The sequence below is a fragment of the Choloepus didactylus genome, chromosome 5, assembly GCF_015220235.1.
Source record: "Choloepus didactylus isolate mChoDid1 chromosome 5, mChoDid1.pri, whole genome shotgun sequence".
Taxonomy (NCBI): Eukaryota; Metazoa; Chordata; class Mammalia; order Pilosa; family Megalonychidae; genus Choloepus; species Choloepus didactylus.
In genome coordinates this window covers 55,945,521-56,068,032 of record NC_051311.1, presented here as the reverse complement: position 1 = coordinate 56,068,032, position 122,512 = coordinate 55,945,521, and the positions used below count along the sequence as shown (strand labels likewise).

Sequence of the window (122,512 nt, the reverse complement as noted above, 5' to 3'; positions counted from 1 at the left end):
TCACCCACTGTTTGATTCCCAGGCACTGGGCAGGACTGCCCCGACACTAGGAGGAAAACACGTGACACCATTTCAACATCTTGGAAGGAAATGGGCTGACCCAAAAGGCCCTTTGAGTTGCTAAGGACCTGCCTCAACATCAGACCAGCTGCCTGATCCTGAATTCTTGACCTCTTAAACTGTCTGGTTCCACGGAGTCTTTCCTGCCCTACACATTACTCACCTCTCTCTTCCATCCCAAAGTAGCCCAATATTGTGGTCTCCCAATATTCTTAAATAAACAAGAAGGAAGTACATCTTATCAGACACCCAGATCCCCCATCCTTCTGGGAAAATAACTGAAATGACCAGTATAAAGACTGTAAAAGTCATTTTTTAAGATCCAATACTAGTCAGTTCATTTGTGAGTAAAAGATATAAAAAGGAAACAAAAGGAACCCAACATAGATTAGAGGTAAAGCTAATGAAATGAATGACTCTAGTGCACTGGAATATTTATTGACTTAATGTCCCTAGCTTAAAATATAGGCTAAATTGAGCATATTCAAGGATCTACAATAAAACTATAGACATAAAAAAAGCCAATATGACTTTTAAAGCAATAGTTGACATGTTTTGATAATTAAACATGAAGAGACTCATTCATCTTCCCAGTTAATCTCAAGTTTAATAGCTTAGGCCAATTGTATTGAATGAAATACAATTTATTAAAGTACAGTAAGTCTGACTTTTAGTAACTCAATTCTCCTCTCAAACCACTGAGCTGCCAACCCATAGTGAAGCTTTCAATCCCGAAAGGTATTGAAGTTCAGATTAAATGAGCATGTCCTGACTAGGCACATTCCATGTCTGAGAAGAAAACTGGCTTCTAACAGCCGTTGGGGTGTTGCCATAGCCAGTTCAATCAGGGGAACTTATTTATACCATCCAGTAGGGCAATGATGAATACACTGCGTGAAGCCACCAGGGGCCCTGGACACCTTTGAGCCAAGTGAAAGCACGTGCTGAGGAGGGTTTGTGGGAAACCACACTGTGGCCAGAAGGTTGCTTGATGAGCATAGACTCAAAGCAAGGACGGAAATCTAAACAGGTGGTGTCACTAGAGTCTGGCAGCCCGACAGACAGGGTTCGGTATTCAGACTGCCTAACACCATATTGATATGCTGTTTGTTTAAACTCTGTCCAGACCACTCTCCTCCACTCTTATCACATTTGTCTTGAGACAATTCAGATATAAAACAAAGAATGAGGTTACAATGTTATTTATATCTATGTCCCTCTAGCTAAAACCCTGGTTGCCATGATTGACTTAAGTATGTATTTAAAAGCTACTTCTTCAGGGGTGGTTGCTCTATCAGAAGAATCTACAATGCCTGAATTACAGAGTGTCTGAGCTCCTGGACTCTGGAGACAGGCTGCTGGGTTCTGCAGCTTACTACTTCTGCAGCCATGGACAATTACTCGCTGTCTCTATGCTTCCATTTCCTCCGCTGTAAAATGTAGATAAAAACGATCATGCATCTCATGGACCTAGGTAGATTAAATGAGTCAATACTTTAAACCTCATAGAACAATACTGTCACATTAGTGTTAGTTTCTGTTGCTAATCCCTTCTATTCAGTGTTGGTGTTCACCTGTTTCAAGGTCATAGAATGACAATATCTAAGTTCTGGAAGAAAACCTACCTCAGCAACACATGAATCAATCACAGAATGAGTCTATGAATATTTGTGAACGAATCTCAATTTGTTTCAAGTCCTTTTTAATTTATTTAATGCATATCTCTGTGCCTGTGTACATGCAGTTCTTTTGGTTTGGGATATCTTTTCCCTGTATCATTGCCTGACAACATCACCTCCTCAGTGAAGCCTTCTTTGGCACTTCTAGGCAAAATGAGTTGTCATTCCCATCTTCAGTGTCCCCTCAGCCCTTTGCTCAGGCCTCTTTCAGCACATTTTATTAAATATTAAAGTGTTGGGATTATCTGTTCACATGGCTGTCTACCCCACTGGATTCTGACTCCTAAGAGGCAGACTCTCTCTTATTTATCTTTGCATCTCCAGCCCCTAGCAGAATGCTTGACACATAGTAGGTGCTCAATAAATGTTTACCGAACAAATTAATAGATGAAGAAATAAAAAGTCAGGTATGCATGTGGAGTAAAGAATTACAAAGAAAATTAATTAGGGAGAATCACTTACCTTGCAAAACAATTATTCACTTTCAAATGAATACACCATTCCTTTATAGCTGGCCAATACGTGGAATATTATGCAGTAGTGAAAATGAATGAACTAATCTCATTCTATCATGGACAAATCTCCAGCTCATGGTTGAGCGAGAAATAAGTTTCAGAATGATACATTTAGGTATATCTCTTTCTTCCAAGTATCCACAAAACAATACTATATGCCCCAAGAGAACATCTGTAGCTTTAGAAATTCCTAGCAAATGATCTGGAAGCATTCATACCAAATTAATAACAGTTGCTAATTCTATAGAGGTGGCGAGAAGACCCAGGTAGAGCCAAAATGTTTTCATTTCTACAAGTGGAATGTGCATTATTTGTGTAATTAAAATTAATTTTATAAATAAAATCAATAAATGATTTGACCAATGATTTGATTTGTAAAAACTGAACTTGCCTAGCCTGGGGACTTCCCTGTCTTAGCTAGTGGCATTACATCTTTCTAATTCTCCAGGCTAAAACCTGGGTGTCACCCTTGTCTCCGTCTTTCTCTCATATCCACTCCATCAATCACATCAGGATATTCTGTTGGCTTTCCCTTTCTCACCTCCTCTACCAAGTCTCTCACATAATTATGTACCCTGGCTTAACTGGCCTCATGGCTTCCACCCTTACCCCCTCACTCTCTAATTTCAGCACAGCAGCCAGAGTGGTCCCATTAAAACTCCTCACCCCTGTCCTTTGCTCCTCTAACCTCATCACCCACTATTTTCTTCTTTGCTCATTCCCTTGCTCTGTTCCAGCCACGTGGAGCAGACTCCTGACCTCCAGCTTTTGCATTTGCTATGTGTCTGCCCACAACACTCTTCCCCCAGATATCTATAGGACTTGTTCCCTCACCTCCTTCAAGTTTGGTTCAAATCTCATCTTCTCTGTGAGGTCTTCTCTGACCATGCTATTTGAAACAGACCTCCTTCCCCTGTCCTTTCTATCCCTCTCCCCTGTCTTATTTTTATCCCTTAGCATTTATTGTGTTTATTATTCCCCACCCCGCCCCATACTAGAATTAAAGCTCAACAAGGATCATCATGTATGTCTGTAGTCACCTCCAGCACCTAAAATGATGTTTGGCATATAGTGGGCACACAATAAATATTTCTTGGGTGAGTAATGAATGTATTTAACCTCAAAGTTTTATGGGTGACAATCTAATAATGAGAAATTCCCAAATTAGGACAACATGGATTAGTTTTTGAATTTTGAGTAAATCATTTAGCCTCACCTTTATCAGTGTTTATTTAGCTCTTTTTCCTTTTCAAAGCACTTTCATGTATATGAAGCACATGCTCCAGACACAGGCCCCTTGGAAGTGAGGGCTGACTTGGGTCCTGAGACCTTGGGAGTTTTACTATGGAGGTAAAACTCTCAAGTTTCCGGGGGGCATGCATCTGTGCTCCTAGAGCAGAAAGTTTCTGGCATTGCCGATCCCACAGCATCTGCTCCTCAGGAAGGAGCTTAGTGTATTCACAGCCTCCCAGCCCTGTGAGGAGACTGTGGGCCAACGCGCATCTGGAATTGTGTAAGGCTCATCTTGGTAGAAGAGCTGGGAGCCCCCAACTGGAGTCAGAGAACATGACCCTCCATTGACCTCTGCCCTTCTCACCCCTGCCTGAGGAGCTGCTTACAGACCTTGGTTCAAAACTGAGGTTCCTTATCTTTCTTTCTGAAACTCACAAAGGCATGCCAATTTCTCTCTGGCCTAAGGTAGCTGAATGATATTTATCAAACTAACTGTCACCTGAGGAGGAGACATGAAGAGCAGAGGGCCAGAAAGAACCTTAGATATTTAGACCTTAGGCAAGTCACTGCCCCTGTCTGTCTCAGTTTCCCCATCTATAAAATGGGCATAAGACCACACAGGGTTATTGTGAGGGTTCAGAACACAGTAGATACTCACGATGGGATTGGGCACTCTTACTGTGTTTGGAGGATAAGAAGATGCTAGAGTCAGAGGCCCCTGCCCTTTATCACGTGAAATTGATAGAAGCCAGCAATGGGGAATAAGTGCAAAAGGCTGTTCCTCCTGCTGGAAAGCCGGACCCGAGGGGCCACAGAACAGGAGTTGCCATCCTGGGTTGGTGTTAATAGATCTGGGGGAAGAGGATGCTCTCAGTGGTGAAGAGAGCTGGGTGTTTCAGAGCAGGATCTATGCGACTGTGAGGGAGGAGTCACGGCCAGAGGGTGTGTGTGTGTGTGTGTGTGTGTGTGTATGTGTGTGTGTGTTGCATCCCCAGTTTTGTGAGCCAGACGCTTCTGTTTAGCAGCTGTGGGGATGGTTGACTGCAGTAGAGAAGAGGTCTTTGTTTTCAATAAAGAAATCGCCTGCTGATAAGAAGTAAGTGTCTTAATAACATTCCATCCCAGGATTGCATTTCTTGGGGGTGCAAATCTGCTCCAAAGTAAGATTCAACCAGAGAGGCAGGTGTGGGGTGGGGGAGTCGGGAGGTGGGGACGGGTGACTGGATGAAAGTTTGGGAGCAGGTCAGTTCCTGAACCTCTGTGTCCTCTCAGTGCCAAGACAAGACTCCTGAACACCCTCTGCTCTGACCAGGCCCCAGTGATGCTGTGGGTGGGGCTGGTGCGCTGAGGCAGGGGGGCAAGGGCAGGGGCACAGGTGAGAGAGGGGTAGAAAAAGAAGTTCCTCAGCGGCTTTCAGAGACCAGCCCCCCTCCCCCAACCCCAAAGGCTACCAGAGAGCCAGAAGGGACAGGCCACAACCTAGACAGAATTTAGCGGCAAAATTAACATTTTAAATTTACCCTGAAAGGGAGAAGCGCAATTGACTTTTACTGGGTGCTTTCTATGTGACAGTCTCTTTATGCATCACCCATTGTTTATGCTTTAGAAGACAAGTGCCTCTGCTTACAGAGGTTAAATTTAAGTAGCACCTACTACAAGTCAGGTACACAAGTGCACACCTTAGGTAGGGGCTTATTTAGTCCTCACCATCACTGCGAGGAGGAACCTGGAGTAGAAAGCAAAGCCACCCCGTGCCACCAAAGCTGTGTAGCTTCCACTAAGCCGCGTGACCTCTGTTTAACCCCTGCCCCAGGACTGAAATAGGCTGACTGAGGTCACATAGCAGCAAGGGGGCGTCCTGGACAAGTCTGGCTTCTTCCTCTCCACACAGGCTCTGCGCAGGGTATAACAGAGACTTGTTCATGCATTCATTCAGCAAACGTGTAAGGCCTTGCTGCTGCTCCTGGTGCAAAACCGATATAGTGGGATACATGAAATATTTACATGAGATAGTCTGTGAAATATTTAGGATTACAGGGATTCAAACACAAAGAGACCTAAAGTCAAGAGTATATGTATGGGGTGGGGGTGGGGAATGAGTGGGGTTTGTATCTTTCCAAGAATAGCTGCTTCCTCTATTCTCCATGAGTGAACACCCATTCTCTTCTCTTCTTGATATTTTATTCTGAACTTTCAAAGTTCTATTCTAACCAGGGGCCTTATGCTGGGACTCCTGTTTCTTCTGCCTATTTTTAAAAACTTCCCTTCTCCCCACTTTTGTTTCTCTCTATTTTCTTCACCCATGCGCTTTTCATCTTATCCCTTGAGACAGGGAGCCTGCTACTCTGAACCCTTTATTTAGGGTGCTTCTTTAATCCTCACAATAATTCTATAGGGTCTTCTCCCTGTTTTAGGGTTGAGAAAACCGGGGGCTCATTGTCAACTGAGTGGACGACATCCAGTTAAGCCCCTGTGGGAACCCCTGAAGCCATGCCTTACACGGGACCCCCGCCCTGGCCCACCCGGCTTCCACTTGGAAAGGAGCCACCCGCAAGGTGAGAAGGTCAGCCCCACCCCGCTCCTCTCCCCGCCTTTTTGTGTCGCCTGTGGACAACTTGTTACACGGTTTCTGGCAGTGCCCGAACGCTCATTGGCCCGCCACCACGCATCCCCATTGGCTGCGGGGCCCGGGGACAGGCCGGCCATTGGTCCCCGCGCTGTGCCGAGGCGCTGGGTCTGTTCCTGCCCAGGCAGGAGCCGCGGTCCCCACTCTGGTGGGAGGGGCCGCCGGGGATGGCGTGTGGGGTCAAGTGACCCGCGGGACGCCGCGGACTGCGCTGTCGGGGCGGCGAGGGCCGGTCCGCGTGCCCGGGGCGTGGGGACGTCGAGTGCACGGCTGCCCATGTCCCTCGTGTGTAAGTCTCGACTAAACGCTGCAATTATGCATGGCCGTCCGTCTCCAGAAAAGTGACTTGTGTATGTGGATGTTATGTACACGCAAATTATTTCAATCGGGTGTAGCCAATCGGGTGAAGCCAATCGGGTGAACACTGAGGTCTGGGAGTGGAAGACTTTAAGACGAATGTTTGTATAGTAATTGTGACGATGTGTATATTTCAGAGAAGGGCTTTGGGTTGGTTTGTTGTTTGTTTACATGATCGGATATCTGGAGTCAAAGGAAGCTGATTGGGGGTTGGAAGAAATTATTCAGTGTATTATGTGTGTTTGCCTCCGGGTTGCTTATGAGAATGGATCACACTCGGAAGTTTTGTGCAGTGATGCTTAATATGATTGAAAGTTTCTCTGAAACTTGGAGAAGGCCAGGTAGTATATTTTCAAATTACTCTAGAGAGTTTTTTAAATGTCAGCTTTAAGCAGGCATTAAGTGGTATTTTAATAGGGAAGTATTTGGTAATGAAGGTGTACTTTGCTTTATAGATGAGAAGTAATAAAAAATGTGGCATGTGACAGTATGAATCTTTTAAAAAAATCCCTTTTTAGAAGAATATATCCATGAAGTTGTCTTCTAATCTTTGCTAGACTGAAAGATTATGCCTGGCTAGCTGATAGAATGAACAAAGTTGAACTCAGAAAAAAAAATAATAGTAAGGAAAATATGTTCAACCTATGGCCATTCTGAAATACCTGATATTATTTTTGGCCCCAGTTCACTGCAGAATGGGTTTTGCCCGTAGAAAGTGCTCAGTAAACATTTGTGCGTTGAACTGCAATCCCCAGGATTCCTTCAGATGCAGGTTCTCACAGTGCTGTCTGTTCCATATTCCACTTGTAAGTGGCTTATGCCACTTGCCCTTGCTCTAGAAAGTCATAGAATCCCGAACTTTTAGAGCTGAAGTTTAAACCATAATATAATTCAACTTTCACCCATGCTATACAGATAAAGGAGGTAAGAACTAGAGAGGTTTCTTGGTTCATCCCAAATCACATGACCAGTTAACGTAGAACTAGGGATATGACCAGGTCTCTTGAACCAATCCAAAATCCAGCCTGCCTTTCGCTACACTGGTTCATCCCCTTAGCCATGTAGCATCTCTGACTTGTCCCTGCATCATCCCACCCACCCTGGATTCTTAGGACTAGCTTTCTTCTACCTATTGTCCCTCTACTGAGTTCTCTTGATTCTCAGACTTTTCAGCTGCCCAATCTGTCACCCTCACCCCTCCAATCATGCCCCATTTTCTAAGTCGGAATGGAATATCCAGGTTCTTGCCTCTGAAACTTGTATAATCCTTCCCCACGTCTCTTATGTGGCAGTTGTCCAGTATCACCCTCAGAGGTCATAGAGGGCTTTTAAAAGCCTTTCAAACATATTATCCCCTCACTGTGACTCTCACCAAGAACTGAATTCATGAGATAATGGATGTTTGGGATCCAGAGAGTTCTTTGGGATTAGGTTAGCTGTTATATTTTCCTTTTTCTCTTAATCTTCTATTTCCTTCAATTCAGTCAACCCAGTCCCTCTGCTCATCCCCAGTCCTGTGAGATTTTGTCTCAGGGGTTCAGTCTTGGTGGTTTCAGTCTGGGAGAAAGAGCCAGGAAAGAAAGGGAGTGTTTGGGTTCATCTTTTATGCCTGCATGTGGTATTGCTCCCTGGGAGGGACACTTCAGATGCTTGATACATAGGTTCTGACCAGGAATTTTGGCAAAACAAGATTACGTTTAAAACCAGTGTAAGGACTTAGACTGGGAATTGAAGGACAAAGTTAGCTCTGGATAGGTAGAGACTGGGGGAGGAGGCACAAGGGGTGACATTATAGGTGAGAGGAAAGGCGACAAGCCCGAGGATGTTATGATCCTGGAGGATAAGAGAGCAAGGGCTTCTTTTGTTAATAATGAGAGGAAAGGAAGATTGGGAGATTCTGGGTTTTCAGGGCCGTTCAAATGCAAATTTCTGGGCCCCAGGGTTGGTGTCCCAGATTGTACTCTCCACATTGCTCTAATTCTGTATGCTATGGGGAGCAGATTCCTTAAGAAGACACTTTGCATCAGCACTGGGCTTTTAGGAGAAATGTTTTTGGTGTGTTTGTCATTTCTTTTAATAAAAAATTACTTCTCAATCTCATTTTCACAATGCAGTTCCCCCACTCATGATATGTTCCTCTTGTCCTAGTAAAAGAGCTAACCTTGGAATAAGGTGGAGGGTAGTCCAACCCCCAACCCCCATTCAAGACTGTCACATCTGTGAGGGGAGCCCGTCGTTCTTCATTTGCATTGCTCAGCACTTGTCCTGGGAGAGCCATCCTTTCCCACAAGTCTCAGGTGCTGCTAGGACAGATCAAACCATATTACTGCCACGAAAAGCTCCGTCTGAAAAACATCGACCTAGAGCCCCTGCTAGGACCACAGAAAATAAAGCAAAATTCCAAGCCAATAGAGGTATCTTAGAAAGAATGCCTCTTGGGGGTCATAATAAAATCATTTAGAGGTAACGATTTAGGGGTAGGATATTTCACATCGCAACAGGGTCTAATTAAGTTTAATATCTGCTTGCTTGATTCTCCACTTAAAGCAGAGTGGGAGGATCTTCTCCCATCTTCCCTGCGGATATCCTCCCCCAACCTCCTTCCCACCCACTTCTGCCTCAAGAGAAAAAGAAAAAAATCCCCCAGACATTGGACAGTGGTCATGCTGAGCCCAGCTCCTGACCAGGGGAAGCCTGAGGCCAGCAGGGCGAGATGGCGGCCACAGCTCCCAGGCTATTGGGCAGGATGCCCTGGCACTGTCCTCACCCCTATGGTGGTCAGTAAAGGCTGACAGCTCCTGCTGCTGCCCCTAGAGGCAGCAAGTGATGGAGAGTCTGCCCCCTGTTGGGGAGGCAGAGGGCTGCACCTTTATCCAGTGACTGAGTCTGTCCATACAGCCTTCCAGATATTTGGGGCACAGTGTGTTTGGATACAGGCCTGGGGGAAACCCAGATTATAAAGATTGTCACTGGGAGAGCTCCAGCTTCCCCAAGAACCCAAGAAGTCTCTGACATTAGGATTTTTAGAATATTAGAGAATATGAGGCCCTAAGAGGAACCTGGTATTTTTGCTTGGATTCACCTAGAACACTAGGGTGTGTTTCCATCAGGATGTCTTTTTTAGTGTACGTTGACTTAAATTCCCAGGTGTCCAGGCACATGCTCATTAAACAAGTAAAAAAACCTATGTTCTTAGGTTCAAAAGGGTCTCATTTTCCCCCTGGGTAGTTAAAAAACCTTCATGGTTACACTTTGCTTCCTACTAAAGATTTGTCGGTGTCTGAAAATTGGAGGCTATAAAGGTGTGCCCCCTAGTCTACCATAGCCCTAGAGCTGATAGTACCTCTGCAGATTCTGCAGCTGTCCTCACCCGCTGGTGGTATAACTCTGCTCATAAACATTGCTGGAGCATACAAGGATCAACATGAGCAATTAAAGAGTTACCAACTTACCGTCTTCCTGACACTGTTCTAGAAGCAAACCAAGGGAAAATAGAAATGCTGCTGTAAACCACCTTGTTGGTGCGAGATTTTCTTTCAAACTTAAAGATTTTTAAGTTCCATACTGCCTGATTGGGTTTACTATGTCTTTGGCTAATTCTCCCCCCAAGACTTGGTGGAACGGTTTCTTCCATCTCCCTTCCCTGATATTCCCTTATGGAGGAGATTCTGCTCCCAGATGCTGCCAGCTGGGGTGACTTTTGGAGAGTTGCTGCTATGCATACCCTAGAGTGGTGGCTCTCAAACCGTGCCAGCATTGGCTTTACCCGGGGAGCCCACTCCCCATACAGATGCCTGGGCCCCCCAATAGATTCAGATCCTGTGTTTTCCTGTATATTTCCAGCAGTCTCACCAGGTGACCCTGAAATACATCAAAATGGGAAAACCTTTAGCTGGTGCCATGTGTTGACCCTGTACAGTAGGCTATGTTCAGGGGAGAGTGAACCCAGAGGAAACTACCCCTTTTAATTCATTCAAAACCCCAGCATCCAGTGCCTCTTGGAGACCAGGTTCTGTGCCAGACACTGGGGGTGCACAGGTGATGAAGACACAGTGCCTTTATTCAAAGGGCTGGCAGGGCTGTGGGGAGCCATCTTTCTTCTGAGTAGAGGGCAAGCACCTGAGGCGAGGTCCATGGCTCAGGTAAGAGACGCTAGTCCCTGTCTCTTATTAAGACCATTACATATCAGAGTCCCGGAATCACCTCGCCCAAGCAAGAGCTCCTGGTTTGTGAGCTGCTAGGTTGTGGTCACTGAAGGACAACAAAATGATCATCTTCAGAAACATCTGGAAACAAGACAAGGCAAACACCCTTCTGATGCTTTTCTGTTGTTGCATTCTCTTCTTTTCCTATTTTTTTTTTTTTGAGGTATAATAGATATATTTAAAAGTGCACTAATCTAAAACTTGATGGACTTTTTCATATGTATACACCTGTGTAACTACTATCCAGTTCAAAGAACGATACACATCCTAAGGTAGGTAAGACCTCAAAAGGGTAGGAAACCTACCTGTTCAGCTTTTAGCAGCTCTCAGGGTATGGGTTTGTTCTCCTTGGTCACAGCAGTCAATGAGTGTCTGTCGAGTATCTGTGATTTCCTGGAACCTCCTGGTGTAAGCAGCAGTAGCCCCCCCACCTGTAAGTCCAATATGGGTGGCTAGCGTTTTTAGGAGTGGACTTAAACAGATTTCATGTCATCTGTTATTTATTTTGTTATCTGTTAATTTGATTATATTTGTTGGTTTGGGACCTTTTATTTGGGGTGCATCCCTTTTCTGTCTGCTCCAATCAACCTTCTACTTTCTCTAATATTTTGTCTTTAAAATTTAGGGCAAAAAAAAAAGTGCATAATATTACGTTGCAGCTTATAATGGCAACCTCTGGAGAAGGCAGCAAACCCAGTGGCAGAGTGACACCGCGGTCCACAGTGCAGCTGCCGCAGCTGGAGCCCCAGGTGGCCCGCAGACGCCTGTCCCAGGCCCAGCATCGAGCCACCCTGGCCGGGCTTTTCAGCAACCTCAGGAAAACTGTTTATTCCCATTCCGATCTCACAGCCTCAAAGGTATGGGGACTCGAGTGAGGGGGAGGACAGGTTTCCACGCTTGTAGGGACTGTGGAGCCAGGTGAGGGCTGGGCCTGAAGCAGCCACCCCCAGCACTGAGGGCCGGGGCCTGGGTGTGCTCAGCGGTCAGCTGTGGACACCTCGTGGCACTGTGTCTGCTGCTGCACATGTGCAGAGTGTGAATGCGGGGCCTCACTTCCTGCTGTAGACAAGCGTGGCATCAAGGGGGAGAGAAGGGCCTGAGCAGAGGCCCGGCTTTCCAGTGAATTCTGTACCTACCCCTCTCGCAGGCAGCAGGGAGCCTGCAGGAGCTGCTCTAGGACCCAGCACCCCCCTGCTCCAACACACACACATACACACACACACACATGCACCACACTGACACCACACACACACAAACTGCACACATAGACACTGCACAGACACCACACACATACCACACGTACCCACCCATCCCTTGTTTCCTTTATTCAGTGTTATTGAGATATAGTCACATACCAGTCATCCACAGTGTACAGTCAGTTGTCACAGTATCATTATATAGTTGTGCATTCATCACCACAATCAATTTTTAAACATTTTCATTACTCCAAAAAAAAACAAGAAAGAAAAGAAAAATGAAAGTAAAAAAGAACACCCAAAATATCCCATCCCCCCAATCCACCCCAATTATTCATTTATTTTTTGTCCCCATTTTTCTACTCATTGGTCCATACACTGGATAAAGAGTATGAGCTGCAAGGTTTTCACAGTCACAGTCATACCATATAAGCTACATAGTTATACAGTCGTCTTCAAGAATCAAGGCTACTGGGTTGCTGTTCAACAGTTTCAGGTATTTCCTTCTAGCTATTCTAATACACTAAAAACTAAAAAGGGATATCTAAATAATGCATAAGAATAACTTCCAGAATGGCCTCTAGACTCCATTTGGAATCTCTCAGCCACTGAAACTTTATTTTGTTTCATTTCTCTTCCCCCTTCACCTCTTGGTTTTTGCTTGTGCACTGACCATGTCTTTCTTCCTGAGCAATGGGGCTCTCCAGGCGAGCTTTTACCTTTTCCTCATCTTAATTCTGCATGTCTCTCTGTTCAGCTTTTTTATTGCTAGTTAGCGCATCTGGCATAGCATGGGGGAAGGTTTGGGTGGTTTGGGGTGTTGGTGGGAATGGGGTGACTATTAATGGAGGAAGCATTATAGGATGCCAGAGTGGAGAGAGCGCCTAGAGCCTCTAGTTCCCCTACCCTCTTTTATCAGAGAACCACAGTCAAAAAGGAATTTGCCAGCCAGTCAGTGGCAGAGCCAAGAAAAGACCCCAGTTCCCTGCTCCAGACCTGGCACTCTTTTCATCTGCATGCCTCTTTTTACTGTCCTGTTGCTCTGTGACTAATCCCAGCCCCTGCGTTTTCCTTCCTGGGTCAGTCCTTTCAGCAGAGCACCCCTTTATGGAGAGGGACCATTTGCTGGGGCGTGAGCGTCATGCTTTCCGTTTATGGAGCTTGCACAGGATTCTCATCTGAGAGCAGACATGCAGAAGAGCTACTCAGCAGGCACAGGGTCAGGGCCTTTGTCCCAAGCACCCTTGTGCCAGGCTCCAAGTGGGGCCTCTTGTTGTGTTTAGCTGGAGAAGTCCTACCTGCTCACTTACAGAAGGGCCTGGTGGCAGGGGGGCTGGATTGGGAGGGAGGGAGGGACGGAAGGGCTGTTCTTCCAGTCTCTACAGAGCCAAGCTCAGAGGTTCAGGACCCAGGGGGAGGACCCAGGGGGAGAACCCACTTCTGGGCCTCATGGCAAAGATCCCCTGCAGCATAGCTACACTGAGTGTCTACTGGATGAAGAGGTATATATGCTGCATCCTTCCAGGGGTGCATATGAACCCAACATACACAGACTGGCAGCACAGTCAAAGAAATAACAGATGTCCGGGGCCTTGTAGTAGCAGTGGCAGTAAATCCAAAGGAAAACCATTTGCACCCCCTAAACTTTGAGAGCATGACTCTTAACCAGCCTTGGTCAGTGTGAAGCAACTTGCTCAGCAAGTAATAACAGGAATAAAGTAGCATTATCTACATTATCAGTTAACACATCTATTAAATAGGATAAAGTATTGACTTCCTCATAGGCTGTTGTGGGGTTTAAACAAGATACTAATGAAAAGACATAGCATTACCCTAAGTGTTTAAAAATGTTAGTATTTTTTCCCAGTGTAATGCCTCATTTGTTCCCCACAATACTGTCAATATCATCCTCATCTTACAGAGGAAGAAACAGAGGTTCAGAACAGTTAAGTTACTTGCCTTGAATGGCCCAGGAAATTGTCTAGAACCAGGTTTCTGATTCTGTATTCTCCTCTCTTTCTCTATCCTGTTTGAGGGACAACTCTGAATTTGGCATTTGTAATTTCCTTGAAGAAAGGATTTGTTCTACAGAGTAATGGTGTAGCTAGGTCCTAAGAAAGGCAGCCTGCCAGGAACATTCTAGAAACAGAATTTTCAATCAGTGGCCCCTGGCTTCCCTGGCTTTGCGTGTTTTGCTCAAGTCTGATGGAGTAGGACTGAGAAGTGAGTGCGTCCTGCCGAGCCAGCAGGGGAGCCGCACTGTGGCCAGAGATGCTAGAGGATTCCGCTCCTCACCTCTGACGGAGAAAGAGTTGGAGAAGTTGGCTCCCCTAACTATACAGCGCCCTCTCCTCCTGCCCAACCCCCCCCCCACACACACACACACACACTGACGAGGCCTGGGTTTCCCACCCCGTTTTTCACCTGAGCAGTTGGCTCTGCCCTTGAGATTCTAGGCACATTTCAGCTTGGCTAGGTCTGCTCACAGTCCCTCCAGTCGGAATAAAGCCAACAAATCCCGCGTTCCTCTGCATTCCCACAGTACTTTGCTTCTACCCATTTTTAGCACTCACTTAATTCTGTCTTGTGTTAAGAGTAGTTGTTTCTATGCTTGTCTTCCCTGTTAGGATATTAGCACCTAGAAAGCAGGGACTGCCTTATTTATTCTGTATCCCCAGAGCACACAGCTCTGCCCCCTTATGTGATGAATGGATGTAGCTGGTCAGCATAACAAACAGTATTTAGCATTCCTCTTTTTTCAATAATCTTGCAGTTACCATTGTGACTTTAATAATGGGAAGGAAGGAAGGAAAGAAGGGAGGGAGGGAGGGGAGAAAAAGGAAATGTTTGTAATTCTAGTTTGCAGGACAGGAACTTCAGAGTTCAAGTTGGCAGAGCATTTGATAAGTGTTTAGATCATCTGGAGTGTATACATTTAGCAAATGAAAAATATTGTTAGGAAACTACATTTGATATCAACCAGCCAGTTACATGATGTTACAAGTGGACAGAAGTTTCGTTCTGTACCTCTTTGCGAGCTTGGGATTTATAGTCATCACGCTGTGCCTCTTCAGTCACTGTTTATTCCACCACCTTCAAGTAGTGTATGCAGTTGTTTACCTTTTTTTTTCACTAGTAGTTTGCTGAAAGCAGCATAATTATTTCCAAATCTTTGGTATTTCGACGACAATCCGTTTCTAGGATAAAAATTAAACTTCAAGCTTTCTGTGCATCAAAACAAACTTCTTGTCATTTTTACTGACAACGTGAAGGGCTGTGACTTTGCATCAGAGGGAGCGTGGCCTCAGACTGGGGAAAGCTTCCTGGGTCCACACAATCAGCCTCTGTGGTGAAAGGCTGGCTTCAACACTGTCTCTCTCTTCAGTGGCAGGTTTTGAATAAGGCGAAGAATCATATTCAGGAGCTGGAGCAAACATTGGACAATTTGCTGAAGCTGAAAGGTAGTAGTAGATCCCTACCTGTCACCCCTATCTCCCTCCCAGGGGAGAGCTGGCTCCATTTTTCTATTGAAAACAGGAGAGATCAAGTTAAACTGAGACAAAAAATATTTGTTGAGCACCCACCATGTGCCAGGCACCCTGCTTGGGGCTAGGGATTCTATTGTATTCATCCCACCCCACACCTCCACCCTCAGTCCTCAGGGGAGCTGCGGTCTGATAGAACAGACAGAAGTCATGAGGCCGCTAGAGTGTGATGAGTTCCTCATTGAGTGCTGTGGAAGGGCACCGAAAAGGCCAAGAAAGGCTTCCTGGAGCAGGTAGACTGGTGCTTGTCAGACTCAAAAGCAAAGAGCTTGGCATTATTCCTTGGCATTCGGGTTGCGAGAGACAGCTCGATGGGAATTGGGGTTGAGAAAGCTAGTGGAAGGTGATCTCTGAAAGGGATACTTTCAGTGTCTGGATTTCTGAATTATTGCCAGTTCAAGTGCTCTCAAGAGCTCTCCCCTCATATCTAGAAGGAGAGATGGACACTTAGCTTTTGACTCCCTAGTACTAAACCTGGGAGGTTTCAGGGGCCAAGAGAAAGAAAGGGTCGAGAGATTCAGCAAAGGCCTGACTTTTCCCTTTATGACTCTTGTCTTCAACCCCCCAATAGAATCCTTCAACCTGGAGGATGGGAATGCAAGCAGCTTAGAGGAGGTCAAGGAAGAATATGCCATTATGTACTCCAGGTAAGACCCAGCAGGCACCAGGAGCAGAGGAACCTGCTCTTCCTTTACGGACAGCCGTGGTCAATAGAGCATCGCAATTCAACTTGCCTCTCCAGAATGCAGAACACAGAGTTGCTGCTCACCTAATTCATTTTTATGTTATTCTAATAACATTGGATTGTTCCAACTAAAAAAAAATACTTTTTATAAAAAATACAGAAAAACCCAAAACAGAAAATATTGTCTCACCTCTCAAAGAAAATCAATGCTAATTTTGAAGAATATCCTTCTACTTTTTTTGTTTTGCCTGTTTTATAGAACAAGGTCACAGTGTTTGCATTGTAGTATAGCTTTTTCTGGAAAAAAAAAAAAAATCCAAAACACTCAACTAATGGTTTTGTTGAAGGATACCAATGGAGATAAGGAAAAGTCAAATCTCAGCCTACTTTCCAAGCCTCATAGGAACCCAAGAAAAGTCAACTTAGACCTCAGAGAGGAAAAGGAATCATGGTACACACTGGCATCCCAGGTGCTGAAAGAGCATCGTTTATAATGTCATATTCAAATTTTTAAAGAGAGACTCCGATTTGAGAAATGGTTTGGTTTTTTTTTTTGTACTTTTATTTTTTATATTTAATTCTTACTACATTGGGCTTTTTTATGTATTTGTGGATGTGTTATTTCTGTGCTCCCAAAGGATAATCTGTCCATCTGCATCTCATCTTCATCCTGTGGAGCTGCTTGCAAAGCTGCCTGGACTTTAGGGTCAGTGACCTGGCCCTCGGCATTTCTGGTGGTCCCTGGGTATGTCCAGCTCTAACAAGCACGGTGTTTTCTGCCTGCAGAGACACAGCTATGACCACCTAGCTTGGCCCCCGATGTGACACAGAGAGTACAAGCAATCTTTACCCTCTCCAAGAATGGGACCGCAAACCACTTGGTATTCAGAGCCTGCCTAGAAGCCTGCTGAGAAGAAGTGATACAGTGTCATAATGATTTTGGTGGGATTTCTGATGATTTTTATTTTCTGCTCTGTGCTTTTCTATATTTTCTAAGTTTTTTACAATGAACTATATTATATCTTAAGGGGAATAATCAGGGTGGGGGGTGACAAATTATTAAAAACTAAGTTAAATTCACATTGCAGACAATGTGAAAATACAGAAAAGCATACAGAAGAAAATAATCACCATAATCCTACTCTATGCGGCTGTGATCACTATTTTGGTTACAGAGGGGCAGATGCAAGTATGAAGTGTGTATGTGGAGAATGTACATGGAAGTGTGCTTGTAGCTACATTTTAAAAATTAAACTGAGACCTTGCCTCACAATTGGCCTTGAAGGTGGGCTCTCAGAGAGTCTACATTTACTTTTTTCCAAATGGTTAGCCAGCTGTCTCAACCCCATTTCTTATATAAGCCATCCTTTCCTTGCAGGTTTAAAATACAAACTTTATCTTATACTAAAATCTTATTGATACTTGTATCACCTTTCAGGTTTTCCATCCTGTTTCATTGATATTCTATCTCTTCCTATGCTGGTACTACACTATTTTAATTATTACAGGATTATTATAAATCCTAGTGAAAAACTGTCCCTAGTTATTATTGTATTATAATAAATTTAGTCACTCTTAAGTGGGCATTCTTCCCGATGAACTCTGAAATTATTTTGCCATGTTTAAAAAATCATTTTTAGATTGTAAATATATTAAACTTATTATTTGAGAGAAATTTGGTATCTTTTTTTTATGTTTTTAAATGTTTTCACACAATAATGTGCTCATTACTTCACTTATTCTTTTCTGTATTTATATACCTATAGATTTTACCATATATATTCTAAATATTTTTGATAAACCTTTTATTGTTACGGAAATTATTTTTTTCTAATTTTACTTTCTAAGTGGTTTTATTTATATATAAGAAATGTATTGATTTTATATAGCTATTTTGTCACTGACTCTTAAAGAACTCCATTATTTCTGATGTTTTCCAGTTAATATTCTTGGTACTTTTTCTTGTCTTATTGCATTGGCTGGAACATCAAGAACAGCATTAAAAGATGCCATCTTTGGTATATTTCTGACTTTAATGGGAACCTTCTGGTACCTCACCTTTACGAAGATGTTAGGGGAGGCGGGGCAAGATGGCGGACTGGTGAGCTGTACGTTTTAGTTACTCCTCCAGGAAAGTAGGTAGAAAGCCAGGAACTGTGTGGACTGGACACCACAGAGCAATCTGACTTTGGGCATACTTCATACAACACTCATGAAAATGTGGAACTGCTGAGATCAGCGAAATCTGTAAGTTTTTGTCGCCAGGGGACCCGCGCCCCTCCCTGCCAGGCTCAGTCCCATGGGAGGAGGGGCTGTCAGCTCCGGGAAGGAGAAGGGAGAACTGCAGTGGCAGCCCTTATCAGAAACTCATTCTACTGATCCAAACTCCAACCACAGATAGACTGAGACCAGACAACAGAGAATCTGAGAGCAGCCAGCCCAGCAGAGAGGAGACAGACATAGAAAAAAACAGCACGAAAAACTCCAAAATGAAAGTGGAGGATTTTTGGAGTTCTGGTGAACATACAAAGGGGAAGGGCAGAGCTCAGGCCCTCAGGCTCATATGCAAATCCTGAAGAAAAGCTTATCTCTCTGCCCTGTGGACCTTTCCTTAATGGCCCTAATTGCTTTGTCTCTTAGCATTTCAATAACCCATTAGATCTCTGAGGAGGGCCCCCCCTTTTTTTTTTTCTTTTCTTTTTTTTTTTTTTTAATCCTTTTTTCTTTTTCTAAAACAATTACTCTAAGAAGCCCAATACAGAAAGCTTCAAAGACTTGCAATTTGAGCAGGTCAAGACAAGAGCAGAACTAAGAGAGCTTTGAGACAAAAGGCTATAATCCAGTGGCTGAGAAAATTCACTAAACACCACAACTTCCCAAGAAAAGGGGGGTGTCTGTTCACAGCCATCATCCTGGTGGACAGGAAACACTCCTGCCCATCGCCAGCCCCATAGCCCAGAGCTGCCCCACACAACCCAGTGTGACGGAAGTGCTTCAAATAACAGGCACACTACACAAAACTGGGTGTGGACATTAGCCTTCCCTGCAACCTCAGCTGATTGTCCCAGAGCTGGGAAGGTGGAGCAGTGTGAATTAACAAAGCCCCATTCAGCCATCATTTCAGCAGACTGGGAGCCTCCCTACACAGCCCAGGAGCCCAGAACCGCCCTGGGGGGACGGCACTCACCTGTGACATAGCACAGTCATCCCTCAACAGAGGGCCAGGGGGTGCACGGCCTGGAAGAGGGACCCACTTGCAAGTCTCAGGAGCCATAGGCCAATACCAAGGACTTCTGGGTCAGTGGCAGAGACAAACTGTGGCAGGACTGAACTGAAGGATTAGACTATTGCAGCAGCTTTAAAACTCCAGGATCACCAGGGACATTTGATTGTTAGAGCCACCCCCCCCTCCCTGACTGCCCAGAAACACGCCCCATATACAGGGCGGGCAACACAAACTACACACACAAGCTTCGTACACCAATTGGACACCACAAGACTCACTCCCCCACTCACCACAAAGGCACAGCAGGGGAGAACTGGCTTGTGGAGAACAGGTGGCTAGTGGATGCCACCTGCTGGGTTAGTTAGAGAAAGTATACTCCATGAAGCTGTAGATCTGATAAATTAGAGATAAGGACTTCAATTGGTCTACAAATCCTAAAAGAACCCTATCAAGTTCAGCAAATGCCAAGAGGCCAAAAACAACAGAAAATTATAAAGCATATGAAAAAACCAGACGATATGGATAACGCAAGCCCAAGCACCCAAATCAAAAGATCAGAAGAGACACAGCACCTAGAGCAGCTACTCAAAGAACTAAAGATGAACAATGAGACCATAGTACAGAATACAAAGGATATCAAGAAGACCCTACAAGAGCATAAAGAAGACATTGCAAGACTAAATAAAAAAATGGATGATCTTATGGAAATTAAAGAAACTGTTGACCAAATTAAAAAGATTCTGGACGCTCATAGTACAAGACTAGAGGAAGTTGAACAACGAATCAGTGACCTGGAAGATGACAGAATGGAAAATGAAAGCATAAAAGAAAGAATTGGGAAAAAGATTGAAAAAATCGAAACGGACCTCAGGGATATGATAGATAATATGAAACGTCCGAATATAAGACTCATTGGTGTTCCAGAAGGGGAAGAAAAAGGTAAAGGTCTAGGAAGAGTATTCAAAGAAATTGTTGGGGAAAACTTCCCAAATCTTCTAAACAACATAAATACACAAATCATAAATGCCCAGCGAACTCCAAATAGAATAAATCCAAATAAACCCATTCCGAGACATATTCTGATCACACTGTCAAACACGGAAGAGAAGGAGCAAGTACTGAAAGCAGCAAGAGAAAAGCAATTCACCACATACAAAGGAAACAGCATAAGACTAAGTAGTGACTACTCAGCAGCCACCATGGAGGCGAGAAGGCAGTGGCATGATATATTTAAAATTCTGAGTGAGAAAAATTTCCAACCAAGAATACTTTATCCAGCAAAGCTCTCCTTCAAATTTGAGGGAGAGCTTAAATTTTTCACAGACAAACAAATGCTGAGAGAATTTGCAAACAAGAGACCTGCCCTACTAGAGATACTAAAAGGAGCCCTACAGACAGAGAAACAAAGAAAGGACAGAGAGACTTGGAGAAAGGTTCAGTACTAAAGAGATTCGGTATGGGTACAATAAAGGATATTAATAGAGAGAGGGGGAAATATATATGACAAACATAAACCAAAGGATAAGATGGCTGATTCAAGAAACGCTTTCCCGGTTATAACGTTGAATGTAAATGGATTAAACTCCCCAATTAAAAGATATAGATTCACAGAATGGATCAAAAAAAAATGAACCATCAACATGTTGCATACAAGAGACTCATCTTAGACATGGGGACACAAAGAAATTGAAAGTGAAAGGATGGAAAAAAATATTTCATGCAAGCTACAGCCAAAAGAAAGCAGGTGTAGCAATATTAATCTCAGATAAAATAGACTTTAAATGCAGGGATGTTTTGAGAGACAAAGAAGGCCACTACATACTAATAAAAGGGGCAATTCAACAAGAAGAAATAACAATCATAAATGTCTATGCACCCAATCAAGGTGCCACAAAATACATGAGAGAAACACTGGCAAAACTAAAGGAAGCAATTGATGTTTCCACAATAATTGTGGGAGACTTCAACACATCACTCTCTCCTATAGATAGATCAACCAGACAGAGGACCAATAAGGAAATTGAAAACCTAAACAATCTGATAAATGAATTAGATTTAACAGACATATACAGAACATTACATCCCAAATCACCAGGATACACATACTTTTCTAGTGCTCACGGAACTTTCTCCAGAATAGATCATATGCTGGGACATAAAACAAGCCTCAGTAAATTTAAAAAGATTGAAATTATTCAAAGCACATTCTCTGACCACCATGGAATACAATTAGAAGTCAATAACCATCAGAGACTTAGAAAATTCACAAATACCTGGAGGTTAAACAACACACTCCTAAACAATCAGTGGGTTAAAGAAGAAATAGCAAGAGAAATTGCTAAATATGTAGAGACAAATGAAAATGAGAACACAACATACCAAAACCTATGGGATGCAGCAAAAGCAGTGCTGAGGGGGAAATTTATAGCACTAAATGCATACATTAAAAAGGAAGAAAGAGCCAAAATCAAAGAACTAATGGATCAACTGAAGAAGCTAGAAAATGAACAGCAAACCAATCCTAAACCAAGTATAAGAAAAGAAATAATAAAGATTAAAGCAGAAATAAATGACGTAGAGAACAAAAAAACAATAGAGAGGATAACTATCACCAAAAGTTGGTTCTTTGAGAAGATCAACAAGATTGACAAGCCCCTAGCTAGACTGACAAAATCAAAAAGAGAGAAGACCCATATAAACAAAATAATGAATGAAAAAGGTGACATAACTGCAGATCCTGAAGAAATTAAAAAAATTATAAGAGGATACTATGAACAACTGTATGGCAACAAACTGGATAATGTAGAGGAAATGGACAATTTCCTGGAAACATATGAACAAACTAGACTGACCAGAGAAGAAGTAGAAGACCTCAATCAACTCATCACAAGCAAAGAGATCCAATCAGTCATCAAAAATCTTCCCACAAATAAATGCCCAGGGCCGGATGGCTTCACAGGGGAATTCTACCAAACTTTCCAGAAAGAACTGACACCAGTCTTACTCAAACTCTTTCAAAACATTGAAGAAAATGGAACACTACCTAACTCATTTTATGAAGCTAACATCAATCTAATACCAAAACCAGGCAAAGATGCTACAAAAAAGGAAAACTACTGGCCAATCTCCCTAATGAATATAGATGCAAAAATCCTCAACAAAATACTTGCAAATCGAATCCAAAGACACATTAAAAAATCATACACCATAACCAGGTGGGGTTCATTCCAGGCATGCAAGGATGGTTCAGCATAAGAAAATCAATCAATGTATTACAACACATTAACAATTCGAAAGGGAAAAATCAAATGATCATCTCAATAGATGCTGAAAAAGCATTCGACAAAATCCAACATCCGTTTTTGATAAAAACACTTCAAACGGTAGGAATTGAAGGAAACTTCCTCAATATGATAAAGAGCATATATGAAAAACCCACAGCCTGCATAGTACTCAATGGTGAGAGACTGAAAGCCTTCCCTCTAAGATCAGGAACAAGACAAGGATGCCCGCTGTCACCACTGTTATTCAGCATTGTACTAGAAGTGCTAGCCAGGGCAATCCGGCAAGACAAAGAAATAAAAGGCATCCAAATTGGAAAAGAAGAAGTAAAACTGTCATTGTTTGCAGATGATATGATCTTATATCTGGAAAACCCTGAGAAATCGACGATACAGCTACTAGAGCTAATAAACAAATTTAGCAAAGTAGCGGGATACAAGGTTAATGCACATAAATCAATAATGTTTCTATATGCTAGAAATGAACAAACTGAAGAGACACTCAAGAAAAAGATACCGTTTTCAATAGCAACTAAAAAAATCAAGTACCTAGGAATAAACTTAACCAAAGATGTAAAAGACCTATACAAAGAAAACTACATAACTCTACTAAAAGAAATAGAAGGGGACCTTAAAAGATGGAAAAATATTCCATGTTCATGGATAGGAAGGCTAAATGTCATTAAGATGTCAATTCTACCCAAACTCATCTACAGATTCAATGCAATCCCAATCAAAATTCCAACAATCTACTTTGCAGACTTGGAAAAGCTAGTTATCAAATTTATTTGGAAAGGGAAGATGCCTCAAATTGCTAAAGACACTCTAAAAAAGAAAAATGAAGTGGGAGGACTTACACTCCCTGACTTTGAAGCTTATTATAAAGCCACAGTTGCCAAAACAGCATGGTACTGGCACAAAGATAGACATATAGATCAATGGAATCGAATTGAGAATTCAGAGATAGAGCCTCAGATCTATGGCCAACTGATCTTTGATAAGGCCCCCAAAGTCACTGAACTGAGTCATAATGGTCTATTCAACAAATGGGGCTGGGAGAGTTGGATATCCATATCCAAAAGAATGAAAGAGGACCCCTACCTCACACCCTACACAAAAATTAACTCAAAATGGACCAAAGATCTCAATATAAAAGAAAGTACCATAAAACTCCTAGAAGATAATGTAGGGAAACATCTTCAAGACCTTGTATTAGGCGGCCACTTCCTAGACTTTACACCCAAAGCACAAGCAACAAAAGAAAAAATAGATAAATGGGAACTCCTCAAGCTTAGAAGTTTCTGCACCTCAAAGGAATTTCTCAAAAAGGTAAAGAGGCAGCCAACTCAATGGGAAAAAATTTTTGGAAACCATGTATCTGACAAAAGACTGATATCTTGCATATATAAAGAAATCCTACAACTCAATGACAATAGTACAGACAGCCCAATTATAAAATGGGCAAAAGATATGAAAAGACAGTTCTCTGAAGAGGAAATACAAATGGCCAAGAAACACATGAAAAAATGTTCAGCTTCACTAGCTATTAGAGAGATGCAAATTAAGACCACAGTGAGATACCATCTAACACCTATTAGAGTGGCTGCCATTAAACAAACAGGAAACTACAAATGCTTGAGGGGATGTGGAGAAATTGGAACTCTTATTCATTGTTGGTGGGACTGTATAATGGTTCAGCCACTCTGGAAGTCAGTCTGGCACTTCCTTAGAAAACTAGAAATAGAGTTACCATTCGATCCAGCGATTGCGCTTCTCGGTATATACCCGGAAGATCGGAAAGCAGTGACACGAACAGATATCTGCACGCCAATGTTCATAGCAGCATAATTCACAATTGCCAAGAGATGGAAACAACCCAAATGTCCTTCAACAGATGAGTGGATAAATAAAATGTGGTATATACACATGATGGAATACTACGCGGCAGTAAGAAAGAACGATCTCGTGAAACATATGACAACATGGATGAACCTTGAAGACATAATGCTGAGCGAAATAAGCCAGGCACAGAAAGAGAAATATTATATGCTACCACTAATGTGAACTTTGAAAAATGTAAAACGAATGGTTTATAATGTCGAATGTAGGGGAACTAGCAATAGAGAGCAATTAAGGAAGGGGGAACAGTAATCCAAGAAGAACAGATATGCTATTTAACGTTCTGGGGATGCCCGGGAATGACTATGGTCTGTTAATTTCTGATGGATATAGTAGGAGCAAGTTCACAGAAATGTTGCTATATTATGTAACTTTCTTGGGGTAAAGTAGGAACAGGTTGGAAGTAAAGCAGTTGTCTTAGGTTAGTTGTCTTTTTCTTACTCCCTTGTTACGGTCTCTTTGAAATGTTCTTTTATTGTATGTTTTTCTTTTTTTTTTTTTTAATTTTTTTTTTCCATACAGTTGATTTAAAAAGGAAGGAAAGGTTAAAAAAAAAAAAAGGAAAAAACAAGGAAAAAAATATGTAGTGCCCCCTTGAGGAGCCTGTGGAGAATGCAGGGGTATTGGCCTACCCCACCTCAATGGTTGATAACATGACCACAGACATAGGGAACTGGTAGTTTGATGGGTTGAGCCCTCTACCGTAGGTTTTACCCTTGGGAAGACGGTTGCTGCAAAGGAGAGGCTAGGCCTCCCTATAATTGTGCCTAAGAGCCTCCTCCCGAATGCCTCTCTGTTGCTCAGATGTGGCCCTCTCTCTCTAGCTAAGCCAACTTGAAAGGTGAAATCACTGCCCTCCCCCCTACGTGGGATCAGGCACCCAGGGGAGTTAATCTCCCTGGCAACGTGGACTATGACTCCCGGAGAGGAATGTAGAGCTGGCATCGTGGGACGGAGAACATCTTCTTGACCAAAAGGGGGATGTGAAAGGAAATGAAATAAGCTTCAGTAGCAGAGAGATTCCAAAAGGAGCTGAGAGGTCACTCTGGTGGGCACTCTTACACACAATTTAGACAACCCTCTTTAGGTTCTAAAGAATTGGGGTAGCTGGTGGGTACCTGAAACTATCAAACTACAACCCAGAACCCATGAATCTCGAAGACAATTGTATAAAAATGTAGCTTATGAGGGATGACAATGGGATTGGGAAAACCATAAGGACCACACTCCACTTTGTCTAGTTTATGGATGGATGAGTAGAAAAATAGGGGAAGGAAACAAACAAACAAACATACAAAGGTACCCAGTGTTCTTTTTTACTTCAATTGCTCTTTTTCACTTTAATTATTATTCTTATTATTTTTGTGTGTGTGCTAATGAAGGTGTCAGGGATTGATTTAGGTGATGAATGTACAACTATGTAATGGTACTGTGAACAATCAAATGTACGATTTGTTTTGTATGACTGCGTGGTATGTGAATATATCTCAATAAAATGAAGATTTAAAAAAAATTAAAAAAAATAATAATAAATAGATAATGACAATTAAATGCCAAGGTGATCCTGGATGGGATCTGAGGATGGAGGAGAGGAGGCTCAAAGGGACACAGTTGGGACATAAGAAAAAAATTAAATGTAGAATGTAAGCTTTGTATCAATGTTGAATTTCTTGAACTTCTTAGCTGCGCTTAATGGGATTGCATAAATGAATGTTCTCGTTCATGGGAAATGTATACGTGAATTATATTGTTTGTTCAAGGATGTGTGCAGCTAGCTCTCATATGTTCAGAAGACAGAGCAATAGATGATGGATGATATATAGGGAGGGAAAGAAAGAAATGGTAGAATGACAGGATGTTAAAGTTGGTGGATCTGGGGTGTTGGTGGAGGGTGGTTGGGGTATGCTGGAGTTTTGTGTATGGGGTTTGTATTGTTTTTGCAAGTGTTCCTGTAAGTTTGAATTTATTTCAAAATAAAATTCAACAACAACAACAAAAAAAAAAAAAAAAAAAGAAGATGTTAGCTGCTGGTCAACTTGGGTCATGTGTATAGTCTGTTAAAATATTGCTGGATTTACTTTGCTACTGTGCTGATTCTTAGCCTTGGCTACTCATTAGAAACATCAGGGATTCTTTAAAACAATCAGGTATTCAGATATGACTTTAGACTTCCAAAAACAGAAGAGAGAGTCTGAGATAGAAGCCAGCATCTGTATTTTTTTAAGCCCTAGTGGTAAATAAGTGTGGGTAGGTTTGAATATCTACTACACTATTGTTATATTTATAATTTTCATACAAATATTCATAAGTGAGATTACACCACAGTAGTTATTTTTGTGTGTATGTATCATGCTAGACAACTTTTGTACTTGGATTTTGCTGGCCTTGAAGAGTGAATTGGGGCACTTTCCTTTTTACTTTCTTTGAACAGTTTAAATAGCTTTGGAAATTTCTAATTCTCTGGGGTTTAAACTCTGGCTTACTCCTTAGCTCCTTTTTAAAAAGTAGTTTTGACAATTTTTCAGTTTTTTTCCTAGTGCTCTTGGTCTATTCAAGTTTTCTACTCCTTGAGTCATATTTGGGAAGTTACATGGTCAGAAGTCAAACAGTATCAAGAATGCACTTACTGATCCAGTTTCTGGTTGGTACTGACTGTGTATTTTTTGGTGGGAATGTGGTAGATGGAAGAGAAGACATTGTTGCTTAGTGTCTGCCTTCTTTTATCTCAAAACTTCTAGGAAGTGGAAATTTTTTAGTTCAGGAGGACAGGGTAGGTTTTGTATTGATTAATTTTCAATTCTGCTCTAGCTGCCCTGTAGTTTGTGGCAATTCCTCCCAGATACTGGTTTTAGTTTTCAAACTTTTTTATCAGTGTTGATCAGACAGATTAAAAAATGGAACTCAGGTTCTAATTAATTATATTTTATAATTATTGTGTTTATATTTTTATTAACTAATTTTTAATTAATTAAGCTGTGAATGAGTGTAAGTGTCTTTTGTTTAAGGTCATTTGTATTTCCCTTCCTGGAAACTGTTCCCATTCTTTGCTCATTTTTCTGTTGGGTTTGTGGTCTTTTTCTTATTTAATTGGAGAAGTTCTTTGTACATAAGAAAAATGAGCTCTTTTTTCCATTATATAACTTGCAAAATTTTCCCCTTGGTTACTTCTCTTTTTTTAAACTTTGGTTTTGATTTGGGGCTTATTGTTTTGTTTTTTGGCATGCAGAAATGAAGTCTAACCTATCAAGCTGTTATGGCTTCTGAGTTTTCCCCACCCTGAGATTATTTTTTTTTAATTCTCCCATGTTTTCTTCTGCTGTACCTTGCTTTTTCAAACACTGTATCTTGGAAATTATTCCAAATCAGTTTGAAAAGATTTTGGAGACAAGTCCTGTATCACATATGATTTGCAAATATTTTCCAAATTATGCCATGTTATTTCATTCTCTTAAGAGCCTTTTGAAGAGCAAAAGCTTTGCATTTTAATGGAGTCCAATTTACCAATTTTTTCTTTTATGTATTATGCTTTTGGTTTAAATCCAAGTATTTCATGTTTTGGGTACTATTGTAAATAGAACTTTTTAAAATTTCAATTTCTGATTGTTCATTGCTAGGATATAGAAATATTTTTATTTCTGTATCCTAGCAATTAAATATTTATCTTATATTCTGCAATCTTGCAAAATTCACGTATTAGTTCTAGTCACATTTTTGTAGATTCTTTGGGATTTTCTGCATTGATGTTGTCTGCAAATAAAGACAGTTTTACTTCTTCCTTTCCAATTTTATGCCTTTTATTTCTTTTGCTTGCCTTATTGCACTGGCTAGAATCTCCAGTACAATGTGAATAGAAGTGGTCAGGGTGAACGTTCTTGCTTGTTTCTGATCTTAGGGGCAAAACATTCAGTCTTTCACCATTAAGTATGATATTAGCTGGAGGATTTTTGTAGATACCCTTTATCAGGTTGAGGAAGAACTCTTCTATTCCTAGTTTGCTAAGACTTTTTATCCTGAATGGACATTGAATTTTGTCAAGTGTCTTTCTGCATCTTTTGAGATGCTCATATGGTTTTATTTAGTCTATTGATGTGGTGAACAACACTGATTAATCTTCAAGTGCTGAATCAGCCACCCTGCATTCCTAGGATAAACCCCACTTGGTCATGATGTATTAACCTTGTATTTACATATACACATATTAATATATGCATACATAAGTTGTTTTATATGTGTGGTTAAATTAGGCTTCCTAAAATTGTGTTGCGAATGTTTGTGTCAGTGTTCATGAAGGATATTGGTCTGTAATTGTCTTGTTTTTGTTTCCTACCCCAGCTTGGCCTCAGATAGTGCTTGTTTGAAAGGCTTCTCCAGCCGGTGCCTGGCTGAGGCTATCAAGGAGGAAGATGAGGAAGAGGATGAAGAAGATCAGGAAGAGGGGGAGGAGGAAGACAAGAAACAAGTGGAACTCTTATACTCCCCAGGCACCTTGTCTCCAGACCTCCTGGAATTTGAACGGTGTGAACAGCCGGGTGGGGAGGCTCACACACCACATGGAGTCACACAGGGACGGGGGCTGGGGCTCCAGCTGGGGTGTGCCGCAGCCCTCGGGTCACTCTCAGGCCAGGCCCTCAATCGTGGAAGCTCCAGGATTTCCACCTAGGAGGGGCTTGATGTGGGGTTGGCAGAGGGACCAGAAAGACAGTCTTGAAACTACCTTTGCATAGCATGTACCCTGTTTTTCCCTTAGAGTGAGTGTTTTTTTTGGGGTGCTGATGCAGAAAGGGTTGATGAGGATGACGAGGGCTGAAGCACCCCACGACCCTACTCTCCTAAAGTCTGTTTTTGGCAGCATTACTGGTCTGGTATTAAGAAAGACCAACGGTTGGCTCAGACTTCCATTGCCACTGCCTCCCCCACTGACCCAAGATCCTGCTGCAGCCATGTCAGCCTCCAGAGACAGTGGCCCAACAGCAGGAGGCTCATTCCTCAGTTGAGCCTGATTTACAAGGCCCCAAATTAAAGCAGGAGTCATGCCATGCCTGCACATTCATGGGCTCAGAATTTTATGATCTATTCCAAAGCTGTGAGAGCTGAACCAGCCACATCTCTCATCTTTTCCTCTATAGGGCAGACAGCTTCATGGGGGCACTGGGAGGACTTGGGGAGGGACCCCAAAGCACAAGGCTGGTTTATTCATGGCCCCAGGATGGCATCTGCTCTCCAAGGGTCTGGAGCCTGCACCCCTGGTAAACCCCAGAGTTGGCCTGACCTCAGGCCAATCGGTCTCTGACTATGCCATGAGTGAAATCCTGAGGAGGTGGCTTCTGGGAGAGACCTTCGGCCACCAGCTGTGGGTCTGAGAGATGGTGCCATTTCTGTTCCAGATACCTTGAGTTTTACAAGCAGACAATGGACCTTCTGACAGGGAGTGGAATTGTCTCCTCACAGGAGGCGATGCTCCCCATCGTCTCTGCTGCTATTTCCCACTTGTGGCAAAACCTCTCTGAGGAGAGGAAAGCCAGTCTCCTGCTGGCCTGGTCCCAGCAATGCAGTGACCTCCCGGGACTCACAGAGGCCCATCCGGAGCCAGTCGACAGCGAGGGCAGCATGAAGGACAGTGGAATTGGCAGCCAAGGGGCCAGCTGCTCCCTTGTCTCCACCCCGGAGGAGGTAAGCAGACCCTGCCAGGGTGGGCAGAAATGATTTGGTGTCATTTGATTTGCTTGGGGTCATTCAGCAATCCAGACAAGATGCTGCTTGGATTCTGGCTCACGCCGTAGGTTTCTGGTCTTCTTGACATAATCTCCATGACCACTGAACAGCATTTCTTTTTCTTCCGTTCCCTGGCCTTTCCATGGGGATTATAGAAGAGAAGGCTTAGAAGGTGGTATCAGTTGGGATTCTTTTGGCTGCAAGTTACTAAATTAGTAAAACATGAAGAAATTTACTACGAAAATCAAGGAAGTTCCAGGAGGCACTTGGGCTCTTCTCTTCTCTCCACTCAGCTTCATCGCAAGGCTGGTTTCTCATCCTTCACACCTCTCCCCACCCCCGGCCATGGAAAGGCAGCTGGTGGTACTCAAGCCATCATTCTCCCTCCTTTACATCTGGTAAAAGAGAAATATTTCCTGTACCTCTTAAGAGTCAAAGAAAAACTTTTCCAGAAGCTTCCAACATGCCTCTCCTCCCTCTCATTGGCCAGAATTGGTCAGATTATCAGATTTCTGAGCCACTGACTGTCAGTGGAGGGAGGATTGCATTTGGACCACACAGGCTCAGGCCCAGTCCTCAAGAGCAGGTCAGTTCCTGCCCAAGGAGCACATGCTACCCCTCAGTGGAGAGGCAGGTGCTTTTTGGTGTTTAGGTAGTTGGACAGACGCGGACTGCAGAGCAGAGCTTCAGGTGCCAACAGCGGTAGCCCAGCCCTGAGATAGAAGCAGAGCCCGCAGCATCTCTTCCAGAATGAGCACAGCCTCACAGGGCCCCAGCTACCACACAGGCTGCTCCTGTCCTGGGTCCTCTAGCCCAGGGGCAGGAGGATTCTTAGCTTTCTGTGCCTGTCCTGGGCCCCTTAGGACATTTCACCTCCATGACCTGCATCTGATCAATGCCATCCCCTTGCCCTGGCTTTCCAGATGCCCCTTGGTGGCATCGTACTTTTGAGGAGATGATTCTGCTAGTCCGGAGAGCCTCCAACTGCATTCAACTCTGGGGGGTTCAGCCCTGGAACACCCCCACCCTCTGGGAGGCTTCCTGGATGTCAGGGCCAAGCCAGTAGATCACAGGGACGTCACCCAGTCCAGTCTGACCAGTTTACAGGCAAGGCCCCATGAGTGGTGGGACTTGCCCAAGGGGCCTAGTTCCTGTTTGGGGGTTGTATCTCTTTCATTGCACATATTTTCAGATCTCTCTGCCCCTTTGGTCACCTGTTTATAACAACCTTCCGTTATCTTTCCTGATGCTTCTCAGCTGAATCTCCCATGGAGTTTAGTAAAAATTCAGGTTCCTGGCTCCTACCCCAGAGCCACTGACTCAAAATCCCTAAGGGTGGGGCCTCAGACTCTGCATGCCCTCTTGGGATGAGGTGTTAGGGAGAGAAAGCTCTTCTACCCACCTCTCCCCTAGCAGCCTAGAGCAAGCGTCAAACTGTAAAATTATTTCTGAGACATGAAGTTCTGCCCTTTCTTTCAGGTCCTTTTTGAAGATGCCTTTGATGTGGCAAGTTTCCTGGACAAAAGTGAGGTCCCAAGTACGTCTAGCTCCAGGTGAGGTGGCTAAGATTCCTTAGAAGGGGGTGTGAGTTGACTTGTGTGAGCATGTGTGTATCAGCATGTGTGAGTGTGTGTATAAGTGTGAGAGTATGTGAATGTGTGAGTCTCTGTGAATGTGTGTATGAGTGTGTGTGTATGAGAGGGTGTGTAGGTGTGTGTGAGCATGTGTAAGTGACTGTATGAATGAATGTGTATGAGTGTTTTGTAAACACATAAGCAGGCATGTGCCCCTGCTGGGATGTTTGGGAGCCTCTCCCCTGCAACCCCCAGAGGGGTATGTAGTTCAGTGGAACTTCTTGGAGATACCCTTTTATCTGTGATTTGAAGTGCACTGGTCCTAGGATTGTGCCATTGCCCTGGGGATGACATTCTCTGGGGTTTCCTCAGAGTAGAAAACATTTTCATCCTGGCCCAGGGCTGGGACACAATAGGTTATCGGCAGATAACAGCTCAGTGTTGCGGAAACATCTGTTCCTTCTGCACTGTTCCCTGGGGTCAGCAGCCCGTTGGGAGGTTATAGCAGTCAGCCTGGTCCAAGAGGTGGGCAGGGGGATCTGGGGCACAGAGAACCTGGGCCAACATTGAAACAGGCTGTGCCCTGTGCTTAGGAGGGTCTGTGAACTGTGCACAGGGTGGGAAGCTGCTTCTCATGGAACTGATGGGAATTGATGTGGAAAGAAGGGAGGGTAGGATGGTTGACCCCATGAAGTGAGAAGACACAAAACAGAATCTGGGAAGATTTTAAAACAAGAAGCAGCTTGACTAAATCTGTACCGAAGGGGCCTTTTCACAAAGAGTTTAGGACTGAAGTTCCCTTCTACTTGGCTTGAAAAGCTGTGGTCTTATGACCTGAGGGACAGGCCCATCAGATACCTGTGCTTGGGTCATGGATGAAAAGAAGCCTGACAATTTAGCTTTTCTTCCTTGGAAGTGAGCGTGACATTCACATCCTCGTGAGTCCCAAGTCTTTGCCATGGTCCTGTCCTGGGAGCTGGGCCTACAGGTAGCCCTGTGAAGCCATCCATCCGCAGGTGTCCCTGGTACCCTGGCCGTCCTCAGGCACTGCACCAGGCTAATCAGGCTTTAGCATTTTGTCCTCTGCTCTGCCAGGTCCACCTAGATAGACCTGGGGAGAAGTGGAATTTACAGACCAGGGTTTTGTCTTCTCCTAAGCGTTTTTGCATGATGACACAAGTGCTTCTCAGCTGTGTATGGAATTTAATTTTGCCAGAACTGGCTCAGGGCAGACATTCCTAGTTCTAAGCTGGGCTGGGGCTCCAAAGACAACTTTGTGGAGAAGTTTCCAAAGGGAACTTGTGGAACAATTTTTTGAAGTCATTATCCTGCTGATGGAAAAAACAATCTATTACTGTTTTTCCACTTTCCCTAGAGAAAGCAGGGGTTGCTGCCAGAGGGTTCCTAGTTGGCTGTGGGACCTCATCGCAGAAGGAAGACTGGTCAAAACGCCATCCTAGCATGACACCACTGTTTTACTCTAGGTCTGCAGTCATATTGGGCTTCTCCCATGGTCCCAGGAAGTCGGTATGAAAGGAAGTCTATAAACAGGCCTCCCCTCTGCATCACGGCTTGTGATCTATGTTAGATTTACTGAGTGGGGACATCTGATTGGACTGAATGCAAAATGCCTGGCCGGCTCCCTGAGCTTTGCAGAGCACAGCCACAGGTGGAACCAAAAGTTGACTCTGAGGAGTAGAAGAATATCTTACTCCCTATGCCATGTTCCAGAGGCTACAGCTCAGACCTCTAAATTAGGGCCCAAGGGCCAATCTCACCATAGTCTCTTTTCCTGTGGGCTCCTGATGTGACATTTGAGCTGAAGCAATGCACTTTTCGAGAAGGACTCTGGGCTGATCAAGAATTTGCCTGGGTGCTTAGAATGCTTGGCTCACAATATGACTGAAATGTTTTTTGGGGGTACAAGCAGAGATAAAAGATTAATATTTTAAATACTTACTGTTTCTTCTTTCTCTCCGTTGTCAGTTCCTTGTTTGCCAGCTCCAACCCAGAAAATCCAGAGGAAAAGTTTCAGCTCTATATGCAGATTATTGATTTTTTTAAAGGCCTCTGCTGTGTTAACACCCAAGTAAAACAGGTAGGACAGAGCAGAGTTCAGTGTGGCCTCCTCCCCTGTCTTAGGATGGTGGAAAGGGCTCTCTGTGGGATCCCTAGATGCGACTTCCCCAGATGACAGCAACAGGGCCACTGGCCAGGGCATGTCATTTCATTCCCTCTGGTCTGCTTCTCTGGATGGTTGGCTTCAACCTAATGTGTTCTATGGAGTGGAATTCATCAAGAAAAACCTGAGAGAGGGAGAGGGATGCTCCCCAGGTCAAGTCTTGGGACTGGGAGTCCCTGGAAACAGGCACCAGACCCTGGGGAGGGGGTGGGGGTGTAGGAGGAGGGGACCTGGCTCTTAGTAGGCATCTGTAAATGTTGGATGAATCCCTGACACCTTTCCAAAAGGCTGAGCTGTCTCATCACCTTCTGGGACCTTGGGGTAGTATTTGCTGTCAGCTTTTGAAGGCTCTTCATTTCTGCTTCCAAAAATCTGGCTGCAGTTTATGAGTGGTGATGGGGTCTTGGTCACAAAGTCCGTTCCTCATGGCCGTCTTGGGAGAGGAGGGAGGTTTATGCTTCAGCCACTAAGGGGACAGGCCCTTTCAGATTTATAGCCATGGATTTGCTCCACTAATTTAGCAAAACCACAACTGTTTATTCCAAGTTAAGCATAATACTGGCAAATGTTTGTCTAAATAGAATTAGGACACCTTTTCAATAGGCTAATGAATAATTTGGCCCCTTTCCCATTAGTCCTTCATGCCACTTTGAGTCTCCGCTCAGAGTCCAGGGCCTTTCCCTGCTATTTGCCGTCCACCTCCTGCCAATTCTTGGGTGTCCCTTAGCCTCCATCCCCTCTTTCTCTAGGACACAGTTAAGTTGGTCCGTTTACAGAGGCTGTGAGAATGGATTGAGGGGACAATCTTTGCTTTCCCTACTTCCTTCCTCCACACATGGTGGAAAATAAAAAGCAAACAAGGATTAGAGTATCTGTAAAGCAGAGCGGCTCAAACTTGAGTATTTCCAAGAACCACCTGGGGAGCTTATAGAAACCCAGATTCCCAATGCCCCAACCCCCAAGATTCTCATTCAGTGTTGTGGGAATGGGGACCAGGAATCGGAGTTTTAACAAGCTGTCCAAACATCTCTCACAGCCTGTTCTGTCTGGCAAAACTGTAGCTTATAAAATGCCTCTGACACCCTTTTCAGGGACTTGGGAAAACAGAACGTTTTGAACAAGAGTCAAGCATTTTGGGTGACAGAGACATGAGTGTTTGGTTCCCTCCCAGGACGCCAGGGCACCTGACACCTGCTACACTCCATCTTTCTCTTTTCTCAGCTTTGCTGTTCTTCTCGCCCTGAGCAAGGGGTCCGTGTGATTTTCACAAACATTGCATGATCCCACCTCTCATCCTCTGGAGGCCTGTGCGTCCCACCCACTATCATTAGAGGAGAGCAAATGAGAAGTGTTTCTCAGAGCAGGAAAGGCTTTGCTGAGGTCGTGCCCCCATCTGGTTCTCACCCTTGGGATCAGGACCTCAATTTAATAGACGGTCGACTGGAGTTAGGCATACTGCAGAGCCCTCAGGGATCAACCCCTGAGCTGCAGGGCCAACAAGTTACAGGGGTCATTTTCTGCTGAAGTGGAGACAGGAAGAACAAAACCTCCAGAACCTAATTTTAGGGGAAGAGATAATAGGGAGTCCTAAGAGGTTGGCTGGGGTCATTTCAAAGGGGATGAGCATCTCTTGCTAAGACAAACCTAATGCTGCTCCTTAAAAACGCCTTCCTTTATTCGTATGATAATAAATGGCATAAAATTCAAAAGTTACCAAAAGATATACAATGAAATGTTAGTCTGTCTCCTACTGGTCTCCTGTGGCTGCTACCCCGTTCCCCTGGGGACCCAAACGCAACTGCTGTTACCAGTTTCTTATACATCTATCCGAAGATATTCTATAGATACTTAGGTATTCTTTCAAACGCAGATGGTATTTTGCTATACACATAGCTTTGCACCTTGCCCTTTTTAAAATAGTGTGTCACAAATACAGAGCTATTGCTTTCCTTTTTCTAAAAAGAGCTGTGAGAGCATTCCATCGTGAGGGAGTGCCATGGTGTAGTTCACCGTGTGCTATTGATGGGCATTTGGGTCAAGCTTGAAGATTTCCCCTGTGTCTCTTATGGGATCCTGGAAATTCCCAGGATAAGAAAGAAGCCAGTTCTGCTGTATCCAGGAAAAGTCTTACTAGGGGTCATAGAGAGTTGAATGAAATGGAAGTTGGGCCTTCCCCATGACAGCCCTAACTTCCTGGCCAGAAGCTGGAACTGAAGGTGCAGCTGAAAAGACCTGGTGTAGACCTGGGTGGGGGGAGCCAGGCTTTCTCATCTTGCCTGGAGCCTGATCCCTTAAATATAGCACTTTAAACTCCTCCCACCCTGTTTTGCAGGAACCAGCCCTTTCTGTGGACGATGAGATGATAATGTTGCGGTGCATGGAGACCTTTGATGATGAAGATTTGTAATGCAGAAGGACTGGGAAAGGAATTAATGTGGGAGGCAGTTTCTGAGTTTAAATGCTGACAGCTAAGGTCACACCTGTCTCAAACTTCTGGGACTTTTTTGAGTGGGCTGTCCCAGAAGCATGTTGATGTTTTTTGTTTCTGATTATTATAAAGTATTTAAGAAGTGTGGCCCCGTGCGTCGCTGTTTCAGGGTTGATTGGCAGAAGTGTGCTGTACGGTGCACACTGGGTCCCACTGTGTTCCTGTGCAGGGGCTACCAGCTAAGCTGAGACCCAAACCACAAGCCTGTCAAGAAGAGGATGGGCAGGATCTGTCCCTGGTGGTGACAAGACACTAGATACTTTCTGCCCTTGCTGGTCTCAGGTGTTTCTCTGGTGGGTTCCAGAGAGCTCAGGAGTCCCACCCACTCCTCCTGCATGTTTGGGGGTTCCAGGAAGAGTGAAGACCTCACACTTTGTGTTACAGGATGTCAGGTTAGATGCAACTATATCTATCTGGTTCTTCTGGTAATAAAGACACCTGGATGGGGTCCAAGCCAGACCCTACAGTGTCCTGAGTACTTCCTGGGGAGGCTCCTGGGTAAAGAGTGCATAAACGCTCTGGACTTGCATGATACCTACATACAATGAAATGTTAGCCTTAGAAAGAAATGAAGTTCTGATACATGCTACTACAGGGGTGAACCTTGAAGACATCTTGTTGCATGAAATGTCAGACACAAAGGGATAGATATTATATGATTCCACTTATATGAAATAGCTAGAATAAGCAAATTCATAGAGACAGAAAGTAGAGTACAGGTTAGCAGGGGTGAGGATGGGGGAACAGGAGTTAATGCCTAATGGGTGTAGGGTCTCTTTTTGGGGTGACAGGAAAGTTCTGGTAACGGATGGTGGTGAGGGAGTGCAACAGTGTGAATGTGATTAATTCCACTGAATGGTATATTTGGGAGTGGCTGAAATAGGACAGTTCTTGTTCTCTCTGTGTATTTCCACAATTTTATAAAAAAGTGACTAAAGAGACAATGACAATTAAATGCAATACTTGATCTTGGACTGGATATAATAATGGAGGAGAAAAGTCCCAAAGGACATTATTGGAATATGAGAAAATTGGAACATAGACTGTAAACTTTCTATCAATGATAGAGTTCTTGAACTTGATAACTGTACTGAAGGTGGTTTTATATGTGAATATCCTTGTTCTCAGGAAATGTACAGGGAAGTACTACATGTCCAAGGAGAATGATGCATATAACCTACTCTCAAATGTTTATAAAATAAATAGATAGATGGATAGGACCAATAGAATGATACAGCAAATGTGGCAAAATGTTAAAAGTTGGTGGATCCAAGTATCTAGGTAGGGAATATATTGGAGTTCTCTTGTTGGGTTTTGTAGTATTTTTGTAATTGTCCTATAGGTTTGAAAGTTAAAAAGAAAAGAACAACAGATTTGGCCCAAGCAAAAACAATAGAATAGAACCTCAGATCTCCTCACCTTCAATTCAGCCTATTTTTTTTCCAGTAAATTAGTGAAGGGGAACATTTTTGTTGTTGTTTTAAGGAGAAAGGAAGTGTAAAGAGCTCCAGCCCACACTAAAGAATTAGAAGTCCACAGAGTTCACAGCATCGGCCATGGACATAAGTTCATGTATTGAGTGCAGATTGTGTGGAGAGAGTAGTGACAGTTCTGTGGGTCTGACTGAACTCCACACGCCTGCTCTCTGAACACAACCAAGCTTTGAGCTTTGGTGAAAACATCAGAAAATTGTCCCCGCTGCACGTGCTTCTCAGACAACTAACTGCCTCATCACTGAAGCTCTGAAACCATGTATTCTGACAGACAAAGGACAGTTGAAGAAAACAGTGTTCCAGGAGAGGGATCCTGCCCTCACAGAATCCCCTGGAGGACTCACCCCAGGCCCAGCCTTCCCTGTCACTGGTATGAGCTGTGTGCCCACCTCCTCTCCAGCTGTTTTCCTGCTCTGGCTCCCTGGAGACTGCAGGTTGGCAGAATAGACTACAGGAAAACAGACTTGGAAAAGTGAGCTCGTCAAGCTAACATCCCCATCAGTAAGAACCTGGGGAGCATCTGAAGTCCTAAAGGTTTCAACCAAAGGAAAAGAAATAAACCACGGAACTGGACAGGATTTGTAGAGTGCAGGGGCAGAGAGGGAAGGGGCAGGGGGGAAGCTGGGCCTGCTCTTCACTGGTTTAGAGGCACCTCCTGGGCTCCCCCAGAGCAGCTGAGCACTGAGCCCTGGATTAGCAACACATTTATTACAAATGAGGGGATTTCAGCACCACTGTATGTGGTCACGCCCACCAAGTAACACACAAAAACCAGCCTTAAAAAAAAAAAAAAGATGGTAGAAGTAATAGCAGATTTGTATGCTGACATATATTATTAGAAGAGAGAGAAAAATTGATGATGCAAGAGAAAGAGGGGAGAATCATTGGAGTGAAATCCTCGACTAGGAATGAGAGGAGAGGGTCTGGAGCACAGGCAGAGGGGCTGGCTTTTGAGGGACTTGGACAGTTCATTTACAGTAACCAGAGGGAAAGCTGTGGACAGGAGTACAGAGTTGGTGGGTGCAGATGTGATGGATGCTTGCAGAAGTTCTCTTCTAATTTCTTCTCTACAGATGTCATAGTAAAAGAGGAAACTGAGAATCAGGATGGGTAGAGGTGGAAGGGGTTCCAGAAGAGAGGAGAAAGAGAGAGTAAGAGGACTTGGGAAATGGGGCATGACTACCTGGCAGCAACGAGAGCTCACTTGAAGTTCCTGGGCATGAACCCAAGATATGACCAACCAGTACTCATCTCACCTGAGTGAAGTACACAGATACTGAGAGCCGCCTCCCAATTTACCAAAACCAAAACACATCAGACATGTGTTGAGTGCAGATTGCGTGGAGAGAGTAGTAACACTTCTGTGGGTCAGACTGAACTCCACATGCCTGTTTCTTATCAGTGTTAAGGTTTTGCCAAGTGAGTGTGACGGAAAGAGAGCAGTCTAAAGACATTAGGAATGTACAAAGTTAATTATGATGGACCATGGAATTAATGCTGGGTAAGGAGAGAAGAGATGACAAGAGCGAATGAAAGTATTGGTAGATTCAGATCCTGGGAGGGTTAAATGATTATTGGGCTTGGGGGACTAGAGGTAGTGAACTGGAGAAATAGAAGGTGGTGGTCAGAGAATTGCTTGAAAATGATATTGTGGAGAAGGTGCTGCCATTGGTAAGCCCAAGTTTCAGTCGGGATATGGCCACGGGAATGAGCAGCTGAGATGGCATGGAGGACCAGATCATCGGAGGAGCAGAGCTCAAGGAATGGAGAAGCCAGGTTGTGAGAAGGATGTGTGAAGTGGATATGAAATCACCAATCGTTAATACAGGAGGATTGTCGGAGAGAGAGTCAGTGACCCATGAGGGCTAGTAACCCAGGATCTATTGATGCCAACAGCAAAAACGGTAATAGGTGTAAAATCTAATGATGTGAGGTTCAAAGTAGAAGTAAAATGGAGATGTCCTATAGAAAATGGAATTAAAGTTCTTCCCCATTCTTCATTATCCTGAAATGAAGAATTAATTTCTGTTTGTTAATCAGCTTCCAAGTAGAGTTTCATAAAGGCTACATTTCATCTGGGTATTTTCTAACTATATAGCAAAAAGGAAAATGTTTGGAGAAATATCTTATCACAGATAGTGTAAATAAAGATAAGGGTCAGTTTTTCCCAGGCTGAGATTGCAAAATATGCTCTAAGAACAAAACAGACTGGATTCATTATAAAATCAACACAAAATACTTGTGTTAGGAATGAAAAACTTTTTCAAAAGAACAAGATTGGCTCAGAAATTTCATTGGCAAATGGTGTGTGGAAAAAAAAAACATGATTTTCACCGACTAATGGTACATGCAAGGAGGACATCTTCTGTAAAAGTGGAACTAATGCAGACTCTTGTCAGAGTTTCTAGATGTGTGGAAATGAAAGTATAACCAAGAAACCCTATTGCCAATGGGAGCTGACTCAGCTTCTGAGGAAGAAAATTTAGAGTCAATAAAGTAGAATTTTAAAGGCTTTGGTCTTTGTGCCCATCAATTTCCCACACTGTGGCAAGATCTTCAGGCTCATTTTCTTAATGAACGGCTGCCATACTATAAAGTAACCATTACAGGATTTAAAATTAGGGACAATAAAGATAAAGTCTTCCAAATCAGTGCTTACAAAGTTTATTTGCATAGGATGCCCTGTGATAGCATGATCCTCCCTGGAATGTCTCTGGCAGAGCCAGTGGGGAAGGCTGTCTTTTCCTTCTGGCTTTGCAGTCACAGTGCTAGAAGAATGTAAGCCTGGGGTAGGCGTGGTCATCATCCTCAGGTGCAGTGGGAGAGAACGAAGCCAAAAGGCAAAGAGAAGTAGCAATGGGAGATGGACAGAATGAGTGTGAGAGAGGGAAAGAAAGAGGGAGAGAGAGAGAGGGAGAGAGAGAGAGAGATGGGGGTGGGGGGAGAGGGAGAAAAAAGGAGAGGGAAAGGGAGGGAAGAAAGAGGAGGGAGGAAAGGAGTAGGGAACCTCAGTTCTCATCCTCAGAGCCTAGTTCTTCTTATGGCTCTTCCTAGGATTCTGTGATCTCTCCCAGTGTGCTTCCCGGACACAAGAACCAATAATCACCATTCCCCATTTTTAATCTAGTTAAGCACTTTCCATTTGAGGCTCAAGGGCTGGCTAATTACATGTCGATCTTAGGTGTGTGGCTGTGGCAGGGAATTCAGAGGCTGGGACACCTCCCTGTGGCTGCACTCTACAAGATCCTGTGGCCCACAGTGATTCCAGGCTTTAAGGTCAGGGGTATCCTGCAGGATCTCCCCTTCCCTTTTGGGTTTTCAACCTGGATCACCTTTTGGGTTATTATGTGCTATGTTTTCTCTTTCCTTAAAGCTCAGCTGTCAAGCATCACAGGGTACTACTACTCCTATAGTATTCTAGGACTGGCTGAGCAAATTCAGAGTCACTGGGGATTATTCAGGATTGCTCATGTCCATTATATTATGGACTTCAGTTGTATCACATTCTATCACCACCCCCCTTCACCTCCTTACCCCCTTTTAGATTGCAGACCCGCAGTTTCCATGTCAATCCTAGTTCCTCCCTCTTTCCCATTGTGTTTTAAGGGACTGCAACCAGAATTGGCTGGGAGGAGTCTGATGTACTCCCTGAGGGCACCCTCACTGGCAGTTGGGGTGGCAGCAGGACATTGGTTCAATATATTTAGGGAAGAGTCTTCCAGACTGACCACTCTGAACCCCTCACCCAATAAAGATAGCTTGGATCACATATCCCTAAATGTATGAGCTTGTAATTGCACATGCTGAAGGTCACCACCCTCTTCCCTGTCAAATTTTTCCCCCATTGGCTTGAGTTATCACCACACAGAAGAACTGAAGGAAATCTGAGGTGTCAGGGGTTTCACTGTGGATTACCTCCTTTATTCACAGCCTCAGGACTCATCTCTTAAGAAATCCCAGTTTTTATTTTTCCACCGTGTCTTCTATTTGTATCCCAAAGCCAGGTCTCTGGCCCCTCCTCCCCACTACTATCCCATCCATTCTCAAAGTCACTCAGTTATTAAAAGTAGCCTGAGCATGGAAGGCGTTTGGAAGGTTTTATTGGAAGAGCTCTGGGAGGGAAGGAAACAAGCCCAAGGATATGGTCAGAGAGCACCTACTTTCACCCCTCCCAGCCTCGCCTCCCCAGATACGCCTCCATCTCTGAGGCATTTGCGTTCAAAGCTTGTTCTACCACTTCAAGCAGGCATGTGTTACAGGTGTACTTGGTGGACCTGCCCTGCATCACCCCCACTTCTAACATCATGCACAGATAGCCATGACACACACACACATGCCCTTGCCCCTCTATCACACACAGCTGTCAAGTCCATTTTGATGAGACACTGGGAATCGCCAAACCTTGGAAAGCTCATTAGAGGTGCAAATGCCCCCACAATGCCAAACAGAGATGGGTGACTGGTGTGGGTAGAGGGTGGTGGAATCCCTACTCTAGAATGGTCTCTAGATGTTCCCCTTACCTGACCCCAGCAGCAAAATGTCCCCCCTTCTTTCTCTTGGGAGCAGAGGGAGTGGGTTTGGTCAAGTAAGGGTGGAATTCTTGGTGGGGGAGGAGGTGTTTTCTTTCTTGCTAGTGGAACCAAGAGCCCATCAAAAATAAAAGGCATAAGTCCGAGTCCCCTAGGGAAATGGTGGAAATTGCTGGAGAAGCCCAAGGCAGCAGAATGAAGCTCAGCTTCCCAGCAGCCTAGAGTCCACTCTGGTAGACAAAAAGGCTGCAGTCCTGTCCTGCCACATCTAGACTTTGACTTCCTGGGCCAGGCACCCCTCCCCAACCTGGGAAGGGTTTCATCTCCCCCAGCCCATGGCTGTGTCTCCAGGCAGGGTATTCACTACTGGAGGGGAGGCTAAGGAGCACTGCAAAGCCCTTGCAGAGCTTGTGGGCAGAACAGGGGATGGCAGTGTGTGATGAAACCACACATGACTGCTGGCCAGGGTGTCCGGCCTCGGTATCTCCTTGGGGACATGAAACAGGCCGCAGCTCCCTGAGCTGGACCAGGGCTGGAGCACCAGAAAGAAAGACCAGGAACAATAAGGAGTGGCCACACCATTCCTGAGCAGTCAGCCCTGGGGGGCAGGAGCACAGAGGTGTTGGGCCTTGAGAGGCCAGCAGAGTCTCCTGCCTCTTTGGAGAAGTGAGAACTGTCCCTGGTCACCTTTCAGCAAACAGTCCATCTCTGTCCCCTGTCCCATTCCAGGTCTCTCCCTCCCAAGAGCACACGGACGCAGCAGAGTTTCTGCATGGACATCAGGTTACACTTGCTTAGGGTGAGGATGAGAGAGCTGGAGAACAGCAGAATAGCACGGCTTGGGGTTAGTCTGCCGTGACTAAGTGACTGGGTTGAAGCTTGTCATGCTTGTCATGATCTTAAGCTAATATTTATTTAGTTGTCACAGTGACCTGTGGTGGGAGGTGCTCGGGAAGACGGGGCCCCCCAGTCTGCAGACAGGGAGATCAGCACACGCTTGCGGGGAGGGGCTTTGGGGCGTTCCTGAGAACAGTCCTCACATCCTGGTTTCCGTGCCATACTTTGGGGGCTCTCCTGTGACGACCCGGGGGCAGAGGGTGAGCTGGGTCACTCCCTCCTCACCTTTCCCTCCATGCTCCAGCCTGGGCCAGAAGGGGAGGTATCGGACACAGGAGGAAGTGCAGAACTTGGTGCCGATCCCAAAGGGGAGGCGGTAGACCTCCAAGGACCTCACAGTCTCCTCAGACTCCTCCTGGAGTTGATTCCAGATCAGGAGGCCTCTCTCCTCCTGACTTCCTAGGAGGAAACAGCAAGAAGTCGAGACTGGGCCGGGATGGAGCGGGACGGGGCGGGGGAAGTGGAGGGGGCCTCGGGCGCCCCCTGCCGGCACTCGCGCGGGCGCCTCTCAGTGCTTCTGCGCCCTCTGCCTCCACCTGCCCACAGCGCCTGCTCCTCCTCCGGGACGAGCTCAACTCCGTTCACCAGGCCTGCCCCGAGCACCTACTGCGTGACTGAACCCTGTGACGCCCCCGGGGTTCAACCATGTATGATCCACAGTCCCTTCCTCAACTCCAGGAGGCAGGCCTTGCGCATTTTAAGGTTTCTCAAATGGGAATGCATTTTACATTTAGTGGAGAGAAGAAATGTGGACGATGGAATACAGTGAAGCAGGTGTTGTCATGGAGGTCCTTACTCCCTGAGAGCACCTGCTGTAATGTGGGAAGATCAAAAGAGGAGGGAAGAAAGGGCTTGGACAGCCTCTTCCAGGAAGCCATCCATGATTGAGACCTCTCGACTCCTCACCTTTCAACTTCCTCAGCACTTGTATACTCAGTTCAGTCATCACAGCACTTATTACACTGGATTGTAATTGTCTCTGTTCTTCTCTCTCTTCCCTATTCACTTGTGGATTTCTGGAAACGGGGGGTAACTCTTACTTTTGGTGCTCGATGGATTTTTCTTGAAAATGCTGACCATCTACCCATGCCACTAGTTCCCAGAGCAAAGGCGAGCCTTACCAGGGATGGTGTTGTCCAGTAGAAAACCCATAAATCCACCAACAAACATGCCTGTGGTCAGCAGCACCTGGATGACCTGGTCCAGTTGGAGAATCCCTAGATTGGAGACAAAAATGACAGGGATTCACAGGGACCAAGGACTTTCTACCCTCGGGGGACAGAGCCCCAGCCTCATCGGCTCTGACCCTGGAGCAGTAGCAGTCGGGGGCACAGAGAATCACCTGTCTGGAGCTTCTCGGGGTTCTTGTTCACCCAGTTGGGAATGACGAGTCCACAGTAGATGGAGAAGCCAAAGACAAAGAGGTTCCTGGATGAGTTCATGTCCACATACTGCAAGAGAAAGGCCCCCAAAGGCAGGCCCAGCTCCATCAACGCCAACACCCCTTCAGCTGCCCTTCCCCCCACTGCCACCACCTGTGGCCCCTGTGGAGATGGTGGGGAAGGCTGCACTTGGACTGGCCCCAAGCTGTCAGGGCAGGCCTGAGCCCCAGTGCCCACCTGACCCTGGGAGCAGAGCAGTTCTCATAACTCACTCTGGGCTGATGCAATTTCTGTTTTCCAGAGATTTGGATGCTGCTTCTTCTGTTTGAGGGCCAGTGTGACTTCTGGGACCAGAGATTCCCTTCTCCTCCCCCACCCTAGCCCAGTTCCATTCATCTCACTCTCCATGGACTTCTTTCCAGAGAGGCAATGCTGCTACTTTTCTTGGCAGGGTGTCTCTCCTTACCTGCAGATTAGAAATCCCCACAGCAACGATGACTCCAAACATCACCATGAACATGCCTCCGATCACAGGGGGTGGGATGGTGGCAAATGCAGCTCCAATCTTCCCAAATACACCCATCAGGAGCAGCACACAGCCCGCGGCGACAATCACCATCCTGCTCCCCACCTGCAGCATCCCAGGAGATGGGGAAATTGGAGCTCAGCACTAAGCAGGCTGGATGCCCCAGAGGCTATAGGCAGGGGAGCTGGACATGTCCATTCTCTGCCCTGCCCCAGGATACTTCTAACAGTGTTCCAGGGGACCCTAGGAGCAGTGCCTCCTAACCCCCAAACAGCCCCCTCAGCCCCCAAAAGATGGGGGTGTGATCTTAGGGGCCTGGCATCTGCTCTAACCTCTCCATTCTGCTGCTCCCATAACTGTCTTCAAGTCCTGACTCAAATATTCCTCCTCTAAGAAGCCTTTACAGGGAGGCGAGAAGTCTCTCCTGGGAGGCAGTGGACCCAGTGCTTAAAAAATGGGAATTTAAGAGCCAAATCCCAGCTCTGCTTCTAACTAGCTGTGTGACTTTAGCAACACTACCTAACCTCTCTGAATGTCAGCCTCCAAGTTTAGCAAGTGGGTAAACTACTTCACAAGTGTAACTTAGGTAATATACGCCAAGTGCTTAGAACAATAGCAAGCATTAAACATAGTAAGCACTCAATAAATGGTAGTGATTTTTTGTGGCCTGTCTCACTCTTGTCACTTCAGGTCCTCCAGTCTCCGAGGTACAGAGTTATGTATAAAGTTCTACTACATGAGGCTGCATCTCAGTAGATGGCTTGTGGTGTTATCCCTTCGCATTGCATTCTTCTATTTTCCTATCAGGCCACAGGCTTGCCCAAAGGCAGGAATCTTATTTACTTTACCTTGTACAGCCACCTCTCTCCCACTGTAAATGGGAAGGAAACCGAGAGGATCTCTTATTCAAACCTCTTATTTTACCAAAGAGAAAACCAAAGCCCCTGGTGGCCACGCCCAAATCCAATAGTGCTCAGCTCTCCTGTCCCCAACCTGGCGGTCAGTCCCTTGGGGGTTGTAGACAGCACTGGGGGCTCACAAATACATGCGTGTTTGATTCACACCCCATCCATTTAAATTTCCGTGTTGTCTGTTGCTTTGCAAGTGGAGCCTGCAACCTTTGTAGGTTGAGACAGATGCCAAATGGTTAAGCTGACAAAGAAAGAAGAAAATTTCCAATAGCAATATGTGCTATAAAGACAAAAACACAAGCTACCTGGATGGAGCATGGCTGGGATGGGAGGCTTTCAAGGGAGTGGGCAAAGAAGGATGGCCTGGGGATGGGAAGGAGCTGCATGAAAATTTGGTGAGACAGCGTTCCAGAAAGGAAAGAGCAAATGCAGACTCCGTGCTGAGAGGAGCCCAGGTGGTTTGAGAACAGAAGGGAAATCATGTTCCTGGAGCTCCGTAAGGTAGGAAATGGGAATGAAGAAGAAAGCGAGGGCTTGGTCAGCAGGACCCTGGGAGCTATGGAAAAAAGTTAGAATAAAATCCAAATACAAGGGGAACCTTCAATAGAGGGGTTTTAAGCAAGGTAGTAACAGGTTTTGATTTACATTTCAAAAAGCCCCTTCTAAGAAAATCATTTCGATATTATTAGTTAATACATCTCAGTTCAGACAGTGGTGGATTTTCTCAACAAGGGGTCATTACGGAATATATATAAACTATGATTTCTCCTTCATATATAGGGAGGTGCATTTAGAATACAAAGCTGAGATGAGGCCTCTTCTCATGGAAGGATGCAGAATCCGGAATCTTAAAAGTGAGTTTCTCTCCACTTCTTATCTATGAAGAGAGGATTAATTGTTGCTCTGTGTTCTGTTTCAGAATTGACTAAAAAATGTGATCTGGTTGGAGTCCTATCAATTGCTATTACCGGGTTTACATAGGGTTTTACAAGTAGCTAGAGGATGTAAGTACACTAAAGATGTGAGTTTTACCTCCTGGTGGCTATTAGATGTTCTTGAAACAAAATTAAGTTTCTATGAAGGTTTAAAAACAAACAAAACCAATTCTGCTGTGAGGAGAGTGGACTGTGGCCCGTTACACCGCAGAACCCCCCACAGCTCCAGGGACACACGCTACTGCTGTTACTACTGCACGTTATTGATTGTTGTTTTGGTCAAGGATACAAGGGAATAACCCTGGGATTTTGGTGACAGCTACTTGCAGTGAAACAAAAATAATCTCTGCCCTTGAGGCATTCTTTATCACTCTCAGAAGTTAGGTCTGTATGGCAAATTTCCTTGTCTTAATATCATCATGAGCCTAGTGTCTTTGAGTATATCTGGATAGTTCTTGATTGAACCTGTTTCTCACTCATTTGTGTCTACTCCCAGCCCTGAAAAGACCCTTTAATGTCCACTATAGTCCATTAATGCAGCTCTAAAGTAGCAAATTCTGCCTTTGCTTATTCTTCTCTTTCCAGGCTAAGAACTTATTTATTTAACTGTCTTCATTAGAAATTCTTACCACATCAAAAGAGCATTTGTTTTGTTTACAACCCTAACAATTAATGTGGGAACTAAGTCATGACTGCAAGCACAATAGATCAATTTGTCAGGCTCAACAACTGCCCTTTGAGTATGCTGATGGTCTCAAATAAAGATAGCAGTCATCCCCCAATCCTATTATGTGTAGTTATCATGCAGCCCTTGACTTCTTTTGGCTTCAGGACTGACATCTGTGCTAGAGCCAAGACGTACTAGAGAAGTGATGGGAGATCTCGGGCTGTCATCTGGATTTCCCCTGACATGTTGGGAGAACCAAAAAGTGGTCTGAGCCCATCACTGTAAAGATGCAAAGCATTTAAATTATTAGACACGACACCTTAAAAGACCACAGGGGAGCTGTGAGTCTATAAAAGCTAGTGGCCTTTGCATCATGTGCCATTTTCAGAATTAATCTGTTTTGTACTTGATTAGTAGCCTGCTCTGTCTAAATATGTTTCTGTCCTGCTCCTTCCCTCTCTTGTAAAGGGCCTTAGTTTAGAAATGATACATCAAAGAATGTTCATTCTATTTATCGAATATGATTTTCTATTCTATATGAGATTTTTTTTTCCCCTATAGTGGTAAAAATATTGGCTGCTTTATATTTTTGTAGCCCTCTTTTGCTATATTTCTGTATGGGTCAGTGGCCCTCATATGGAAAAATGTTCCCCTCCCTTGCACTAAAGATTTTGAAACCTTGGGCAAATATTCAAGAGTCTGTGGTGTCAGAGAACACAGAACTTGCTGTAAGGCTGAATGCTGGCTCAGCTTATTCGCTCACGGATTTTAGCTCCCGCTGCATGCCAGAGGCCATGCAGGGTACAGAGGTGGCCAGATCTGCTGCTGATAAAATGAGATGCCACCCAGGCTGCAGATGGCAATCACTGAGGAAGCGATAAGAGAATACAGGGTGGGGAGTAGAGGAAATCAGTATTTTTTCCAAAGCTCAGAGGACTTGTGTTGGGAATCAGGGCAAAGAATCACCTAAGTATGTGGGAAGCAACATGAAGATAACATTTATTCAAAGTCACTTTAGAGAGTACCATTCTGGAGAAATCTTGTGAACTTTATGGGGCTTCACCGAGGGAAATGGGGAGCCACAAACAGTTTTAGGCAGGGACTAATCTAATCAGAATTGGGTTCCAGAAAGATCCTTGGGCGGCCACCTGGGAGGTGAATTAGAGATGGGAGACAGCATGAGGGGCTACTTCAGTGTCCAGGCAAAAGATGAAGCTGCGGCAATGGTGGTGGTGAGAGGACAGGAAGGGTGCTAGGGATGTTGAAAAAATAGAATCCTCAGGTGACTGAGGATGGTTAGGGCTGGTCAGGTGGTTACAGATGGCTTGGGTGGTTGGGTGGACTCACCAAGACAGGAATTACAGGAGGAGAAGCAGGGATGGGGGTGCATACTGAGCTAGCTAGAGGCCATGCTGAGTGTGAGGTGGCCTTGGGGCATTCAGGTGGAGAGGACCAGGAGGCAGTTGAATATTCCGATTTAGAGCTCCCACACAGGGCTGGGCTGGAATTTCTTGAGTGCTCACAAAGCCACTGACTTCCTGCCAGTACCAAGATAGACTTCCTGCCTGTGGAATCTCCACCACCACAGGTCAAATGTGGTAGACAGAATAATGGCCTCTGGGCTGGTTTGGATGTATTATGTCCCCCAAAACACCATGTTCTTTAATGCAGTCTTGTGGGGGCAGATGTATTAGTGTTGATTAGGTTGGAATCTTTTGATTGAGTGCTTCCATGGAGATGTGACTCAATCAACTGTGAGCGAACCATTTGATTAAATTATTTCCATGGAGATATGGACCCCATCCATTCAGGTTGGTTCTTGATTTAATCAATGGAGTCCTATAAAAGAGCTTACAAACAGAAGAAACACAGAGCAGCTGGGAGAGACATTTTGGAGATGGCCACTGAAAGCAGACTTTTGCTGACACTTTGGAGATGCTAGCCCGGTGTTTGCTCTGGAGAAGCTAAGAGAGGACAAAATGCCCCAAGAACAACATTCTGAAGAAACCCCAAGAACTGAGAGAGGAGCTGGAAAACAACCCGGGAAGAGCAGGTGCCAGCCACGTGCCTTCCCAGCTAACAGAGTTTTTCTGGATGCCATTGGCCTTCCTTTGGTGAAGATATACTCATGTTGATGCCTTAATTTGGACATTTTCATGGCCTTCAGACTAAATTTGTAACCAAATAAACCTCCTTCATAATAGCCAATCCATTTCTGGTATTTTGCATAACAGCAGCGTTAGCAACCCAGAACAGCCTCCAAAGATGTCCACATCCTAATCTCTGAACCTGCGAATAGGTGGCCTTACAGGGCAAAACAGACTTTGCAGATGTGATTCAGTTAAGGACTTTGAGATGGGGGATGATCCAGGATTATCCAGGTTGGCCCCATGTAATGAAATGGATCCTTAAAAGCAGAGAACCCTTCCTGACTGTGGTCAGAAGGAGATGTGACTATGGACAGATGGTCAGAGGGATGCAATGTTGCTGGCTTTGAAGACAGAGGGAGGAGGCTGTAAGCCAAGGAATGCTGGCAACCTCTAGAAGCTGGAAAAGGTGAGGAAACAGATTCTCTTGTAGCCTTGCTGAAGCCTTGATTTTAGTCCAGAGGAGACCCAGGTTGGACTCAGACCTCCAGAGCCCTAAGATAATAAATTCGTGTTGTTTTAAGCCACTGAGTTTGTAATAATCTGCTAACAGCAGCCACAGAAAACTAACACATCAAGTGACAGCTTCAGGTGACCAATCTGCCCCCAGGGAGCAATGCCAGCAGCCTTACCCGGGTGATGCCTAGTGCCCCAACATTCTCGCTGTAGGAGGTGGTTCCATTTCCTGTCCCCCAGATTCCTGCCAGCAGGCAGCCGAGACCCTCGATGCCGATGCCACGGTTGATGGCGTGCTGCGGAGGGGCTGGGGCCCCCACTAGCCGGGCACAGGCATAATAATCGCCCACTGATTCTACCATGGAGGAGATCACCCCTGCGATGATGCCAAAGACCCCAGCCAGGCTGACGGTAGGCAGACCCCACTGTCCTGAAAATGCAAAACAGAGTACATATTAATTCGAAAGATAAGAGGTGAGGCTTGGGCAAGATGACGGCATAGAGAGGAGTGGAAGCTAAGTAGTCCCCCTGGAACAACTACAAAAAACCAGAAACAACTAGTAAATAATCCAGAATAACTGCGGGGGGACAAACGAGACTGTCCACTCATCATACACTAACCTGAATTGGGAGGAATGCCCAAGATCACAGCATAAAATCTGTAAGTAAAACCTGCGGATCCAAGTTGCAAGACCCCCTCCCGCATAGCCCGAGCTGCAAAGCCTCGTGGTGCCAGAGAGAAGCTCTCTCCCAGCAAGCAAATATAGCTCAGCTGAGCTCCAACTGGGGTTTTAAGTAGTGAGTGTGAACTGCTCATTACAGGTACGAATCCCCAAAAAATAGACAGAGGCCTTGGGTGACGACTGACCTTGGAGAGCCAGAGGGGTGCCTTGGACTGGGTCTGAAGGGGACTATCTGTTTCTGTTTCGGCTCAGTGGAGAAAGCCCCAGCCATTTTCAGTTTCCAGGGCTGTGACTCAGAGAAAAGTGGAGACAGCACAAGCGGAGAGAGAGACCACTGAAATGCTGATGATCTCCCCCTAGAGGGTCTATCTTCTCTAAGAAGAAAGGGGTGGGGCCCTTTCCATTCAGAACCAGACCCCAGAGCCTGGGGGAACACGGCCATACCTCCTCACATCAGTCAAGAATTATAGGCTAACAGGCGTCACCTGCTGGGCAGAAAAGCACAGTGACCTGAGGCATCACAGGGTGGAGAAATTTTCTAAGACACACCCTCAGGGAAACCAGATACTGAATATTTCTTCCCTCTGGGACCTGAGCCTGTTCTGGTCTGGGAAAACCTGATTTGGATAACCAAGGAAACCATGCCTAGACAACAGAAAATTACAACCTACACTAAGAGGAACAAAGTTATAGCCCAGTCAGAGGAACAAACGTACACTTCAACTGAGATACAGGAATTTAAACAACTAATGCTAAATCAATTCAAAAAGTTTAGAGAAGATATTGCAAAAGAGATAGAGGCTGTAAAGAAAACACTGGGCATATATAAGGCAGAAATCGAAAGTTCCAAAAAACAACTAGTAGAGTCTATGGAAATGAAAGGCGCCACACAAGAGATGAAAGACACAATGGAAACATACAACAGCAGATCTCAAGAGGCAGAAGAAAACACTCAGGAACTGGAGAATGAAACACCTGAAAGCCTACACGCAAAGGAGCAGATGGAGAAAAGAATGAAAAAATATGAGCAACATCTCCGGGAACTCAAGGATGAAACAAAGTACAATAATGTACATATCATTGGTGTCCCAGAAGAAGAGAAGGGAAAAAGGGCAGAAGCAATAATAGAGGAAATAATTAATGAAAATTTCCCATCTCTTATGAAAGACATAAAATTACAGATCCAAGAAGCGCAGCATACTCCAAACAGAAGAGATCTGAATAGGCCTACGTCAAGACACTTAATAATCAGATTATCAAATGTCAAAGACAAAGAGAGAATCCTGAAAGCAGCAAGACAAAAGCGATCCATTACATACCAAAGAAGCTTAATAAGACTATGTGCGGATCTCTCAGCAGAAACCATGGAGGCAAGAAGGAAGTGGTGTGATATATTTAAGATACAGAAAGAGAGAAACCGCCAACCAAGCATCCTATATCCAGCAAAGCTGTCCTTCAAATATGAGAGAGAGCTCAAAATATTTTCTGACAAACAGACAATGAGAGACTTTGTGAACAAGACACCCGCCCTACAGGAAATACTAAAGGGAGCACTACAGAGTGATAGGAGAAGACAGGCATGAGTGGTTTGGAACACAATTTTGGGAGATGGTAGCACAACAATGTAAGTACAGTGAACAAAGATAACTGTGAATAAGGTTGAGAGAGGAAGGTTGGGAGTATGTGAGACACCAGAAGAAAGGAGGAAAGATAAAGACTGGGACTGTGTAACTTGCTGAAATCTAGAGTGTTCAACAATTGTGATAAAATGTACAAATATGTTCTTCTATGAGGGAGGACAAGCAAACATCAACCTTGCAAAGTGTTAAAAATGGGGAGGCATTGGGGGAGGGATGCAATCAACATAAACTAGAGACTGTAACTAATAGAATCATTGTATTATGCTTCCTTTAATGTAACAAAGGTGATATACCAAGGTGAATGCAGATAAGAGTGGGGGATAGGGGAGGCATGTTAGACACTTGACATTGGTGGTATTGTCTGATTCTTTACTCTACTTTGATTTAAGGTTATTTTTCCTTTTGCTGCTTCCTAGCTGTCATTTTTTTTTCCTCTTTCTTTTGCCTCTCTACCTTCTTTGACTCTCCCTCCTGCCTTGTGGAGGAAATGTAGATGCCCTTATATAGATAGTGGTGAAGGTGGTGAACACATAAATATATGACCATACAGAGAACCATCGATTATTTACTTAGGATGGAATGTATGGTGAGTGAACAAAACCATATTAAAAAAAAAAAAATGGGTTGATGACAAAACCTCGAGGGCAATATACTAAGTGAAATAAGCCAGACACATAAGGACAATTATTGCAGGGTCTCACTGATAGGAACTCATTATAATATGTAAACTCATAGACATGAAATATAAGGTACCAAGATATAGGATGAGGCTTAAGAATGGGGAGTGGTTGCTTAGTATGAGCAGAATGTTCAACTAGGATGAACTTAAATGTTTGGAAATGAACAGAGGTGTCGGTAGCAAGACGTGAGAATAACTACCAGTGCCGAATGGTGTGTGAATTAGGTGGAAAGGGGAAGCTTAGGGTCATATATGTCACCAGAAGGAAAGCTGGAGGTCAAAAGATGGGAATGTATAAAACTGAATCCTATGGTGGGCAATGTCCATGATCAACCGCACAATACTAGAAATTGCTTCCATGAACCAGAACAAATGTATGACAATACAATTAGAAGTTAATAATAGAGGGGCATATAGGGAAGAAATATATACCTATTGCAAACTATATACTACAGTTAGTAGTATTTCAACACTTTTTCATAAACAGTAACAAATGTACTATATCAATACTACGAGTCAACAATTGAGGGGGTTGGTTAGGGCTAGGGGAGGATTAGAGTTTCCTTTTCTTTTTTTCTTTTTTCATCTTTCACTTTATTTCTTGTCTGGAGTAATGAAAAGTTTCTAAAAATTGAACAAAAATTAAGTGTGATGGATGCACAGCTGTATGAGGGTACCCAGGGGCAAGTGATTGTACACTTTGGATCTTTGGATAATTGTATGGTATCTGAACAATCCCAATAAAAATGAAAAAAAAAAAAAAAAAAAGGATAAGAGGCTGTGAACCCCAAGACATTTCTTTGCCAGAGGAAAAGAAGGCTTTGAAGATTGGGTCAGCATGTCTTCCAGTTCTCACAATTGACCAGAGGCTTTGACTCTGAACTCTTTCCCAGCCAGTCCTCTTGGAGGGTGGGAAAACATACCCAGACGTTGGGGTCGCTGTTCACAAAAAGAGCCAACAACGGGCCCTCTTCCTAGGAAGGCCTTGAAGCATCTGGAAGCCAAGGCTCCTATTCAGGGAACCCCTAGCTGCAGTCTACAAGGCCGAGTCAGCCCTCCCTGGAAGCTGGAGCTGTTATTTATACACTCAGCCAAAAACTGGGGAAAGGAGACCGGAGGTGGCCCCTGTGATGCACTTGACCTCGTCTCTCCAGAAATGTTTTAATTCAGTCCCTAGCCTCCCTTGAACGGGATCCACCTAATCAATGAGGAGACCCAAAGGCCTGGCTGGGAGGTCAGGACCTCTCTGCCTCCCTCTCCCCGCAAGGCTTATGAGTCCTGAGCAGGTGTGGGGAGTGGGGAAAGAGGGGTGCGATGGCTCTGAGGTGGGTCTGGGAGTGAGTGGGAGTCTTTGGTCTACCACCCCCAAAGGTTTCTTAGGACAATCCAGGGATCCCCTTCTTCTCCTAGGGGTCACATATGAATGCACTTGAGCCTGTCCCTCCATGTCAGATCCCTTGGAGGAAATTCCTCGCCAGCCCTATTGCGCTCTCCATCCAGTGCCTTGGGCCGCTGCCCCAAGGACAGCTGCAGGGAAAGAAGTGTCCCAGCAAGAAGGGGCATCATCATGCTTACCTGGATACGGGATGCGAAACCAAGGGGCCTGGCTCAGGACATTGCCTTTGATGTCAGTACGGGCCCCATACCCATAGGCCGTGGGGGCCGAGGGGAGGGTGTTGGTGACCGTGAGCACGAAGCAGATGAGCCAGGAGATGCAGAGTGCCAGCAGCACCTGCCGGAGGAAGCCATCCTTCACCACTGCCAGCCTTGCCCTCCCTGCCCCTGCAAGGTTTGCTCTCAGAAATGTTAGGCAAAGGAAAGCTCTTTGGAATGAGGAAGTATTGGGTTACCAACCCTTCCAGTGACAACATGAATCTGGTGTGTCAATGAATAAATGGGCACACTAAAGGGAGAGGCTGGAATTAGAAATAGCAAATAAACTATGGAGAGATTTTGTGTCAAGGAAGGGCAGAAATGTACAGCAAAATGGGCACAGCCTGGGGTGGAAGGATTAAGATGTTACTGGCCATGCAACCTTGGACCAAACTCACAGCCTCAATTTCCTCATCTGTACAATGGAATTACAATCACTGCTCTGCAGAGCCTACAGTAGTGTTTTGGAAAGTGGGGTCCTCAGGTCTATTGATTTTTAATCTCTGGTGGTGGAATCCAAGAAATTTGTGTTTTTAGCAAAGTCTCCAAGTGATTCTTCTGCACACTAAGTTGTAGAACCACTGGCCTACAGGGTTGTTTAAGGGTCAACAAGAACATTGTGTGGAAGTGCTTTTCTACAATGAGAAATATAATTCGCTCCATAGTTACATTAAATTCGGAAACATTTTTATGTATGACAGCTACAAATACTTAACATGGCATGAATTAAACAGAGAAGACTCTGGAAATGGAGATACCATTGTCATCACCACGGTGTCTGGATTACCCACAAGCCACTGAGAAAAAACCTAATATAAGCAACTTGGTCAAGCCCAATCTCTCTTGGGCTCTTAGTTTTATATAATTAGAGGTGAAACTGGCCATCTCTCCAGTATCTTGCTGTGAGGATGGTCCAGGGAACATGAGAAGCTTGTCCCATACTAGTGCCCAGAGCTGTAACCTAGGGCAGGCTTCTCTGGCCCTCAGAGAAAAATAATGAGGAAAGACCTGGGATGGACATTACGCCAAAGGTCAGGTTGTGCTCCCCACCCAGACTGCTGGCTCCCTCTGGGCCTCCTTCTCCAGGAGATTAAGAAGAGCTGTGGGAGTGGACCCCATTGTAGATGGCGAGTGTTTGATGTGGGGGCCATCAGAGAGTGTGAGAGGCTGCCCCTCATGCTCCATGTGAGCCAACTAAGAATGGAAGACGGCAGGGGTGCTTCTTACAGGGAAGACCTGAAACAGGTAGAACTTGGAGGAGTGACATTTCTTCACTTGTCCTTTAACAGGTACAGGCAAGGCGACGTTTTTCAGATACTGAGAAAACAGCACGATGAGGAAGATGGTTCTGAAACAAAAATAAAGCACACACGGCCTGGTGAGCTGGGGATCGCCCTGAGCGAGTGTCACACATGGCTTTCGCAGTTGCCCAGGGAACTGAGCCGCCATGTGTCTTTGTGTTCTGGCCCCTCTCTCTGGCAAAGGTGGAGCCCTGCCAGCTCTGAAAAGGTGAGCTGTTCCCTTTTGGAGGCTGCTGGTGGCTGGAGAGGAATAGGGGGAAAGGAGGTTATTATTTCTAGGAGTCTAAGAGAAATAAGTGGCTGGTAGCTGGATAGAGCCAGTAGTTACAGCCCCTAAGGCCAGAATCAGAGACTTCAGTCCCTCCCATATTCTACAAGTCCGATGGTCCTCATGCCTCTCTTCAGACCACAAGGGGCAGAGTGAATGAGAGAGAGCCCAGTGTCATTCCCCAGTCCCTTCAAAGCTCTGTTTAAATGCCTAATGCCTCTTTTTCCATGAAGCCTTCCTGATCCTCCCAGCTGGCTGTCATCCCCCCCCTCCTCTGAACATGCACAGCACCCCATGACTCTCATCACTGTCTCCTGGTATCATAGTTACCTGTCTCCAAGTCTTACCTCTGTCCTAGACTGTAAGATGGTTGAGAACTGGAGCCATGTCTTTGCATGGACATGGGCTTGTAAATATTTTCTCATTGAAAACTTAGCTGACAGAGGGCCAGTAAGATCAACCTTCTGTGAACAGTACACTAATTATGCTGGTACACTGTCCATGATTAATTCATTGTAAGTACTAATTAGATGATAATAATTAGCAGTTAATACATGCTTTTTGATGCTGTTTAAGGTAGAATACTGTTCACGAAAGCATTTGTAAACTACAAGAATTTGCCAATATCCAGGACTCCTGTTATTCTCACCGGGTGGCCTCCCGCCAGAGAGAGCTCAGATGGCGCCCCCTCCCCAGGGGGTACTTACATGGCTGCGATGCCCCAGTGGCTCCCAGCGTCGTTCCCTGCAGAATCGAAGAGGGGCAGAGCCACCAGGGAGATGGTCGGAGCAATGGTCAACGGGCCAATAAAGCGCATGAGAATGCCAAGGAGGCCCGAGAAGCCCACAAGTATCTGGACACAGGAGGCGACCATGACGGCACCCTGCAACTGAAGGGGAAGGGGGAGCTCCAGCACCTCAGAGCCACAGCCCACTTCCAAATCTGGTCACCCCTAAGGGTTGCGGATTGCGTTCAGAGGCAGTTCAGGGACAAAACTGAATCCCAAAGCAGCTGAGGAAAGGAGAGTTCTGATCTCACTCTTCTCTCTAGTTTTCTATTTCCAGCAGGGTATTGGACACTTTCACTTAACATGACGCTTTTCAGAAAGCAGACCTCAAAATTATTTATTGATCTTAGTGGTGATGATGATGCTGGCTTGTACCATAACATCATTCAGTGGTGTATTGAACATTTTGCTGCCCTATTTTTCTGTTTTCTTACTTTCTATTGCAGGGCTTGTCAATCAACAAACATTTTCAGGAAAGGACAGGATAGTAAATACTTTAGGCTTAGCCAGCTTTGTCACAGCTTTTCCAGACAATATGTGAACAAATGGGCACGAATATGTGCCAATAAAACTTTATTTATAGGTACTCAAATTTGAATTTCATATAATTTTGACATGTCATTAAATATGATGTTTCTATTGATTTATGTCAACCTTTTAAAATCTAAAATCATTTTTAGATCCTGGCTCATGGACTGTAGTTTGTCAACATCTAACCTATTGGATTGATTACTTTTCTTTTCCTTTTTTACTCAACTAGTTGGGATGTTATACATTCTATTTTTATTCTTTTAGAAGTTATCCTTAAATTTTTAATGTGAGTACACTTTAAAAAGTCTGCTGCTTGGTTTGATGGGTTGAGCCCTCTACCACAGGTTTTACCCTTGGGAAGACAGTTGCTGCAAAGGAGAGGCTAGGCCTCCCTATGGTTGTGCCTAAGAGCCTCCTCCCGAATGCCTCTTTGTTGCTCAGATGTGGCCCTGTCTCTCTAGCTAAGCCAACTTGAAAGGTGAAATCACTGCCCTCCCCCCTACGTGGGATCAGACACCCAGGGGAGTGAATCTCCCTGGCAACGTGGAATATGACTCCCGGGGAGGAATGTAGACCTGGCATCGTGGGACGTAGAACATCTTCTTGACCAAAAGGGGGATGTGAAAGGAAATGAAATAAGCTTCAGTGGCAGAGAGATTCCAAAAGGAGCCGAGAGGTCACTCTGGTGGGCACTCTTATGCACACTTTAGACAACCCTTTTTAGGTTCTAAAGAATTGGGGTAGCTGGTGGTGGATACCTGAAACCATCAAACTACAACCCAGAACCCATGAATCTCGAAGACAGTTGTATAAAAATGTAGCTTATGAGGGGTGACAATGGGATTGGGAAAGCCATAAGGACCACACTCCACTTTGTCTAGTTTATGGATGGATGAGTAGAAAAATAGGGGAAGGAAACAAACAGACAAAGGTACCCAGTGTTCTTTTTTACTTCAATTGCTCTTTTTCACTCTAATTATTATTCTTGTTATTTTTGTGTGTGTGCTAATGAAGGTGTCAGGGATTGATTTGGGTGATGAATGTACCACTATGTAATGGTACTGTAAACAATCGAAAGTACGATTTGTTTTGTATGACTGCATGGTATGTGAATATATCTCAATAAAATGAAGATTAAAAAAAAAAAAAAAAAAAGTCTGCTACTAAATATAATTTCTAGCTTCTTCCCAAATGGACCTTAGAAGACTTTAACTTCTATCACCATTCTTCTTTTCCATGCTATTATTGTCAAAATATCTATCTATCTATCATCTATCTATCATCTATCATATTTCCATTCCCATTGGTCATTATTAATATTATAGTTTCCTACACTTAATACTTATTTGGATTCACTTGTAGTTTTAACTATATGTTCCTTTGCTCATTGTTGCTTCTTTCCCACCACTCTTTCATTCAAAATTTAATTTCCTTATTTATTTATTTTTTTGTGTGAGCATGCCTTATAGTAGTCATTTCAGTAAGGGTCTTTGAGTGATAAACTCAGTCTTTACCTGATAATGTCTTTATTTTGCCATTACTTCTGCATGACATGGAATTTTATAATGGGTATAGAATTCTAGAATGACAGTATTTTCTCTTAGCCCTTTGAAAATATTATTCCATCGTCTCCTGAACTCTATTGTCACTAGTGAGACAGCTGTTTAATGTCTAATTGCTACTCCTTTGTAGGCAATTTTTCTTTTCCTTTTTGTTGTTTATAAGATTTTATCTTTATATTTGGTATTACAGTTTTACTATGATGAGTCTAGTAGTTTTTTATTTTATTTTTAAATTTATTTTTGTTTATTCTACTTGGGACATGCTTTCTTTCAATCTGAATATTCTTATCTTTCATCTGTTCTGGAAAACTATCAGCCATTATCTTTCCTAATATTGCCTCTTTCCCATTTTCTCTAGTATTGCCTTCAAGAATTCCTATTAGATGCAAGTTGGACTTCTCATTCTACCGTCACATTTCTTAGTTTCTATTTCAGTGAACTCTTTTTAGCTGTGTCTAAATGCTATTTAACCTATTACATGCATTTTAAAATTTCAAATGACTATTTTTCATTTCTGTAAGTTCTATTTGGTTCTATATTCAAATTTTCCTATTCTTGTTTCACTGTATCTTCTTCTGTATTATGGTTTCTATTGCTTCTTGATTCTCCTTAATTATTTTAAACATTTATTTTATATCCTCTTTCAAATTGTTCTACATTCTCTTGTTGTTCCTAGTGATTCTCTGTCATAATATACATTTCCTTGGTGAAATGATGAAATGTCTGTCTGTGAGCATGATGCAAGAGTGTTGTTTTTTCCTGTGGGAGTCTTCTGTGCCCTGGAATATGGAAATGTTCCTGAAAAAAATTATGTTACATTTTCATCTCCAGAGGACCACAGGTGTTTTATTGGCAGGACCAATTTTTACTTTAATTTCTGAACTTGAGAATCCTTCTATCTGGTCCACATGTGTTGCAAAGTTGAAATTTTTATTTCTCAGGCAAATCTATCTTCCAAACTTTCCCAGACCACTGGACAGAATGAAGAGCTTCTGTGTTGATTCCCTGGACTGGTGGGTACAGTTATTATAGACCCTGTTCACTGAATGAGGAGTCAGGATCCCATATGATTGTTAAAATCCAAACCCCTAGCCTTTGATACTATATCTGGGTATGATTCGTCACCCCCACCATCAGAAACGCCATCATTCTGGCTACAATTTCCATCTTCGTTTCTAGAACCTGAGGTTTTCCCGTTGGTTTTGAGCTTGAGTATGCATTCAAAAATATATTTTATCCAGAATTTTCATGTGTTGGTAATATGAGTGGGCTGTCTGTTGGTTCAAGCTACCTTGATACTAGAAGCTGAAGTTTAAGTTGGTCTAATATATTGAAAACTGAATTTATCATCTCCTCCTACAGTATTTCTACTTTTTCTGCTACCAACATTTTCTCAAAATAGAATCATTGTTTACTTTTCCTTCTCTATTACTTCTTATAGCCCAGAAAGTAATAACAATTCCTGTTGGGCCTAAATACAGGTCACTTTCAATCTGTGGCTAATACTGTCACGTACAGTGGTCTGCTGACAGTTAGTGGTCTGAAGTCTTGAGATGTGTGCAAATGAATATAACATAGTGAAACATAGAGACTCTAGCCTTTGATCCTAATAGGCTAGATCAGTGGATCAAGCCAAAGACAATCAACGAATTAATTAATAAAATGAGGTTGAAACTTCCCAGATCGTGGCAGTTTACAGCACAGGAGAAAAGCACGTTGGGCCAGCAGAGGGAGCTAAAATGCTGCACGTAAGACTTCTCTGGGTTTGGGGCTCATGTTGTCCACTTGGGGGCGATGTGGGAAAAGCGGTGGAGAGAGTTCTGCCTCAGACATGGACGAGAGGATCCCCTGCTCCCCAGGCTTTAGAGCAAGGGTCAGCAAACTTTTTCAGTACAAGCCCAGATAGTAAATATTTCAGGCTTTGCAGGCCAACTATCGTTCCTATGGCATATTCATCTTTTTTTTAAACACCGCTTTGAAAATGGACAAAACATTCTTAGTTTATGGACCGTAAAAAAAAATAGGCCATGGACTGGATATGGCCCACAAGCCACAGTTTGCTGATTCCTGCTTTATAGGGTTCCACATATCACAAATAACAAAATAAATGGCAAATTCATTAAGGAAAACCTAGGTGCCTCCATCACCGAGATCCAATGCCCAGCACTGGCCCAGCATGACTCTTAACCCTAAACATCCATTCTCACTACTAACACTGTTCAGGCCCCAGGGAAATTCTTTTCCAGAAACCTCACCCAAGGCTCCTGAAAACACAGGTAACTGCTTCTGGATGCAGTGAAGGCTTGTGGGTTCTGCCATCATCAATGCTGGAGGCACACACTGCATCGCAGCACAGGAAGTATTTGTGCAGCAGAGCAGTTAGGTAGGAGACAAGACAAATAAACTTGCCAGATTCTTCCTCTTAGTGTGAAGACAAAAGGTTCCTGCCTAAGGAAGTGTTGTTTCCCAGTAGGGCTAAGTGGAAGGGAAATCTTGCCCTCTGACATCTAGCAGAACAGATAAGGAAACCCCGCTTCTTGCTTCTTGCTTAATTTTAATTTGGATTTACCAAAGGTCCCTGGAGGACCGGACAAGAAGAAAAACAAACATGCGCTGTGATTTGTTCTATTGATGATATGAGTGGGCATCACTGAAGAAGTACATTTTGATTTAGAAAAGGTGATGCAACACATGGCATCCCGAGATTGACCAATCAACCTAGCAAAACTCCAGGGCCCATCAGCTTAATGATTCTTAGGTATATCTTGGGTTGGAGTTACATGGAACAGTCCTTTAAAGATTAAAAAGCACAGGGACTTGATGAGATTATTGAGTACATCCACATCTAGGTGCACTTTTAGACTATATACCAGAGTATGGGCACAAGCAAAAAGGCTGTTTATGAAAGGGGAGAAGAACAGTAGAAAGTTCTGGCTGACTCAAAAATTTACAGCTCAGCATAAGCAATGAAAGAAAAAATAGATAAAAGGGAACTCCTCAAAATCAAATACTTCAGTGCTTTAAAGGACTTTGTCAAAAGGGTGAAAGGCAACTGACTCAATGGAAGAAAATATTTGGAAACCAAATATCTGATAAGCGTTTGATATCCAGAATACATAAAGAAATCATACAACACAACAATAAAAAGACAAACAACCCAATTAAAAAATGGGCAAAAGACATGAATAGACATTTTTCCTAAGAGGAAATACAGATGGCTAAAAAGCGCATGAAGAGATGCTCAGCTTCACTAGCTATTAGGGAAATGCAAATCAAAAACATAATGAGATATCATCTCACACCTACAAGAACGACCACTATTAAACAAACTACAAGTATTGGAGAGGATGTGGAGAAATTGGAACACTTATTCACTGCTGGTGGGAATGTAACATGGTGCAGTTGCTGTGGAGGACAGTTTGGCTGTTCCTCGGGAAGTTAAGTATAGAGTTGCCTTACGACCCGGCAATCCTACCACTCAGGATATACCCGGAAGATCTGAAAGCAGGGACACGAACAGACATTTGCACACCAATGTTCATGGCAACATTATTCACAATTATCCAAAGATGGAAACAACCCAAGTGACCATCAACAGATGAATGGGTATACAATATGTGGTATATAAATACAACAGAATATTATTCAGCAGTAAGAAGGAATGAAGTCCTAAAGCATGCAACAACATGGATGAAACTTGAGGACATTATGTTGAGTGAAATAAGTCACACAAAAGGACAAATATTGTATGGTCTCACTGATATAAACTAATTATAGTATGTGAACTCATAGACATAATATAGACGATAAGTAACCAGGATATAGAATGAGGCTAAAGAATGGGGAGTGGTTGCTTAATGTGTGCAGAATGTTTAACTAGGGTGAACTTAAACATTTGGAAATGGACAGAGGTGACAGTAGCCTGTCATTGTGACAACAATTAATAGTACTGAATGGTGTGTGAATGTGGGGGAAAGTGGAAGTTTAGAGCCATGTATATCACCAGAAGGAAAGGTGGAGGTTAAAACATGGAAATGTATAACACAGTGAATCTTGTGGTGGACAAGGTTTGTGATTAACTTTACAAATATAAAAAAGTTCTTTCACAAACTAGAACAAATGAACAACACTATTACAGGAATTAATAATAGAGGGGTGTATGGGAAAATGGTACCTATTGCAAACTATGGAGTAGCGTTAACAACAGTAATATTTTAATATTCTTCTATCAACAGTAACAAATATACCACCCGGTACTATGGATCAGTAATGGGGGTGGGGAGATAAGGGGTATGGGAGGATTTGGGTTTTCTTTTTCATTTTTATTTCTTTTCTGGAGTAATGAAAATGTTCTAAAATTGATCATGGAGATGTATGCACAACTATGTGATGATACTGTGAGCAGGTGATTATATACTTTGGATGGTTTGTATGGCATGTGAATGTATTTCAATAAAATTGCATTAAAAAAAAAAAAAGCTACAGCTCAGACTGTCCTACTGGGTCCTTATCAGCACAGAGCTCCTGAGATGCTGGACGTGTCAGTGATGGCATCTGTGCTGAAGGGGGGCTGACTTCCGCAGAAGCCAGGAAGGCTTCAGCAGTCCCTCAGGGCTTTGGTGTGGCCATAGCCTGAGACAGCTACTCACCACTCTTCCTATAAAAGACAATTAGTAACTTGTCTGCTACAGGGTATTATACACCTACTGAATGACACCAAATAACTCTGAGATCAAAGATCCCAATCACATCTTGAGTGATTTCAGAAAGACATTCAAATAATAAGGAAGGGGCACACCAACAAAGTTTGCTGGTTAAAAGCAAATGGTCATGTTGAGGTAATAGGAAAAGAAAAGGCAACTATCAGGCAGATTTTATAGAAGCCAGAAGCAAATGACAGTTCTCCCCACCCCTGAGTGGGATACTACCCCACTGGGTGTAGTAACTCTAGCAACAGAGACTTGGTCCAACTGTATGAGGCTAAGTATAGAGTAGAAGGTTCAGGCTGATTCAAAAGCACTGGTTGGTGTCTCACCGAAGGTGCTGCCCAGCTAACTGAAAAAGGTTGGGACCGAAAGGGTGTAACAATCTGCCCAGACAACAGAAGGACCGTGTAGCAAGAAGTAAGGCAAGTCTAAGTCAGGCCAATGGGCCAAGTTATGTGTGATGTGGCTAACTGTGCACACACATAAATCATCTCCTACAAAATTACGTAGACTCTTAATGTTGAAGCTAATGGACTAATGGATCATAGAAGGCTCTATTGAAATTACACTTTTTGGGGGACAGAGCTTTATAGTCAACACTGGTTGTTTATATTGATGCCCCTTAGTGTTAAAAAGAGGAAGGGAGTATGGCTTTGCATGTAGTTGCTAAGGTCCACGAGATTACATCTTGGGCCACAAGCCAAGTACACACATGGGCTTACAAACAACTCCATCTGTAGTTGCTAGGGTTGCTCAGGAAAATCTAGATTCTCAACAGCAATGGGCACTTGTGCTTTTGGAGGGGATCAGAACTTAAGGGTATATGGCCCATCACAGAGCTGGCAGGTTGTCTATACTGGGCATCACACAGACCATGGAGGGGATTAAGATTTTTTTAAAACCAGAATTGGCAGTGTTTCTGATGTGAGCTTTGCCTAATCTGCAACTGAAGCCCTGGATCAGACTACTATATAAAGACTGGCAACCCAGATTGCCGATGAATATGAATACCAACTTATGTATCAACTATAGTTACATAAAGCAATCACTTTTCACAATATGAACAGGGCAGGAGTGAGCCAAGAAATACAATTAAGAGATCTTTCCATATATCATATCACCTCCCCAAGGCAGTGAAATTTTTGAAAAATTATAATGTGTGCTGGAAGTGACAAAATGTGAGTTGACAAGGGTAGGACAGTGTAAGGTAAAGCTAAACAAGAGGGCTACGAGGGGAGTCACCCATTCAGTTTCTAAGGAATAAGTTCAGAAAGGAGGGAACAAGGAATGCTTGCCGAAATGTAGACTCCTTGAGGGCTGGGATATTTGTCTGTTTTGTATCCCAAGCACCTGGAACAGTGCCTGGTGCCTACTGGGTATTCAATAAATACTTATTGAAGGAAGGAAGGAAGGGAGGGAGGGAGAGAGGGAGAGAGGGAGCAAAGAGGGGAAGGAAGAAGGGGAGAAAGAACTCATATCACAATATACCTGTGATTAACTGTCCATGGAAAAATATATGCTGCCCTTCCCACAGTATAGAGTTGTCACTGGGAAAAGACTGCCCATAGACTACATTTCCCAAAGCCCCTTGCATCTAGGTTGGCCATATAACTAATCCTCATGGGTGAAGTGTGAGTGGAAATAATGCATGTAGCTTTCAGGCAAGGTGCACCTTCTCTTACTCACTCTTTCCCCTTCTACCAGCTTGGTGCAGATTACAACATGGCCTTGGAAGCCACGGGGTGAAGATAGCAGGGCCACAAGATGCAAGAAGCCTGGGTCCCTGACTCACCATTTGGAGCCGAGGATAGCAGAGAAGGCTAGCCTTCTCCAATAGGAGCAAGGACATAGGTTAAACAGACTCTCCATTGGGGGGAAGGAAAGATAGTGGCAGAAAGAACTGGAGCCACCAGATAATTTCTGCATGAAATGACTCTACTTTTGCCCTTTACATTTAAAATGAGTTAGAAAAAAGAAAATTATTTCCTAGCATTATTTCCAGATACATCTTCAGTCTGGGTTGAGGGATACTGACATCAGAGTTGATTCTATCAAACTGAAACACATCTAATGCATTTGTCTAATAAAATTGGACCCTGAGTATATCTGGTCATATCAGAGGGACAATGAGAAGTGAGCAATAGTGAATGTAGCCAATTCCTAACGTGATGTGGGTGCATTAGGACATGGTCTGAGGCTTGAACTTTTGTGTTAGATTAAGATGGTTTACGGACTAATTATGAGTTCATGGGTCATTTACACAGTACTCAATGGAATGAAAATTATGGAAATGAGCCTATATTGGGATACTGAATTCCAGTCACCAAGTAATGTGGTAAGCATAGAAAAAAGATGACTCAAGGGTATCAAGTAGAACAAGTTAAGGAATGACAATTATAGTTAACTCTAAATCATTCAATAGCATCATGAAAAAAATGCTACAAGCTTACCAGCACACACACACCAAATGGCTAAAATGAAAAAGACAGAAAATGTTGTTGAGTACGTGAAATAGCTGCAACTTGCATATACTTCTGGTAGGAGCACAGATTGGAACAACCACTTTGGAAAACTATTTGGTAGTGCCTACCAAAGCTGAACACATGCATACCCTATGACTCAACAATTCTACTCCTGATCACATATACAACAAAATATGCATATATGTTCACCTAAAGATAAGTACACAGCTGTTCATAGCGGCACCATTCATTACAGCCGATATCTGGGAACCACCCATAGCTTGGATCGGTGCAGAATAGATAAGTAAATTGTGATGTATTTATATAACAGAACACTTTTCAGCAAAGAGAATGAATGATCACATAACAATATGGAAAAATCTTGCACACACAATGTTGAATGAAGGAAGCCAAACACAAATGAGTATGTACTGAGTGGTTCCATATGTAAAGTTGAAAAACAGATGAAACTAATCTATGCTATTAGAAGTCAGGACAGTGGTTATCTGGGGGGCCGGGGGTGGGGGTTGGAGGGTGACTGGAAGGAGACATGAGGGGGGCATCTGGGGTGTTGGTAATGTTATGTTTCTCGTTCCAGATGCTGATTACATGGGTAAGTTCAACTTGTGGAAATCTATTGTGCTCTTTTCTGTATGTTTGCTAAACTTAAAAAGTTTATTTAAAAAGATACAAGGGAGAAAAAATTAAACAAGAGCAACATTATCAAACAAATAGTAGTATTGTTATCCATTTAAATGTTTTGTCAATTCTAGTCTTTCTCACTGGTCAAATATTGGTAGGAGTATAATCTTGTTATCACGGTACCTGTCTTCACTATTCCTTTGTGTTTCATATAACCTCATATAACTAACAAGGTTATGAGGATGGTGAACACGGATCAGGGTGGGTTGCAGGACGGACTTCAGCTGGGCTAAGGCTTGTTAGCACGGCCCCTTGGGGATATCTAGGGAACTTCATAGCCCTGAGTTCAAGAATGCCCTTGTTCCAGTTTCAGGAGACTAGGAGAGGAAGGAGCAGTGCTGATGGTGATAAAGGAGGGCTGTATTCATAGCTGAGCAGACTACATTCTACTGGAACCCCACCATCCTGCTGCAGAGGAAGTAGTCCCTGGCATAGCCCCAGGCCAGCCACAGGAAGTGCTGCTCCTGGCTTAGGTTTTTAAGGTTGAGCTGGGAGGGAGAAGGTTGGGCTTCCTAAAGTTCTCAAGTGACCTTCACTCTCTGATATAGTTCCATCTACAACTGTGCACCACCCATGCCCTGAGCACCACACCTCCCCACACCCCCCAGATGAGGATATTGGGATCTGTAAGGTATCACGTCTGTTGTCTCTGAGGGTGTGGCTCATCTCTCTGCCAAGAATCCTGAGTGCGCTGCTTTCCTTCTGCATCAATTAGATAAGCAAATTCTGGAGTCTTGCCAAATTTCAGAACCTGCTTCAAGGCCATCAATTCCTTTCCCCTGATGATACAAATTGAATTCAGCAAGGGTCAGGTTTTATGGTAGATAAGCACAGGGACACAATTGTCCAAAGTGGGCAGATAGGCAGGCAGTGCCCACTCAACAAATGGTGCTGAGCCAGGTCCTACTTTTTAGTTTTCCCATGAATCTGAGCCTGTTATGGACTTTTGACAATATTGTGCTAACACATCTATGAAAAACTCCTAGTAGAGTGGCTGGAAAATTCCAAGTACTCAGTAACATAATCTGTTGTTGCTACTATCATCATCATCATCATCACCACCATGATGTATGTCTGTCTCTTCCATAAAAGACTAGGTTTCTGTGAAGGTAAGCCTTGATTTATTCCTCATTGAATTTCCAGCACTTTTCACAATGCTGAAGACTTGGAAGGGGTTCAACAAAGGCTATTTGATGAATTAATATAAAACAGGGGTACTATCCCTTGCTCTCCCTGTCTCCCTGGACTGGCTGGGTAAATGCTTGAGCTCTGCCTCCTTTAAATATATGAGAATGTTTCCAAATAAACTTATTTTCACTCCCCATCCTCTCCACCCCAGCAGCCCCAATCACTCTCTTGCTCATCCCCTGTTTTGTTTTCTTTCTGCACATTGCTCCCTGAAATTTTCCTTTTCTATTTACTTATTGGAATATTTCTTTATCTCCAGCCCCACACCGCACCCCACCATGTATATACGTTAGAATGTTAGCTCCGTGAGGGCAGAATCCTTGTCTCTTTTATCTACAGTAGTATTTTAAAACCCAGGACCTTGCCTGGCATGGAGTACAGCATGTTTTTGAACAAAGAAATAAACTCAGGGTCCCCTATTGAGTACATCTCTGCTCCTCCCACCCAGCCCCTCACCCCGTACCTCTCGTAGCCTCTTCTGCCATTCCTCAGTGAATTCAGGAGAGTCGGCATCCACCTGGGTGGCATTGAATGTCCACTCGGGGCACTTCCAGGAGGGAAGGGAGAGCATGGCCAGGGAGGGTGCCAAAAAGGAAAATGTCCCTCCCTGGAGAATGGGCAGCCTGGGGGAGGAGAAAGGATGAAGTTACCCATGAGATCCTCAGGCACTGGACTGGCACTGGCTGGGGCTGCTCTGTAACCAAATTAAGAATTAACAAATGATTATGATCACTGAATCATTATATAGATGTTTTTCTTTCTACATTGTAGAATATACTGAAGTTAATACCTGAAATTACTGAAACTCAACTAGTCTCAGCCCTGTTTATACTGTCGTAATGGTCATTCTAGCCTGGTCTCAGCCCTGTGTAAACTTATTGTTGTAATGGCAACAACTCCATCCCCCCTCATTTGAATCCATAAAAATCTTGAACTCCTTAGACTCGGGGAAGCAGATTTTGGGGCCTATATGCCATCTGATCTCTTTCTTTGCTTATAGCAATAAACTCTTCCTCTCTCTGAAACTCCGGGGTCAGAGATTGACTGTTGTGCGCATCGGGCAGAGAAGCCCATATCTGTTTGGCATCAGCTCAACCCCAAGTCCTAGTACTGTTTAGAGGCAACACATGGCTCCTGCTCTCCTCAGTTTGGACAGAGCTCCTGCCAAGCTCTGAATCAGACCCATGAAGTTTGAACAGGTGGGAGAAGTGGGCAGGGGAAAAGACAACCAGACCTGACCACAGTCCTGCAGATCCAAACCCAGGAGAAGAGAGTCAGGTGCTGGGAAACAACTTGCAGACAGTACAGAGCACAGCGAACATGCTTAGTGAGTGTCATTCTCTACCCCAGAGGATCCTAGCCATACCCCAAGATCGAAGCACAGCTCACACGTACGCAGTTCCCATCTCCTAATCCCCAACAACTAATTCCCCCACTGTGAAGGCAGGCACAGCCCAACATCTGGGTTGCCAGATCCCTTTGTCTCTTCAAAAATGAACAGCAACCCCAGACCTCTACCTTCAGGCTCCTTTTTATCTCATGGAGGGAACAGGTTTGAGGCCAATTAGCAGGTATGTCCCCTGCCCAGGTCCTGTCATACCTGGTCAGCTTCTTATTCTGGCCTCTGTGAAAACTGTGGCTACCTGACCTGCCTTTCCTTTGAGGTAAACACAACCTGATAGGTCAAATTCCAACAATCCTCTCTAATGAGATGGTCAGGAGCTCTCAAGGCTTACCTGTCTGTCCACCCTGGGGAGCAGGACATTGGAACCTTGATTATATTTGTCACTATGGCCTACTTGGTTTAGCTATTTTTTCTTAAAACTAGAAGGGTGTTTTTGAACTCAGGACTTCATAGAGACAGCAAAAAGAATTATTCTTGAGAATGACTGAGCATGTTTTAGGTAAGGAATATATAAGGTTATGAAAGAGTTTTGTTGCTTAAGTGGCCTTTGGACCCTGGCTAAACATTAGAATCAGCAATGTCTGGGCATCACCCCAGACGGGTTAAAACAGACCAGGAGTGGGCCCAGGCCTGGGGAGGATTCAAAGTTCTCGGTGATTCTAATGTGCAGCCAGAGTTGAGAACAATTAACCTGAATTCCTAAGTCTAGACCAACGAAGCTCCGAAATAGAGTGAATACATTGTTCAAGAAGGGTTGGAACACAGAGGTGCTGTTTCTCAAATTATGTGTATGTCTGTGTGTGTGTGTGTGTGTGTGTGTGTGTGTGTGTGTGTAACTTTAAAATTTATCTTCAAGAACAAGATTAATTTTTTCCACTGATTTGCTTCCATGTGTTTTTTTGTATCCTACCTTTAGGTTCACACAAAGTATGAATAAATTCTTCCTAAATTATTCTATGGTCAGTGTCATAACTCCTTTTGTTTCTTGACTAGTTATATTTTCAAAGTCTTAAGGTAGTCTTTAACTACAATTCTCTATATAGATTTCTTGCATTTCTTCCAGTTTTTCTTTCGTGTATCTTCCTGTTACAGTTTGGGATATGTGCATTCAGTATTGTTAGGCTTTAATTGTTCAATGTACTTCTTACCTTATATGGTGACCTTAATTTGGTACATTGTAATTAATTTGATCTGTCACCATGATGGCAATCCCTGTCTACTTTTTTATTTGCCCCTGGGGGTGATTCACTATTATTCTGCTTATGTCTTCTGTGACTGAAATGTGTTTCTTTTAAACCATAGATTGCTGATTCAAAAAACAACAACTCATAAATTTTAGAGAAAGAAGAAGCCTTTGAAACTTATCCAGTCTGGCCTTGTCATTTCATAGATAGGGGATCAGGGGCCCAAGTTCATAAAGTTAACCAGTGGCAGAATCAGGACCAGCACTCGGGATCTGCATGTCTACAAAGAGGTCAGCAAGTCCTATAAAGGGCAGGGAAGAGTTTGGGGTGATTTACGGAGATGGGTGCTCTCAGGGTAACTTGGAGAATGATTAAATACATTGGTCATGCTTCATCTCAAATTCCGTCAAAACACCTAGTGAATGCTCAAAATGCAAAACTTGGCAGCATTCTAAAGGAAAAATGGAAATTCAAGCATTATTTCTACAAATTGCATCATTGATAAACATGATTGAGGAGCATATTTTGGGTTATGTGACACATGCTTTACCTTCTCAACCAGAGCTTGACATATGACCAAACTGATTACCTATATTAAGTCCATGGCTACACTGCCATGAAAAAACAAGCCCTCCATTCCACCCTGTCCTATCTTTTCTTGAGTCCCTAATCTTAATATGAGTAAGAATCACCTGGGGATTCTGTGAAAATTTCCAGAATCTTAATAGGTTCTGACCTTTTGGTGGATCTGGGTAAAGGCCCAGAAAGATGCATTTTTAACAAGCACTTCATAAGCTTCTAAAACAGGTGGTCCAGATCCACACTGATCAGAATTTTGAGTTTCCTAGTCCCTTAACAAAAAGTACAAATGGGTGGAGAGGAGAAGAGTGCTGGAAATTGTCCAGGCTGAAGGAAGTGAGTAGTACTTTCCCTGATCACCCTGTCTAAAGAAGCACTACAAACGGTAGTGAACTCTTCAGCATGGACTGAGAAACTAGCAATTGTCAGGCCTGGCAGCTACAGGAATATAAGCTAAGCATCCCAAACTAAGTGAGGGGCTGTGTCTACCACCGGAACTGAAAGTTTAGATCGGACGGGAAGAGGCTGTCAGCACCAAATGGATAGACGGTAAGGAGAACTGAGAACATTCTAGTCACCTTCTCTGTTGGACACTCTGACTAGATAAAGCTCTCCCAAATAAAAAAATAAATTAACAGAAAACTGAACATAACTTGGGCTTGCACAAAATCCCACAGTAAAAGGGAAAAGTTTTCCTGCTCTGAAGACTTAAGGGAAGACTTTTCTGTAAGAAACAAGTGACTATTGTTTGGTATTCTCAAAAAATATAAAAGAATACACAGCCACATTATAGATTAACTTGGGGTAATATTTAAAAAAAAAAAAAAAACTTAATAGGAGACAAATGATGACTTGAAAAATGAGACATATAAAACATTCCCTGATAGGAAAATTCAATATTATACAGGTCAATTAAACCAAGTTAATCTATAAATGCAAATAAGGTCAGATGCAATTGAAATAAAAAAATGCCAATGAGATTATTTTATTTAATAAAATGCTTTTAAAATTCATCTGGAAAAATAAAAAATTAGAATAACTTAAAAAGATTTTTAAAGGAAAGGATAATAAGGGGAAATATGCCAAACCAGATAAAAATTCTCTACAAAGTTTTTAATTTTAAAATAGTGTGATACTGGTGGAAGACATAACAAAGAGATTAATGGCAGAAAACAGTAGCCCTGAAAAAGATAGACCTTAGAACATATAAGAACTTAATATGTGATGATAAAGTATTGATTCGTAATGAGGAATGGATGGTTTATTCAACAAATGATACTGAGAAAATTGGTATTTTTGGAGAAAGCAATAAATTTAAAGCTTCACTTCATACAATACACCTAAATAAATTCCAGATGAATTCAAAAATGAAACTAAAAAATCTAAAGACACACAAGTACATTTTTAAAAAGGTAATATTTATCTTTTCTATTAGATAGGTAAAGAATTTCTAAGCCTAAAAGTAGTTTAAGAGATAGCAAAAGAAAACAGAAAATCTTTTGTAAAACATAAAACCATGTAAACATAGAACTGTTGATATGGCAAAAATACATTAATCAAAATTCAAGACATACTAGAAAATGTTTATAGCAATTAACAAAGTTTTAACTTTCTTAGCATATAAAGAATCCCTTGTAAATAAGAAAACATTGACTTCTGTATAAAAATGCCAGATTGCACGTTTGTCCCCTCTTTAAACTCCACCAAAATGACATTATATTTTAGGAGAATAATGCATAAGGGTAAAGAGAACAGAGTAGGAAACAATTGTAAAAAAAAAAAAAAAAAAAAAAAAAAAAAAAAAATTGGGGAAGCTGAAAAGCAGATGGAGAGTGGTAACTGATCTAATAGCCCTGAGGAAGATGACGCCTACGCTAACAATAGTTAAAACTGTATTATGCTGAAAAACTCCCAGTCTCAGGAATTGGTTAAACCAGATACTTCTGGAAGTAGGTATAAATGCAGAGCTAAAAGCAGGTTGCAATTCTTTTTAAGAACCAGTCAGGTGACTGTCCTTCCCCCATCTTGACAAAAGATAAAGCAACGTGTCTGGACTACAAGAAAACAGGCACAGTTGACGTGGGGATACCATCCCACTTCACATCCCAGGAAGTGAGGGAATTAAGTTAGTATATACATACTGATCACCAAAATCTCCAGTTAGCTTTCCCACTCAGCCTCCACAACAGTGCCAGCCAGGCCTTTACCCTCCAGGCAACAGACTGAAAGTTCCTTTTCTAAAGAATGTGACATCCCAAGAGAAAAACCAAAGGATGAGGAAATGTAAGCTTCTCTAGCTAGAATACTGTGCCACTATTTAAGACTAAGTGTGAATTGCAGCCCCTGCAGTTACACCCCTGTAACACCATGCTGTGAAGCTCAAGGTCAAGGAGACCAATCTTAATTCATAGATTTAATTCATAGACCCCACTCTTAAATATAAGCAGACTTACAGGATCACCAGACAACTGAGGGAATAGGAATGAAAGGGACAGTAATAAACAGATGAAAGCAACTTCTCCTGCAGAAAGACAAAAACTGTTAAAAAATCACTCTCATTTCTGTCTTTGAGAGGTAGAAGAAGATTTTGCATCCATAAAACAAAAGCAAAATGCATTAAAAAGTAATATTTAGAAAACAAAAAAAGCTCTTAAAATACGATAGTAGGTGCTGGGACAACTGGATGGTGACATGCAAAATAATAAATTTGGGTCCCTCCCTCACATCAGATTTCAAAACTAATTGAAAATGGATCAAATACCTAAATGTAAGAGCCAAAACACTTAGAAGGAAAAATAGGTATAAATCTGTGTAACCTTAGATTAAGCAACAGTTTCTTAGATATGACACCAAAAACACAAGCAATGCAATAATTTTTTTTTAAATTTGATTTCATCAAAATTTTAAACTTTTGTGGGTCAAAGGACACCATATAGAAGATGAAAAGATAATCTAAATAATGGTAGAAAATATTTGTAAGTCATATATCTGATAAGAGTCTAGTATACAGAATATATAAAGAACTCTTATAACTCAACAATAAAAAGACAAATAACCCAGTTTAAAAATTAGCAAAGGATCTGAATAGACACTTCTCCAAAGAAGACATACAAATTGCTAATGAGCACACGAAAAAATGTTTATCATCATTGGTCACTAGGTAAATGCAAATTAAAAAATCACAAAGAGATACCACTTCATATCTACTAGGATGGCTATAACAATACAATTTTTTTAAATGACAATAACAAGTGTTGCCAAGGATGTGGAGAAATTTGAACCCTCATATATTGCCAGTGGGAATGTGTGGAAAACAGTTTGGCAGTTCCTCAAAAGTTAAACATAGAATTACCATATGACTCAGCAATTCCATTTCTAGGTATATACCTGAAAGAACTGAGAATATATATCCCCATAAAAACTTGTACAGAATTATTCATAATAGCCAAAAAGTGGAAACAACTCAAATGTCCATCAACTGATGAGTGGATAAACAAAATGTGATATATCCATACGATAGAATATTATTCAGTCATAAAAAGGAATGAGAGGCGGGGCAAGATGGCGGACTGGTGAGCTGTATGTTTTAGGTACTCCTCCAGGGAAGTAGGTAGAAAGCCAGGAACTGTGTGGACTGGACACCGCAGAGCAATCTGACTTTGGGCACACTTCATACAACACTCATGAAAACGTGGAACTGCTGAGATCAGCGAAATCTGTAAGTTTTTGTGGCCAGGGGACCCGCACCCTCTCTGCCAGGCTCAGTCCCGTGGGAGGAGGGGCCGTCAGCTCCGGGAAGGAGAAGGGAGAACTGCAGTGGCAGCTCTTATCAGAAACTCATTCTACTGATCCAAACTCCAACCATAGATAGACTGAGATCAGACACCAGAGAATCTGAGAGCAGCCAGCCGAGCAGAGAGGAGACAGGCATAGAAAAAAACAGCACAAAAAACTCCAAAATAAAAGCGGAGGATTTTTGGAGTTCTGGTGAACATAGAAAGGGGAAGGGCAGAGCTCAGGCCCTGAGGCTCATATGCAAATCCCGAAGAAAAGCTGATCTCTCTGCCCTGTGGAACTTTCCTTAATGGCCCTAACTGCTTTGTCTCTTAGCATTTCAATAACCCATTAGATCTGTGAGGAGGGCCCTTTTTTTTTTTTCTTTAATACTTTTTTCTTTTTCTAAAACAATTACTCTAAGAAACCCAATACAGAAAGCTTCAAAGACTTGCAATTTGGGCAGGTCAAGACAAGAGCAGAACTAAGAGAGCTCTGAGACAAAAGGCAATAATCCAGTGGCTGAGAAAATTCACTAAACACCACAACTTCCCAAGAAAAGGGGGGTGTCCGCTCACAGCCATCATCCTGGTGGACAGGAAACACTCCTGCCCATCACCAGCCCCATAGCCCAGAGTTTCCCCAGACAATCCAGTGTGATGGAAGTTCTTCAAATAACAGGCACACACCACAAAACTGGGCATGGACATTAGCCTTCCCTGCAACCTCAGCTGATTGTCCCAGAGTTGGGAAGGTGGAGCAGTGTGAATTAACAAAGCCCCATTCAGCCATCATTTCAGCAGACTGGGAGCCTCCCTACACAGCCCAGCAGCCCAGAACTGCCCTGGGGGGACGGCACTCACCTGTGACATAGCACAGTCATCCCTCAACAGAGGACCAGGGGGCGCACGGCCTGGAAGAGGGGCCCACTTGGAAGTCTCAGGAGCCATACGCCAATACCAAGGACTTGTGGGTCAGTGGCAGAGACAAACTGTGGCAGGACTGAACTGAAGGATTAGACTATTGCAGCAGCTTTAAAACTCTAGGATCACCAGGGAGATTTGATTGTTAGAGCCACCGCCCCCCTCCCTGACTGCCCAGAAACATGCCCCATATACAGGGCGGGCAACACCAACTACACACGCAAGCTTGGTACACCAATTGGACCCCACAAGACTCACTCACCCACTCACCACTAAGGCAAAGCAGGGGAGAACTGGCTTGTGGAGAACAGGTGGCTCGTGGATGCCACCTGCTGGTTAGTTAGAGAAAGTGTACTCCATGAAGCTGTAGATCTGATAAATTAGAGATAAGGACTTCAATTGGTCTACAAATCCTAAAAGAACCCTATCAAGTTCAGCAAATCCCAAGAGGCCAAAAACAACAGAAAATTATAAAGCATATGAAAAAAACAGACGATATGGATAACCCAAGCCAAAGCACCCAAATCAAAAGATCAGAAGAGAGACAGCACCGAGAGCAGCTACTCAAAGAACTAAAGATGAACAATGAGACCATGGTACAGGATACAAAGGATATCAAGAAGACCCTAGAAGAGCATAAAGAAGACATAGCGGGGGCAAGATGGCAGACTGGTGAGCTGTATGTTTTAGTTACTCCTCCAGGAAAGTAGGTAGAAAGCCAGGAACTGCGTGGACTGGACACCACAGAGCAATCTGACTTTGGGCATACTTCATACAACACTCATGAAAACGTGGAACTGCTGAGTTCAGCAAAATCTGTAAGTTTTTGTGGCCAGTGGACCCGCGCCCCTCCCTGCCAGGCTCAGTCCCGTGGGAGGACGGGCTGTCAGCTCCGGGAAGGAGAAGGGAGAACTGCAGTGGCAGCCCTTATCAGAAACTCATTCTGCTGATCCAAACTCCAACCATAGATAGACGGAGACCAGACACCAGAGAATCTGAGAGCAGCCAGCCCAGCAGAGAGGAGACAGGCATACAAAAAAAACAACACGAAAAACTCCAAAATAAAAGCGGAGGATTTTTGGAATTCTGGTGAACATAGAAAGGGGAAGGGCAGAGCTCAGGCCCGAGCTCAGGCCCTGAGGCGCATATGCAAATCCCGAAGAAAAGCTGATCTCTCTGCCCTGTGGACCTTTCCTTAATGGCCCTGGTTGCTTTGTCTCTTAGCATTTCAATAACCCATTAGATCTCTGAGGAGGGCCCTTTTTTTTTTTTTCTAATCCTTTTTTCTTTTTCTAAAACAATTACTCTAAGAAGCCCAATACAGAAAGCTTCAAAGACTTGCAATTTGGGCAGGTCAAGTCAAGAGTAGAACTAGGAGAGCTCTGAGACAAAACGCAATAATCCAGTGGCTGAGAAAATTCACTAAACACCACAACTTCCCAAGAAAAGGGGGGTGTCTGCTCACAGCCATCATCCTGGTGGACAGGAAACACTCCTGCCCATCGCCAGCCCCATAGCCCAGAACTGCCCCAGACAACCCAGTGTGACGGAAGTGCTTCAAATAACAGGCACACACCACAAAACTGGGTGTGGACATTAGCCTTCCCTGCAACCTCAGCTGATTGTCCCAGAGTTGGGAAGGTAGAGCAGTGTGAATTAACAAAGCCCCATTCAGCCATCATTTCAGCAGACTGGGAGCCTCCCTACACAGCCCAGCAGCCCAGAACTGCCCTGGGGGGACGGCACTCACCTGTGACATAGCACAGTCATCCCTCAACAGAGGACCCGGGGTGCACAACCTGGAAGAGGGGCCCACTTGCAAGTCTCAGGAGTCATACGCCAATACCAAGGACTTGTGGGTCAGTGGCAGAGACAAACTGTGGCAGGACTGAACTGAAAGATTAGACTATTGCAGCAGCTTTAAAACTCTAGGATCACCAGGGAGATTTGATTGTTAGAGCCGATCCCCCCTCCCTGACTGCCCAGAAACACGCCCCATATACAGGGCAGGCAACACCAACTACACACACAAGCTTGGTATACCAATTGGACCCCAAAAGACTCACTCCCCATTCACCAAAAAGGCTAAGCAGGGGAGAACTGGCTTGTGGAGAACAGGTGGCTCGTGGACGCCACCTGCTGGTTAGTTAGAGAAAGTGTACTCCATGAAGCTGTAGATCTGATAAATTAGAGATAAGGACTTCAATTGGTCTACAAACCCTAAAAGAACCCTATCAAGTTCAGCAAATCCCAAGAGGCCAAAAACAACAGAAAATTCTAAAGCATATGAAAAAAACAGACGATATGGATAACCCAAGCCCAAGCACCCAAATCAAAATATCAGAAGAGACACAGCACCTAGAGCAGCTACTCAAAGAACTAAAGATGAACAATGAGACCATAGTAAGGGAGACAAAGGAAATCAAGAAGACCCTAGAAGAGCATAAAGAAGACATTGCAAGACTAAATAAAAAAATGGATGATCTTATGGAAATTAAAGAAACTGTTGACCAAATTAAAAAGATTCTGGACACTCATAGTACAAGACTAGAGGAAGTTGAACAACGAATCAGTGACCTCGAAGATGACAGAATGGAAAATGAAAGCATAAAAGAAAGAATGGGGAAAAAAATTGAAAAAATCGAAATGGACCTCAGGGATATGATAGATAATATGAAAAGTCCAAATATAAGACTCATTGGTGTCCCAGAAGGGGAAGAAAAGGGTAAAGGTCTATGAAGAGTATTCAAAGAAATTGTTGGGGAAAACTTCCCAAATCTTCTAAACAACATAAATACACAAATCATAAATGCTCAGTGAACCCCAAATAGAATAAATCCAAATAAACCCACTCCGAGACATATACTGATCACACTGTCAAACACAGAAGAGAAGGAGCAAGTTCTGAAAGCAGCAAGAGAAAAGCAATTCACCACATACAAAGGAAACAGCATAAGACTAAGTAGTGACTACTCAGCAGCCACCATGGAGGCGAGAAGGCAGTGGCACGATATATTTAAAATTCTGAGTGAGAAAAATTTCCTGCCAAGAATACTTTATCCGGCAAAGCTCTCCTTCAAATTTGAGGGAGAGCTTAAATTTTTCACAGACAAACATATGCTGAGAGAATTTGCTAACAAGAGACCTGCCCTACTGGAGATACTAAAGGGAGCCCTACAGACAGAGAAACAAAGAAAGGACACAGAGACTTGGAGAAAGGTTCAGTACTAAAGAGATTTGGTATGGGTAAAATAAAGGATATTAATAGACAGAGGGGAAAAATATGACAAACATAAACCAAAGGATAAGATGGCTGATACAAGAAATGCCTTCACGGTTATAACGTTGAATGTAAATGGATTAAACTCCCCAATTAAAAGATATAGATTCGCAGAATGGATCAAAAAAAATGAACCATCAATATGTTGCATACAAGAGACTCATCTTAGACACAGGGACACAAAGAAACTGAAAGTGAAAGGATGGAAAAAAATATTTCATGCAAGCTACAGCCAAAAGAAAGCAGGTGTAGCAATATTAATCTCAGATAAAATAGACTTTAAATGCAGGGATGTTTTGAGAGACAAAGAAGGCCACTACATACTAATAAAAGGGGCAATTCAACAAGAAGAAATAACAATCGTAAATGTCTATGCACCCAATCAAGGTGCCACAAAATACATGAGAGAAACACTGGCAAAACTAAAGGAAGCAATTGATGTTTCCATAATAATTGTGGGAGACTTCCACACATCACTCTCTCCTATAGATAGATCAACCAGACAGAAGACCAATAAGGAAATTGAAAACCTAAACAATCTGATAAATGAATTAGATTTAACAGACATATACAGGACATTACATCCCAAATCACCAGGATACACATACTTTTCTAGTGCTCATGGAACTTTCTCCAGAATAGATCATATTCTGGGACATAAAACAAGCCTCAATAAATTTAAAAAAATTGAAATTATTCAAAGCACATTCTCTGACCACAATGGAATACAATTAGAAGTCAATAACCATCAGAGACTTAGAAAATTCACAAATACCTGGAGGTTAAACAACACACTCCTAAACAATCAGTGGGTTAAAGAAGAAATAGCAAGAGAAATTGCTAAATACATAGAGACGAATGAAAATGAGAACACAACATACCAAAACCTATGGGATGCAGCAAAAGCAGTGCTAAGGGGGAAATTTATAGCACTAAACACATATATTAAAAAGGAAGAAAGAGCCAAAATCAAAGAACTAATGGATCAACTGAAGAAGCTAGAAAATGAACAGCAAACCAACCCTAAACCAAGTACAAGAAAAGAAATAACAAGGATTAAAGCAGAAATAAATGACATAGAGAACAAAAAAACAATAGAAAGGATAACTATCACCAAAAGTTGGTTCTTTGAGAAGATCAACAAGATTGACAAGCCCCTAGCTAGACTGACAAAATCAAAAAGAGAGAAGACCCATATAAACAAAATAATGAATGAAAAAGGTGACATAACTGCAGATCCTGAAGAAATTAAAAAAATTATAAGAGGATACTATGAACAACTGTATGGCAACAAACTGGATAATGTAGAGGAAATGGACAATTTCTTGGAAACATATGAACAACCTAGACTGACCAGAGAAGAAATAGAAGACCTCAACCAACCCATCACAAGCAAAGAGATCCAATCAGTCATCAAAAATCTTCCCACAAATAAATGCCCAGGGCCAGATGGCTTCACAGGGGAATTCTACCAAACTTTCCAGAAAGAACTGACACCAATCTTACTCAAACTCTTTCAAAACATTGAAGAAAATGGAACACTACTTAACTCATTTTATGAAGCTAACATCAATCTAATACCAAAACCAGGCAAAGATGCTACAAAAAAGGAAAACTACCGGCCAATCTCCCTAATGAATATAGATGCAAAAATCCTCAACAAAATACTTGCAAATCGAATCCAAAGGTACATTAAAAAAATCATACACCATGACCAAGTGGGGTTTATTCCAGCCATGCAAGGATGGTTCAACATAAGAAAATCAATCAATGTATTACAACATATTAACAAGTCAAAAGGGAAAAATCAATTGATCATCTCAATAGATGCTGAAAAAGCATTTGACAAAATCCAACATCCCTTTTTGATAAAAACACTTCAAAAGGTAGGAATTGAAGGAAACTTCCTCAACATGATAAAGAGCATATATGAAAAACCCACAGCCAGCATAGTACTCAATGGTGAGAGACTGAAAGCCTTCCCTCTAAGATCAGGAACAAGACAAGGATACCCGCTGTCACCACTGTTATTCAACATTGTGCTGGAAGTGCTAACCAGGGCAATCCGGCAAGACAAAGAAATAAAAGGCATCCAAATTGGAAAAGAAGAAGTAAAACTGTCATTGTTTGCAGATGATATGATCTTATATCTAGAAAACCCTGAGAAATCGACGATACAGCTACTAGAGCTAATAAACAAATTTAGCAAAGTAGCGGGATACAAGGTTAATGCACATAAGTCAGTAATGTTTCTATATGCTAGAAATGAACAAACTGAAGAGACACTCAAGAAAAAGATACCATTTTCAATAGCAACTAAAAAAATCAAGTACCTAGGAATAAACTTAACCAAAGATGTAAAAGACCTATACAAAGAAAACTACATAACTCTACTAAAAGAAATAGAAGGGGACCTTAAAAGATGGAAAAATATTCCATGTTCATGGATAGGAAGACTAAATGTCATTAAGATGTCAATTCTACCCAAACTCATCTACAGATTCAATGCAATCCCAATCAAAATTCCAACAACCTACTTTGCAGACTTGGAAAAGCTAGTTATCAAATTTATTTGGAAAGGGAAGATGCCTCGAATTGCTAGAGACACTCTAAAAAAGAAAAATGAAGTGGGAGGACTTACACTCCCTGACTTTGAAGCTTATTATAAAGCCACAGTTGCCAAAACAGCATGGTACTGGCACAAAGATAGACATATAGATCAATGGAATCGAATTGACAATTCAGAGATAGACCCTCAGATCTATGGCCAACTGATCTTTGATAAGGCCCCCAAAGTCACTGAACTGAGTCATAATGGTCTTTTCAACAAATGGGGCTGGGAGAGTTGGATATCCATATCCAAAAGAATGAAAGAGGACCCCTACCTCACCCCCTACACAAAAATTAACTCAAAATGGACCAAAGATCTCAATATAAAAGAAAGTACCATAAAACTCCTAGAAGATAATGTAGAAAAACATCTTCAAGACCTTGTATTAGGCGGCCACTTCCTAGACTTTACACCCAAAGCACAAGCAACAAAAGAGAAAATAGATAAGTGGGAACTCCTCAAGCTTAGAAGTTTCTGCACCTCAAAGGAATTTCTCAAAAAGGTAAAGAGGCAGCCAACTCAATGGGAAAAAATTTTTGGAAACCATGTATCTGACAAAAGACTGATATCTTGCATATATAAAGAAATCCTACAACTCAATGACAATAGTACAGTCGGCCCAATTATAAAATGGGCAAAAGATATGAAAAGACAGTTCTCTGAAGAGGAAATACAAATGGCCAAGAAACACATGAAAAAATGTTCAGCTTCACTAGCTATTAGAGAGATGCAAATTAAGACCACAATGAGATACCATCTAACACCAGTTAGAATGGCTGCCATTAAACAAACAGGAAACTACAAATGCTGGAGGGGATGTGGAGAAATTGGAACTCTTATTCATTGTTGGTGGGACTGTATAATGGTTCAGCCACTCTGGAAGTCAGTCTGGCAGTTCCTTGGAAAACTAGATATAGAGTTACCATTCGATCCAGCGATTGCACTTCTCGGTATATACCCGGAAGATCGGAAAGCAGTGACACGAACAGATATCTGCACGCCAATGTTCATAGCAGCATTATTCACAATTGCCAAGATATGGAAACAACCCAAATGTCCTTCAACAGATGAGTGGATAAATAAAATGTGGTATATACACACGATGGAATACTACACGGCAGTAAGAAGGAACGATCTCATGAAACATATGACAACATGGATGAACCTTGAAGACATAATGCTGAGTGAAATAAGCCAGGCACAAAAAGAGAAATATTATATGCTACCACTAATGTGAACTTTGAAAAATGTAAAAGAAATGGTTTATAATGCAGAATGTAGGGGAACTAGCAATAGAGAGCAATTAAGGAAGGGGGAACAATAATCCAAGAAGAACAGATAAGCTATTTAACGTTCTGGGGATGCCCAGGAATGACTATGGTCTGTTAATTTCTGATGGATATAGTAGGAACAAGTTCACAGAAATGTTGCTATATTAGGTAACTTTCTTGGGGTAAAGTAGGAACGGGTTGGAAGTAAAGCAGTTATCTTAGGTTAGTTGTCTTTTTCTTACTCCCTTGTTATGGTCTCTTTGAAATGTTCTTTTATTGTATGTTTTTTTTTTTCTTTTTTTTTTTTTTTTTTTTCATACAGTTGATTTAAAAAAGAAAAAAAAGTTAAAAAAAAAAAAACAAGGAAAAAAATATGTAGTGCCCCCTTGAGGAGCCTGTGGAGAATGCAGGGGTATTGGCCTACCCCACCTCGATGGTTGCTAACATGACCACAGACATAGGGGACTGGTGGTTTGATGGGTTGAGCCCTCTACCATAGGTTTTACCCTTGGGAAGACAGTTGCTGCAAAGGAGAGGCTAGGCCTCCCTATAATTGTGCCTAAGAGCCTCCTCCCGAATGCCTCTTTGTTTCTCAGATGTGGCCCTCTCTCTCTAGTTAAGCCAACTTGAAAGGTGAAATCACTGCCCTCCCCCCTACGTGGGATCAGACACCCAGGGGAGTGAATCTCCCTGGCAACGTGGAATATGAATCCCGGGGAGGAATGTAGACCTGGCATTGTGGGACGGAGAACATCTTCTTGACCAAAAGGCGGATGTGAAAGGAAATGAAATAAGCTTCAGTGGCAGAGAGATTCCCAAAGGAGCCGAGAGGTCACTCTGGTGGGCACCCTTATGCACACTTTAGACAACCCTTTTTAGGTTCTAAAGAATTGGGGTAGCTGGTGGTGGATACCTGAAACTATCAAACTACAACCCAGAACCCATGAATCTCGAAGACAATTGTATAAAAATGTAGCTTATGAGGGGTGACAATGGGATTGGGAAAGCCATAAGGACCACCCTCCACTTAGTCTAGTTTATGGATGGATGAGTAGAAAAATAGGGGAAGGAAACAAACAGACAAACAGACAAAGGTACCCAGTGTTCTTTTTTACTTCAATTGCTCTTTTTCACTTTAATTATTATTCTTGTTATTTTTGTGTGTGTGCTAATGAAGGTGTCAGGGATTGATTTAGGTGATGAATGTACCACTATGTAATGGTACTGTGAACAATCGAATGTATGATTTGTTTTGTAGGACTGCGTGGTATGTGAATATATCTCAATAAATTGAAGATAAAAAAAAAAAAGGAATGAAGTACTGTTACCTGTCACAACATGGATAAACCTTAAAAACGTTATGCTAAGTGAAAGAAGGCAGACACAGAATGCCACATAGTGTATGATTTCACTTAAATGAAATGTCCAGAATAGGCAAATCCATAGATACAGAAAATAGACTAGTGTTTGCCCAAGAACAGAGCAAGGGGAAAATTGGGACTGACTGGTAACTGGATTGATGGAACTGTCCTGAATTAGATAGTGGTGATGGTTGCACAACATGGTGAATACACCAAAAATCACTGAATTATACACTTTAAAATGGTGACTTTTATGTTATATGAATTATATCTCAGTGAAAAAGATGGAAAAATATTAGAAATCAACTTGGTAGAAGAGTTGGAAAATAAAATCGATGTAATTTTCCGGAAACAAAAGAGCAAAAAAGACAAAGAGATGGAAATAGGAAGGGAAGACAAGAAACTTAGAGGACCACTCCAGGAAGTCCAAGACATAGAGTGTAGGAATTTCTGAAAGAAACTCAGAAAGAAACTGAAGGACAAGTGTATGCATATTGAAAGGGCCTATCGAATACACAGTAAAATGAAGGAAAATAAACCCAGACCATGAGATGTAATTAAAAATTCACAACACTGTTGTTAAAAAGCAAATCCTTCAAGCTTCCAAACAGGAAAAATAAAAAGCTACATGAAACTTCAGACTTCCTAAAAAGCACATTGGAAACTAGGGGACAATGGGAGAATGCTTTTAAAATTCTGAAACAATTATTTCTAACCTAATATTCTCTACCCAGCCAAGGTATCAGTTAAGAGTGAGAGTAGAATCAAAGCATTTTCAGATATACAAAGCCTCACAATACTTACCTCCCATTCACTCTCTCTCAGGAGTTACTGGCTTATGTGTTTCACCAAAAAGAAAAAGAAAAAGAAAAAGAAAATAAAAGACATGGAAATAAGAAACCCAAGAGAGAACTGACATGAAGGAAATTCCCAGGATGATGATAAAGGGCCGTCTTGGGATGGCAGCAAAACATGAGGCATAGAGAGGAACCATCCCAGATTGGAGCAAATCAGAAAGCTCTGAGAGAAAGCGCATCAAGAAGATGAAATTGGCAGACTTCCTGTTGCAAATGAAATTATGAAGAGGACGTTTAGACAACAGACAGGAAATTTAGGGTTGAACCAGAAATAAGTACATAGAAAATTAAGTATATTAAAAACAAGAAAGATACTGACTTCAAGAAGAACAAAAATTGGGCAGGAAAGGAATTTGTGGCTGAGCTCCAGATAGCAACATAGTCATTTATAATATAAACACCGAACACTGATGTGTGCTGGGGATAGGAGGATGGGAAGTATGCCTGTGTGTTATGAGAGTGAGAGGAGGTAAAAGAAAACAAAATCCTAATCACCCATAGTGGTACACAATCAGTAATGCCTAAAATGAAAGTGTGTTATTCAGATTTGGAGATAAATGTCTAAATAATCAGTTAAAAGGCATGAAAGCATTTCCCTCTGCCTAGCAAAAAAAAGGAGTTGAAGATCTCCAGTAAGGAGAGAAAACCTATTCATTTCTCTTCTTTAAACCCAATGCTATCCACTACCCTGAGTGTGCCACTGCCCCCCAAATTGGCTGAGCATTGGGAACCATCACTCACTCCTCCTTCTTCTCTGCCCCAAAGACAAGCATGCCTGCCCTTTTTGTTTTTAAGGGCTCTCATACTGATCATCACAGAGAAACAGATTGGGAAAACAAAATAAAAAGCAGGCGAAGTTACAAAGGTTACAGAAACTCAGATATTCTCTCAAGGATGGGGCTAGCACTCTTTCCAAGATGGTAATGGGCAGCCTACTGGACTTTGGCTCTCAGGTATGGATTCAAAGCGTGTGGCATTTGAAACATGCCCTTTAATAAAATATATATATATATATATAAATGGTTTTTATTTTTCCCAGTTATAAAGCAGTACATATACTTTGAAAAAAAATAAAAAAAATTAAAGGGAAAATAAAGAAAAATATAAAGAATAAATTTAAATCATTATAATTCTACAACCAAGAAATAACCATTAAATTTGGTTCCAGTGTTCTTTTTATTTGTAACTAGATAAATTTTATGAGCACACGTATAATTTATACTTTTCATATATAATGTATACTACCCAGAAATAACCTTTAACATTTCTTCCAGTCTTTTTTCTCTTTAACTAGATAAACTTATATCAGCACATACATAATTCATACTTCTCATCATTATAAATTATATGCTGTTAAACCTAGCAACAACTTAAATGTCCTTTAATAGGGTATGGCTAAATAAATTAGAATATATTTATTCTGTGGAATACTAAGCAGTCATTTTTTAAAAAGTGATGTTGCATGACAATGAAGGTGGTTAATAGTACAAATATAAGAATGTTCTTCTGTGAACTAGAACAAATGTATGTTAATAGAAGGATGGGTAGCACACTTGTGTGTTATAAGAGTGAGGAGGGGTGAAAGGAAATGAAATCCTAGTCACCCATAGTGGCACATCAATCAGTAATGCTTGAAATGGAAGTGTATTATTTATATTTGGAGGTAAATGCCTAAATAATCAGTTAAAAGGGATGAAAGTGTTTCCCTCTGCCTAGAGGAAAAGGAGATGAAGATCTTCGGTAGGGAGAGGAAACTTGTTTGTCTGGGGCCCCAAAAAGCCCCAAGACTTCACTGTTGGCCAAATAGTACATTGTCTGTTATCTCGTTCTACTGAGCTCCCTGCTTCAAGTGGGTATGAGAACTGCTAGATTGTGGAGACACCCATCACACACCTTCCCTGTAGATAACTACCTAACACACCCAGAAGAAACAAAGCACCAGCTGCCCTCTTTGGGGCACGTCAACCCCCTCTCCCTCTTCTGATGTGGCCGATCACCTCTGCCCCTCACAGCCAGCACCATTCCTGCTCTGGCCAGAGTTCCAGTGATGACCAAGCTGTAAACAGGGGCAGGGCCAATGTGGCTGCAGATCCCTTGTGCTCAGCCAGGCCTTTCTGCAGAACCTGGGACAGGTGCAGAGCTAGGGCAGGGCAGGGCTTGGCCAACAGGGAAGATGGAGCAGGAAAAGGACCAGACTGGAGGTAACCAGGCAAAACTGTATGCAAGCAAGCATAAAACTTCCGAGCAATTGAAAGGGAAACATATCATCTGGAAACATTCCAGAAAAACAAATTACCAGGCAACAATCATGAATAATTGCCGAGATGGAGTTAAAACCCAGAATTACGTGTAGTCAATATTTTTACCCCCTAGCGATCGCCTTTTAAACTTAAGGTCTTCTTTGAAATGAATGGTGGTGTATCCCATTACATCGATTTCAGACATGGGCACCTAAGTGAGGAAGGCCTTTTGGGGATGGACCTGAGACTCTGAAGTCACTCCAGGGAGGCAGCCGTCCACGCTGCCAAGGACTATAGCTACCTGCCCGGCACCAGGCATGGAGCTCGTTGTTTCTTATTCTAAAAGCAGCAGCTATTGCCTCTTATCGTTACCCTTCTATTATTTAACATGGTTTTAATTACTAAGACCTTCTGAAGTCTTATTGCAACATCAGGCATTTTTATTTCTAATCTGGAAAAGCACATCATTAAATGCTGGTTAGCAGATAACAAGCAATCAAATCCACTTGGCCTTTGATTCATAAGCTATCAGTTAGGTTTTACGACCTGTACCAGCCCAGGCAGTTGCTCATTAGCATCTGAGAGGGAAGCCCATTTCTAAGGATGAAACCAAACTCATTTATTTCGGCCTTCACCTTGCTCTAATGACATTGGCATGATTTTCCCAATTTTATTTCCCTCTTTCTTTGCATGCTCAGCATTTTTCACTAGGGGATAAGTTCCTTGATCTCTGACTCCGGATTAGTTTGTGTTTCTTACAGGATTTATCCCAAGGCTAGACCCACAGTATAATATACCGATTATCCAGTTTAAATACGACACTTCATCCTTTTTTCTCTCAACATCATAGGTTTCCACAATATTAGAGCTGGAAATCTAAAAATCTCCTTCATTTTACAGATGAGAAAATTAAGCTGTAGAAAAGTGAATGACTTGTTCAAGTTCCCACAACACAGGAGCCAGGACTAGAATTCAGGTCTCGAGCCTTTTTCTATTATTATAATGAATTATATTGTATCTCAGGATTTATTGGGTTTGAACTGGAAACATCTCTTTTGCGGTCACCCACCTCCTCCCAGGGGACATCATACCTTTTGTAAATGCTGAATGTTAAGTTGTGTCTGAGCCATAAGAGCACTGCTTGGGGGAATAGTTAAAGGCACAGCCCTGACTCTTGCCAGACACCATTCTGGTGTGTTACCTGCATTCACTGCTTTACCAGGGTGCATGCCGACATCACATTACAGCCCGGTGGCTCCGGCCTTTACCGCAGCCCCAGCTCGGCTGGCAGCCCCATGCGGAAGAGCTACGTCTGTATGTGGCGCTCCCCCGATGGAGGGGACACCTGCTGGTATCCAGGAAGGCAGTCACAAGGCCTCTCCAATGATTCTGCTGCCACTGGCATCTTATACTCCTGGGGCCAATCCCAGAAACAGGGATGCCTAAATTTTAGAGCCCAAGAGACCAACCAGAGTGAACCCTGTACTCCTCTGAGTCCTTGGTGGGGGGTTTGGAAGAAATCTTGGCTCACAGAGATGGTGACAGAAGGGAAATCACCTGCGGAAGATGTAGGCACTGGCCTCTTACTCCTCCTCAGAGAGTAGGAGGGACGTGAGCAGTCTCCTGGAAATGACTTGCAAAGGAAGCACTTTAGAAAGTGCTTTTGAGTTGATTTAGACAAAAAGACCATGTTAGAAATAATACCCTCCTCTGGATGCTGTCTACTTGAGTCTACCCTGGAAACAGTTGGCCAATCCTGTAAGTCTACTGTGTGACTTTGATTCAGATAATTAAGAATAAATTGCATGTTAATTTTCCTGTCAAATCACTTTCTGTTAAAATAAAGGCAGGGACCTGACTCCCAGGGATGTAAATCTATCTGGCAACGTGGGACATGATTCCCAGGTATGAACCTGGACCCAACATCATGGGATTGAGAAAGCCTGCCTGACCAAAAAGGAGAGAGAAATGAAACAAAATAAAGTTTCAGTGGCTGAGAGATTTCAAATAGAGTCAACAGGTCATTCTGGAGGTTATTTTTATGCATTATATAGATATCCCTTTTTAGTTTTTAGTGTGTTGAAATAGCTAGAAGGAAATACCTGGAACTATTGAACTGCAACCCAGTAGCCTTGATTTTTATTTATTTATTTATTTATTTATTTATTTGTTTATTTATTTGCCTTGAGTTTTGAAGATGATTACGTAACTATGTAGCTTACATGGTGTGCCTGTGCAATTGTGAAAATCTTGTGGCTCACACTCCCTTTATCCAGTGTATGGACAGACAAGTAGAAAAATGGGAATTAAAAGTAAATGAATAATAGGGGGATAGGGAATGGGATGTTTTGGGTGTTCTTCTTTACTTGTATTTTTATTCTTGTTTATTTTTTTTTTATTTTTATTTTTGGAGTAATGGAAATGTTTAAAAAAATTGATTTTGTTGATGAAAGCCCAACTATGTGATGGTACTGTGAACGATTGATTGAACACTGTGGATGATTGTAGGGTATCTGAATATATCTCAGTAAAACTGAATTTTAAGAAAAGAAAGGAAGGCAGGGGCACATTGCAGGAAATGGTTTCTGTTTGCTTTTGCAACCACAGGGCCAAATATCACCTTGATGATGCCTTGATTTGGACATTTTTCCAGATTCTAACCATAAGCAAATACATACCCATTGTTTAAGCCAACCCATTTCCTGGTATTGCTTCAAGTAGCCTGGGAAACCACAACAGATGGTAACCCAAGGAAGCCGCTGTGTGGGGTGCTAGGGAATCAGGATAAGGGAGGGTGAGGTGATGGAGAATGTGAAAAGAGAGGACGTGTGGAAATGAGGAGTCGAAGGGCTCCAGAGAGGCCTCTCAGTGCTGCCCCAGTTCCAGAGTAACAGGACTCAATTTTACTCAGGCAGACTTTAACAGAACATATGCTTGACATAACAGTCTTGATGGTTAAAAAAAGGAAAAAGTGATTCAGTTGATTACACTAATTGACCACCTGAATGATACTGTAAGGGAACTGAGGCATGTATCATCTTTATTATCAGCCTTATTTTACAGGGCCCAAACCACACATCTAGTTCTTTGAATATCTATTGTCTTGTCTACCCAGGTCAGCACTCAGCTTCCCCCCTTCAGTGGAAAAACTTCCTGGATGGGAGTTGCCACATTTGTTGCCCTGATTGGTCCAGAGCTGGGCATTTGACTTAAGCTGGGCCAATCAGAAGCCTTCCCTGGACATGTGCAGGAAGTCTGTCTGCAAGAATGAAGCACAGGCATTGGCAAAGTAACGAAGAGGCAATCCTGCCCTTAGACCAGGGAAAGAGGAAGCCCTACACTTAGCCCTATGCTTCAGAGGACACCCCCTTAGCCTCCTCTGGGGAGGAGTCTGCAGAGCCAAGGAGATTTATCTCCCTGAAGTCTGTGTCCCCCTCCTTATTGAGTCCCCCAGAATCCCTTCCCACATGGCCCTGAGCCTCTTCCAGAGCCTGCTTGGGCTCTGTCCCCAGATCTGTCCTTAGGGTGAAGGGGTCTAAGAGTTACCATTTGGGGGCAGTTGTTGGGGTAGTCTGTTGGGCATGTGTGGATGGAACTTGGATGTGCAGGTTGGGGTGTCTAGATACATGCATGTGAGAGCATTTATGATTTGGAGCAAAGCAGGAAGTGGGAAGAGAAGGGGAAGGCAACAAGCTGAGGGCTGGCTCCCTGCCACAAGCTGCCATGTTCTGAAGCAGAACTCCAAGGAGTCAGAGAATTCTAAGTTCAAACCTGGCCTTCCAGGTAGGATGGTTAGACATTATTTATGAGATGGCAAACCTGATCTATAACTTTCCAGTGTTTAGACAAAGAGTGTGTGGGTCTCTTTTTGGACTCTCGCCCCAGGTCTTGCAAATGTTAGGGGCAGGCCTGAGTAGAGATGAGAGAGAGAGATCCTGGCGGCATTTGAGTTGCTAGATCAGAACATTCCTGATGCAGGGATGCACCTCTGCCTGTCTCATGGTTTGATCTTGCAAGCTAATAAAGGACACCTTTTTGCCTCAATCTGGATTTTCATCACTTTCAGTCAAGAATCTCAGCGAATGCAGATAGTAAGTATTAGAGCTAGGACTTGAACCCAGGACCTGACTCCTAATTCTGTGCTCCCTGTATTATGCCACACCAGCTTCCTGACCACCTCTCCAGCTACACAGGCAGGTCAAAGCCTAAATCCAGGGGAGTCGTTTTACCTACCTGATTCCTAAAAACACTTGCAGGAGGGTACAGATGCCAGAGACAAAGAAAATGGTACTGATGAGGTAGCTCTGGGTCAGTGGATCATGCTGCAGACACAGGTCCTTGGCCAGGATGAGCGGCACGGCCACGAGCCCCCCCAGGGCTGTGAGGAAGTGCTGTGGGCAGAGTGGGGAGCAGAAGGGCACATCGGGGCGGTAGCTGTCTGCTTTGGGGCAGCCCAACACTGGGATGCCATTTCCACTGCCAGAGGCAACAGCTCTGCCTGTGGTCGCAGGGGAGCCTGGCCATGAGCAAGTGGCGAAGATGCAGGCAAGCAGCGGGAACTGGGAAGGCCTGGCAGCGAGAAGCAGGGACACAGCCAGAGGGACTGGGGTTCCTAGTGCTGGGACCCAAGTGCTGGGAACTGCTGTCCTGGGCAAGAAACCTAGGCAGGGACACAAACACAGGAGGACATGACAGGAACTAAGGAGGGGGTGGGAGGCTGAAGAACAGAGTAAGGTGAGAGGCTTGTTATTAAAACAAGGCATAAGGAGAGGGCAAGACCATGGGCAAGGGAGACTTGAGCATCACCTCTGAGCTCCTGACCGAAGGCCCTTTGCGATCCCCCTGACACCCTGACAGGACAAGATCAGACCCAGGGTTCATGACAGGCTGAATCCACAGCAGGCAACCTCAGCTATAAAGGGAATAGACTAGCTGAGATTAGTTTAGAGTAGGTTAGATTGGTGATAGATAGACAGAGAGATGGATAGGGGACCAAGCAACAGGGGGCCAGTATATCATTGTAGGGGCACTTTGACAATCTTTGCCAGTGCTCCAATGTTCTCTTGGGATAATGGCCTGAGAAGTTCAGTGCCTCTTTGACCTGCCACCGGCTAAACCAATCAGGCTGCAATATTTTCTGGGTTAAGAATCCAGCACTGTTTTATTTCCCATCTCATATCGGATGCAGCAATAGTGTCTAACCAAATTTATCAGGCAGGGCTAACTCCTTCCCATTATCAAATAAATCTCATGATCCCAGAGAATGCTAGACACGTGAGTGGAAGAGGAATCAGAGAGAGAAAGTATGTCTGACTGGGCTTGCTGTATGGCACAGATTTGGCCTGGAACCTCTCTGGCCTCTCAGGATTACCAGGAAAGGGGAGGCACCCAAGCGAACTGGAACTTTAAGCAACCCAGTGACCCACCCCAGAGAACAATGACCCATCGGTGTCCTGGATCTGACCAATCAGCTCAGCATCGGGGGGAATCGCCCCCCTAATCTTCCACCCCCACCCTAAACTCCTGGAGAGAAAGAGTGACTGGAGGAGACAAATGGAAGGCAACAACATAAGCAACTGGTTTTTGATGTTGTCTAATTGGATTTGGGAGTGTGTTGATAAGGCTTTTAAGGCAGAGCCCCTTTGGAGCTGGCTTGCTGGATGGTATTACCTGAATCCCCAAGAAGATGCAGAGATGCCATGGAGGGATGTCCAGGATGCCGTAGGCCAGTTGGCTGCTGCTGGGACTCCTGGGCTGCCCATCCTTCTTCCCGCCTCGACCGTCAGCGTGGGAACTGAGCATGTCATCACCCTTCTGCCGGGAACAAGAAAAGGGCACAGCTGGGCATTTAAAGAGGAACCAGGCAGATTTCCTGATTTCAACAGAACGGCCAGCCTTCCAGAGGAAGGAGGCAGAGGGACGGAGATGACTGCTGGCCACCTGGAAATTTCTAAGTCAGACTCAAAAGACCAGTGATTTTTCTATATTATGCATCTGCAGCAGGGCCTCCATGTGAATCTTGGGATGGAGGTGGGGCACTGCAAGGGGGTGGGGGGAGTGCCCTACTTGAAGCCCTGGCAGAGAAGCACTTGTGTAGGGGAGGAGATGGGAACCAGCCCCAAGGTCAGAAAATGAGTAGGTTTTCCTTCTGGACAGCCAGGTAAATGTCTCGTTGCACTCCCAAGATCCAGGGCCCCACGGGCCCTGTGTTTACATCTCCCAAAACACTCATCACAGCAAGCTTATTATGATGGACTGTTTCCTTATCCATCTCATCTGCTAGGCTGTTAGTTCCCAGAGTGCACTGATTATACCTTACTCTTCTTCATAGTCCTAGCTTCTAGTATCCCTGATACCTAAAAGGTGCACAGAGCAGACTGACTGAATGAATGAAACATAGATATGTAAACGAGTGCAGTATGTACAGAATACTTTAGGATCAATAGACAATTTGCATTCTTACCAGTTTAACCAAGATTAACTTTGAATTAAAGACTTGCTCTCAATTTATTGACTTTTTAACTTACTGTGTAACTTTGGGGACATGAATATTTCCAAGCCTCAATTTTCTCATTCTATACAACAGAAATGTCAGTAGAACTTACTTCACAGATAGCTGAGAGAATTAAACTGGAGCATGAAGCCCATGGTCCAGTGCCTGGCACAGCATAATTTTCAAATAGAAGTATATTAGCTTGTATAATTATTATAGTATTCCAGGCCCACGTTTCAAAATTTTGAACACATTATTAGGCTGAGATGTGAGCATCTAGTTGGGGTGAGAAGAGCATGAGAGCAACATCTCTGGTGTGGCCAGAAGGTGGACAGGCCACCAGCGTAAGATCAAGTGCCTCTAGGTGATGTGCCCCAGTGGGCTTGTGGTGGATTGAATTGTGTACCCCAGTTTGGACATGTTCTTGGTATTGATCTGCGTTCTGGTGGGTGTGGACCTATTGTAAATATGATCTCTTCAAGATATCACTTCAGTTAAAGTGTGGGCCCACTGAATCAAGTTGGGCTTTAATCGGCATCACTGGGGTCCTTTATAAGCAGAATAAAAGTCAGACAGAGGGAGAAGCCATGGAGAACAGCCAGAGGCTTGTGGCGTTGGGTCTACTGAGCTCACCAAGACGCAGTTATGCAAAGTCTTTTTGTCCCTGGGGCTCAGAATAGCTTTTGCTCATTAATGTTCTAACATTAGATCCTAAAACATAAATGTAAGGTTTCTGCTTCTGCTCATCTATTTAGTGATGCTCGGGAGCAAGCATCACTCACCTGCTCCAGCAAACCTTGCCCAACGCCACCCCACCAGACAAGCCCTTACTTCCTCGGGGGCTTCTACAACACCATGAGCACATTTACCATGGCCCAAAGCACACCAGGCTCTAGGCCCATGTTTCCTCAAAGGCCACAAGGACCAGAAAGTTCCATTGTTTCTCTATCTCCATGTCTAGCACAGTTAGCCCTCATGTAAATATCTGTCGAATGATGAAAAAATTGAATACTTGTATAATTTAATGACTATAGAGAATTTTTTGAATTGAATATGTTACAGATCCCTAACTTGAACTAGTTGGAACTCTTGAAATATCACGCTTATCCTATTCAGACTTCTGAAAAGAAAGATGTGTTGATGCTGCTTGGTACTTGGGTCGCAAGTAAGAGAAGTTTCCCCCCCTAAGGAGGTCAAAGCCAAGCAAAAGACAGACTGAAGGCACTTGAGGGACTCTGGGCTCCTGAGCACATATAGCGGTGTTTTAGGGAGTGTGTGGGATCCCAGAGGGCAGCAGGGAAAAAGCACAGGCTGAGGAAAAAGAGAGGAGGGTGTGTGTGTGTGTGAGCGAGCGGGTGAACGGTTGAGAGATTCTGGGTAGGCACCAGGGAACAGAGAAGCGCATGCAGCTTGTGGGTGGACATCGTGATTTCTGCCCTCCCAGCTCAGCAACTGTGGGCACATCACCTCCCCTCCCCCAGGCCTCGGCCCCCTCATCTAAAATCTGGGGCATTCCCACCTATCTCCAGGATGGCCGTGAGGACAAGCGGGTGACGATGCTGGCGTGGGTGGCACCCCATGGTGTGTCCTCGTGCATGAGCCGAATGCAGGGCTGTGGCCCGCACAGCTGCGTGTGCTCTGCCCACAAGTCCACTGATGCCTTCTCCCCGGACCTCTCTGTGGACACGGGGAAGGGGAGGGAATTGCTGTGGCTGGGAAGAATCGTTGGTCTGATCCTTTTCTTCTTTTCTCCTATTAGGGCAGGAACCACTGACTCAAAGACTGTTCCCAGCCTCTGAGTATGCTAAGCCCTGACTTCATAACAACCTGGACCATCTGAAGGTGATGGGAAACTCTTCTGCATATGCTATAAAACAGTTGTCTGGGAAACTGACCCTGCATGAGGCCCCACATGAAAAATAGTTATTTTAGAACTTCAAGCTGGGAAAAAGTTGTCATCCCTGAGAACAGCTGGTTCCTCCCTCCTCATAAGAGTGACTTCTCTGCAGCCCGGCAGCCATAGATGGAGTTAGGCACAAAGCCTGATCTAACAGCCCCACAACAAGAGACCATCCCTTCTGAAAACACCCGTTTTTGTCTCCTTTCTGTGAACTTGCTTGTCTATTTCTATTTTATTCACCCAATTGTTTATAAATATGTCTTCTGTTGTAAAGTACCTCAAATTGTTTTTGCAAAGATGTGAGACAAATAAAATAAGCAAAGAATCAGGGTGCTGAGAGACCTGCATGTCAGAGCTGAATTGTTAGCATATATTAAAGACATTACATGGAAACAAATGACATCCCAGAGAAATTTTCGAGCAGGGCTTCTCAGGCACCAGGGGGAGAAGCCCCATTTCAGGGTGTATCAGAATATGGGGAGTGCATTTAATCCCGCAAAATCCCCTGCTGAGGGAATCCTGTGCATGTGACTCACATGGCAGCAGAGGGAAGCTTGCGAGCCCCGTTTTGGAAGAAGAATGAATTCTTAATGAAGCATTCCCTGCCAGTGAGCACTGGTACTAGAAGATGGGTTCCCACTTCTTCTGGTTGGAGGTGGGTCTATCAACTCAATGCATGGGTTGGAATTTCCCCATTTTAAGACTGAATCAAAAGAGGCATTGTAAATGGTGGTGATGGTAGCAATGCTGTGAACATAATTAACACCACTGAATTATATATTTGTGGTTAAAATGGAAAATCTTAGGTTGCATATATGTTACTAGAATAAAACTTAAAAAAAAAACCACATAGGACTGTACAATACAAACAACGAACTCTACTGTAAATCATGGACTATAGTTAATAGTACAATTACGATAATATTCCTTTGTCAATTATAACAAATGTACCACACTAATGTGTGACGCTAATAAAGGGGAGGGGTGTGGTATACGGGAACTCTGCTTTGTGTATGTTTTCCGTAAACCTACACATTCTATAATTAAAAAAAAAGAGGCCTTAGGATGAGGGCTGACATTTTATAGCACTTTACTGGTTACAAAGAGCTTCCCATACATGTTCTCATTTGCTTTCCACTGCAATCTTATTGCCCCATTTTACAGATGAGGAGATTGAGGCACAGTGAGGTTACATGGCTTGTTCAATGTCACGCAGTAAGTGGAAGAGTGGAACCTGCTGCTGTGGAGTAGAGGGCAGTGCCCGCCCCAGCACCCTGCTTGCAGACAGATCCCTGCACAGACAGGGACAGCCCTCCAGCTCCCCTCAGACAGACAGCAGAACTGGAGTAGACCCCGGTGCAAGGGGAGCAGCAGTGGGAAGGCTGGGTGGATCCCTGGGGGCATTGTGGATTCCTGCCTCCTCTAATACCCACCATCCCCAACACAGCATTCTGGAAATTTCCTTCCACAAAGTCCAATGGGACTGTCCACCTTCCTCCAAAGGTGGTTTTAATTACCCTGTCTCTGTGTCCTCACTCATGCTGTACATCCCCCTCTATCCCACCACCTACACCCTCCCTCAGAGAGTGCAGATGCTCCCTCCTCCATGAACCTTTCCTGATCCCCCCACCTGAGGTGAGTGCTCTCTTGCAGTCCCACCACGGTTTATTTCTCTATTATGTAATTTACCATTTTCTCCCTTGTATTAACAATATTTATTTACCCCCCTTTTCATCCAGCTAGGCCATGAGCCTTCAGGGTTCGGAGGCTGTGTTCCCCGTGTTTATGTCTCTAGAAGTTTCTAGCAGAGCAACACACACATGAAAACCAAAAACATCACAGAAAAGTGACTCCTTCATCCAGGTGGTGAACTGAGGCTCTGAGGAAAATGAGGGCAGGGAGACAAGTAAAACCACTGAAGGGGGTGGATAGATACCCCAGACCTCTCCACTTCCCACTTTACCTCAGGTAAGCCATAACTGTGGGAAACACCACAGCCTTCAGGAAAGTGAGTCCATAAATTATTTCCCAAGATTTCCTTTGGCATCCATGAGATAGTGGAGGCAGAAAGATAAGAGAATTCTGAGAAGAGGAGACCTCTGCTCTGGGGCGCCACCCGTGCTTTCCCAGAAGAGACGGCCATGCCTTTCCACGGGAAGGCTGACCGGCAGCAGGCAGGGGCTGGCAGCCCGGCTCCAGGGAAGGCTCTAGAGCCCAGCCTAGGCTAGGGGTGGCACCTGCCCCACAGACACCAGGCTGGGCCTCAGGGAGCTGTAGCCCCTGCACTGGAAGTGACAAGAACATGGGGTCTCCACTCAGTTCACCTCGTTATTTTTAGGTGCCCCAAACAGGTTGGAGAGGGCGATAGGACCAAGTGTCAAGGACTAATCAGAGGCCTCCAGGTGGGTTGATGTGACTTTACTTCTTGGGGCCCCAGTTTCCTCATCTGTTCTCCACTGGGTTATAAAGAAGAAAATAAAGTATGTAAAGTGCCTGGGGCATATTGGTTGCTTCTCCCCTCACTCCTTTCCTTTGCTTCCCTTCAGAAAAGGCTTCTGATAAGAGAAAGCACAATGCTGAGAAAGCTGGAAAACAAACTTTTAGATTCAACAGAGACCAACTAACTAGTAAATGGGAAGGGAACAGGATCTGTCACCTGCATAACCAGGAAACCCAATCTTGGACCTCCTCCCCATTCTTTCGTGATTTTTCCACAGAGTTTAGCAAGCAGGAAAGACTCTGTGTCTCTGGTAATGGTGATCCGAGGTGACAGGCCCTGGGAGGGTGGAGTGTTGACTAAGATTTGAGGTGGGAAAGGCAGCTGCTTCCCCTGTTTAATCTAGACCTAACTTAAACCGAGCTAAGGACACACATACATAGCACTAATAATGAGCCAGGGCAGTGGGTCTCCACGTGGCAACCTCCTCCGTACCCCTTCTTGCCTTCTCTCTCCCTCTCTCTCCCAGCAGTACTCACCAAGGGGTTGGTGTCGGTAGAGCTCATGGCAACCCAGCGTCTTCTCCTTCTGGCTTCCTCCTGGGAAGCAGGGCTGAGACCACTGAAAAGAAGAAGTGCAACTGTCCCAGCAGAGAAAGATAATCTTCTCAAAGCCTGACTCAGCGCAGAGGGTGGGCGGCGGGACTGCCGATGCGGTAATGCCACCAGGAGACAGGGATCCTGGCACAGGTCCTGGGGAGGGAGGAGCCTCCTGGTCTTTCCTTCCCTCTGCTAGAAAACCTCACCTGTCAATCAATAACAAACCCCAACTTCCTGCCCTGCCTAGTATGCTGCAGAGGACCAAGGTGCATTCAGCTTCAGTGGATGTTTCATAATTTGGTAAGTTTTGGCCATTGCAGAGACATTAATGATCCTCCATGGCACTAAGGAAACAAATCAGGGCACTCTCGGTCAGGGTGTGGTGTGAGTGCCCTTTCTGAAAGCCAGGTTCCACGGGGCAGGAAGCGTGGGGGAGTGAGGGTGAGGCTCTGGGATAAACATAGAGGCTTCTCAGTTTTGTGAAGCATTCCTGGTGACCAGTTGAGCAGGAAGGGAAAGCACTGGGAAATAGCACTCCCAGCCTGCCCCCCTGGGGTGCGTTGATGTCACTAACAAGGGAAGGGTGTTCCTTATTGACCTGAGAGCATCCCCTAAAGCTCGTGGGTGACCTAAAGGCCTCCCAATGCCCACATGAGAGCCTGAGAAAAAAACACAGTGCTTGAGTGTCCCTCACTTTAAGAGATATCTAATAACCCACCTGTTAGAGACAGAAATCCAGGAAAGCATAGTCTTGCTCTATTCTACAGAAGACACTTAAAAGCCCCTCCTCAAAAACTCCTGATGAACCCCACTCCAAAGAAAGCCAAGTGCCAGCTACTCATGATGGTGGAGCATCCTGGAATGGGCGGTCCTGTGTCCAAAATTTCAGGAAATGGAAAGCAGAACCCACACAGACATAAGTGGTAAGTGTAGCAAGAGGAAGCCCTGAAAAACGTGACAATGAGATGCTTGAAAAGGGAAGAGGCAGACCTGGTTTGGGCTGTGACAGAAAGGCCAAGTTCAGAAGAGTCAAAAGTCACTAAGTAGCTGATGTTTACTGAAGACTTCCTAGGTACATTGTGCTCTGCCTTTATTGGGTGTATTATCATATTTAATCTTCACAACAAATCCAGCATTCTTATCCCATTTTACAGACTAAGAAATTCAGGTGTTGATGTGTTGAGCTCTTTGCCCAAGGTTCATAGTAAATGCAGGAACTGAGATTCAAACCCAGGCAGTCTCATTCCTCAGTCATGGAGTCAAAGACATGTCAAATGGGTCCCTCGGGGTCTGACAATGAGGAGGACACTGCAACTGCAGGGGAAGAGGCTCCAGTGGAGAAGGTCCAGAGGGGTTTAGATTCTGTAAGCATGACCACAATGAGGCAAGCTTATTCTTATCCCTGAAAGGAAACATGGTGCCCAGGAGCCCCAAGTTCACCTCAGAAATGAAAGTGACACAAGTTAGCCTCAGGAGGGCATTGATTCCTGCTGCTGTTGAGTTCCCCTAAAAACACTTAGGTGTGCAGTTCCCTGGGCTGCGTGAGTTGCAAGCAGGTGTTCACATTCATTGCTTCACTGCTACCGGAAGTCCTGGCTGGTCCGTGAGTCAGCGTGAGGAGCTGCCTCCACAGTCCACCACAACCCCACGCCCTCACGGACCTGCAGGCATGAGCAAACCTGAGGTCACTTTGTGCATGACTTTTCCCTGTCACCTTTGGGGTAAAGTGGAAGAAGGAGATTTCTTAAAGACTCTGCTTTTCCCACCCTTGAGGTTCTTTCTTGACTATGCCCCTTGCTCTCCCGGCCGCTGCTTAGGGTACAATTAAATTCTCCTATAGCATGAAGTAAAATGGTACAGGAGTAGCTACACGCATTTGAGGTAAGTCGCAAAGATGGTCTCCCGCTACCCACTTCATTTGGTTACCTGTTATACTGTGTTCCTCAGTCTTCATCTTCAAGTCCCCTCTTCTGGGCCTGACACATTGCAGCTCACACAGTTCTTGGCTTTCACTCTTTGGCTTGCAGTCACTGCTGCTGTCCCTACCTTCCTCAACAGCTCAGATGGGGTGTCAGGCTGGAGCCTGTCCCTTCCTCCACCTTCCACTCTTTAGAAGTCATGTTCACAGACTGTGGTCCCTTCACCCATCATTGGCCTGGCTGGGCTTCTCACCACCATCCCTCACACTACAGCCACTGTAGTGCCCACAACTGTCCCCCAACCTCAGTTGCCACAGCTGGTGGCCTTGCAGATTCCAAAGTTGGAAAAGAGGTTGCTAGTATTTAATTGCTGCTCCCGGCTGCCCCTTCTCAGTAGGAGCAGGTCCTGCAGCCAGCTAAGGTGTCTTCATGATTCCAGCTCTGGTTCCGCACACCCAGAGTAGAGGGAGTGCTGCAGTAGGCTGGACAGAGCAGAGAAAAATGAAAGTCACAGGGATTCTACTGCAGCGACACTTCTGGAGGGAGAGGTCCTGGACTGACAGACTTCCTCACCTTGATGGTAATGAGTGAAACAGTGTCTCTTTCTTGACTGTTGACCCAGCCTGAGCACCAGTCTGCAGCCTTCTGGTGTCAGTTCATTACCCACCCACCACAGAACAGTGTTCCAGAGTCCTTCTTGGCAACCTGTGATATGCCCGACTGCCGTCCGGGAAATCAGAGGGTGCCTGAGGGTGTAAACCACTGCATATGAGTTAGGGCTCTTAGTTGCAAGCAACAGCAACTGACTGACCAACTTAGGCAAGGAATAGGCATTTGAAGAACACTGGCAGCTCATGGTGGCACAGTGGCAGGAACCCTTGGCCTTTCTCTTTTAGGGCATTCCTGTCAGGTGATTCATCTCCACCCATCGTCCTGTGCCATCTCTCAAAAGTCAGATTCCAAGGACGGAGTAACTGATTGGCCCAGCCTGGGTTGTGCACCCATCCCTGTAAGCAGCCAATGGGGCTTGGGGTGGAGGTGGAGTGGGGTCCTGTGACTGGCAACTTCTCAAAAAGCAAAGGGAATGGAGATGGGCGGTTAGCCCAAAGGAAAGGGAAGGAAGGCAGCAGGAAGATTCAGGAAGGAAGTGGCCACTCCCAGAAAGGGAGTATCCCAGGTGAAGAAATTCAGTGGGTTTCTCCAAGCAAATTCTGTGCTGCAGCAAGTTCAATACCCCCTGGTCACATTGTCAGGAAAAAGTACAAGGGAGTGTACCCACTTCATATACATCATTTTGTTGCTGACAAAGCACTTTCCACTTCTATCTCCCCCACCTAAGCACAAACCCAGGAAGGTCATTAACTGCTGCCCCCTCAGAAATAGGAGCTTAATATAGCTGGTGGGGCCCTATTTTTGAACTACTAGTGCATGTTTTTTGTGCAGTTATTTTCTTCTTTCCTCCCCACCCATTGCAGAGGGCCCCAGAACATAGCCACGCCTTCAAGGAAAGCAGGCAGGAGCACCCTGAACTTACTGAGCTTTAGAACAATAAGGGTTAATTTCTTGCCCCCCTGATTTTTTGGACCCCTGATTTTTCCTCCCCTCAGTGTGGGGACACACTTGGCTGAGACTCCTCAGGCGGAGTTTTTGTCTACACCACGGACTGAATACAAACTCGAGAATGAGAGCCAAGCATTTGAGGCAGTGGTGAACCCGGGAGAACTCTGTGCAGAGATATGGAGCCTCTCAGAAGCTGGGTTTCAGGGTGCACTTCCAGGCTGCATGGGACAGGCTGTTACAGGATGCTTTAAATGCTTGGAGCAGATCCAGGGGTCATTGGCATGAAGACGAATGGTGTTAGGGGCTGCAGACCAGATTAAACCCTGATGCCCGAGAAAATACCTAGAAAGAGAAGGCAGGAAGATGGTTTTTATGCTCTCTATGCCAGACTTGGAATTTTCTTGAAGAACCAACCCTCTTCCTAGGGAGGGAAGGGGCTGTTCCAAAGTTACCTGCTAGGGACCTACCCTCCAGGTCAGAGGGGCTTTCTCTAGAACTGTCAGCCCTGCCTGAGCTTGGCAGGTGTCACAAGCCCTCAGGTGGGGGCACCTCTGAGCCAGCTAAGGCTGAGAAACCCCCAGTTCCCACCAAATGGATGGGGGGCCTGGCCTCGACGCAGAGACAGAGTTCAGGGGAGGAATCTGGTCCCACAGCAAGGGCCGAGGGAGTAAGGTACAGTTCCAAGACAGCTCTGAAGAACTTAGGGCCTGCAAGTTTCCCTTTCCACTGTGCTTCTAGGAGGTATTGACGTTTCATGAGCAGCTGAATCCGTAAACATGAACCTCTGGCTAAAAGTGTGAAAGCGAGAAGTGCTTGAGCAAGTCTCCAGAGACGAGGGGCACCAGAGGCAGGAGCCACGAGGGTCCTACAAGCTTCTGGATCCAATTTACCCCATATTCTTCCCATGCCACAGAGCTGAGGCCTAGGGACTCTGGCAACAACTGAGGAAGTGGTGTGGTTGGAGGTTTGGGGTGGGAGGCAGCCCACAATTCCTACTATCTTTAAGACAAAAGCCACTACCGAGTTAGGCAACACACTCAGAGGCGTATCCAGTTTCAAGAAAAGTTCTGCTGGCTCCATGGCTGAGGGAGGGAAGGGGAGAGGACCAGAGGGGAGGGGGGAGGGGTGGGTGTAGTGCCAGGAGGAGGGAGGAGAGAACTTTGCTCAGGAGCCAATCTCATCTACCTTGTCACCAGGAGATCCCAGGGAAATATCACTCACAGAGCCAGGCGCAGTATGTCTGGGGCAGTCACTGACCAGAGCGACTCCGTAGGGGGCAGAATCCAATATAATGTGTTGGAAATAATAATGATTTTTTTCCAAGTATTTTCCTTTTCTCTCCCTTCCCTAGGTCCATTGCCTTGGGAGGGGGCGGGTAGGGGAGTGTGAAAAGGCAGAAAGCAAAAGTACCTGTAATTTCCTTTTTTTTTTTTTTTTTTTTTTTTTTGCTTCTTTGTATCTTAAGGTCTTAACCCATTCAGGCAAAAATATCTCCATTTAGAGAAGGAGAGATTTCACCTGGCAGGTGGTTGGAGTGGGGTGGGGGGACATAGTGACAGAGGGGAAATGGTGAAAGCAAGGGTGCTGGAGGATGACTGTACTCCACTTCCTGGGTGAGAGTCCTGGTGGGGCAGCAGGACCTAGAAAGGGACAATTCGTATAGACAGGGCCGCAGACACCACCACCTTAGGAACTGGAGCAGCTGAATGGCTCCTGGATCTTCAAGCCTGATATGAAGATGTTCAAGATGGGCCTGAAGAGACAAGGGGCTTCTAAGGGTGGACATATATGAACTGAAGCACATGGACCAGACAGAGAACAGACAGCTCAGGGGACACTTGTGAGGACGGGTGACTTGGGGCCAGATGGATCCTTCCCCAAAGACTTGTTATGACCCAAGTGCTTGAGATCTAAGCCACAAACCCCAGGAAAGGGGAAGAACTCCTTCTGGAAGGGTGAGTTTCCACCACCCCAGCAGAATGGAGGTTCAGATGTTTTTGTGTTTTTGTGTTTGTTTTTGCCTGTGCCAGTTTGAATGTATTATGTCCCGCAAAATGCCATTATCTTTGATGTAATCTTGTGTGGGCAGATGTATCAGTGTTGATTAGATTGTAATTCTTTGAGTGTTTCTCTGGAGATGCACACCACCAAACTGTGGGTGATGACTCTGATTCGATAATTTCCATGGAGGTGTTACCCCACCCACTCAGGGTGGGTCTAAATTAAATCACTAGAGCCATATAAATGAGCTGATAAACAGAAGGAACTCAGTGCAGCTGAGAGTGACATTTTGAAGAGGAGCTTCAGCTGAGAGGGACACTTTGAAGAATGCACAGTAGCTGAGAGAGTAGCTGCAGATGAGAGACAGTTTGAAGACAGCCGTTGAAAGCAGACTCTTACTCTGGAGAAGCTAAGAGAGGACAAACACCTCAAGAGCAACTAAGAGTGACATTTTTGATGAACTGCAGCCTAGAGAGGAATATCCTGGGGGAAAGCCATTTTGAAACCAGAGCTTTGGAGCAGACGACAGCCACGTGCCTTCCCAGCTAACAGAGAGTTTCCAGACACCATTGGCCATCCTCCAGTGAAGGTATCCGATTGTTGATGCATTACCTTGGATACTTTATAGCCTTAAGACTGTAACTGTGTAACCAAATAAACCCCCTTTATAAAAGCCAATCCATTTCTGGTGTTTTGCATTCTGGAAGCATTAGCAAACTAGAACATTGCCCATCTGAGTTTTTGCTTTGTTTTGTTTTGTTTTGTTTGACTGAAATTCATACCTGTTATGGACACCTTAAGGAGGAAGGAGAGCTGAGCCTCTGGATCACCAGAAAACTTCTCCAGAAGTAGCCATGGAGAGAGTAGCAACTGTGGTTGTGTGGGCCATGGACAAAGCAGGACTGTAGTGTTTGTCATTCCCACACCTCACCTCCATCACATCCTCAAATTGCAGGCAGGTTATCAAGGATGATGTCCCTGGTTCTGACCCTTCATAGCACCATCCCCAATATTGTACTTGCATGGTTGGTACCTTGCACTGGGCTCCATTTCAGTTCCAATGCTACCCAGAACTGCAGCTGAGGGTTATGGGAACCCAGGGCTGAAGACCCTCTAAGCTCCTACATGTCTACCCTATTGTAATATAGCAACACTGACTCCTCTTTGTGAATCAGACATGGATGAGAGGTGTGGGAGTCTAGAGTCAAAGATCTTCCAAGATCTGGTGTTTGTAGAATTGCCTTGTGATTGGCTTTATAAGAAGAGAGTAGTGGTTTTGGCCTCTGGCTCCTATGCCAACCAATTCCTCTCAACAGAAGTTGACCTAAACACTTCTTACATGCAGTATATATCTGCTCTTTGATCGATTCTGATGGTCTGAGTAGCATGGGGTTTGGACTACATGTTAAAGAGCATACCCCATACTTCTGAGGAGCACATGAGGTGATTATAACAGGAGGTTTCTGCCTAGCTCTGATCAAGACTCTCATGTCCTCAGTCTTTGGCTGAATGTCAGCCTGGCAAAACGTCCAAAGACTGACTTCAGGTCCTATTGGTTTGCTATGGGTTGAATTGCGAATTCTGGAAGGAAGTATATATGAAACTGCAGCCTAGAGAAGGCAAGAACCTGCTTGGTGTACGCCATCATCTCGGTGAATGAAACAAACATCCACACCACTGAAGCCAGAACCCAAATCATCCTTGTTAACTGATCTGCCATATACAGTTCTACCAAATCTTACTCCTAAATATTTCCATGTGTGTCCCATTTTCTCTAGTGGTAACAAATATATTATCCTCATCTAACCCACCTTCTTTGCTCTTCCTTCAATTTTACATTGACTTCATTACGTGTCTCTTCACAGTCCCTTCTATTTCATCAATTGATTTTATGCACAGCAGTCTGGATAAATTCTCTAAAACCTAATCTGGTCAGGCCATTCCCTTGTTTAAAGCTATTCCTGATTCTCTTTGCCTTGAGGAAAAAGTAAAACTTCTTAGCATGGCTCATGATGTCCTTCATGATTTGGCTCCTCCAAGTTTCATTGCTCATCACTTTCCCTATCAAACAGTATCTGGGACATGTAGTAAGCATTTGATGAATAGCAGTTGGGCTGAATCAAATTACCCAAGTCATGAACTTGTGACTCTGCTCTCATGGGCCAGGTCTTTTTCAAGAAATAGGTAAGCCTCCACACCCCCCTTCCATTGTCCATGGTCTGTCTATGAGATAACAGGGGGTTTCTGAAAGCACAGCCCAGATTCTGGTCTCCCCTGCCTGAGCTCAGCATTGACAGTGTAAGGCTGGACACTTGCTGGGCAGACCCACAGGCAGGAGGTGTTGCTATCATTGTCACAGACTGTGGGGCAGGGCTGGCTTTTCCCTAAAGGTCTAGAAATTGTATCTCCATTTCAGAGAGTGAAACAGCCCCTTGGAGAGGGGTGTAGCTTATCCAAGGTCTTTGACCACCATGCTGGAGGATGGAGAGGTTTTGTGCTCCCCATCAGCACACTGCATACCAGAGCAGCTACTCCGTGCTTACCCTTACCACTGTCCCCTTTGTAATGATTTTAAAAATCCCTTCTTCCATAAAAAAAGGACCATAGAAAAGATTAAAAGAAGACTTCAGAGAGAAAAAGAACTAAGAGTGTTAAAGAAAGCCTTCCAGTGCCATTCTTTCTAAATAAGCTTTGTGCTTGGCAGGAAAAATAAACTGAAGTTGGAGCTGAGAGAGAAGGGAGAGACAGTGCTGGAGATCTCAGAGGAAAACAGGTGCAAAATAGCTTAGGAGGGGCAAGATGGCAGAGTGGTGAGGTGTAGGTTTTACTGACTCCTCCAGGGCAGTAGGTAGAAAGCCAGGAACTGTGTGGACTGGACATGGCAGAGCAATTTGACTTTGGGCATACTTCATACAACACTCACGAATGCATGGAACAGTTGAGATCAGTGAAATCTGTAAGTTCTCACAGCCAGGGGACCCGTGCCCCTCCATACCAGGCTCAGTTCCGTGGGAGGAGGGGCCGTCAGCGCCGGGAACGAGGAGGCAGAACTGCAGTTGCAGCTCTGATTGAAATCTCAGACTGCTGATCAAATCTCCAAACATAGATAGACTGAGACCAGACATCAGAGAATCCGGAAGCAGCCAGCCCAACGGGGAGGAGATAAGGCTAGCCAAAAAAGAAAAAAAAAAAAAAAAAAAAGAAAAAAAAAACCCAAAATAAAAACAGAGACTTTTTGGAGTTCTGGTGAACACAAAACAGAGAAGGGCAGGGCTCAAACAGAATGAGGCTCATATGCAAATCCAGATGGCAAGGTCCTTTGTCTGAAAAGACTCTGTTTCTTAATTGCTCCTTAATGGCCCTAAGCTCCTTGTCTCTTAGCATTTCAATAGCCCATTAGATCTGCAACAAGGACACTTCTTTTTTTTTTTTTTTAATCTTTTTCTCTTTTTCTAAAACAATTACTCTAAGAAGCCCATTACGGAAAGCCTCAAAGACTTGCAATTTGGGCCAAGGCAAGAGCAGAGATAAGATAGCTCTGAGAGACAAAGCAATAAGTCTAGTGGCTGAGAAAATTTGCTAAACACCACAACTCCCCAATAAAAGGGGGTGGCATCCCATTACAGCCATCTTCCCTGAGGGCAGGGAGTGCTCCTGCCCGGTGCCAGAGCCACAGGCCAGAGCTTCTCCAAACAACCCAGTGTGACGGGAAGTGTTTCCAGCAATGTGTGCACACACCCCCACATCGGGCATGGACAATAGCCTTTCACTCACCCACAGCTAATTGTCCGAGAGCTGGGAAGGCAGAGCTGTGTGAAAAGGGGGAAATTAACAGGCCCCATTCAGCCATTCTTTCAGCAGACTGGGAATGCCCCTACACAGCCCTGTGGCCCAGAACTTCCCTTGGGGGATGTGTCAGAAATAAAGCGGTACCTGTAAGGGAATAAACGCTCTCTCGGTTCTGGAGGAGAAAAGAATTTATTTACAATCTTGCAAGATAGGGCGTCCAGCCAAACACATGGTAGGCTGGCGCGCCAGAGGAAGAGAATGGTGATCTTTATTTTTTTTTTTTTTGCTTTTATAAAAGGGGGTTTATTTGGTTACACAGTTACAGTCTTAAGGCCATAAAGTGTCCATCAACAAAGAGTACTTTCACTGGAGGATGGCCAATGGTGTCCAGAAAACCTGTTAGCTGGGAAGGCACATGGCTGGCATCTGCTCCAAAGTTCTGGTTTCAAAAAGGCTTTCTCCCAGGACGTTCCTCTCTAGGCTGCAGTTCCTCAAACGTCACTCTTGGTTGCACTCGGGATATTTGTCCTCTCTTAGCTTCTCTGGAGCAAGAGTCTGCTTTCAATGGCTGTCTTCAAACTGTCTCTCATCTGCAGCTCCTGTGCTTTCTTCAAAGTGTCCCTCTTGGCTGTAGCTCCTCTTCAAAATGTCACTCTCAGCTATACTGACTGCCCTCTGCCTGTCAGCTCATTTAGAGGCTCCACTGATCAAGGCCCACCTTGAATGGGTGGGGCCATGCCTCCATGGGAATATCTCATCAGAGTTATCACCGATAGTTGGGTGGGGCGCATTTCCATGCAAATCTAATCAGCACCAAAATGTATGCCCCACAAGACTGCATCAAAGAATATGGCTTTTCCTGGGGGACATAATACATTCAAACCAGCACACCCTCCCTCTGAACAGATAATCCAAAAAAAACTGAGGTCAGTGTATGGTTTCAATGAAGTCAAGAAAGAAAAGAGTAACACTGTCAAGTATTAGGATTGGGCCATTTAAAATTTTCAATTGCATTTATTCTAAGAATGTTTTTGGGGACAGAGAGCACTTCAGTGTTCCCCTAAAAGAAGCCATTTGGGAAATTTCTTTAGGACCTAGGTGCCCAAAAAGATGAGTTTCTCTTACGTAATTTACTTCAAGTTGCTAGGAAGGTCAGTGTAATGCATGCCAAATTTTAATCATTTGTATAGGATAGTGAATATATATTTACTAATAATTCCCAATAATCAAAAATACTAATTTATACATGGATAAATTCCTTTATATCACATCTAGTAATATTATTATTCTCAGAGGGAATACTGTAATTATCTAAATTCAAAGCCAATGCTATTCCTTGAAGTCTTAACAACAGTAAGTAATCCAAAATCACATGTCAAAATTAAGCAGCAAAGTATGCTGGGCTAAGATTATCCTAACATTTTCTCCCTTCTTGTAGAAACAGCTTGAAGCTCTCTGTGAAACCGTGTATATTTAATGAGAGTTGATTAAAAAGTTAAAGAAAAGGAGATCATTTTCAGGATTTCCCTTAGAGAAGAATGATCAAATAACTGTTGCAACCCAATTTTGTTATAGGTATGCCTACATTCTAAACCTAAAGATACACCAAAGGAATAACATTTCTGCACCTTGGCATGACTAGAAGAGTGACTAAAGCACTTGAAATAATCTCAAATTTATCTTTTACAGAAATCCAGTTTCTTGTATGTTCAGCTTGTATGTATCTAAATTCATTATCTCTTTTATAGCAAGTGAACACTGACCAAGATGCTATTCCTCCACATTCCCTCCAGATCTTACTATCACCTTTAACTCTGTAGCTACCTAATAATATTAACGGACAGCTCAGTATTTTTTGTTTTGTTTTGTCTTTAAATGATGCTAAGGCCTTTCACTATAAAAATTCACATAAAACTAACAATACCATTAAACTGCATTATAGCAAGTTTTGGCTTCATACTTCATATTTTTATATAATGGTTAAAACTGAGGACTGTGAAAAATTACACAATTTTAGAGATAGAGAAGGCCTTAGAGATTACTGTAGATCTTCCCCCTCTTTGTTTGAAAACCATCATGATTACCACCAACAAAAAAGAGGCAGAAAAAGTGACAACTGTCTTACAAGAAAATATTAACTTTTTCTACTTTTACTTCCTGTCCTCAAATCCCAGATTTGAGGTCGTGCCTAAAAATGGGAATTGTCAAATTAAGTATTTCTTTTACTGATATTTTAAGTAATCTTTATAAAGATATCTAATGGCGCTTAATGTTCCATGAAATAATCAGAATACAAAGATTGGATATTATGTTCTTCAGTAAAGGAAGTCTCAAGTCACAATTCAACTGTGTTAAGGTTCTGAGATAACAAGCCTCAAGTCAGCCTGAATCAATTCCAAGAAACCAGCTTCCTAAATTGCAGAAAAGATAGCTTCCATCTTTACTAAGATGCACTGAAGTCTATCACGCCAGATCATTCTTCCAATTGTCAAAGATGGGGAATCTGATTCATGTCAACTGCCTTCCTTTTCAATAGGTACAAATGACCTTATAAAGTATACACTTTACCCTCAACACTAAAGGCATTGCCAGGATTGTGATTAATCATTTAAAATAGCCACAGCTGCTTTACTTCAGTGTGTAGGCCTTCATATGTGTACTTCGGCGGGGAACTCCTCGAACTCGTCGTCCTACTCCAGAAGACCCAAGTCTACCGGCTGTTTCTTCTCTGACATCGCGACCTTTCACTCCCAAAGCCAAGCCAGAAAAAAGAGAGAAACCCTCAGTCTTCTAACACCCGCCACCCAGAATGGTGATCTTTAAATCTCCTACTCCTAATTCGCAAGTCCCTCCCCTGTTTCCCCATTGGCTGGGTACTACAGAGGTTACAGCCTATCCGAGAACACTAACTAATTCATCTTTTGAGATTTTAATTTGTACAGCCAATCCCAGAGAGCCAACTAGCTCATTATTGAGATTTTGAACTGATTAGCCAATCCCCCCCAAATTTTTATTTTTTTTGCTGTGAGTTCCCGCCTCTGATATTACCTCATATCTCTTTACATTCCAGTAACTATGGTTACTTTTCCATATAAAGAGCAGGCAGATTCTCTCTTCTCTTTGTCTGGGGCTTGTTTAAACTGGTTTTGCCTCCGTTTCCCTTATTCCATGCTGTCTCTGTGTGAAAACGAAACTTATTCCTTTCTTACAGATTCCCTCCTCTTTCTTTTTAAACACTTTTAGTTTTCACATTAGATTCTCAAATTTGCTAAGGGCTTTTTCACATTCCTCATCATAGGGATCTTTCCTATTTTTGATTCTAGTGGTTTTGATGGGTTTTTGAACTAGCCTTTGAGCACACAGGATTATGTAGCACCCAGCTGTTATAAACATTTTGGCTGGAATGATAAGGAAAATTAAAATAGATGTTGCAATTCCTTTCCATTTCTCGAACCAATTTTCCAACCATTCTGTGAGTGGGTTGTTAATGCTAGAATTCTTTTCTAGTTTCTGAAATAAGGCTGTTAAGCCTTGTAGGGCTTTGGTGATAGTTCCATTAGGTGCGGTATTATTGGGGATGAATGTGCGACAATTTCCCCCAACTATAGCACAGACGCCTCCTTTTTCAGCTAGCATCATGTCTAGGGCCATTCTGTTTTCCCATGCCATTCAGCTAGTGGCATTTAACTGTTTTGCTATTCCTTTAATGGCATTCCTGGTATAGTTGATAAATTTTAGCTGATGATCTACATTTTCATTGATGGCGACCCACCAGAATAAGGACGATTCAAATTCTGCAGCTACTTGATTTTTAGCTTTAAACTTATTAGGAACTTTCCGGGGGACCCCTATACTATCTACAAACATTTTTTTTTATTGAAGGAACCGGGTACATTTTGTACATTTTTTTTTTTCTTTTGCCTTGGGTTGGTACTTTCTTATTACTTTCAAATGCCAGGGTAAATGAGATAGCCAATTGAACCAGAGCACAGGTTCCTCCCCTCTTTTCAGGTAGTGTTGGCCAGAGGATGCCCTTCCCACAGTACCACCAGAGGTCTGCTCGGGGTATAGTTAGGCTGGAGAAGTTGCCAGTACTATCCTTGCTCACATTCCACACCTGTGTACACAAAGCCATGGTACCAAGATCCTGGAGCCCTTCTTCCCATCTGGAGAGACAGGCAGAGTGGTTTCCGGGACCAAGGAGAGATACTGGTATGGCTTTGACACTTCCCTTCTGGACTGGAGGGAAAAGGGAGGACAACGTACTACAACTTTCACCAGGAGTAGCATTTTGAAAGAGGAGTGTTATACATTTAAACTCCTTTTCATGCTTTTTCATTTCCAAGGGGAAAGGCATAATCTGAACAGTGGGTTGTTTGGTTGCACAAGCATAACAGTCACTTCTGTTTAGACTCTGGATGGTATATTTGACCCATTTTACCCAGGCATTTGTATTTTCATAACCTATCTCTATTTCTATGGTTTGCTTTAAGTCTTTGGCCTTAAGTATTCTGATGACCTTGGGGTTAATTTGAACTGGAGAGTTAAACTCCAGCCAAGTTTCCCTTAATGGTTTTTCCTTCAACCTGGGTAAGACCCATCCCTCATACTGTGTTGGTTTACCAAACAGTGTTTCAAGAATAACAGGGGTTAGATGACTCATAAGTTATACTCTCAAATGTTCACCCTCCAATAATTTTGCTCTCTATTTGAACAGTCTGCTTACATAAATGCTTATATTCTCCCTCAGTTGTTGCTGATGTTTCAGATTTTTACACCTAATTACTTGACAACCATCAAATTGTACAGTTCGAGACTTTAAGCCTTTGACTACACTTGTAACCAGCTTAGCAGAACCTGTTACTCCTTGAATATAGAACATTATGATCAGTACAAGCAATTTCATTATTAAGATATACACAGAGCACAATGCAAACACAGGGTTTAATTCAGCCTTTTCTCCCTCCTAGTATGTTCTTTCAACGGCTGCCTATTTAGAGTGATCCTTAGGGGATCTGAGGTGGGAGTCACTTTCCAGGATTTAGGTTGAGTTGCTGGATACTTATTGTTTGGTTCAGGCACTGGTCCCTTTACTCGTGTGTAATGAGTCTAGCCTCTTTCTGCTGTTCGGACTGCCATCTCAGTCGTCAGCAAGACTTGATAGGGTCCCTCCCAGATCGGTTGAAGTTTGGATTCTCTTCATGACTGGATCAGAACCTAGCTGCTGGGCTGATGTAGATGGGCAGCAAATTTAAGAGGCAGGGTCTGAGCCAGCAGTTCACGTTGCCTGAGAAATGATAAAGTAGAAGACAAGGCCGGTATATAATTTTTAAGGGAAGAAAAAAAAAATCCTTTGGGTCTAGGGAGGGGAGCTCTCCAGTCCTCCTGGGGAAAGGCAAACCAAAAACCAAAGGCCTACACCTTCTAATTGCCTAAGTACTAAATTACACATGGCTTGCACCCCTCTAATGACTCCCCTAGTGTAAAACTGCGAATACCTGCTTTAGGTACAGACACTCCTGAAGTCATGTGCATGAAGAGCGGCAAGAACTTACCAACATTTCGGGCTGGAACAATTAGACTAAAGGACAACAATAATTTACAATAACCTAAGATTAATGAACATAAAAAGACTTACCACTCTTAAATGCCAACTTAAAATTCAGTTTTTAGTACACCTAGTTCAGTGATGCTTGAAAATACGTGATTCACATATATGCGTACCCTGAACATACACACAAGTTTTGCTGTTAGATGAGTAAAAACCCACTCTCCAGGGAGAGGAGGACAAGCCTTGGTGTGTAGTATTTGACAATATATGTGGTGTCTTTATTCCTATTAGACTCAATTTTAAGATAGCAACCTGGCATCACCAAATGGAGACCTGGGAAGAGATATGAACCATTCACTGTTCTAAGTTTGTTTAATTCAGCTTTAGTGAACCTTAAACCCTTTTATAGGAACATTTACTTGCACTTTGAGTATGGACCTTTTGCTTTTGCCCAAAATATATCAGAAAAATTATTCTGCTTTTTACAAGAATACACAGTCTCATATATCTGGAACACAGACACATATAACTTATATACACACTCATAAACATACGAAACAGACATACATTCCCATTTACAAGCATGTATAGCCAATACACTACTGTTACACATACATAGAAAACTTTTACACAGTTTTTCTCACTTTTTTTTTTCATTTTTCACACTATTGTGAAACTGCACACAATTGCCCAGCTTTAGAGTACACACAAACTAGTATACGCTATAAAGACACAAAGAAATAGCTTCAGTTTACTGTAGATGAGTACACAGGAAATTTTTGCCAAGTTTTAAATTACACACTGACAAAATTCCACAGTTTGAAAGACTCCTACGTAATTATATTACATGCTTTTATTACATACAAATACAACTATCCCACATTCCTGTGTAAACATACAACTTAAACTCCCATTAGATTCATGAAGTTTTAACTCTCAGAATGCATCCAAATACAGTCCTAAAAAAATGTGCATATAACTTCCTGTATACCCTGATACACACATTAAGGGACTTTAAATATAGCTTCCACATGCCTTAGACTTAATTACACAGCACACTAAAATATGTAAATGTATTTATTAATACCTGTTCAGCTCCACCTAAGTATATGAATAGAGAATCACACAAACCCCATGCTACAAATTCCCTTCCTCTTTTTTTTTTTTTTTAAACTGCTCCAATTACTTCTCTATCTCACTTTTGTCTGTTTCCTCCCTGGCTTGTTGACTCTCTGAATATTTCCTCCAATGGCTTATTCAGCCATTCATCGATTTTTGGATCTTCTCTGAATATTAGGCTAAAATTCCTTTATATAGCTGACCTTTTAAAGTCTGAGTTATTAACAGAATGACATTGTATTCTTGGGGCTTGAGGGAGTGGGAGTCCAACCCTTTTTAGAGGCTTTTGTGGCAGCCCTTTTCTTTTCAAAGTCTGGGGTGATGTTGGGGAGATTACCTTTTTGGCCCCACCCTTCTTAAACATCGGGGTGCCACCCAGACTCTGCCTCTTCGGGGTAAAGGCTCTACCTTCTCTGAACAGTGGGGTGGCGGCCAGGCTTTTCCCATTCCCCTGGGAATGTGCTCCACCCTCTGGGTCCTGAGGCGGCAAAACTTTTCTAGAGCATTGAGGCGGAAGGCCCACCCTCAACCCCCAGGGCAAACTTACCCTTTTCATGCATGTGGGCCACTCCACTCTCCCAGCCTGAGACCACTTGACTTCAGACCTCAACTTTCATCGTTCTTTGGGGATATGGGTACAGCCAATTTTATTTTAGGTGGATGCAGTCTCTCTCTTTCTCTCATAGCCGCCCTCTTTCCCATTTCCCTTTCTTCTCCCAAGAAAGGGATATTTACATAAACCAGAGTTTAAGAATCAAGTTAATTGTTATTCAGCTAGCCTTGCTAGGCTTTTTATTAATGATTCTTACCTTCCTTTCTTTAGGAGCCTTTAGAAACGGAAACTTTTGGAAATGTCTCCATTTTTTTTTTTTTTTTCCTTAACTTTTGGTAGGTTGTAATTACTGGAGCAGTCAGCATTAACTGGCTCTCCAATTGCCTGGGGGCATAGACTGCTTCCACCAAAACCCCAGGCTTTAATGGTTCCCGCCCCAGTGGGGGAGGGGAAACCATAAGGTGGGGGAATGCTTATCCCAGGTTTTAGTTTCTTTTTTCCCTGCAGCCAGCACATGGCACAGTTCAATTCTGCCTTGGAAAAAGGTTTATTTTTATTAACATGACACACGGGGTCAGCACAGAGCCAACTCTTATCTGCCTTATATTTTGGCCAGAATATATTTGGCAGAAAAATGCCTTTTTTTTTTTTTTTTTTTTGTCTAAACATAACAATAATATTTGATCATTTTCTTTTACTCTTTCCCTTGGTCCAATTACTTTTAGTCCAATGTTTAACATGTTTCCCAATGGATTATTTAGAGAAATGTTCCCCGGGGACCCTAAAGGTACCCCCTTCCCTTTATTCCCGGCCGGCTGACTGCCTCTATTCCCCATTCTGAGTCTTGCCTGAGCATCTTTCCCTTAGGATCAGCTCTAGGCTCATCAGAATTTCCCCATTCTGAGTCTTGTTTGGGCATCTTTCCCTCAGGATCAGCCCCAGACTCTCAGAATGCTTTAACCACCAAGGTAATATAATATTTCTTTCCTTACCTTGGTCCGTGCACGGAGTTGCCTGGTTAACCAGAGGCAGGCCTTTCCTTTTCCCCCTTTTCTCATCCACAACCAGCAGATCCAAGCATCTGGTCTCGGGCCCTTTAGCTGCCAGAGATGGGCCCCCAATGGCGGAGTCCGAGACCGCTCAATCAGCGGGGCGCGCCTTCCCTTTGTCCACCTCGGGGGTCCCCCTCCAAAGCTTCGGATCCCAGACGAGCTCCCAAGTTGTCGGAAATAAAGCGGTACCTGTAAGGGAATAAACGCTCTCTCGGTTCTGGAGGAGAAAAGAATTTATTTACAATCTTGCAAGATAGGGTGTCCAGCCAAACACGCGGAAGGCTGGCGCGCCAGAGGAAGAGAATGGCGGTCTTTAAATCTCCTACTCCTAATTCGCAAGTCCCTCCCCTGTTTCCCCATTGGCTGGGTACTACAGAGGTTACAGCCTATCCGAGAACACTAACTAATTCATCTTTTGAGATTTTAATTTGTACAGCCAATCCCAGAGAGCCAACTAGCTCATTATTGAGATTTTGAACTGATTAGCCAATCCCCCCCAAATTTTTATTTTTTTTGCTGTGAGTTCCCGCCTCTGATATTACCTCATATCTCTTTACATTCCAGTAACTATGGTTACTTTTCCATATAAAGAGCAGGCAGATTCTCTCTTCTCTTTGTCTGGGGCTTGTTTAAACTGGTTTTGCCTCCATTTCCCTTATTCCATGCTGTCTCTGTGTGAAAACGAAACTTATTCCTTTCTTACAGATGGCACTCACCTGTGACATAGCACAGTCTTCCCTCAGCAGAGGACCTAGGAGGGCATGGCTTGGAAGAGGGACCCACTTGCAAGTCCCAGGGGCTGTACACCAATACCAAGGACTTGTGGGTCAGCGGCAGAGACAAACTGTGGCAAGACTGAACTGAAGGATTAGACAATTGCAACAGCTTTAAATCTCCAGGAACACCTGGGAAATTTGATTATAAAAGCTGCCCTCCCTCTCTAACTTCTCAGACACATGTCCCACATTCAGGGTGGGCAGCACCAACTACATATGCAAATTGGTGTACCAATTTGACACCCCAAGACTCACACACCCACTCACCATAAAGACAAAGTGTGGGAAAACTGGCTTGAGGGGAATAAGTGGCTCGCAGATGCCATCTGCTGGTTAGTTAAAGTGTACACCACGAAGCTGCAGATCTCACAAATTAGAGATAAGTGTTTGAATCAGTCTACATATCCTAAAAGAACCCTAGCAAGTTAAGCAAATGCCAAGAGGCCAAAAACAACAGAAAATTTTAAAGCTTTTGAAAAAACCAGATGATATGGATAACCCAAACCCAAACAACTAAATCAAAAGAGCAGAGCAGCCACAGCACTTGGAGCAATTAATCAAAGAACCAAAGATGAACAACAAGATCATGGCACAGGATATAAAGGACATGAAGAAGATCCTAGAAGAGCATAAAGAAGAAATTGCAAGGGTAAATAAAAAAATAAATGATCTTATGGGAATAAAAGAAACTGTCAATCAAATTAAAAAGATTCTAGATACTCATAGTACAAGACTAGAGGAAGCTGAACAGCAATTCAGTGAACTCAAGGAGGACAGAATGGAAAATGAAAGAATGAAAGAAAGAATGGGGAAAAAACTGAAAAAATCAAAATGGACCTCAGGGATATGATAGATAAAATAAAATGTCCAAATATAAGATTTATTGGTGTTCCAGAAGGGGAAGAGAAGGGTAAAGGTCTAGGAAGAGTATTCAAAGAGATTTTTTGGGAAAATTTCCCAAACATTCTAAACACCATAAATACACAAATCATAAATGTCCAGCAAACTCCAAATTGAATAAATCCAAATAAACCCATTCTGAGACATATTCTGATCAGATTGTCAAATACTGAAGAGAAGGAGCAAGTTCTGAAAGCAGAAAGAGAAAAGCAACTCACCACATACAAAGGAAACAGCATAAGACTAGGTAGTGACTACTTGGCGGCCACCAAGGAGGCAAAAAGTCAGTGGCATGACATATTTAAAATTCTGAGAGAGAAAAATTTCCAACCAAGAATTCTTTATCCAACAGAGCTCTCCTTCAAATTTGAGGAAGAGCTTAAATTATTCACAGACAAACAAATGCTGAGAGAATTTGCCAACAAGAGACCTGCCCTACTTGAGATACTAAAGAGAACCCTACTGACAGAGAAACAAAGAAAGGAGAGAGAAAGATGGAGAAAGGTTCAGTACTAAAGAGATTCAGTATGGGTATGTTAAAGGACATTAAGAGAAAGAGGGAAAAATATATATCTGACAAACATAAACCAAAGGATAGGATGGCTGATTCAGAAAATGCCTTCACAGTAATAACAAGATATAGATTGGCAGAATGGATCAAAAAATGAACCATCAATATGTTGCATACAAGAGACTCATCTTAGACACAGGGACACAAAGAAATTGAAAGTGAAAGGATGGAAAAATATTTCATGCAAGCTACAGCCAAAAGAAAGCAGGAGTAGCAATATTAATCCCAGATAAAATAGACTTTAAATGCAAAGATGTTAGGAGAGACAAAGAAGGCCACTACATACTAATAAAAGGGGAGATTCAAAAAGAAGAAATAACAATCGTAAATGTCTATGCACCCAATCAAGGTGTCACAAAATATATGAGACAAACACTGGCAAAACTAAAGAAGCAATGGAGGTTTCCACAATAATTATGGGAGACTTCAACACATCACTGTCTCCCATAGATAGATCAACCAGACAGATGACCAATAAGGAAATTGAAAACCTAAGCAATCTGATAAATGAATTGGATTTAACAGACATATATAGAACATTACATCCCAAATCACCAGGATACACATTCTTCTCTAGTGTTCATGGAACTTTCTCCAGAATAGATCATATGCTGGGACATAAAACAAGCCTCAATAAATTTTAAAAAATTGAAATTTTTCAAAGCACATTCTCTAACCACAATGGAATACAATTAGAAGTCAATAACCATCAGAGACTTAGAAAATTCACAAATACCTGGAGGTTAAACAACATGCTCCTAAACAATCAGTGGGTTAAAGAAGAAATAGCAAGAGAAATTGCTAGATATATAGAGATGAATGAAAATGAGAACACAACATATCAAAACCCATGGGATGCAGCAAAAGCAGTACTGAGGGGGAAATTTACAACACTAAATGCATACTTTAAAAGGGAAGAAAGAACTAAAATCAAAGAACTAATGGAGCAACTGAAGAAGCTAGAAAATGAACAGGAAACCAATCCTAAACCATGTAGAAGAAAAGAAAAAAACAAGGATTAAAGCAGAAATAAATGACATACAGAAGAAAAAAAAAGAGAGAATAAATAACACCAAAAGTTTGTTCTTTGAGGTCAACAAGATTGACAAGCCCATAGCTAGACTTTCAAAATCAAAATGAGAGAAGACCCATGTAAACAAAATAATGAATGAGAAAGGTGACATTACTGTGGATCCTGAAGAAATTAAAAATTTTATGAGGATACTATGAACAAATGTATGCCAACAAACTGGATAATGTAGAGGAAATGGACAATTTCCTGGAAGCATATGAACAACCTAGACTGACCAGAGAAGAAATAGAAGACCTCAACCAACCCATCACAAGCAAAGACATCCAATCAGTCATCAAAAAGCTTCCCACAAATAAATGCCCAGGGCCAGATGGGTTCACGGGGGAATTCTACTAAACTTTCCAAAAAGAACTGACACCAATCTTACTTAAACTCTTTCAAAACATTGAAGAAAATGGAACACTACTTAACACATTTTATGAAGCTAATATCAATCTAATACCAAAACCAGGCAAAGATGCTACAAAAAAGGAAAACTACTGGCCAATCTTCCTAATGAATATAGATGCAAAAATTCTCAACAAAATACTTGCAAAATGAATCCAAAGACACATTTAAAAAATCATACACCATGACCAAGTGGGGTTCATTCCAGGCATGCAAGGATAGTTCAACATTAGAAAATCAATCAATGTATTATAGCACATTAACAAATCAAAAGAGAAAAATCAAATGATCATCTCAATAGATGCTGAAAAAGCATTCAACAAACTCCAACATCTCTTTTTGATAAAAACACTTCAAAAGGTAGGAATTGAAGGAAACTTCCTCAATATGATAAAGAGCATATATGAGAAACCCACAGCCAACATAGTACTCAATGGTGACAGAATGAAAGCCTTCCCTCTAAGATCAGGAACAAGACAAGGATGCCCGCTAACACCACTGTTATTCAACATTGTGCTAGAAGTGCTAGTCTGGGCAATCCAGCAAGACAAAGAAATAAAAGTCATCCAAATTGGAAAGGAAGAAGTAAAACTCATTATTTGCAGATGATATGATCTTATACCTGGAAAACCCTGAGAAATCGACAATACAGCTACTAGAGCTAATAAACAAATTAAGCAAAGTAGCGGGATACAAGATTAATGCACATAAGTCAGTAATGTTTCTATATGCTAGAAATGAACGAAGTGAGGAGACACTCAAGAAAAAGATACCATTTTCAATAGCAACTAAAAAAAATCAAGTACCTAGGAATAAACCAAAGATGTAAAAGACCTATACAAAGAAAGCTACATAACTCTGCAAAAGAAATAGAAAGGGACCTTAAAAGATGGGAAAATATTCCATGTTCATGGATAGGAAAGCTAAATGTCATTAAGATGTGAATTCTACCCAAACTCATCTACAGATTCAATGTAATCTCAATCAAAATTCCAACAACCTACTTTGCAGACTTGGAAAAGCTAGTTATCAAATTTATTTGGAAAGGGAAGATGCCTCAAATTGCTAAAAACACTCTAAAAAAGAAAAATGAAGTGGGAGGACTTATACTCCCTGACTTTGAAGTTTATTATAAAGCCACACTAGTCAAAACAGCATAGTACTGGCACAAAGATAGATATGTTGATCAATGGAATTGAATTTAGAGTTCAGAGATAGACCCCCAGATCTACAGTCGACTGATCTTTGATAAGGCCCCCAAATCCACAGAACTGGGACATAACAGTCTTTTCAACAAATGGGGCTGGAAGAGTTGGATATCCATATCCAAAAGAATGAAAGAGGACCCCTACCTCACACCCTACACAGAAGTTAACTCAAAGTGGATCAAAGATCTCAATATAAAAGACAGTACTGTAAAACTCCTAGAAGATAATGTAGGGAAACATCCTCAAGACCTTGTATTAGGTGGCCACTTCCTAGACCTTACACCCAAGGCACAAGCAACAAAAGAAAAAATAGATAAATGGGAACTACTCAAGCTTAGAAGTTTTTGCACCTCAAAGGAATTTCTCAAAAAGGTGAAGAGGCAGCCAATTCAATGGGAAAAAATTTTCTAAACCATGTATCTGACAAAAGACTGATATCTTGCATATATAAAGAAATCCTACAACTCAATGACAATAGTACAGACAGCCCAATTATAAAATGGGCAAAAGATATGAAAACACAGTTCTCTGAAAAGGACATACAAATGGCC

At 43.3% G+C, this 122,512-nt stretch overlaps 2 protein-coding genes across 7 annotated transcripts; one reads left to right on the top strand and one right to left on the bottom strand.

Moving 5' to 3' along the window:
• The first annotated feature begins 11,337 nt into the window (after window positions 1–11,337).
• On the top strand, window positions 11,338–36,415 carry STRA8 (stimulated by retinoic acid 8). The gene is made up of 8 exons (XM_037837558.1): window positions 11,338–11,532; window positions 15,257–15,332; window positions 15,988–16,063; window positions 21,924–21,944; window positions 29,856–30,177; window positions 31,699–31,772; window positions 33,780–33,891; window positions 36,308–36,415. Exons 1-8 carry the CDS (start codon window positions 11,341–11,343, stop codon window positions 36,380–36,382), a joined length of 948 nt encoding a protein of 315 aa, XP_037693486.1. The 5' UTR covers window positions 11,338–11,340; the 3' UTR covers window positions 36,383–36,415.
• Window positions 36,416–42,039: 5,624 nt separating this feature from the next.
• Window positions 42,040–100,244, bottom strand: LOC119534065 (solute carrier family 23 member 2-like). Of its 6 annotated transcripts, none has more exons than XM_037836101.1 (13): window positions 100,201–100,244; window positions 99,423–99,504; window positions 96,066–96,298; window positions 93,724–93,867; window positions 69,032–69,191; window positions 57,338–57,519; window positions 56,289–56,409; window positions 54,984–55,140; window positions 50,583–50,836; window positions 45,231–45,395; window positions 44,725–44,833; window positions 44,504–44,599; window positions 42,040–43,781 (listed from the first exon to the last, which is right to left on the bottom strand). In XM_037836101.1, exons 1-13 carry the CDS (start codon window positions 100,227–100,229, stop codon window positions 43,522–43,524), a joined length of 1,992 nt encoding a protein of 663 aa, XP_037692029.1. In that variant the 5' UTR covers window positions 100,230–100,244; the 3' UTR covers window positions 42,040–43,521. The 6 variants fall into 6 exon arrangements, 5 of the variants coding, with proteins under 5 accessions (XP_037692029.1, XP_037692032.1, XP_037692028.1 ...); XM_037836102.1 differs by lacking the exon at window positions 96,066–96,298 and adding an exon at window positions 92,287–92,444 and having other exon boundaries at window positions 43,522–43,781; XM_037836104.1 differs by lacking the exons at window positions 99,423–99,504; window positions 100,201–100,244 and adding an exon at window positions 92,287–92,444 and having other exon boundaries at window positions 96,066–96,200.
• Window positions 100,245–122,512: the final 22,268 nt, after the last annotated feature.

Excerpts from the sequence above, each read along its gene's own strand:
- STRA8 (XM_037837558.1), top strand. The coding sequence starts at position 11,341 with ATGGCAACCTCTGGAGAAGGCAGCAAACCCAGTGGCAGAGTGACACCG. Across the intron at positions 11,533-15,256 it reads CCGATCTCACAGCCTCAAAG|TGGCAGGTTTTGAATAAGGC; the intron begins GTATGGGGACTC and ends CTCTCTCTTCAG. Across the intron at positions 21,945-29,855 it reads GAGGATAACTATCACCAAAA|CTGTGGGTCTGAGAGATGGT; the intron begins GTTGGTTCTTTG and ends TTCGGCCACCAG.
- LOC119534065 (XM_037836100.1), bottom strand. The coding sequence starts at position 92,816 with ATGCCTTGTTTTAATAACAAGCCTCTCACCTTACTCTGTTCTTCAGCC. Across the intron at positions 45,396-50,582 it reads GGGCACTAGGCATCACCCGG|GTGGGGAGCAGGATGGTGAT; the intron begins GTAAGGCTGCTG and ends GGGATGCTGCAG. Across the intron at positions 44,834-45,230 it reads TGGGGATTTCTAATCTGCAG|TATGTGGACATGAACTCATC; the intron begins GTAAGGAGAGAC and ends TTTCTCTTGCAG.